Source organism: Aptenodytes patagonicus, chromosome 4, assembly GCF_965638725.1.
Source record: "Aptenodytes patagonicus chromosome 4, bAptPat1.pri.cur, whole genome shotgun sequence".
NCBI lineage: Eukaryota > Metazoa > Chordata > Aves > Sphenisciformes > Spheniscidae > Aptenodytes > Aptenodytes patagonicus.
The window spans coordinates 31,447,538-31,591,716 of NC_134952.1; the positions used below are offsets into that span (position 1 = coordinate 31,447,538).

The window sequence follows — 144,179 nt, forward strand, 5'->3', positions numbered from 1 at the left end:
AAAGGACAGTACGTGGACAGATTTGGCCCCTGAAATACATCTGTCACTTTTTGCTGGTTCTCTTCTGAAGGCTCAGAAGAGAGGTCACTTACTGTTAACAGGGCTGTATTTTGCTATGTGGTCAGGCATGTCCTGGAGGCTACAGGTTTCAAGATTTTCTTAAGAAAACATAGCTGTGATCTTTAAAATTTGGGACTTGAAAGAAAGGAGATATAGGTGCAATAAGAAAACATGCGGTAAAATATTGTAAATATTGAGGTTAGGACACATAAGGTTCATGATCACACCAAGAGAAAGATGGCTCCGCTCGAACCAGGCGCAATGGTTTCTGCCCTGTTTACAGGGAGTCACCAAATCTGGGCTCTTATCTTGGAACAAAAAAGTCACCGAGCCTATAGTTATTTTAAGACCTGTGTCATGAAAGCAGTAAGGATATTAAAACAAACAGATTTTAAGCCTGTTGGCTTCTCACCTCCTTTTGAAGCCCTCTGTTAAATTATGAGGCTCTATATTTTCCTTTCTTTAAAGTCTTTTTTCAGGTGCCTTTTTTGTGGTGTGAAAGACCCACACAGAACAACAGGGGAAAACACGCCAGATAACACATATACAAATAACACTATCTGATGCAGATATAAAAAATTATCTTTTTATATTTTTTCTCAGAATAACCTAAGTTGCATGCAGCAGAGTGAAATTTCTTAGAAGTCATAGGAGGTCCTGTGAGGGCGGCCAGAGGAGCAGAGCTGTTTCTCCTGCCGTCCTCTCGCCATCCAGAGTAGGAACGAGGCCAATGGGGGTCCCAAGTCCTTCCCCTAATTTCTGAGCTCCAGCAGCAACCCTACAATGACAGGCAAAGGAAAGAGAGCTAACAGGGTTTGATATTCTTAATGGAGAGCTTATAAAGCTAGCATAAAAACATATCACAGAACAAAGGAATAAAAAGGAATTAAATCTTTGCACCTATGTCTTTGGGCACCATATTCTGTGACTTTGAGATGCTGCCTTTTTCATCCGCAGCACAACTTTCCAGACTGTAACTTACCTTGTTAAGTGTATAATTACCATGCAAACACAAATAAAACATTTTAACTGAACTAGTTTGGAACTGAGCATTTTTTTCTTTTTCAGCTTTGGTGCCTACATGTGCTGGGCTGTGCGCTGTGCTTTTGAGACAGGGAAGGGGAGATCACAGTTCCTACACAGAAGGATTGTCTGTCATGTTTACTCTAATATTCTTGTCTGCAGTTTGGTTTATGTTGGGGTGTAATCGCAACAGCTAAACTTAAAGGTCACTCTGCACAAAAAACAACAACACAAGATTGACCCTACTTGGAGGATCCCATGGTCTAAATGCACAAGGCAACCAGGACGTGGGAGGAAGAAACATCGTTACTCACAGCATGTAAGCGTATTTATAGACAACACATTTTTAAAATGGTGAACTTTCAGAACGTGGTATTTCTTGCTCTGAGATATATTGATATCCATATAGTATTACATGGATATATTATAATATATATCAATAATATTGACCCATATTTCACAAAGTGGTTGGAAATGTGAGGTGTCTCTCCATTGGAGTATTCACACAGAGAGACCTTAAGTAAAACTGATTTTCACAAGGTAGTGATGGTCAGAGTAGCTTGAATATATCTGCAGGTAAGCATCTGAAATAGCTCAGCCTGTCTCAACAGCTTTCTGATGTCTAGCAGTGGTGAATATATTTCTCTCAAGCCTGTTGCTACTGATGGTATTAACACTTTACTGAGCTGAACAAAGTTCACCTTGTTTGGTCTAAGCTGCACTTACAAGCTGTTGCCTGCATGTATGTCAGATAGGAATGTGAAAAAAAATCATATCCTAACTTAAGAATGGTGCTGAAAACTCTACTGTAGATATAAGCCCATATTAAAACAGTCCTTTTGCTAGTACAGTTTATTCTGACTGGCAAAATAATACGGCCTGGACTGACACAAAACCTCTTTTCTGAACATAAGCTGACCCACAGCAGAGAAGATGTACTGCTCTTATAAAACAATATTAAACATTTTCTAATATAAACAGGGTTTGGAGGCCAAATGCAGAAAAATGTCTAGGTACTTAACTCCATTGAAATTAGGTGGGAAAATTGTTTAGCATAGTTTCTATCTGCAAAGAAGCTAAAGAAGGCATGCCAAAGGTTATTTCTGCAACCAGAAAATACCATTAAAATAGACATTGCAGAACACATACAAGCTTAAGGAAATTTGTTAGGAGACCTTAAATCTTCTGACAGCATATATTTTTTGAGCTTGCAATGTTCTTGCAGTATCCACATAGGCTTCTTTGCACCCTGTTAAAGACAGCATCACAGACTGGATTTGCCTGATGGGAATAATATCACAGGTACCCGTGTAACCTTAGCATAGTCCTGTCATCTCTTCGGCCTGTTCCCATTCCTGCCCTAAGACTGCGGGAGCATTTTCCCTTCTCTGTCACTGCAAGTCATGCCTACTTCAGGGATGAATTTCTGGCAAAAACCCAATCTCCAAACCAGCATAAACCAGCAAACAGGGTGAGAAGAGGCAGCACTTGCACACTTACAACTTTAACCCCCTCTGCTACATGAGGATTAGTGGGCTGAGTGGAAACGCCACGTCTGCCGGTTTCTGAACGCGGATAAGTATTTCCTCAGACTACGCTCCTGCAGCTGCTTCTGATTTGTCAGCCATTTCGCCAAAATTGCCCAGAGGCCCTGGGAGGCAATAAACTCAAAACTAAGCAGGAATGACTGAAAGAGAGAAATGAGAGTAATCGTGCACTGTGGCTAGGAAATCCTGGCTGAAGTTATATCTGAGTTTATCTGATGACTCTGTTTTCAGTGTTCAAATATAATTTAAATGGGGAAATTCAGGTACCTAAACATAATGCCTTTGGAGATGACGGCAGTTGCTGGAGTCATCTAAATGTGTTGGCAGCTTTGACACAGGATTTATGGCAGGATTTGTGCCCTGCTGGAGCAGCAGCTGCAAGCCAGACGGGCTTCTTCAGAGCATCTAGAATGACATTAGACAGCTCTTCTTATATTTAGGCACCTGAATCTCTCTAAATGTTCCTTTCTTGGAAATAAGTGTTTTAGAATCCATTCAATGCTACTTGTAAGTTACAGGAATGGTACAGTTGTGTAATCAAATACAGAACAGAAAATGATTGAAAGAAGGCGCCTCAGGCACTCTTAACATGTCTTCTTGCAAGTATGCATCTTGACACAGTCAGGATATCAGATAATTTTTCCTACAAAACCCACGTCGCATTCAGTCTTCAAAAGGTAGATACTTGTGCAAACCTTTCCATCTTTTAATTACTGTGTACTTTTCAGACTCTGCAGTGAATATGAAATTATTAATTTCCTCATGGAAAATTATTAATAAATACTAATGAATACAAGTTTACAGTGCCTCTCCCTAAAAAAATTACCTCAATTCCCAGTTTACTATGGTAGCTGTGATGTCAAAATCTTTAAAGTGAAAACAGGGACAGGCAGTGTGGACAAAACACCTTGATGCTGCACCTGTGTTGTGTCCGTATGGGTCTCACTGAGAATACACTGGAGTTCATGGATTAACAAAAGGCTTGTCTGATGAATATGTTTCACAGTTATATGCCACATACTATCGCAACTTAATAAAGGTTTCAAAAGGTGTGTTATGTCACCTTATCCTGGAGAGGGGTACTAATAAAAGGGGATGATAAGGTTCAAGTCATTAAGTTTACATTTGCAGCGTAAGCAAATTAGGAGTGGGAAGACAAAATAGTGCAATATAAGAGCTAGGATGGAGATAAATGATTCAGGCGAGAGGAGGTAGGCAGGGAGGGGGGAGGACAGGAGACGGATGGCTGTGGGAATGCTCACTTCCCATCTCTGCAGCCTGGACACGTTGGAGGACTTCGTGGTGACACACTGAAGTGGCACACAGAGAGTGTTTTTAATTGCAGAACAGTACTATGTTTTACCCCTGATTTGATCCTGGAATCTCTGTTTCTAATATTAAAATGATTAGTCCTGAAAACTTAGCCTTAGGTCCAAAATGTGTGTTATACTTAAAAGGCAGGGTGAGCCTCAGGGAAACTAGAGATGGTGGGGTGCAGTGTCTCAGTGGCAGCATGAATCAGCAGAGAGGAGGAAGCCAAAGTGCCCACTCCTGGAGAAACAGGAGATCCTGCCTGGGATGGACGCCCCTGTGTTGTCCTCGCTGCTGCTGCCGGCACGGGGCACTGAGATGTTCTGCAAGGCTCTGGGTGAACCCCGAGATGCTGCAAACATCAGGTCGAGGGGGGATGGACGAGGTTGGTATGCACAAGGCTTAAACCCTTTGTAGGCTCAGTCCCCAGTCCTCTAGGGCAACATTCAGCTGCCTCAACTATAAGCCTGTCCTTTTTGCCTGTAAACCGCTGTCTCCTTCACGGTACGTCTTTCCAGTATCTTCAATGAATGAAATGGGCCCTGTGGCTTGAAAAGAAAGTGTCGTAGAGACCAAGCTATAACGTATGTGCATAAAGGGAGTCAAATGAAGGCTGTACAGGAACTCTTAATTTTCCCATTTCCTAATTTCTTCACTTATCTTTTTTGTAATGTGGTATTTCAAAGAAAAAAGCCATTTCCTATTTTCGCTCAAAAAAAATTCCAGACAAACCACAGAAAAAAATTAATTCCATGATGTGACTCAGTCTCGACTCTTACCAGTGGGGTTGGGACCCTTTTAGATCCATAGCAAATCCTCTATCCTCTTTCTGTTTTTACATTAAGGTGAAAGATTTTGTCTGCCATCTGCACACCTCTGAGGCAGAAAAAGATTCAATTCCATGTCCAGGAGGGCAATATGGTCTAACGGCCAGAGGATCCCTGCATCTCCCCTTCTTCCCCATCTCCCCTACCATTCCTGCACATGTCCTGCACTGTCCCTGACAGCGTCTGCCCCCTCCCTTGTTGTTCCTCATTAAATTGCTCTAATAATTTTTGTTGCATGTGTGAAGAAAGATTTTATGCCACGTGTTGAGAAAAGACTATTTTTAGATTTCTGTTTTCTTTACAATGTTACGCTGTTGGCTTGGCGAAAAGCACACTGTGTTTGCTCCAGAAGCACATTTCCTGTGGCAAATTTTATATTGAATTAACAGGGAGCTAAATCCATACAGAGACTGAAGCTTCCCAATGTTCAGTGTTGTAATGACTGACCAAATCCCAGGCTTTTCCCAAGACCCAGAACAAGGGTCCAAACTGTTTCCACAGCCCATCGTGTTCTTAGACTGTGATGGCAGCCCTGGTGTGGTCCTCCAGACCCTTGCAAGGAAGGGCCATCTCTTCTGCCTGACATTAGCACACTGGGACGTGGGAGGGCTGGAGACTTCGCAGGGCGTCAGGGCCATTTACATGACCTGTAAGTGTGCATTAGCGAGAGGCAAACAGACACACCACAGATTGATCCTGGGAAAGTTCATGCTGCTTCTTGCTTTTAAAAAATGAAAGTGCTGGAGATATATTACCTTGTGGCTTTTATCAGGCTCCCCTTTAGGAGCTTAAAGAAGAACCAAGCTTTTTAAAGCTACTGTACAAGGTGTTTGGTACCTTCCTTTTGCTGTCCTGCCTCAGCAATTTTTCACTTGGTCGTGTATTTCAGTGATTGCTGGGGCCCTCCAGGGCTACTGCCAAGAGGACTTAGGAGCTAAACCACCTCCCAGTGCTTGCCTCAGCGTCACAGTATATGTAAAACAATAGTTGCAGCTGCAAGGCTTGGCATGCACATCCCTGAGCAGTTGTGGGAACTGCACTTATTGCATCCTTGAGGTTAGGACCTGAGACAGCTTCCTCACCAGGGGTTGCACCCTCACCACAGGGCTGCACACCCCTCTGTGTCAAATTACAGTCCTTTCAATGGAAGAGGCTGAGCAAAGCCTGCTCCAGCCACCCTTTGCTTGTGGTTAGTGTGGGAGATGTGGACGCGTGTCTGTCATCCAAAACAGGGTGGGGATTTGAAGCTAGTGCCTCGCTGCCCCAGTGGTGCAGATAAAGTTACGTTCCTTGCTGTCATTTATGGGTCACTTAAACCTGCCAAGACAAGGTAGGAGATGCTTTACAGAAACTCTTGTTGGGACTTTGCTGTGAACTAGGGCTGGTTCTGGGCAACTTCTGGCAATTTGTACATGGCCACTGGGAAATGTGGCACTGGCAAAAGCTGAATGTGGCTTTTGACACTCATCAGCAGGCTTCAAACTAGTAGATAAATACGCAATAAGATCCAGTGGCAGGAAATTGATGGTCAACTTGGTAAGTCTTGAAATGTGCAAATTTTTAAAGGTGAAAGTGATTAACCACTAGAAAACCTTGTCAGTGAAACCAACCGTAAGATTTTTATTTTTATTTTTAATCAAGAGTACCTGTTTTCTGAAAGGGATGCTCTAGTTCAAACAAGAACTGACTTGAAAATGTCTGGTAGTTTGGTCTTGTAGGTTCCACAAGACACCAGGCCAGACGATCACAACTGATCCTTGTTACCCTATGATTATTTGAGAGAGAGGCACTGGATACTTCAGTATCTCTGATGGGTTAGACTAGTTCTTCTTTGCACCTTAAATGCTGTTGTGTGAACTCAGAGAGTGATTTGAATCTAAGTATGCAATGTTGTGCTTGTCTCTTCTTGGAAATTCTTCAGCACTTCTTTTTGAATGTCCTTCCCTTAAGGCAGATGGCTATCAGCTGCCACCAATTACAGGTAAATTTCATTCAGTTCTTGCTAGTTGAAGTCCATCTCAATTAATGACAATAGAGGAGAATTTCTCCTCTTGCCCCAACTCATCTGGCTTGTTTCCTCAAGCCCATTTCCAGTTTACTCAAACCCAGTTCCACAACATCCTTCTTCCTCCAAAAGGAAGTCACAAAAGTTAATATTGAAGAGCTCATGACTTTCTTTAGGCAAAAAAAGTGCAGACAGATTTCTAAATCTGATATGCTGCCTAGCTTTGTATTTTTTCCCTTAGATTGTAAAACTGAAATATCTCTGTGAGTAGAGGTGAATGTATTATAGCTAAATTTGCTACAGACTAACTGATCAGGCATCCATCATGCAAACCCATGAGGAATTTCCTCAGTGTGAAAGATACCATATCAACCCACATTTATTATTTTGGTGAAATAGAAGTGTGATATTTTTAGATGCCTTTTTTCAGTAATGCAGTCCTGAAGTTTATTATATGAAATGACATTTTTATTTGCAAGTGGATAGCTAAAATAAGTTTTCATTTCCTTTTCTCTTTCTCCTTCAGTTTAAGCAATTGTTTATTGCATAGGCACAATCTGTGTTACTTAGCAATATTGTACTGTATAATATTTGTAGTTTCATATATAGAGTTGAAGCAAAACCTGAGGTCTTTGTGAGTCCTTTTTAATGGCACTTGTGGATATTTGATAGCCGAACCATATTTGTTAATCTCCTGTTAAATTCCCCAAACAACACCTTCCCTCACATTAGAAACTGTCCTACCTATTTTCATATCAGTCAGCCAAGTTTTCTTGTCTATGTGCAGTACAGGTCCAGGCCATGCCATAATTGCCGTAGAGATCTATGCAACACCTTTTGTCCATGGGAAAGGTATTTACCTGAAACAAATGGTTAAAAACCAAATTGTAGCACATGTTAAAGCACAGTTTAGGAACCAGATCAAATCCACTGTGCATCTCATCCAAATCCCTGGCTTAATAAATGGTCATCATGGTTTTTTGAAAAACTGGGAAAATCTCCAGCAGGTGGTGATGGGGTTATCAGCAGATCTTAGCTGATCACTATTTGGTGTTGGCATACATTGCAATGCAGGACACAGAACAGGAAGGGATGCCTGAACCATTCAATTAGTTTTCTTGCAATCATGTGATCACATTCAGAAACGTACAAAGTTCCATCTTAAAACCAGTTTCCTCTTCCCCACCAACTCAGCTGCTGTCAGAGACTGTTGGAAAACTTCTCTCTGCCAAGGATCAGCTTTCCTCACCTCTTTTAGCATGTCCACTGGCCATGTCTGCCCTAGCAAGTTGGTCTGGAGTAATAGTGCAATTTGATATGAATCCTCTGTTTCCATTTACTTTATGTCACTTTGGTTCCTAAAGGTGTTTTGATGCATGAGAAGGATATTAAATGAGAAACTGTTACAAATATATTCTAACACTTGTGCATCATTGTCCCAGGTTCATGTGTGAACTACCGCATCATGAGATCCTCTAGGAGGCAAGTAAGTCCTTGAGAGTTCCTGTGACACCTGAGAGAATACCTAGTCTGCTGTATTGCTATCTGGGGTAAAATGGCACGTAAGCACATTTTAAATCAACAAATTCCTGTTGGTTGTCCAGTGATGGGGCAGGCTGGAGAGGCAGCCTGTTGTGTATGGTGCGATATTTGTGTGTTATGATTCTCAGCCCTCAGGCCAGATGACCAGCAATGCAGCATGGATGAGATGCACAGCAAACACTAGTGGGGTGCTCCTGCTGTGCTCAGAGGCTCCATCAACCACCTTGTAGCACTGGAAGCAACAGGAGATTCCTGACTCCAGAAAAAAGGGATCAATATTGCCATGGAGGCATCTCTCTGGCCCCCCTATGTAGCCCCAGATCTCCACTTCCCCTCCTTGCCCAGACAACCCTGAACAACCCTTCCCTCCACGTCCCACCCTGACTTCCCTGCCATGGCGAAGAAGAGGTTGCAGAAGACAGTTTTGTCACCTATGGCACAGAAGGAACATACCCATCCCTGGAGCATTGCCCTCTTCAGAGTTGGGCTTTCCCCCACTCCTCACAAGAAATGGGTTTATCCCAGTCATCCCACAGAAAACTCTGTCTTTTACCATCTGGGGCTGCAGGGTGGGTAGCCACTAGCAAGGACACCGTGCCATATATTGTTGCAGGACTGCTGGGTTTGTGTCTCTCTCTTCTACAGACCCCTACGGACAAGAGGAGGCTGCAAAACCCCTTCTCCTACCCCTCTGTGCCCTGTTCCCATACTGGAGTGGGTGCAAGGCAGGTACACCTGGGAGTCCCTCCTGGAGGGAGCACTGCTGGAGCAGGAGGTGTTTCAGAGGAGAAGACTGGGAGGAGAGAGGCCAGGGAGACCGAGGTAGGAAAGGCGGCTGTTCCTGCAGAGCTGGCAGCAGCTCCTGCCTGCTTGGTGCCAGACCAGCAAAAGCCTGGAGAGGAGGTGCGAGGGGCAGCTCTTCCCCTGTTTCTCAGTTTATAACCTACACTGCCCTTCCAAATCCCTTCCCCAACCTTAGGAGCTATGGACTACAGTGGTGCCCAGGAAATAGAGTTTTTCTGTTTGAGCATTTGTATTTGACTGTAGGAGTTCCCCCATTCAGTTTTCAGCCTTCGCTTAAAGCTATGTGCCCTCGTTGCTTGTGTGTCTGTGGTGGGGGGGACCGGCAGGAAGCCAGGGCAGACCGTGTGGCCCATGGGCTGGATCTGCCATGAGATGGGATGGCCACTCCCACTCCTCGAACATCTTTGGTCTTTGCATGTGGGTGTGCAGGGTGTGGTCCAGGCAATTTTGGGAAGCTAGTTCTTGATCTTTGCTTTACTGTTACAGTTTTCTTCCTTACCTGTTCCTCGTTCTTTCATGCAGCTGGAGAGCCTTTTGCTGTGTTTTTTAATATCCTTCACGGGTCTGACTCAGCTTGACTTTTGGCAGTGCTCCTTTTATTGAACACAGATTTCTTTGCTGATCAAATCCTTTTGCAATACTTCTGAGCTCTCTGCTACACTTAGTATGACTTCTGAGATGCTGACTCAGTTTGCTTAGTCTGGAGCCCTTCCTGAAAGATTTTCTTTTGCTTGGGATAAAAGTTGAAGATACTATGGCACCTTTGGCTTAAATGCATTTCTTTCCATTCATGTCTTCTATTTCTTCAGTTGTTAGAATTCATTTCATTACACAAAAGTACCCTTTAGAAATTGAAAACTTTTAAGTCTTCCACTGAATTTAAGCTGAATCAGGTTGTAACCACAAACCATTTTATAACCAGAGAATATAGAGGATAGTCTACATTTTCTGACATCTTCTCTACTATCTAAGTACTTTTCCTAAGCAAAACATGAGGATCTCCCTGTAGCCCCTTCCCTCCCTTCCCTGCCCCATTGTGAGTGGTCCAGGCTCCCCCCTGTTTCACTCCCCAAGGGCGTCCTGTGATTCCTCTTTGCTTTCTCCAGAAAATCCTGCCCATACACCTTACCATGAAACCTGCTGGAAAACCTGCTGTCCTTCCCTCTGGCTGTAAACCGGAGGCGTTTGATCTCTCATCTGTACGTAGGAAATCAGTCTCTCCATAACAGGTTTCCCAGTTGCATGGGCCAGCTGCGACCTATACTCACATGCTGACCTGAGCCCGCTGGTCTTGGAGCAATGAGCTACATGAACCATCTTTTTCCTCCCCACAGGTCTCCAACCTAACCATACCCTTATCCAGGCTTTTTCTGCTTATTTTCTGCAGTCCAGTACGGCAAGGCATGGCCCTTCCCACCTGTGGTAGGACTGGAGCCAGGGCTGGGGACATGCACTCCAGCTGTAAGACAATGCCGGGGCGGGGGGGGGCACGACATTTTTATCTTATTTCCTGATGCGTCTACTAAGTCCCAACGGAAGATTGGGATTCTGAGGATGATGTCTCATCATTAGCAAATTAGATGCTGTAATCTGCTTCTAAATGAATCTTCTTAGGGGGCATTACTCAGGGTCAGATTAAAATTAAGTGAGGGAAAGACTGATTAAAATGTAAGGTGAGCTTCCGTTCTCTGCTTCTGGCGGGTGCGACACAAAACCCTTGAAAGGGCAGAGGTATTTTTAAACCACTTTTTTGTGGCCTGCCCCGGAACCTTCTCTAAATTACGATGCCTCACAGATCCCGTGGTGATGTGCAACTCCTCCTCTTCTCTGGGTGCCAGTCCCCAGGTCTGTAGGAGACCAGATCTGCCCAAGACCATGCCTAGAGAGGAAAACATCTTCACCACTGAAGGGGGACTTTAATGGCTGCTGTAGACACTTGTCCTTCGGCTGCAACCAGCAGCAAGAGACCTTCCCATACTTTTCTAGCCACCCTAGCATTATCGTGCAGGGTCATGGGAACTAGGGATAGCCAAGGATTTCAGCTACACTAGTGGTGTTTCCTTTAAAATACAGGATCCCAAGTTAGATGATGCACTGCTGAGGGAGAAAAAAAACTAATTCAAGGTCTTCTTGGCTTAGTTGTTCATTTGTTCAGTCTTGCTCTGATTTCTGAGAGGGAAATAACCCAAATCAGCAAACAAGAGGCTGTGAGAGGCCAGTTGCACTTTGCCAGGGACCCAGCTTATCCGGGGGCGTCTCATGGCCGCTGTTATGCTCCCTGACCTAGATCAACCTTTATTTACCTTTTGTAATCTCAGATTAGTTCTGACTGGATTCAGATGACTGGGATGCCACACTGATGCCGTTAGGGTAATATGGAGCTCTGCAAATGGGCCAATAAAAAAATATTTGCTTTTAATTTTGACTGAAATAAATGACTTAGCGAGCCACTGTATTTCAAAGCTTTGCTACGGCAGATCAAAACTGTCCTGTTAATTAACTGCCATGTTAATTAATTAGACGTGTGTGAGCCGATGTTTAGCTGCAGTCGAATAGCAGCATATTTATTTTTCTCATGCTTTACAAATGGCATTAGCATTTCTAGCTTCTTGTCTCATATCTGCTGCCTCATTTCATGACCGAATGTGGAAGGTATTTATGACAAATAGTGCTTTAAACTATTCGGACGTGCTCTCCTTTCTGCTCCCTCCCTGTCCACTGGCACCAGGCTTGCAGGCTATTGCTCCATGCCCACCGTCCGTCCCACATGGCGCCAGTGCCACCAGGATGGCCTCACTGTGTGTGCCGAAAGAGAGCATCCCCAAATATCTGAGTACAGCCTTCTTTACCCAAGTTGATTACTCATAACGTGCTCTAATACCAGTCATTGAGCAATGACTGCTGCCACTCATCTCAGTGCAAGGTGGGCATAGGGACACAGTGCAGCACAACTGCACCACCCAACAGCTCATGCAAACCACTGCCAGCAGCGCCGGGCATCAGGTCCAGTGCCTCGAGGGCTTACATCTCATTGTCCCCTCGGTTTTTCACTCCTTTTTGCAAGAGGTGCTGGGATGCTCAAGGGAAAACACTTTGCCTTTCTTTTCCAAATCTTCTCCTTTGAAATGGCAGAAATTATTTCAGTGATGAGTGAGACCCAGGAGGGAAAATTAGCCATCGTAAAAAGCCATCATTTTTGCTCTCAATGCACAGTCCTCCAAGGCACCAATTCACACCTCAGTACTAAACTCTGCACTTTGGTTTTCACTTTTTCTGTTCCAGCTGCTAAAGTTCCTTGTAGTCTTGGTAACTGTAGGAGAAACTGCCTTTTCTCACCGCTGGCCAGTCTGCACAGGGCTCTCCCAGCCGATTACTACTGCCTTATTTAAAGCCCTCCTAATCTAATTAGGTGTCTCTTGTGAACATACTAACAACAAAGGCCACACATCCAGAACTGTTATTCAATGCACAGAACAAAGTCCGTCTGGTGATTTTTCTGTTCAGGGCTTCTAATAGCCGAGCTCCATGTTTGCCGGGTGATACATTAGGTTTTCATGCCAGGAAGGCATGATCCAATTCCTGCCAGAGTCCATCAAATGGCCCCTGCTGACATTTGGCTGGGGCTCAAGACCTAAATCTTTATCAGAAAGCTTTGTTGTCTGCCAATTTTTTTGAGCCTCATACACACATTCAGGCAACTTCAGAGACAATTTCAAGAAGCACACTGATGAAACCAGGCAGGTATATCAATAATCCACCTTCAGTCTTTTTACCTGAGTATTTGACACAACAGATTTTAGCCTTTTCTCTGAAATCTCTGAAAAACAGTTTTAAAATGTGGCTAATTTTCTAGACGTCACAACAGCATTACTGTTTATTTCCAGGCTAGAGGATAATGCTGTTGCATTTAAGAAAAGACAAAATACTTGAAAATTTTCTGTGTTGTCACTTGGTCTGGTAATGAAATGAGGTGTTAGAAAACAAAAGCAAGATCTTACCAAGAAACGGTGATAGTTATTCAAGATGCAGCATTTTCTTCTCAGAGTCTGCTGGAAGTATGTATCTCCATTGGGGAGTGCCCAATAGCTCCTGATATTTCTGTTGTCTTTTTTTTGAGTGAGGATTTGAATTATATTAAAAGTTTACTGTATCATAATCACGTACAAATGTACATAAAGTACATATCATAAGATGGGATCAAATAACTAATAGATATAGATGTGTGTGTACATCATAAGCTTCTCTATAAGTCAATCTGAAGTGCAAAAAAAAAAAAAAAAAAAGCAGGGATATCAACTATCAGGATAGGATGAGGACAGGTTCAGATGAGCCTGTGCTTATGAAAGTGGGGAATAAATGGAGAGGGACAAAACAGGCTGAACTCAAAGTACAGAAAAGTAGTTGTTCTCAATAATTTTAACAGCAAACCAAATGGGCTGCAAACCTACTCCAGGATGGACAGTTATGTCCTGCAGGCTATATGCAAAATGGCTATGGCTTTCAAAAAAGCCTATTTTGGATCCTTTTTTTGATTGTATGTTTTTGTGAATATATGGAGGAAGGCAACTGGAGAAAACATGCAGAAAGCTTTCATGATCAGGTAATAAATGGTCCAGGATGAATTAATTAACTCTGGTAAATGATTGGAAGAAGTTACGGGTTGGTTTGCCTCTGATTTCCACTGGTATGAAGTAAGAAAAACTCCACGAATGTCAGTGAGCTAAATTAGTGAGAATGGGAGAAGAATTAACGCCTCAGGAATGTTTCTCAAAGTCCTACTATTTCAGCAGTGCTTTGGGATCCAGTGAGATAAAATGTGCTGTACAAATGTAAATGTGTCTTATTATTAAGTGTCTGCTAATTTTATTCAGGGAAATAACCCTTGCTGCTCTGACTTCAGCAGAGATTTGCATAATCTCAGGTAAGTGAGTCAGAAACATCTTTTAAGAAGGAGGCTAAACCCTAAAGAATATAAAACTAGAAAGGACATTAAATTATTCAAACTCAGCTGAATTGCCAGGTGCTTTTCTTTATATTTCATCTTTCCAGGGGCACCTTACTCCAGCTGGGTGAAATGAATGGAGGAGAGGGGAAGATAGAAAACATAAACAAAAACCAAGCAGAACATTTGAAGGAGAAATGGCATAAACGAAGATTGAAGAACTATAAAATAAAAAAAGCCTCTGAGAACAAGCATTGCTCACTGACCGTTTTAGTATGTCACAGGGAAATTACATTTACAGTGTCATGGATAGATGGAGAATTTTTTTTAAGGCCAAAAAAAATCCTTTAGCTCCATTCTAATGCCATCATTTTTTGTTTTGGCATGTTTTCTGTCTTTTAGGGCATAAATACCCTTTGATCATCCTTCCAGGTTCTGCCTCTTTCTCTGAGACATGGTGACTAACAGCAAACATGAATGCGTGAGTGTCAGAACACTGAAAAAAAAAACCAACTTGAAATCAAGGACGGTACTCACCTTGGCTTCACTGAAGCCAGGATTTCATTCAGGGAGTAAGATTACTGAACACAGCACAACCCTCCAGGTACCCGGGGTGCTCCTGCCATCAACTAATTGCTTTAGATTGGTTCCTGCAAATTTTACAGATGGCAAAGAGTATCTATGAGAAGCCAGAAAGTAATTGTCTGGCTTCAAATTGTTCTTCAATGGTCTTTGGATCAAAAAAATGTGGGGTCCAGGTGAAGAAGGGTGTCCCTGCCTCAAGGCTCTAAATATGAATGACTGCTCTTTTAGGTTACTTTTTCCATCACTGACAAAGACCTTCTTGCAACAAAATGTTGAGCTTTCTCTTTTGCCTGTATTGTTTTAAAAGGCAAACGCAGGTTACACTAGGAAGCTGTCTAGTGTCACTTAGTCACAACAAGCCCAACTTAAAAACCTTAGACAACTTGCTTCCTTACTCCAACTAGAAATATGTACTAGGGCATTGGAGGATGAGAGCTTGCTTTATAATTCCTGCTCAAAATTATTCATCATCACTTTCCTCTCATTTGTCCTTGTGTCAGCATTGCCATTTTACTTAAATAATTCTTAATTCTTTACTGACTACCTGGTGATAAGCCATTTAACAGATATATACAGGGCAATCATAACTCCGTTTTCTAGTCTAAGCCACCCACGCTCTTTTATTCTGTTCTCGTGGGATGAGTGCTCCACTTCTCTCTTCTTTTTAACAACCCTTCTTTGCCCTTCTCCCACTTGAAATTTGCATTTTTGAGTATGGGCTTGTACAGAGTAGTGTAGATCAGATCCTGACAGTGACTTGTACAACAGCATAAGCACGTCTCCAACTACAAGAAATATTGAGCTGATGCGCCCCACAATTACATCTGTATTTTTCTGGCTGCATCAGACTGATTGATCGCATTCATCCTGTGATTGCCTAAATAGCCAGAACTTTATTTTCCTCAGTCTCTTCACCCTGACAGATTTGGTTTTGTGTGCCCAGACATTTCATCAGGGATGACATGAGGTGTAAGCATACAGTGTGCAATCATTGAGTTAGCTCCTTTCATACAAGTCACCTGCCAGTAATCCGGGTCTTGAAAGTTGAATCCAGCCTAAGGAGAAGCTGACTATGGAATATGGCATTTCCTTGTTGTGGCTGTATCTCTCATAAAGATCATACAGAGTTTCCATTTTCTGGAGCCGTACATGGAGGAATCACACACCAAAAGAAATTTTCTGTGCTGGCCACTCCAGTCCTCCTTCCAGCCAGTGCAGAGGTCTATCCTAGTGCTTTTCCTGGGGTTGCACAGCAAGTGCTATCTGTGGGGCTTCTTTGCAACTCTTCCTTGATTATCTTGGCCCCTCTGTGCTAGACAAGTAGCTCCACCAGAATAATATCCACCTCCTGCACTTGCATGCATCCTTCCCCAGTGAAAACCTGCTGTCCATCTAGCTCTGAGTAGTCTTGTCCCTGGCCTGTGTTTGTGGCTTTGGGTCTTAATGTAACTCAAAGAGGAGGTTTGTTATTCTGACTGAAAAAGGTCTTCATTTAACTTTCATAAGGGCAAAACTGCAAACCTGGGGGAAGAACCGCAATCCCTTTACTCAAAATGCTACTACCAAGCCACATGTGCCTAGACAGGAACCAACAAAACACCATGAAGAACTTAATAAGCTGTAGTATCAGGCTCTACTGGTCATTTTAGAAGTTGTGCTGCACTCAAGCTGCCAATGTGGATGGACAACTTTTGGGGATGAAAGTTGTCACTAGACTAAGAAATAGGAAGACTGTAAGACACTAGCAACAAGAAGGTTGCTTGTACAGCTATCTCTAAATCCTGCTGCCTGATGTAATGTTCACAAAGATTGGCAAGTGTCTCATTTACACTGCCAGTGTTCACAGTGTTTAAAAACCCTGCGCATGCAGAGGCTGCATGCTATCCCTGTTAAAATCCCAAGGCAGTGCCCGTGGAACTGCAAGTGATAAATACTTGGTAGTCAAATACGTTTGAGAAGATTTCCTGTTATCATCCTTCCTTGCTCCTGCTGTTCTGCTACCATGTTCTTACAACACAAGAGGTTTGGGTTCTTAAAAAATGAGACCATTATTACACTTTGGAAAATGTCCAGCATTGCTTCTAGGAATGTTATTTAGAGTGATCCTCAGGAGTCTAGTCCAGTCCTAGTGGAAATCAAGGGAAAGTCAGATCTAGCTGACGTACCGATGCAAAACCAAGATGGTAACTTGTAGTTAACAGCACACATGGTGAAGGTTGCAAAATGTCAATGAAGAAGATAAGCTTAAGTTTCTTCAGCATAAATCACAGTAAATGATAACCTAAGCAGGCCACAGCCACAGTCCAAAGCGCAAATCTCAAAGGAATAGCTGATATCTGTTTTATATAATGTCTTATTTACCCAGCCATTATAAAGACAGTAATGATAAAATGGAAATGATAATGCCTTCCATCTGAAGCAATGCCAAGCATGAGTTTTAGGGAAAATAATGAGCTTGATGGGAAGGCCATACTGAAAGAAGCTTATGGATGGAAAGGCCCATCTGTGGGGTCTAAAGTACCTTCCAGATCAGAAATGAGTCCACTAGTGTGGACTTTATCTGATCAGATGTAGATGGCTACAGTAAAAACTTCTGTATCTGAGCTGGTTGTTAAGCATATTCATTGGAAGAAAAGAAACACTTCGGGTGTATGATTCATTTAATCCTAAAGCAGATGTCTACAATGCTTTTGATGAATTACTCCCTAAAAATTCCTGGTTTTCCCTACCGACTCTTAGGGGTTCCTAAACTGGTAGCCAGGAGGAACATATCTGTATTGTAGATATAAAGTTACAGGAGATGAGCCTACCTTGGTGCCTGAAGCTCATTGACAGTTCGAGAAACCTGGAATAGTTATTGCTGTTCAACAGATAATCTCCTGCACTACCTTGTGAACAATAAGACCGTAGGACTTGTGCAGGATCTTGCCACTGTTTCTGCTTCTCCTGCAAAGGGTCTGATGTGCTGAAGTCATCAGGTACCATGACCTAATTTATTAGTGCATTGTACCCAAGACACTTTCCTATCCTTCATTCAGATAGTAGTGTAAATTTTACATTGGAGCAAAGAAACAGACAACATGGGAAAACCAAAGAGGAGTTTATGCTGCTTAAAATCAAAACAGATCATCAGTATTTCGCTTTTAAGACATCATGTGCATTCTTTCAAAGGATCTCATGCTTCTTTAAAACAGCAAATTAGGTGTAATTTCAGATAGGGAAACTGAAGTTATAGACGTGATTTCCATACTATGTCAGCTTAAGTACTACATGGAGAAGAAATACTGCACTGGAGTCACAGAAGCATATGCCTCAGTTGTGGTGTCAGTGCAAATCTACAGTAAAACTTGCAGGAAAAGATCAAATTATTTTCCCACAGCAGAAATCACAGAAATAGTTAAGCTCTTCAGCAAACCACAGTCAGCTGTAACACCGCAGTGCAAAAACACAGGTATCGCAGGTATTGCAACTGCTTGGGATTTGCAGTGCCCCTCTGTACAGGAAGTAGCAAAGGGGAAAGAATACACATCTCCTGCCAAAAACAACGTCATCGAGGCATAACAGGAAAGGTAACCCACCACAAGAGAAATCCATACTGAAAAATACTGGCTATAGCTGAACAAGAGTCCAAACGGTACATATACATACCTGCTTTTGTCACAGAGGAAAGGAAGCTACTACTGTGAATAAAGCAGAGCTTAAGGGAAAACAAAATGGTATTTTTTCCTCTTTTCATTTCTTACGGATGCGGCAGGTAATGAAAGGTATTTGTCTTTGAGCAAGAATGTTGTTTCCTTTCCTTCCTCCCTCGTTTTCCTTTCCCCCTGGATTTCGACCACATTTCAGGGTATTTTTCTTCAAAACACAGTGCTACTGGAGAAGTGCCTCTTGAATCTCTAAGTGTAGAAAGGGAAGTGGTTTTTTTCTACAGGTAGGATGGCACCACCTGAAAACAAGGCCACTGATTAGCAGGGTGTGCTGGTTTTGGCTGGGATAGAGCTAATTTTCTTCATAGTAGCTGGTATAGGGCTGTGTTTTGGATTTGTGCTGGAGACACTGTTGATAACACAGAGATGTTTTAGTTACTGCTGAGCAGTGCTGACACAGAGTCAAGGCCTTTTCTGCTTCTCACACCACCCCACCAGCGAGCAGGCTGGGGGGGCACAAGAAGCTGGGAGGGGACACAGCCGGGACAGCTGACCCCAACTGACCACAGGGATATTCCATACCATATGACGTCATGCTCAGCATATAAAGCTGGGGGAAGAAGAAGGAAGGGGGGGACGTTCGGAGTGATGGCGTTTGTCTTCCCAAGTAACCGTTACGTGTGGTGGAGCCCTGCTTTCCTGGGGATGGCTGAATACCTGCCTGCCCATGGGAAGGAGTGAATGAATTCCTTGCACAGCTTTTGCTTTACCTATTAAACTGTCTTTATCTCAACCCACGAGCTTTCTCACTTTTACCCTTTCGATTCTCTCCCTCATCCCGATGGGGGTGTGTGTGAGCGAGCGGCTGTGTGCTGCTTAGTTGCCGGCTGGCATTAAACCACGACACAGGGAGATGCTGCCCTTGCAAGAACAAAGTTGCAAGGGAGTCTTCACACAACAGCTTCACTTCAGAGGAGAAGTGGTGAGCAAACAGCTCTCCTATCAGCTGAACACCACTTAGTTGTCAGAGGTGGACCAGCAGCAGAAGTAGGTGCTTGCAGACAGTGTGTATGGTGCCAAATCTTACCACAAAAAAATAATCCACACCCAGAATTACTCTAAGAAGAGGTGTTGAGAGGATGCTAGTGCTGAGTCCCTTGTACCCACAAAGCAGTGGCATACACTCATTACTAACAGTGTGCTAGATTACACAGGAACAAAATTTGCCTTTCCCAAACACTGAGATGTGAGGAGCCAAACTGACTCCAGCAGCCTTAGCCTCAGGAGGAGGGGTCCATACTCGCATGTCCAAAGGCAGGACTGAAGTCCCACCATGGTGATTTCTCCCATTGCTCCAAGAGCCCAGAAGGTGAGGAGGGCCTTGTTTTTGTGCTGTACGTACCAAGGAAGCAACCCCAAAACTGAGGGTTCACGAATAATCAACTAAAAATGGACAAACACTGGTCTACCAGTAGCTATAAAAACATAAGGTTCCTGTTATTTGTTATCCCCTTTTTTTCTGCTCTTTGAGGCTTACAGTATATGCATGGCCCATATTTGAGCTTTTATCTGCATCCATTAGGACTGGAACTTTTCTTTTTTAAATGAATGCTGAGATTCTCACATAATGACAAGAGCTGGGGAAAACATCAAATATCATGAGAGATGTGAAAAACATCTTAAGTTGGCAGTACTGCACATAAAAAGAGATAGCTCTTGCCTTGAAGAGCTACAGTCCAAACATGAGACAAAGATTGGTAGAAAGTAGCATTACCACAATTTTACAGATACAGCAAGATTAAGGAAAAGCTTGTCAAAGGTGAAACTGAGCACAAATCTGCCACAGCTGTTTAGAGCCCTAGCTATAGGGATACATTTCTTCTTCATTATACAGCCTTAATTGTCATAGGGAAAATAAAATATTTTGCATGTTGCCAGAGGATTATGTTTTCCTTTCTAAACCAGGCAAATTAGGCTATTGTTGTGACAAATCATACTAACATATTGCTTCAGCGGGCCATAAGCTTCACAAATAGAATTTGTTGCGTTATGGGATATTAGTATTTTTCAGTGAAACCAATGAAAACAATGTTATAGCACCCAGCGAAAGTAATTTTGAAATAGATTCAGTGAGTATTTCTTGGATTATTTGTGTGAGTGTATGTACGTGTGCAAAACCAAACAAAATCCCATGTTCCCATGCCCCGCAATTCCTCAAAGCATCAGGAAAGTGACAGACTGTGACCCTTCTTGCATTGTTCTGCAGAGTATTATCTAAGCACCGACCAGAGCATTGCACATAATAAGCCACTTTTACCCATTGAAATGACTACATAATTTTCACTACGGGGTTAATTTGCTTCAGTTTGCCAGATTATTTTAATCAGAAACCTAGCCAGTTCTCAACTGTAGCTTATTTTGACAGTCAATGACAACAGAGTGTTCCTTCAAGTTGTGGGAACATTGATTATGGTGGTTATAGAGATGAGATAAAGCTATACGTACTTGTTCTCTATTATTTAATGAGTCATTGACATTAATAACTGTCATGTTCTTATCTTGCATTACAGTTGAGAAACACATTGGTTGTAGCCAACAGTAAGTTGAAAAGCTGGTTGTTTTGTTAATGGATCTGTTGCACTTGTGGGCTGTACAGTCATCACTCAGTCCCCAGAATTTTACTGTCTTTGTGTTTGTCATGGTTTAACCACGATGATTTTTTTAAAAGTCTCCCAATATCCAGAAGCTATTTTTTAATTACTTGATTATTCCCTGTTTCAAGTTAATGGAAGTGCATGCATCTGTGTTAGTATTAACATAATTCAATTAATCATATTTAAATTTATTTGCTGGTATTTGCATGGAATAATGAATTGATTAGCATGGCGGCATATGCCGTCTTCATCAATGACTGACATAAAAAATAAAACCAATACTGAAGTGAGACTTTGAAGCTTTAATTCATATAAAATCTCTGAACATTTTATTGATCAATGATCTTACAATAAAACTATTGAATCAAATACAACCTAACACTAATTATACTGTAGCCCTTCATGGCACTTATCACTGTGGCTTTTGTTGCAGTCTGACCTTCTTCCATTTAAGCTTTTATTTTAAGCATCATAAGATGAGCGTGTGAACCAAAACTACGTAATAATTACTTTGTGCTGCTTTTTCTTTGTTCATATTGAAAAGTTGCCGTTGAGAGTTTGGGGTGATTGTGCAAGAGCCTGTGCTGGTAGGACATGATGTGTGAAATGCAGAGGACCTCCACTCCATCAGAAGCTTGTCCCGGGTGATACTGAGTCTGCTTTGCTGGCTTCATTCAGGGGAATGTGATCTTTCAAAACATGCCATTGCCATATCTTTCCTTCACGCACTGTCCTGCATGGGCAGGACTCCTGACTCATAGAATCAGAGAATCATAGAATAATTTGGGTTGCAAGGGACCTCTAAAGGTCATCTAGTCCAACCCCCCTGCAATAAGCAGGGACATCTTCAACTACATCAGGTTGCTCAGAGCCCCGGCCAACCTGACCTTGAATGTTTCCAGGGATGGGGCATCCACCACCTCTCTGGGCAACCTGTGCCAGTGTTTCACCACCCTCAGCGTAAAACATTTCTTCCTTCTATCTAGTCTAAATCTACCCCCCTTTAGTTTAAAGCCATTCCCCCTTGTCCTGTCACAACAGGCCCTGCTCAAAAGTTTGCCCCCATCTTTTTTATAAGCCCCCTTGAAGTACTGATAGGCTGCAATAAGGTGTCCCCGCAGCCTTCCCTTCTCTAGGCTGAACAACTCCAACTCTCTCAGCCTTTCCTCATAAGAGAGGTGTTCCATCCCCCTGATAATTTTTGTGGCCCTCTTCTGGACCCACTCCAACAGGTCCGTGTCTTTCTTATGCTGAGGGCTCCAGAGCTGGACGCAGTACTCCAGGTGGGGTCTCAGCAGAGCAGAGTAGAGGGGCAGAATCACCTCCCTCGACCTGCTGGCCACGATGCTTTTGATGCAGCCCAGGATACGATTGGCCTTCTGGGCTGCGAGCGCACATTGCTGGCTCATGGCCAGCTTCTCATCCACCAGTACCCCCAAGTCCTTCTCGGCAGGGCTGCTCTCAATCCCTTCATCCCCCAGCCTGTATTGATACTGGGGGTTGCCCCGACCCGGGTGCAGGACCTTGCACTTGGCCTTGTTAAACCTCCTGAGGTTCACACAGGCCCACTTCTCGAGCTTGTCCAGGTCCCTCTGGATGGCATCCCGTCCCTCTGGCGTGTCAACCGCACCACGCAGCTTGGTGTCATCTGCAAACTTGCTGAGGGTGCACTCGATCCCACTGTCTATGTCACTGATGAAGATATTAAACAATACCGGTCCCAATACGGACCCCTGCGGGACGCCACTCGTCACCAACCTCCATCTGGACATTGAGCCGTTGACCACTACCCTCTGGATGCGACCATCTAACCAACTCCTCACCCAGCGGACAGTCCACCCATCAAATCCATACCTCTCCAGTTTAGAGAGAAGGATGTTGTGGGGGACCGTGTCAAAGGCCTTACAGAGGTCCAGATAGACGACATCTGTAGCCCTTCCCATGTCCACTGATGCAGTCACTCCATCATAGAAGGCCAGTAGGTTACTCAGGCAGGACTTGCCCTTGGTGAAGCCATGCTGGCTGTCTCGAATCACCTCCCTGTCCTCCCTGTGCCTTAGCATAGCTTCCAGGAGGATCTGTTCCATGATCTTCCCAGGCACAGAGGTGAGACTGACTGGCCTGTAGTTCCCCGGGTCCTCCTTTTTCCCCTTTTTAAAAATGGGGGTTATGTTTCCCCTTTTCCAGTCAGTGGGAACTTCACTGGACTGCCACGACTTCTCAGATATGATGGATAGTGGCTTAGCAACTTCATCGGCCAGTTCCTTCAGGACCCGTGGATGGATCTCCTCGGGTCCCATGGACTTGTGCACCTTCAGGTGCCTTAGATGGTCTCGAACCTGATGTTCTCCCACAGTGGGCGGCTCTTCATTCTCCCAGTCCCCTCCTTTGCCTTCTGCGGCTTGGGTGGTGAGGCTCAAGCACTTGCCAGTGAAGACGGCTAGACTCCACGCTAGAGTCCCTGATAACAGCATGAGGGGAAAGCATTTTGAAGGTGATGGAGCATTTTTAAGTCCTTTCTGAGGTTGGGTTTGTCTTTCTTCTTAAACTTAATAGCTAAGTACCTCTGAAAATTGTTTCTTCAGTTGCCACAGAAAAGAACCATAAAAAATCCCCCACAAGTAAATAGATATCAGAGAAATACTCTGGTCAGTCAAGAACTCTCATTGCTACAAAGTAGGCCAAAGAATTTGCTTCCCTCAAGAAGTCAATCTGATTGATTTTTCTTTCCGTGTCTATTGATTACAAACCTTAAAGAACATTGCTATTGTCATGGTTGCCTCAATGAGCGAAGATGGAAGGGAGACATAATAACAGTCTTCTGATGTGTAAGAAGTAGCTGGAAGGAGGACAGAGAAACTCTTCCTCTCATCCCTGGTGGACAGGGCAAGAGGTTTAGGGGCTTAAAGTGCAGCAAGAGAGATTTACATTAGGCAGTAGGAAAACTGTTCTCAGTGATGAAACATTAGAAGACATTGCTAAAGGAGGCAAGGGATCCCTAGCAATGTGCCTGGACAAAATTCTCTGATTAATTGTTCAGGGAAAGCTAAAAGTGTCTTAGGACAGTGGGGTGGTGTAAATGACCTCTCAGGTTTCTTTCCAAGCCCTGGTGTCCAATGGGAGACAGGCTCCATCCTTGGACTCTCCTGAGGTTCCACTACAAGTTAATGTCAAAATGGACGTGGCTTGCTTTCATCACCTGTGGCCAGATTTATTTTGCTGAGGTGTCACCACTGGTGGCTACAGCAAGCAGCAGTGCTGGTGGCAGTCAGGCAGCATGGCACGCAGTCAAGGAGGTGGCTGCAAGAATTTCTATCCCCTCTTTTCCCTTCCCAGGGACAGCCTGCTCCTTCCACAGCACCCGTCCTTTCACTGCATATTCTACTTCCCACAAACCCAAACCTAAGTTTGTGCCCCCTGCCACCCCTCTAGAGCTGCAATGCCCCTGCCCTGCTTCCATCACGGTGGGCATCCTGCCACACTCTCATACCCCTGCACATACACATCCTGCCACGTACCCTCACTGCTGGGGGCTGCTGACATTTTGAGGTACTAGAGCTATGCATGCTACAGTAGCAGGCAACTGTACTGCACCAGTCAATATTACAGGTTAAGAAAAAAATAACACCACTAGACAATTCAGTGTACTCCAAATAAATACAATGGGTTAAGCAATAAAAATTAATTAAGCACTACTAGTCAGCACAACTTTTTGTAAAGGAGACTTTTGCCCGCAATATAAAACTCTAAAGAGCATCCTACCATGTGGCATTTTGCCATCGACTTGCATGGACACAGGGCAAGGAATCTAGTGGAAGTCATTGCCTTTGTGGTCTGAAAGATAAGACAAAGCTTGCTTTCCACGCCAGAGTGTCCCAGCCCTCTGAGGCGGTACGTGTGGCACCAGAACCCTCTCTGAATTTTTAATTCTGCACTGCAGCTGGGAAGATCTTGGGACCTACATGCTTGGTGGCACCGGCGCAGATTCGTGGGCAATGTCAGCTGGCAGCCAGGCGCCTGCTCCTTTCCCATCTGAGTGTGGTGCTTTCCCACACCTGCAGCATCTGGACTAATATTTTTCTGCGTTAGACCATGGCTTGGATGTTTTCATATCCAAGGTGTCCCGGTTCTGGCAGTGAAAGTAGCTCAAACTGGGACGGTGTAGTGGCTGTTGTCAGACGTCTCAATGCTGTGTGTTGAAATGACATCTCGTCATCACATGCAGACAGGAAGCAGCAAGCAGGCAAGAGAGAAAATATAACAAAAAGGATTTCTCTGTCTGCCAAGGGAACAGTCCATGCGCAAAATCCTGGCTGCTAAAAAGGTAGACAGCAGTGTCAGAAACGACAGCTTTGGATTTTTAGTGCCGTCTTCTTATCTGAATTTTCATTACATATCTATTAACTAATAACATGTAGGTGAATGCAAACGTCACTTGAATATTTTCATAAGTTTCCACCAATTAGCTTTTTCTAAATAGTATAGTGTTTCTACATCTGCTTTTGCATTCATGCGTCTAGATTTTAGTTACCTCTATCACACTGGAAGCACATCATATTTTCTCTCTGTTTTTCAATGGATATGTTTTTAAAAACTAGGTATGTTAAAAATGTGAATTTAAAATCACTCCTTTTTTACTTTACAAGTGGAATAAAAATTGCCAACATCCTCCTCCATTTCTGTTTCACCTCTGGATCTAAATTCACACATTCCTCTTTTGCTCTTAAAAAATTTCCATAAATTTACTTTGTGGCAGTTGTAGTAAACTGTAGCACTTTAGAGAAGACCTTCTGTGTTTTCTTTTAACGTGGATCCTGTTCCCAGTAAGATTTATGCATAAGCAAAACCGAAAATCATACTAGGTTTTTTTGGTTAAAATTTTCCCCAGATTTTAAGCACTAAAGTGATTATAGCCTGAAGACTTCTGAAAAATGAAAATCTCGTGAGTTTTATCCAACTTACAGCCTTCCAAAAAACGCTGGCATTTTTTGAAGCAGCCACTTTTGCAAAAAAAATCCTATGTAAAACTCCATTTTCCTGATGAAAAACATTTGGATGTAATGCTTGTCACCTGCTTACCCAGTTCTTCAGGCGCATTAGAAAATTATTGCCTTTAGTCAGCGATACCGATGGTTTTGGAGAGGAATAAGCAAGCCCATTGCAGAAAACGCTCCATGGGCTGGGACTCGAGACTTCTCTCTGAGAAATGCTCTGTGGTGTTCTGTTGCTCTCTTCTTTATCTCTACTCTGTATCTCCTTCATTTTATGTCGATTTATTTGAAGAGGGGTTTTTTTGTCCCAAATAGAAGTTGTTGGGTTTTTTTTTTTTTGTACAGAATAGTTTGTGTGGGTATGCAGCTCTTTCAGTTACAGCTGGAAGACAGAAAATGCCATTTTGTTTTACACAGGGACATTTAGACACAATGAACACACCAAGCTGGTGTGGGGCCATGGACAACATCTGCAGCAGCAGCAGTGCAGCACACTAAGGGTGAACTGCAAAGCAAATCAGTTCTGTTGCAGAGGACCTGATGTTCCTGATATAAAAGTTTATGGAGGTTTTACCTCAGCCTAGCTCTAGTCTGGTCCATTCCCCCTTTTGTGGGTGGAACCCCATGGGCGTGCTTCTGATCTGCACCATCTGGTTTAGGTTGATCCCAGAAGAACCCAGCTTGTGCTTTCCAACACTGCTTCACAAAGCATGCTAAACTGGGGCTGCAGTTCAAAAGCGCCCTCCTGATCCGAATGGAAACACTAGCGCAGCTGCACCCCAAGCTGCCTTGGGGTACACCTCAACGCAGGAGTAATGGGGCCACCAGAAGAATCTGGTGGCAAGTATAGCCCATTTTATTCATTTAAGCTATCCTGGCAGAAGTTCTCTTTCTTCCAAAATAAGCTGTGACTCTCTTACTAGTGTTAGCTAATGCATGTGTCCTGGCTGTACAGCTAGGTTAGTGACCCCTTTCTTACACAGGTGAGGAGTGATCCTCAGTGAACAGCGATTTGGCTCCATCTCCAATCTCCAGCGACACCCATGGGTAGCTGATATGAGGTAGGTGCCCAAGTTTTTAGATCTCAGACATGCACCTTTTGGCTGGCATTAGGTGGTGGCAGGCAGTAGTTAGGGAATTGGAGATGTGACCACCGTAAGCCTGGGCTTTCCAGACCAGTGAAAAGTGAAATAAACTCCACATCTCCCACCTTCATGGTGGCAACTCTCAGCCAAGGAGCAGCAACTTTTTACATTGTGATTACTTGATCCTTTTTGTTCATTGGACTGTGGCTGCATTTCATGGGGTCATCCACAACGGGAAACACTGGTATCAGCTAGTGAAAACTCTCAGCTGAGACTGAGAGGCGATTGCTGCACCCACCAGTGAATTAAATAAAAATGCAATAAGACCAATTTCATTCCACATGGGAAAGTCTACACAGGATTTTAACAAGGATTCGCTTACCTTTTCTCAATTTACAGGTCTGGTGAATTCAGACCAGCGTAAACCCAACACCTCTATGAATGTAGAGGCTTGTTCCCATCCTCTTCAGTAAGAGTGTGACCATGCTAATTTCCTCCACTTTCTCTGGCAGTGGGGAAATGCAGCCATTTTGCCATAAATTAAATTAATCCTTCGTAGACAAGACAGTCATTGCAGCTTCCTGCATGTATCCCCAAATTTTCATCCTATTTAATAATCAGACAGTGTAAAATGGCATTTTAAATGTATTCACAGCTTTCCAACATCTGATGCATACTGCTGATGTGCAGCAGATGACTAAGTTGTATTTGTTTTGGAGCATAATGCCACAGTCTGACTATTTAAGAGAGAATATATGAGAAAGAACATCCCAAAGAAAGGCTTATTGGTGAACTTACCTGCTACTGCCCTTTACTCATTTGTTGAAACAGTATGTGTCTATTTGCATAACTTGAGCTGCTCAGCAGCAATCAAAGCCATCACTATCCTGCTATCATTAGTTTTTGCCTCATCTATGCAAAAATCCATTTACATGCGTGAGCAATATGGATCTTACCTTTTCCTATGTTTCAAAATGTTAGTAAAGGAGAGAAGGTTTTGTCAGAACTGTTCAGTCATTTTGGAACCCAAGAGGTATTTCTTTAAGTTTTGGCTATGCCATTTAAATATTTCTTTATCTTTTTCAGTCTCAGTCTAAGCATGAAATTTCTGATGCTTTAGAGTTTCTGCAAAAAAAAAAGTAGTACTATGTCTTCTTCCTTTATTTTAATAACTTTTGTAATTGATAGTTTGAATGTGTGTGTATTTTAAAGACGTATTTTAATCTGTAAAGGAATCTCAGGGAGCAGGTACCAGGTTTGTAGAAGTTTGCATTTGGGGGTTAATATTAAATGGTTTGCTCATATCAGTCAATGCAATCCTGGCATTCATGCCATACAGAATGGTGAACACATATAGTCTCCATAACAGTAAGAAACCCAAAACTTATCATTCACACCTTCACTGTTAATGACAAGCTCAAAAAACCCCCCCCAAACACCCAAAAAGTGTTTGTGTAGTAACCGAGATCATAAGAACAGTCATACAGTTTGAGACCAAAAAATCTTGTCTCAAACAATGGTCAGTCTCATTACAAAAAGATATTATAGTTGACAAGATTTGTTTTCCAGAAACCAATTTTGATTTGAAACAGTTTTATTTCTACCCTTAAAATCAAGTCCTGTACTCACAATTCAACATTTTGTTTTGCTTCCAAATAGTTCTGATACGCTTGTAATATCCAAGCTTCCTGCTACAGGTTTTTAAAATATTGACATGCCATTAACTTTCTTCCAGTCTTCTGGAAACTGCTGGAAGTTTTCCAGTATGCTGAAAATCACCATTTCTGCTCCTCGGTTCTCTTCAGTTAATTGTCTTAAAAATCACAGGTGCAGGTTATCCAGACCTGCTGATTTTAAATGTTTAATCTTTGTAGCTGCTGTTCAACATCTAGCTCCATGCTTGGAATGACAGTCTGCAGAAAGAGCTGTGATATCACCAGATTTAAAGTAGCACAAATTTGCACACACACTGGACCAAAATGCTTTACCGGATATAGCCCAGTTTGGAGATAAAAGGCTTAGTACTATTTCTGAGAGCTCAGACTGGGCTGATACACTGATCTACAGCCTATACACACATCTCAAAATCTAGCTTGTCTTTCATTTTTGTAAATAAATAAGACTTTTGCTGTGAGAGCTGAAAGAAAATCCTGTGAACGTGAAATGGATGTGTGCCTGAAGCTGAAGGGAGCCTTGGACAACTGCTTGGAGAAGCCAGAGGTATTTTGGTCTGTTGCAGTAAGATGTGAACTGTGATGGTGAGGGACACTAATCCTTATCTCAGCACGGATAATGAACTTGCTCTGGAAGAGGAAAGCCCACTTTTGTCAGAGTGTTAATATAACTATCCTGGTAGTACTTTCCATGAAGATAAGCCATATAAGAGTTATGTCCTCAGGGTACCTGACATAAAGGTCTGTGACCCAAAGGCTGTCTCCTCTGGCACAGTGTCCAGCCACCAACCAGCAAAATTTTGACTTTGAGCAGACATAGCTGAACAATTTCAAATGTCTTGATCTGGAGAGGGTACCTCACTGTCATATACCCTTTTTGCTGGTGGTGTGCTTCCACCTTCTCTTTCCACTTGCCTTGGCAGGTATATTTTCCTCCAAGACACGGTGAGGACATGGGTAACCTTGCACATGGCTGTCTTTGCCTCTCCAGTCAGAGTGGCCAGGTCCCTGCTTGCAACATGACATGGGAGTCAGCATGTGTCCAGAACAAGAACCATATCCAGGTTTCTAGACAGAGCCAAACATCTTCTGTACTGCCCCTACTCAGACAAACACACTAACAATCCAGCATGTCGACAGCTAACACCCCCCCTCCCCAAGACACACACTTTTATTTGCAAGCAAATAAGGGGAGTTTAGTAAGTATATGGGTTTAAGCACTATTCTAGACAGTCAACACTTTGGTGACACCACAGTTTATGATGAGAAAAAAAATGATGGCTCTGAGTCATAGTTCAGGCAGCACTAAATGTTGCATATTGTTGATGCTATTCTAGTTTAATGTGGTTTACCTCAAATACTTAACGCTGGGCATTGTGTGTTGTGTACAAAAACCAAAACATGGCTCCTTTTAACATTCAAGACAAGACATCTGACTTAAAAATTTCCCAGCATGCAGGTCTTGCCATAGTGTTTGTCTTTGAAGTGAAACAAAACTGCAGCTGATAGGGAATGTTTTGATGAAGCAGTTTCTCATGAGAAAATGCGGATTCATAAACATGGAAAATTTTCATGGAAACACATGGGGCAAGAAGATAGTTTAGGGCCAGGATAGAAATTCTGGGTCAGAGGGAGACGCCACAGTGGTTGAAGTATTGGCTGGTATGGGAGGGATGAGTGTCTTTCAGGTAGTATCCTCAAGTGTATCTTGGGTAATGAAATACACTCAGACAGAGCCAGCGCAGTCAAGTGCTCATTCAGTGTTTGAAAATGTCAGTTAAAGTATCAGATGCAAAGTTTTTCAGCACAGAACTGACTTCAGGTGTTGCTGATCAGCAGCAGGTTAATTTTTGGGTCTGACAACTGAATTCTGGTGAGAGTGAGTATTCTTGAGCATTCCCCATGAATAAGTTGTTGGCCCTATCCTGGCTAGGGAAAGTTACCATGTCAAGTAATGTTTGCCATCTGCAGCAAAGCAGTAACACATTCCTTGTCCACATTTGCAAATCATTCAACCACACAACATATCAAAGAGGCTGTATATTATGGAGCTGAAGACCATCAACTGGAATCAGTGGGGTGTGACTGCACTGGGTTTGTGTGGCAAGGTTTTGGTAGTGGGGGGGCTACAGCGGTGGCTTCTGTGAGAACCTGTTAGAAGCTCCCCCGATGTCCGATAGAGCCAATGCCAGCTGGCTCCAAGATGGACCCGCTGGCCAAGGCCAAACCACTCAGTGATAGTGGTAGCGCCTCTGGGATAACATATTTAAGAAGGGGAAAAAAACCCTGCGCAACTGCAGCCAAAGAGAGGAGTGAGAATATGTGAGAGAAACAACTCTGCAGACACCACGGTCAGTGAAGAAGGAGGGGGAGGAGATGCTCCAGGCACCAGAGCAGAGATTCCCCTGCAGCCTGTAGTGAAGACCATGGTGAGACAGGCTGTCCTTCCCCTACAGCCCATGGAGGTTAACGGTGGAGCAGATATCCACCTGCAGCCTGTGGAGGACCCCACCCCAGAGCAGGTGGATGCATACAAAGGAGGCTGTGACCCTGTGGGAAGCCCCTGCTGGAGCAGATTTGCTGGCAGGACTTGTGACCCTGCCAGGGACCCACACTGGAGCAGTCTGTTCCTGAAGGACTGCACCCCGTGGAAGGGACCCACGCTGGAGCAGTTTGTGAAGAACTGCAGCCCATGGGAAGAACTCAGGTTGGAGAAGTTTGTGGAGGACTGTCTCCCATGGGATAGACCCCATGCCAGAGCAGGGGAAGAATGTGAGGAGTCCTCCCCCTGAGGAGGAAGGAGCGGCAGAGACAATGTGTGATGAACTGACCGCAACCCCCATCTCCCTGTGCCGCTGGGAGGAGGAGGTAGAGAATTCGGGAGTAAAGTTAAGCCCAGGAAGAAGGGAGAGGTGGGGGGAACATGTTTTTAAGATTTGGTTTTATTTCTCATTTATTTTCTCATTACCCTACTCTGATTTGATTGGTAATATATTAAACTAATTTCCCCAAGTCGAGTCTGTTTTGCCCGCGACGGTATTTGGTGAATGATCTCTCCCTGTCCTTATCTCGATCCATGAGCCTTTTGTTATATTTTCTCTCCCCTGTCCAGCTGAGGAAGGGAGTGATAGAGCGGCTTTGGTGGGCACTGGCATCCAACCAGGGTTAACCCACTACAGTGACTGAAGGTGTTCGCAGAGAGACTAAAAATTAACATCACCAAAGATGCTGTGGGAAGGAAGGTGGGAAGAAGTGTCTTATGATTTTGCCTTGCCGTGTCTCATCAAAGCAAGCTTCTCCTCCAGTCATGAATGCTGGTTCAGCCCATGAGCCACTCGCTTGTAGTCACAGAGGTAGCTGAGCCCCAGAGGCATAGCCAGGACTGCACCAGAGCAAATTAGTCCATGTGAGAATCTAGCAGATGGCTGAATGACCTCTGTAGCTGAGCTTGGTTCTGTCCTGCCACCTCTGGGTACAGACACAGCTAATGTGTGACTGTGCCCTCACCAAGCTGGCAAGCCCATAGATTTTCATCAGAGGGCATCTGTGTAATAAGTCCCTTCTCATAAATGCTAGAGCCATGGAAAAATCCATCTTCAAAGCTTCCCTCCAAGCCTTATATCAAAGATAGTTGGAAAAGGAAGCACCCAAGGCTGCACATTTGTGGGATCTTGATTCGAACAAGTCTCAGACTCCATAAAAACAGGGATAAGGCACACTGGTAACTTTTCTCACAGTTGGTTCTTACCCACGTGGGATCTCATTGCTGAACAAACTTCAAACAGGGGTACTAATAAATATCCGTCCACATTCAAAAATCCCTCAGTCACAGCAAACTCCCGTTTCCTGAGACATCTCTAATCCCTCAGATGTTCCTGAACATCATCCCTAATCTGAGCAGCATGAGTCAGCTCACAGTGAGGTCTCCAGGTGGGCAGAGGGGCGGATGCAGCTCCATGTCCAGCCCCACTGAACTTGTCCTGTATCTAGGCCCTCGGATGAGCTTAAAACACTGAACTGCTTCTGGAGGTGAAAAAGTCAGTCCCCAGGTTCAGAAAGAATTGATCCCTTTGGTCTCTGGGCCTTACAATGCAAGGGCAAAAGTATTGTCCTCTTGAAAGCTTCCCTTCCTCTCTTTTTTCTGGGAGGATACTTGTTTAGGAACACAATGTTTGTTTTCTCACCTCTCCAGACAAAGCAGTCAGCCTTTTCCTCTAGGTAAAGTCTCTTTAATTGCAAGCAGTTGACATCAATCACTGCAACTTTGTTAGAAGTAACCTGCCCTGTACCTGGCATTGGGAAGATCTGTCCCATTGTGCCCTGTACCAGGTTGGAGTGTTGACTATCTATATAACCTCTTGCCTTGTTTATTTACTTTACAGAAGGGACTGAGTAATTCTGTAAACATTTCAAAGGTGAGGAATATATCTTTTCTTTGCTTAAGTCATGATTATTGCACTGCAATGTATCACCGTCCAAAACAACAACACCTGAAAATATATATCTAATTTGATATATGTTCATAATAAAGTGTATTTAACTACAAAGATATATATGTCTGAAGGTATAATTGCTACTGGAAGAACATCTGAGCCTTATTGCCACAGGCTCTGGACATGCAGAAAATGCTCAGCAGTCCAGTGACACAATAGTGATTAATAATACCTGCATTTCTAAAGTATCTTTAACACACTTCAAATGGGGTTGCTGAGAAGGCTCTTCCTCTGAAAATTAGGGCTCCTCTTCAGGCATGCAGACAGGAACAGAGAAGAACATGTCTAAAAACTTGGCACCCTGTGCATAAAATATATTTATTTATTTATACTAATCATAAATGGTATCAACAATAATTCAATTCACACAGGATCAGGTAGAGGAATCTGATGTTGAGGATTTTGAAACAGCAAGAAAAATGAGTAAGAATGAGCTGTGTGTCTGTCAGAGACCTGAAGGTGTTCCAAATAACAGAATCCTGGCAAATCTAGAACTCCCAAGGGGTCAGGCAATATTGATTTGATTGAATTCATCAGCATAGGAAATCATACTGTGATTGCATGTCTAGAACAGTTACAGTCTAAAAACTTTTCTAAAAAGTCTTGAGTTCTCGTGTCAGGACCACAGCTCTCCAAACAAAGAATTACTGTGTTTTGGAAAGTTTTTCCCATGCAGGAGGAAAGGCTTTTTGGTTGTGAAAACATTATAGATGTCCAGTTTGGTTATGCTTAAGGCTTGCAGTTTTCAATTTGCATAGCAATTTTTATGCCCAAGCTATTCTGAATTAATTTTGAGGGTAAGACTTTGTAAGGCACTGTATCAAATGTTGTTGCTGTTTTTAATTCAAATTACCACTACCGTGTTTTCTTCAGTTGCTAATTTACCAAAAGAATTAAGAGCCACTGAAGAAAAGCTATCAAGTTTCCCAAGCGAGATTTGATCTTTATGAGAAAATGCATGCATAAGTTTCATTCTTATTAAACACTGCTGAGCATCCAAAGATAATGAAAATTAGGCTATGTCTTTCTGATTTCAAATGTGTAACTGAGAGACGAAGGGCATTTTGAGGACGCATCATGCAGACACTGGATCTGTGAGCTTGACATTAATCGTATTTTTTATGTCATGCTTCACGCTTGCTGTATTGCTACATTATTTGCGTTATGCAGTAAGCCCGTCACAAACAAATATATCTGCAAATCTGTATTGTGAAGGCTCAAGAACTGCTTGAAGACCTAATTCATACTGCAACACTTAGATGCATTGGTAAACTGCTAGTAATTTTTGGAAACATTTTAAACTTTACAGCAATTTCACTTTTCTCCCACCTTTTCCTTCGTAATCACTTCCCTTTGATTGAAACTCTTATTATTTTAGAGATGCCTGCAAAAAGCTTTCTGCAGAACCATATTATAAAGTTTTCCTCCAAAACTAGGTTTGCTGGAGACACACAACATATGCAGAGGGAAAGTTAATAAATTACAGCATGTCTGAATCTAAATACGACAGACAGCGCCTGAAGAAGCTGCGAATGCCCGGAGGATCTTTCCCAGCACATTATGATACTGGACGTGTTTGAATCAGAAGTTCAGTGCCTTTTCCAGACAAGTGGAGCAGAAAGGTAACTTCATGTTCAAGTTTCTTTATAAAATTCTCCGCAGGAAATACACGCTGCAGAATCAAGCCGCCCCAGATGTATGACAGCTTAATAGGCAGGAAAATGTAGGAATCTGGAAGCTAACCAAGCTTTTCTCAGGTCCTGTGTTGGAACAAATGTGGGACTCGGGGCTTGCTGCCTTACTGTCAAGACTCAGAGGGCCAGGGCCCAGCTTTGTGTAGCATTACACGGATCTACCTGTGCTGAAGCTCAGAGAAGGGCTTTTGGAAAGAGCGTCTCCTTGCTAGTTTCTATCTAGGAATCATGGAAAGTCTTTCAAAACGTGACCTTTCTGGTGCAGGAGTTAAAAAAAAAGTGAGGAAAGACCCTGCATGGTTCACACACACGATTACTGCCACCTTTCCATGTAGGCATCTATGTTCCTGGCAGCAGCCAACAGTCCTACTCATTAAAAAGACCCCATAAAATTTAAATCAATTTGAGTAAATGAGATTCAAGCAACTCGCCTGCCTACAGGCTCCACCATCACATCTGGAGGAATAGATGTAATTATCAGCTTCCTTTATTCCAACCTTGCACCAGGGGTATGAAAGGCCAGGACAAACGATCAGCAAGTCATTTACAGGACAGCGCTGCTTTCCAAGCTCGAGTGAGCTTGCAGCAGCTCTTTGCAGGGTCACCAAACCTGGCAGAAACTCAGCTGTTTATGCTAATATTTGAGGTTGCAGCGGGATTCCCATGGGGAAGCTCCCGCAACTCTGTCCTATGACACTAACAATGAAACAACGCTGCCAAAGTACATCAGCGAGAAGAGTAGCTGCTAGAATCATTATTTCTATAATCTGACATCAGTTTTAGTAAACTTTGTCTGTCTAATGTGCCCAGGGGGATTTTGCAGAGGTTAAATCCTTCTCACACACAACTGTGGCCTTGGGTTTTGCTTGCAATTTAGAAAAATGGGACTAATGTCATAGTTTCTTAATTAACAGCCTCCTAAAATGAAAGTAGGAATTGCACCAGATACAGATCTATATTAATATGAGCATAATTTATATTATGTTACTAAATTGTTTTTTGTTCTTTTAATCCAATTTGTGTGTTACCACTTTAAAATGTGTGCTGTGTGTTATTAGTATGCAACTTAATCTTTAGCACATTATCCGTAAGATTTAAACACAATGCATGCTCTCTTAATTTTGGTTATAGCTTCTGTGACATTTATACTTACTTTCCCTTTTTCCTATACTGATAAGTTAAAAATGCCCCCAAGCATTTTGCAGTTTATGTCTGTGTGTTTGTTTCCATGGAATTACACATCTCATGTTGCAAGGAAATATATTTATCTGGAAACTTAATAGCTGTTTTTTTTTAATCTTGCAGATATCAATAAAACCAAATCTCTCTGTTTCCTTTTTACGTTAAAAAAAAAAAAAGTAATTCTCTTGCTGTTAATGAACATTATTAGTGGTGGTTTCAGTCTCTCAATTTAATAGTCACCTCCTGTGTTTATAACTCTTTCTTCACAGAACAAGGGCACAAAGCATCTCATATAGGGAGAGCTTATGACAGATTGCCCCTTCACTAATGGGGGCTCCAGATATACGACTGAAACATTTACATCAGAAATGGATTGCCTAGACCTAAATTTTTCCCACTTCAAAGCCTGAGGGTGACCAGATCAATTCATAAATATATCTTCCTTCTTTCATTTCCTTACTGTGTCATCATCACATGAAACTTTTAAACGGTTAGATCAGAAATAATTAGGAAATTCTTACTTATAATGGAGTATAGAAGCAAAAAAAAAAAAAAAAAAGAAAAAAGAAAAGATGAAAGAGACCAGAAAGAAACTGGGGGAAGTCCCTTCTGCTTAATAGATAGGAAACAGGTCAAACAAAGAAGGCAATTCATGTGTGTCTGGGAGAGATTTCTTAGGGTTAGCAGAGATGCAGATTTGCTAGGCATACTGGGAATAGAAGGATTTACTTTCTCCTACTTGGATGTTGTCGTGGTTTAACCCCAGCCAGCAACTAAGCACGACACAGCCACTTGCTCACTCCCCCCCAGTGGAATGGAAGAGAGAATCGGAAGGGTAAAAGTGAGAAAACTCATGGGTTGAGATAAGAACAGTTTAATAATTAAAATAAAATTATTATTATTAATAATAATAATAACAAGTTGTAATGAAAAGAAAAACAACAAGAGAGGGAAAGAGAGGAACAAAACCCAGAAAAACAAGTGATGCAACTGCTCACCACCCGCTGACCGACGCCCAGCCAGTCCCTGAGCAGCGATCACTGCCCCCCTGGCCAAGTTCCCCCAGTTTATATACTGAGCATGACGTCATGTGGTATGGAATATCCCTTTGGCCAGTTTGGGTCAGCTGTCCTGGCTGTGCCCCCTCCCAGCTTCTTGTGCACCTGGCAGAGCATGGGAAGCTGAAAAGTCTTTGACTTAGTGTAAGCACTGCTTATCAACAACTAAAACATCGGTGTGTTATCAACATTATTCTCATCCTAAATCCAAAACACAGCACTGTACCGGCTACTAGGAAGAAAATGAACTCTATCCCAGCTGAAACCAGGGCAGTATCCACCCCTTATTCTATACCATCTATGTCATGCCCAGGTCCTACACTTTCCAATACATTCCAATTAGTCACCACCCCTTTTCCTGTCTTTTGATACATACACACACAGATACCATTCCCTTAGTCTATGGGCCATCCTATAAAATGTCCGTTGAGTTCATTTAGTCCATGACTTTGGTGTCCATCTGTCATAACAGTCGTTCAGGGTAGGAGAGATGGTGTGTGGTGTTGGATTGTTGCACGCTGAAGCCAGTTCTGGTTCCATCACTGCTGCACTTTGCTCGGTTTCATCAAAGTTCATTCCTCATTAATCTGGGTGATTCTTACTGTAATACCATTGATATGGCATATAGCAACCACAGAAGTGATGACATACAGTATTATACAGCAATTAACATCATACAATTTAATTTATTGGCTATTCTCACCCAAAATCAAATCCCCCTGAGGTACACAATGTATTTCCTCATCTTTTCGCATTACCCACCAAGTGCACCCAGGTCCTTGAGCAAAAGCAATCCCACGGATGGGTTTGCCTTTGCCCGAGGCAGAAATAACCCAGACTGTCTTCCCCAGCATATTTTTTATGTGCACTACAGGGACTTTATCCCTTTCTACAGTACATAAAAGCTTTGACTGGGCAGGGCCAGCCCGATTGGCAGATCCCTGAGTGTTGACTAACCAGGTGGCCTTTGCTAAATGCATATCCCAATGTTTGAACGTCCCGCCACCCATTGCTCTCAGTGTAGTCTTTAACAGTCCATTGTATCGTTCAATTTTCCCAGAGGCTGGTGCATGATAGGGGATGTGATACACCCACTCAATGCCGTGCTCTTTGGCCCAGGTGTCTATGAGGTTGTTTCAGAAATGAGTCCCGTTGTCTGACTCAATTCTTTCTGGGGTGCCATGTCGCCATAGGACTTGCTTTTCAAGGCCCAGGATAGTGTTCCGGGCGGTGGCATGGGGCACGGGATAGGTTTCCAGCCATCCGGTGGTTGCTTCCACCATCGTAAGCACATGGTGCTTGCCTTGGCGGGTTTGTGGAAGTGTGATATAATCAATCTGCCAGGCCTCCCCATATTTATATTTCAGCCATCATCCTCCATACCAGAGGGGCTTTAACCGCTTGGCTTGCTTGATTGCAGAGCATGTTTCGCATTCATGGATAACCTGTGCAATAGTGTCCATGGTCAAGTCCACCCCTCGATCACGAGCCCATCTGTATGTTGCATCTCTTCCTTGATGGCCTGAGGTGTCATGGGCCCACCGAGCTAGAAATAATTCACCCTTATGTTGCCAGTCCAGATCCACCTGAGCCACTTCAATCTGAGCGGCCTGATCCACCTGCTGGTTGTTTTGATGTTCTTCAGTGGCCCGACTCTTGGGTACATGAGCATCTACGTGACGGACTTTTACAACCAGGTTCTCCACCCGGGCAGCAATATCTTGCCACAATGCGGCAGCCCAGATGGGTTTGCCTCTGCGCTGCCAGTTGCTCTGCTTCCATTGCTGCAACCACCCCCACAGGGCATTTGCCACCATCCATGAGTCAGTATAGAGACAGAGCACTGGCCACTTTTCTCAGTCAGCAATGTCTAAAGCCAGCTGGATGGCCTTTACTTCTGCAAATTGGCTCGATTCACCTTCTCCTTCAGCAGTTTCTACAACTTGTTGTATAGGACTCCACACAGCAGCCTTCCATCTCTGATGATTTCCTACAATACAACAGGACCCATCAGTGAATAGAGCATATCGTTTGTCATTTTCTGGTAGTTTATTATACAGCGGGGCCTCTTCACCGCCTGTCACCTCCTCCTCTGGCAATATTCTGAAATCTTTGCCTTCTGGCCAGTCTGTGATCACTTCCAAGATTCCTGGGCGACTGGGGTTTCCTATTCGAGCCCATTGTGTGATTAGTGCGACCCACTTACTCCATGTAGCATCAGTTGCATGATGTGTACAGGGGACCCTCCCTCTGAACATCCAGCCCAGCACCAGCAGTCGGGGTGCCAGGAGGAGCTGTGCTTCAGTGCCGATCACTTCCGAAGCAGCTCGAACCCCTTCATATGCTGCCAATATCTCTTTTTCAGTTGGAGTATAGCGGGCCTTGGATCCTCTGTATCCCCGACTCCAAAACCCTAGGGGTCGACCTCGAGTCTCCCCTGGTGCTTTCTGCCAGAGGCTCCAGGTAGGGCCATTCTCCCCAGCTGCGGTGCAGAGCACATTTTTTACATCTTGTCCTGCCCAGACTGGCCCAAGGGCTACTGCATGAACTGTCATCTACTCTTTAATTTGTTCAAAAGCTTGTTGTTGCTCAGGGCCCCATTTGAAATGGTTCTTCTTCCAGGTCACTTGATAGAGAGGGTTTACAATCAGACTGTAATTTGGAATGTGCATTCTCCAAAAACCCACGATGCCTAAGAAAGCTTGTGTTTCCTTTTTGCTAGTTGGTGGAGACATGGCTGTTATTTTGTTGATCACATCCATTGGGATCTGACGATGTTCATCTTGCCATTTTATTCCTAAAAACTGGATCTCCTGTGCAGGTCCCTTGACTTTGCTTTGTTTTATGGCAAAACCAGCTTTCAGAAGGATTTGGACTATTTTCTTCCCTTTCTCAAAAACTTCTTCTCCTGTGTTGCCCCGTATGACGATGTCATCAATGTACTGCAGGTGTTCCGGAGCCTCACGCTGTTCCAGCGCAGTCTGGATCAGCCCATGGCAAATGGTGGGGCTGTGTTTCCACCCCTGGGGCAGTTGGTTCTGGGTGTACTGGACGCCCCTCCAAGTGAAAGCAAACTGTGGCCTGCACTCTGCTGCCAAAGGGATTGAGAAGAATGCATTAGCAATATCAATTGTAGCATACAATTGCAAGCAGCGATCACTGCTCCCCAGATAAGTCCCCCCAGTGTATATACTGAGCATGACGTCATGTGGTATGGAATATCCCTTTGGCCAGTTTGGGTCAGCTGTCCTGGCTGTGCCCCCTCCCAGCTTCTTGTGCACCTGGCAGAGCATGGGAAGCTGAAAAGTCCTTGACTAGTGTAAGCACTACCTCACAACAACTAAAACATCGGTGCGTTATCAACATTATTCTCATCCTAAATCCAAAACACAGCACTGTACCAGCTACTAGGAAGGAAATTAACTCTATCCCAGCTGAAACCAGGACAGATGTACACTCCAAGTCAGGATGGGGAGCAGTCTCTCACATTCAGCTCACAGCAGCATCCTGCCCTGAATGCCCGCAGAGATGTTCATATTTATCAGGAGTTGAAATAACATGGGAAAAGTTCTCAACACTTTTAGCTTTTGAAGGTTATTATTGTCAGTGAGGCAGTGTGACAGGAGAAGGGGCTGGAGAGGCAGATGGGAGGCTGGGAGTGAGAAAGGAGAGGCTGGAAACAAGAAAAATCAGAATAAAGTGAGGCAGCAGGTAGAGGAGAGGAATGGGTAGGTCCTAGCCATCAGTAACATGAAAGACTGAGCTCAGGTCTCGCCCCACCACAGAGCACGGATCTCCGAGCCAGAGCCAGGAAGAGACATTTTCCCGCAGCAGGAGCTGCAGAGACCCAGAGTAATGCAAGAGAGAGCTGAATGACCCTGTGAGCCTCCCTGTGAGTCATGGATAGTATTAAAGGTAGAGATCTAAGACTATAATTTTAGGCTCTGAATATTTGACTATTTCTACAGCTAACCAAGCACAGTCATGTGCCTCTCATTTAGCTCATATTCAGTCTTTAATCAACACTGACTAGCGCCAGAGACATCAAAGTCCCAGATACTACAGCCTTCCCCTGGTTCATAGGTAATGCTCCATTTGTTTAATACCATCTGGGGGAGGAATTCAACACTTCACTTTTTTTTGGGCCCTGAGGTCCAAGCATCATGCTGAAGTCAATACTTCCACAGGGGCTGAATTTTTGATCTGGGTCATCAATGGCTGGGAAATCCACACAAACAATTTTTGGAGGATTTTAGCTAAATGCAGTTTAACCTTTCTGTGCTAGCTGAGCACGAAAACTGCAGCACTGGTTACTGCAAGAGACACTGGTCATACGCTGTTTCTTTGTCTAACAAACCCAAAAAACAAGTTGCTTTTCAAAACTTCAATTTTGCCACGGGCTGTATTCTCCAAGAACAATGATAAGTTTGAAGAAATAGCAAAGATATACATGACATATATATGCAACGTGTGGCCCTTTAAAGGCATACTGTAAAGGAATTTAGGCCCATCATATAGTTTTGTAAAAATAACTGGAACATTGGTTTATTTACAAACTTAATATTCGACAGAAAAAAATACTTGTTGCACATTTTCTGCATAGTGTTTCCATGTGTAAAAATGAATGTCATTTCTGTGCAAATTCTGTTGGTTTAAGGTCATAATCACAGCATTAGCTGGGTCCAAAATTTTTGCTGGAATAATTATGTCAAGGAGGAGTCAATAATACACAGCTCTCGGCAACACAGTTGTGCTCGCAAATGCTGCTGGGCTGGCAAAATTGTTCTTTATTTTGGTGCAAGCAGTGGTTCTTCATGAGGGTTTGCCAGCATTTCTCTACCAAAAAACCTCCACTTCTAGTGTAGACAAAGACTTTGCAGTCAATTCTTTTTTTTTGCAGAGATGTCTTACAATTCCACATTGTACTTGTGTGTCTTGACTCTAATGACATTCTAGTTAAAAGTAAAAACATTCCCTGCTGCCTGGTTTGATTTAGCACAGAAATTAGATACAGTTTGTTTAAAAAAGAACTTTTAATTGTAGCTCAAAATAGAGTGAAATGGCATAAAAACTGATGTTACGGTCCAAAAATACGATTCTATTTTGAACATCTAAATGATATCTTGTCTTATAAATGTTCAGATTATCATAAAAGTAAAAGAGAATCAGAAGAACAGTGAAACTGCTCTTTTATAGATTGGGCAAACTCTATAATAATTTGCTTAACAAAAAGATGCTCTCTAAAGATATGCTTGCTGTTAAAATTGAGATACCGTTGCATACTTGGCTAAAAAAAGTTAGCAAACATTTTCCTTTTTATCCAGCCGCAGTCAATCAAACAGTGCAAGAAGGCTATGAATGAATATGAATTAGTCGTCTGCAGAAAACATAACATATAGGTTGAGTCTTTTCAGAAACATCATACCTGAGAATGTACTAATGTCTACCGGCAATCTGTGCACAAATGGTTCATTTCCATGGTCCTTCCAAGACAGGTTTACTTCTGATGATGCTATTTAATGTAGTGACATCAGCATAAATAGGTCATACAACCCAGAGTAACAGCATTCTGGTAATACCCCGTGCAAAGGGGATCATGCGGACAAGGCACAAGTAGCATTAAGTCTCTGCTCCCAGCCCGCCAGTGAGCTGATACAGATGGGAGAGCTTTGGGCGTATGTTGGAGCGCACTCAAGAGCTAGTGCCAGGAGGAAATCCCTTTTTGAAACATGTAATGCTGCCTGTCTGTTGTGCAGAGCTTCCTGAGGCCAGGCCCTTGCTACAGCTGTAGGAAAGGTAATCCCATAGTATTTTTGACTGCTTGGGGAGCCATCTCCACCCTCTCCCCTTCTCCTGCCCCAAAGTGCATCCTGCTTGGGGATGCTCTGCACCTGCTGGTGGTAGATTCAGTGCAGCTGAGCTGAGAAGAGCATTCCCTGTGTCTCCTTCAGTATGTCTGTGGAAAAGGAGCTGCAATTTATCTCAAACATCTTTGGAAGAAGGAAATTAAAAAATCTATGTGGAACCACAGTCCAGCTGAAGGAACTGAAAACTTTATCAGAGGCAGCGGCCAGAAGTTGTCAGCTCTAGGAGACAACGAAGACCTAGAAAACAACTGCATGGGCTGCAGTCCACGATGCACCTCGTTGACAGTGGTGTTAATTTAAGCAACCCTGTTCTCCAGCTCCCTTTTTTGTATTATAGCAATACTTCAGCTAGGCTAGTTCCCTGCCTGGATCCACAATGTGGCCACACACACCTTTGCCTAGCACAACGGAGGGGAGCGAGCCAAGCACAAGTCACAGCAGCACAGCCAGTTTGATAATACATGGTATTGGGGCATCATGGTAATGCAGGCATGCAGAAGGCTCTGGTACCTTCTACTGCTGCTAGTCCAGCTTACAAACACCCAGCTACACCTTGTCTCACTGGGTTACAAGTACTCCTAGAGGATTAAGCATGGCAGTGTGCACCAGTAGAGGAATTCACCTACAAATACAGTTGCTGGGCTTGCTGACTTCATCAGGAAATACTCTTCGCTCCACATCACCGTTAATGGAAGGATGATCATTCAGGCAAGGTATTGGTAGGAAACTGAGTGAGAGGGCGTCTGCAACACACAGCCTTTGTGCTATGTTGATTTTGATGCAGAGAAAGGAGAGGAGCTTCAGGGAGGAATACGTACCAGTCAGCTAACGAGGCCCAGAGGCATACTGGAAATGGATGCTGCACGCACTGGAGATGCTCAGTAACTGCTCTGGGAGGCTAATACCTAGCTCTTACGGTGCCCTTATTAGCCACAGAGCACAAAGCATTTTGCAAAGGAGGTCAGTGCACTTTATAGCTGGAGGCACTGTGGCACAGAGAAACTTCACTGAAGTTCTCCAGTGGGGCAGTGCAAGGGGGCTCCCAAATCCCAGTGCCATATGGCAGCTGCAGGGTCCTTTTTTTCCCACTGAGCAAGGAGACCTGCAGACCTGTTTAAGGCTGTGCCATTCACAGCTGAAAACGGCGAAGTGATATGAAACGTAGCTGGTAGTGATGCAAGATCTAGACAGATCTGTGCTTGTGACTGAGTCTCCACGTCTAAATATTTTGTTAGTTCTGCTTTGGATTTATTTACAGAGGAAACTCATTGATGGTATTCGTCCACCTTACTGTTTTTTAGGCATCTAAAGGAAATGCCTGTTATCCTTTGAGACTAAACATCATATGCAACTTTCACATAATTTCAGCCACCTAAAAGTGACATATCTGTCTAAACCAGTTGTCTAGATTCCTTCTGAGGAGGAGAAAGACATCTCCAGAGGATGATTCATCCCACCCGCATCAGGTTGGGTGACTATCACTCCAGAGGTGCCTGCATTTCTGCACGGGATATAGGCAGCACCTAGTCATCTAGTTTAGACCCAGGTGAATCTTAGCCTCAGCTAGCTCATTTCAATAGGGATCCTGTCTTCATTAAAGAACTAAGAGAAGCAAAACTCAATGAGCTGCCAATCAATGACATTTTATCCAATGTAGCTGACCACATGGCAATATCACATGAATACAAAATGAATGGACATTTGACGTGCTGATCCAGGACCCTGTTAACACTTTGAACATAGGCTGCAGTTTTCTATTTTATTGGTGGCTGATAGTATCATCCAAACATTAACCCAAGGGCTGTGATGTGTTGCTAGTTCTGGATATCTCCAGTGTTTGTTTGCAGAAGGATTTCTGAAGTGTTTGGAAGGGAACTTGAGATGCTAATGTTCTTCCAGGCTTTCAAGGGTCAGAATGACACATGCTTCATCATATGATCGTGTTAGAGAAACTGAGAAATCATCTGTGAAAGAAGATGAAAGAAGATCTCTAAATATTATTTCCAACATTTTCTGCATATTTCTGCTTATCAGTGGTTGTGCAGAATTATTAACATGGCATTGAGGTTCTACAGATAATAAAGCCCCAAGATTTAACCCCAGATTGAGACTCTGACTCAGATTCAGCAAACAGCACCTGTTAAATTTGCCTTTGAAAGGAGCTACCCTACCGTGTTATTTTGACTTCTTGTCACTGTCATAAATCCAGTGCACGTTGCCATAGACTAATGAGTGGACGTTTGCCACAGCCACACCCTAACTGCTATACTAATTTCATCCCCAAAGCCCCAAACAAACGATCCGCTTCTGACACATGAAGTCGAGCAAAAGCTGGGAGGGAAGAGCTGCCCACTCTCTGAGGTGTAGCGAGATAAGCAAGCTGTTCCTGGGCTGACATCTGTGTTAACAATGGGCCATGTGTGGGCTGTACAGAGAGGGCTGGTAACACATCAGAGATCATGCATTTAACAGATTGTACCTATAACCGACATCTTGTGTAACATTTAATATAAGGATAAATAAAGGCGGCGGCAGCAGCAGCCCAGACTGGGCACAGAACAATCAGCCAGCTGACGTGAGGCAGGGGAAATAGCTCTGAGATAACCAAGATACCCACTCCTAGGAGGAGCCGGCTGCTGCCTTGCATTGTTTAAACTGCCCTGGCTATTTAAGTGTCCATCTACAATGGGGAAATCACCTGTAAGTACCTTCACACCTGGCTTCAGATAAGAGGTATCGTGGCATTTGCTTTGGTATTTAAAGGCTGGCTCCCGTAGTAGAATAAAAGGGTTTGCTTTTGCGAGGTGCTGGCTTTGGCAGCAAGCCAGCGTAAGTTCCTTCTCACTGCTCATTCTCATCGCTTTTCCTCCCTCCGTTTGGCAGTAGACCTGTTTGCAAAGCCACACAGTAAACCAGATCACGGACTAGATTAGGGGTGAAAAATAACCTTTTCTGCAGTTCCTCAAAATAGCTGTGGCAGCAAAACAAAGAGCTAGAAAGTTAAAGTGCCACAGCAGGAGACAGAATTAGGGAGAGAAGGGTCAGGACCTTCCTAAGCCTATTTCACAGCCAGTGTCTTGCAAACCAACGTGACAAACACAGGCCCGAATGACACAGGAGTAGTTCAGGATGGAGGCAGACATAGAAACCACGCTATCAGCTGTGAAAGCCAAGTCCTAGTGGATGCACATCCCCTCAGCGAGAAAGGCCGTATGCCTAGAGTGGTAATGGGCTCCTAAACTGCAAAACTGACATTACACATGGGTCGGGGCAATCCTATGCACAAATACAGGCTGGGTGGAGAATGGATTGAGAGCAGCCCTGAGGAGAAGGACTTGGGGGTGTTGGCTGATGAGAAGTTCAACATGACCCGGCAATATGCGCTTGCAGCCCAGAAAGCCAACTGCATCCTGGGCTGCATCAAAAGGAGCGTGACCAGCAGGTCGAGGTGGTTCTCCCCCTCTACTCCACTCTCATGAGACCCCACCTGGAGTACTGCATCCAGCTCTGGGGCCCCCAACATAAGAAGGACACGGACCTGTTGGAGCGAGTCCAGAGGAGGGCCACGAAGTTGATCAGAGGACTGGAGCACCTCTCCTATGAAGACAGGCTGAGAGAGTTGGGGTTGTTCAGCCTGGAGAAGAGAAGGCTCTGGGGAGACCTTATAGCAGCCTTTCAGTACCTGAAAGAGGCCTACAAGAAAGCTGGAGAAGGACTTTTTACAAGAGCATGTAGTGATAGGACAAGGGGTAATGGCTTTAAACTGAAAGAGGGTAGGTTTAGATTATATAAGGAAGAAATTCTTCACTATGAGGGTGGTGAGGCACTGGAACAGGTTGCCCAGAGAAGTTTTGGATGCCCCATCCCTGGAAGTGTTCAAGGCCAGGTTGGACGTGGCTCTGAGCAACCTGGTCTAGTGGCAGGTGTCCCTGCCCATGGCAGCGGGGTTGGACTAGATGATCTTTAAAATCCCTTCCAACCCAAACCATTCTATGATTCTATGATTCTTTAAATTTGCATTATTTCCAGCAAGGAGCAGATGGCAAAGGGACGCTCTGTAATTTCTTATGTGAACCCCAAAGAATCCCAGATCTCAGTTTTAGTTGGATAATTTCCTGTCTCAAACTGGTTCTGTGTGCTGCCAGGTGACAACAGCTCCCTCCCCAAAGGCAGGGGCCCATCAGTGGGGGACAGCTCTATAGGCAGTTAATTAAGGAACCTGGGGCAGGGAAGAGAGGCTTTCAGATATAAATATCTGTAACATTTAAAACAGGCAGAAGTGAAGGCAGGGCTTTTCTACTGCAGGCACAAAGAGCTGGTGAGCTCTGAGAACGCACCTTGGTGCAGCTGCTGGAGGTCACCTCCTAATAGCAGTCCTCTGAGTGTGGGAACCTGTACACAAGCTGGAGCCTGGCTTTATGCAGGGTCGGCAACTGGGATTAGGGGTTTGCCAGCAGTGCTCTTGAATTCAGAAGCAGAAACAACACACAAGAGGGAACCAGCTGAACATACCAGGGCAAAACCAGATATGGTCTTTAGAATATATTTTTTTACACTAATGCAGTTGTTTATATTGCATATCAGACAGATATGTACAGAAAAACGTGCAGAAACACCTAGAGAAACATTGCACACCTGGGTAATGCATCATGTCAATATCAACTTCCTAGAAGAACTGAGATAAAATAGAAAAAGGGTCCCAGAAAACATATCCTGAAACTCATTTGACTGAATTTGAGCAGACTGAACTGATATGGCCCTACTAAATCTGCTTAAACTCAGAACAAGAGGAGAAAAAAGGAGAAGTAGCCATCCTATTTAATAGAATATTGCCTCTTAAGATCCAAATTCACAAGCCTTCTAAAGCTAGATGATTTCATTAGTATCAAAAGGCTTTACAACACCTGTCTCACAGGGACAATTACCATTTTTATTCCTGGGCATCTTCACGAACTGATTTTTTCTTTCTGGTTACCCAGCCTGGACAAACTAAGTCATCAAAATGCAAATTTATCAAGGTGCAATTCCAGGCCTTCCCAGGATGCTGGAACAGGTGGTTGAAAGTGTCTGCAAAAGCTCGCTTACGCTACATAACAGGCTACATACAGAAATTTCCAAAGGTAGGTGCACCATCTCAGTTTGAAAACTCTTATCAAAAAGACTGAAAAAAACTTCTACAGGTGAAAAAAATAGAGGATTGGATGATAAATGTGATGGGCATGACCTTCTTAATGGGGAGGCAACTTTGACTGCCCTTTACTCTGCCAGTGGTGTATATGTTTTTCCTGCCATCTATCAGCACGAAGCGGGGCTTGGGGATTATAATGTACACTGCATTCGCAAATACACATAGCTGAAAAAAAAAAAGCCCCAAAGACCTCTGGCAGTCCAAGATAGCTGTATGAAAATGGAATAAGACTGATAGGAAAATAATCTCTTAGTAGACTTTTGGTTACCAAGAACTGTGAAGATAGATTGTAATGAAAACATAAATACGTACATACCTGCTGTGCGGTCCCCTAAGACACTGCAGCATTGCCTTGGTAAGCGTTACCTACCCCATACAGAAGGGCAACAATGTCTACAGCATTTTAATTTAGTAGGGGTTACTCAAAAAGTTGCAGGGGCAGAAGTGAGAGGCGATGGAGAAGCTGTTAGCTCGGGAAATACTTCATCCATCTGCAGCAAACGGCAAGCCTTGCTTTACCGAAGTTGGGAGTCACCTGCTCAAAGACGGAGATGCTAACCAAAAAATGCCTTGTCTCTAAGAAGTTCAGTTGCCCTTCGTCATCCTGGGCATTGAACAAAACCAAGCAGAAACTGAGACAAGCTTTGCGGAGAAGCAGATAGGGAGACCAGACTTCTTGGTCTTTCTATGAAAAATAGTAAATGGGTCACATGTGCAGCCTGTTTACTATTTTGAGAACCATCTGCTCTGAAATGCTTTGACTTTAATAAATAATGGTCGGTTTTAAGGCCGGACACTGACATCCTTGTTCCAGATGAGGTGGCAGGGTTGTGACAAATCTGCCTTGCTCTGTACAAGGAGATGGGCAGAGCAGGCACTGAGGATGGGACCGGGAGAGAGCGGGAGGCTCATATGATGCTGCCCCGACAAAGGCTGAGTGCTCCAGGCCAGACATGTGAGAGAAGCACTGGCAGGAGGAGTCAAGAGAAGCCACTCGCCCATAAAGTACAACCCAGGTTAGTAACATGTTTTAAAGCTGAATAAAGGGGAACCAACACATTTCTGCAAACTACACAAAGATGTAAACAAAATGAGACCTAAGGAACTTTGAAGATGCCTTGCAAGGCTAAAAAGGATCCAAGCAATTTTTGACACACCTAAATAATGATAAATTAAAATAGGTTAAAGAAAGATACTTTGAGAGGCGATGCGACAAATAAGATGTGATAAAACAAACAAGCTTTTCAGTTTATCTACTCAGGGAACACAGGCAAGACAAGCACTCTGTTCTCCACATCACACTTTTGACATGTACCATCTCAATCAAGGGGGTTCTTTTGCTTTTGTTTTAAGTTTTCTTCTTATTTGATCCCCAAATTCATATGCAAAATAGTGCAGTTTAACAAAAATGCCAAAGGAGTCAACTGGATCTCATGTGGCTTTAATCACCTCAGAAGAAAAACGCCTGACAAAACCCCTCTCTAGCTATTTATTTAGATTTCAGATATGGCAAAGCACTGTGAGAAAACACAGAAGGACTCTTCATGAACGGCGAAGCAAAGTTAGTTCTTGTCACGAGATGCAAAGCCTGGATATGTTTTCAGCAACCGAGGCATTAACATCCTGTTGGGAGCAGGCAGAGAGGGCAAGGACGAGGCTCTCCAGGTTTGTAGCCCAAAGCTGCCGTGCATGGAAGGCCAGGGAAGGATGGGAAGAGCAGCAACCTGGGAAAGGAGAACGCTTTTGAGGAAGCCAGATCAGCTGTTTCTCCACAATTATTTTGATATGTTAAACTCGTTTGAAAAAAACCCCTAGTAACAAAATGAAGTAAGACAAAAAAACACTTGAAAAGACCTAAGTTGCTGCATGGAGTCAGCTCTCAACAGTGGCCTGTGCAAATAAAGCAGCAAGCGATAAAGGCAAGAACCGTCCTTGGCAGTTCGTAAAGACAAATCTCCTTTCTTAGTGAGATTGCAGGCTATAAACTAACAAAAAATGTTATCAAGAAGATTAGAGTCTTTATTTTCCACTTAAGCTTATACTGATAAGAGAGTTTTTACAATAGTGTGCTATGCATGTGATAATACGAGATGTCTTTAAAAACAGCATATATTTCAAGCTTCAATGACGATTATATCTTGGCTCTTGACATTCGATGCTGGAAAACTCTTTAATTAAGTAGGATAGCCATGCTGATTTAAGATCATGGGCACAATGGGATTTAGTGAGTATCTCACAAAATTGGATTAAAAGGGAATAAGAGATACCTCCCACTTTAGTAAGACTGAATGGATTCAATTCGAAGGCTCATATTCCAGGGGGGAATGAGATAAAGGTGTCCACTTGATCTGCATTAATTTTAGTGTCATCCCTGCTAAAAATAGCAGACGTTTCTTCAGTTAAACTGCATGGAAGACATTAAAATCCTACCATCGACAGAGGAAGTCTTAAGGCATATGCCTATCAGATACTACCAGTTTTCTCCACTCACCCACCCTTACATGTCAGTGTGAGGATGTAGAAGACTGGAAATTAATAAAACTAAAGGTAATGTGACGTCCTGAAATCTCAAGGCTTTTAGAAAACGGGTCCAGCTGAATTATACCTTGCCATAACAACAGTTTAGACCAGCAGATTTCACACTTTTTTTTAGTAATAAACAAGAGGCTTGGAAAATTCACAGCTACGGTTTTGTCGATTAAAATTAAGATACAGCAGAGTGCTGAGTATATATTTTTTGCATGGTGGTCATATGACATTCCTGACAGCCACGCTTCAGAAATGCTGTTTTAGATGAATGCACAAGGCAGAAATTTAACCGCTTTTCACTTTTAAAAAGCTTAACAAACTTTTATGCCAATGATTAGATAGCTTTTACAACCACACTGGTAAATCGATACACGTTTCAAACTCTCATAATTTCTCAAAGCCTTCAGGAATCACAGGGGAGTTAATTCTGGAGCTGTCTGGCTTGCTGGGGCTGCCAGTTTATAAGCAAAGGCGATGCCCCAGACTAAGATCTATCAATCTGCAATTTAGAAAAAGGAAACCCTAACCTTATAGAAGAAGTTGTTATCACAGGGTTTATCAGGAGGGATTCTAGCTGGCATTGATTGGCTGTATCAGAAGGGTATTTGCCTCTCTTCTCATTAGATATGTCATGCCATAGATAAAATAGGTCCCATGGATTATTTATGCTGCAAAGATTTAGAATAAAAAGGTTTTCATAGCCCTGACAAATAAACTGTTTGAAGCCATCAAACTAGCTAGTTTCCAAATGCATTTTCATTCAGATACAGAAATAACGTAAGTTGTTCATTAGGGCACCAGTTGTTCAATGACATTAGCTTAATCTTACCAATATTATTGATCTATTCAATGTTTACTCCAGTAAGCAGTCCCGTGGATGTGTAAAAGTGATCTTTTGAATTGACTATTCAAAGGAGCTGGTGCATAAATGCTAAATCACTTCAAGGATTTCAAACTGAAGTGAGCTTTCCAAATACAGAGTTTTATATATTTCTCCAAGCTTACCATTCTTATCTCCAAATCTGTATCCATTGTCTCCAAAGTCTGTAGATCTCTCTCTTTTTGTGTGTCGTCCCCCCCCCCCAAATGTCCACCTACTGCAAGTTGGTTCCAGCAGATGATGAGGAAAGACGGCATTACCTGTCCTAACATACTGCCACAGTACCATAGTGACAACTGACGAGAGAAACATGTGAGGCTGGCTGCAAACGCAGAGAAGACCCTTTTCGGCTTAAGCTCACATATTTTGGACAAAGGTAGTAAAAAGACCTAAGAGAATCCTCCACTGCTTAAGAAACTTTCTTTTTCTTCCATAATGCAAATAGAATATGAATGAGAGAACTTACAGCATTCAGTGCAATACATTGGACAGAGGTGGCAAGGGCAACTGCATTTATCATTATGATTATTAAAAATAAATGAAGTGGTAAGGTTAAAACCAATTCACCTTTGTTTCCCACTTACTGTAGCTATTTATAGCCAGGCAAAGTACATGGAGAATATTATTGCCACTCTGATTTTGAGATGTCTAACATCCAGCTAATGCTCATGAAAATGAAGCACATGATGCAGGGCCATGCGGAGTTTGGCTTCATGTGATCAGGGATGTGCAGGACATAAAGGCAGGCCACTAACTGAAAGAGCACTAATCAAGAAGAACAGGGAGAACCTGTCACAATAACAATATCACATGTTCCTTGATAATGTTTCAGTGGAAACCTCTCGTAGCATATTGTGCGCTGCCTTTGCATCTTTAAGAGATTAAACTTTAAATGCTCCAACTATTTATATAAAAAATTTCCAACTCCCTTTTTTTCTCCTACAAAAACAAAACCCAAAGACACCTGGAAAATCTGGAGTGCACTAAAAATTTAAGTATTTCAGCTATTTTTTTGCTCTACCTAGAATTAATTTGATGAGGCTAGCACCTAGTGAGAAATATGATTTTAAAATGATGTTTGATTTTGAATTTGTTGGTGTGCTAACAAAAACGTATTCCATTTTGCAGCAGAGGAAGGATTCACCCATCAAAAGAGGCTGTCTGTCAGAGATGAAAGAGAGTAAAGAAATGGAGAGAGCCATTTTAAACACATAAGACAAGACTTTCATCTCATGCTGGACCATATGGGACAGCGCTATTAACCTTGGAAAAAATCTGACAGGAGTGAAAAAGAAAAGAAGATGAAGAAAAAAAAGGAATAATTTACCTTCAATAACTTTTCTGATCTGTACTGACACGTTTCAAGAAGTCTACATTTATGCTTTTCCACGGGTGAAGGTTTTGCCATGTGTCCCCTACATCTTTCTGTACATCCAGAAGTGTTGGTATGGGTTTTCCGACAGCCTGTGTGTCCTTCCCCCACCTGCCTGCTAGGGTGCTGCCTGTGGATACCTGGGCAGAGCGCAGCTGGTGAATGCATGGATGACTCCTTTGCCTGGGTCACCTATATACCTTTCTTTCACCTCAACAGCGTGTGACACTGACTGACAAAGCAGTGTTAAAGACAGACATTTCTGTAGTTTGTATTATTCCTGCCTGAAGAGCAGCTCCACTCCAGCTCTGCAGCTACAGAAGCAAGTGCTCCCAGATCCTCCTTGTCAATCGTCTCATCGCTGCTTAAAAAACTCCCTCTGTGGGATTCCACAACCTCTTCTCCGCAATGCATTTGTAGACTAAATTCTCCTTACTCTTTGCAAGTGCTTTCCTAACATTTAAGCTATTTCTTTTTTTGCTGAGAACTAAACGGATTACTTTTTATCTTGCCCTTGAGGGACATGAAAAACAATTGCTCACAATCCTCTTTGTAAGAACCTTTTCCATGTTTAAGCTCCCTGTCAGCTTTCTCTTTTCCATACCAAAACAGCCAGTTCTTTCAACCCTTCCTTTTGTGTCACAGCATATACTTTTAAGTCTCACTTCTGGTGCTCTGACTGACCCTTAATAGGTGACAGCCCAGAGCGGGCACAGTTTGAGATCTCAGCGGTGCGAGCCAGGGCAGAAGCGTTACCTTTGTGCACATAGAATCTGCTGTGACACCTCCAGGAGCTATCAGTGAGGATTTTAGAGCTAGACGAATAGCTTTGTACGGGCCCTTTGAGGGATGCTGCCTCTGTTTCCAGGCCCCGTGCCCAGCCTGGCCGCCTCCCCCCCGACCCCGGACCACGCTGCCCCCCGGGCTTACCCAGCCCCACAGGCCCGACCCCTCCTCGCAGCACTTGCCGGTGCCCAGCACGGCAGAAGCGCTACCCCGTGAGGAGGGCGATCTCTCTCCCCCATGACAGCACTGTGCGCATATTCGGCCACCGCGGTTTTTCTTTTTTAAACCATTTTATTTTGGGGGGTATTTGGGGCCTTTATAATAAGCCTCACCGAGACAAACTAGGACGCTCCGCTTCCCCAGGGGGGCGGGGGGAAGCTTGTCACCTGCGCCCATCCCCGTGGCGGCGAGGGGGGGGGCGCGGAGGGCGCCGCGGGGGGCCGCGCAGCGCGGCGCGGGGCGGGCGGCGGAGGCGGAGCCGGCGGCGGCGCGGCGGGGCCGGCTGTACTCCGCAGCCCTCCCGCGGGGGCTCGGGCATCTCTGCGCGCCGGGCGGTGCGAGCGGCAGCCTTGCCGCGCCGGGCTCGGGGGGTGGCGGCGGCATGGAGGGCGCGTACCTCGCCTGGGAGCTGGCGCACGCCGTGCTGCTGCTGAGCTTCTTCCCCGCAGGTGGGAGCCGCGGGCGCGGGCGGGCGCGGAGCCCCGCGGGGCGGCGGGGCCGGGGCAGGCGCGGGCGGCTGCGGGGAAAACTTCGGTGTCCGCGGCCCCTTCCGCGGGGGCAGCGCCGTGCCGGGGGTCGCGGCGGCAGCCCGCGGTTTGCCCTGGCATCGCCCCGCGCCGCCTTTGCGGGACGCCCCGCCGGGGAAAAAAAAAGTCCTTTGTTTGCGGTGCGCGGTTATCCGGGGCTGGGAGAGGGGCCGGCAGGGAGCCCCCCCCCCATCTCCCCGGGCCGGGCTGTTTTGACAATAAACTATCTGGTAATCAGTACAAAATGTCCCCGCGGTTAAGTGTTCGTTGAACAATGGGCAGGGAACGAGCCGCCGCCGCCGTCAGGTGTCCAGCGCTCCCCAGCAGAGGTGAAGCCTCCCGGGGGGAGGGCTGATCGGCTCGGCGCCCCGCCGGTGGGTCGGTGCCCCGGTGTCGGTGCCCCGCGGTCCGGAGGGGCCGGGCGGGCGGCTCACCGCGGGACAAGGCATCGGAGCCGGTCTGCTCTGGCACTGCCGGTCCTCCGCCGTGCCGCTCAGGCCTTCGGGAGGTCTGTCAGTGCTAAAACTTTGGTGTGTCGGGTGTAAATGCAAAGGTTCCCTTCCACTTCCTTGATAAAGGGGGTTTCCTTGCCTAGCCTCACAGCCCTTGCGCGCGGGGCTAGTGGTTTTAAATACAGCATTTGGCTGCAGTGCTGGGCAACTTTGCACATGGCTTTCGGAGTTGCCGTGCAGCTCGTTGCACGGTTAGTAGGCTTAAGAGGCATTTGGAGGTCTACAGAGGAAGGTGCTGTAAGAAGGTCGCTGCTAGTGTTTGAGGAATTGCACCCAGGGAGGAATTTGGCCATATGCGCCGAAGTCTGAAAGCGGTTAACGTGAAAGGTTATTTTGCTACTTATCTAAGAGCAAGCAGAGGATCCAGGGAAGCGGTGCACAGTGCTATAGGTGTTTAACGTCTGCTGCCACCAACAGAGAGGAGCCTTGCAGAGCACCCTGCGTGAGAGCAGCCGGGGAGGGTTCCGCAAGTCTCTGCCCGTGCTGCTGGCAGCAAATAAAACTAAAATAGCGGGAGCTAACAGTAGTGACAATTTACACTTCTTCCTTGTAAGCACTTCACTTCGGGATGTGAGAGGGAGCAGTAGTTGATTTATGAACATTTTAGTTAATAGTTTTCTTTGGGTAACTTTTTGGGGTTTCTCCCTTTTTTTTATTGATAATCTGAACTAGAGTGCGATATCTGACAATTTGGGCTTTCCTGTTTAGAAATACCGACATACGTCTGCAAAATGCTAGTGCTGTGGCCACAGAGGTGGGAAGGTCTTCTACCAATGAGTTATTCCTTGAAATAAATAAAAAAAAAAGTTGAAATTATTAATACCAACCAACTTTCTTTACTTCATGTATTCTTGCCTGCACTTGAAGGTTATTCTTCATCATATGGTTAGACTGTCCTTAAGGAAAGCTTGAGAAACAGGTCAGACTGGTAGCATCTCCTGGAAGTCATGAGATGCAGGCTCCAGAATACTGGAGAGGCAAGGAGGCAACCTTTCTCGTGATCCTTCCTCTGGTTCATTTCACCTCAGGGGTACATCAGACAAACTTGTGTAGACAAAAATACACTGTGTAGTAGGCATAAATGACTCACTGTTGCAAAAGACAACTGTCTTTGGGTACGCATGCGCATCATCTGTGTAGCACACAGATGTAGGAATGTTCAGGACCAGTTTTGTGCTGGAGGAGGTATCAGAGTGATGGCTCGTGTCCTGGCAGGGGCGAAGGGGACATCAGAAGTGACAGGCAGCTGATCTGCTGTGCTGGATTGCTCTGGAGCTAGCGTGACCTTGGGTTACTTTTGGGTTTGCCTCAGTGCAGACGCTTGGACTGGATGATCTCCCACAGTCCCTGTTGAGAACTATCCTATTGTTTATCAGTATACAAATTTATATTAAGTATCTTTCTTTGGCCTTTAGTCAAGAGCTTCTTCCTTTGGTTGCAAATAGGGAAGGAGGATGTAGAAAACAGAGCTTAATGTAGCTTCTGGGAGGGTAAACCATTCATCTCCTCTGTCCACAGCTCCTTCTTTCGTTTTGTTTTTCTTGCATCCTAACATATGCTTCCACTTTTCCCTCCATTTGGGGATTGCCTAGTCCTCCTTCTACACAATGTTCTGGAACAATCTTTTCTCTGTGCCTCTCCTGTCCTCCCCCAAGGCTCACCCTGTCCCCCACCCCCCAGTACTCTGCCAGAGCCTCTGTGGCATTTCCATCCTGCGGTCATGGAAGACTGGACATGGTTCCTTTCAGCATCCATCAATATAGCCTTTTTTTTCAGTCGGCTGTGGAGTAATAGGAGGCTCTCCCTGTGCCCGGAGGGAAGAATGTCTGTTTTCATAACGCTTTCTGCTACCTGTCAGCCGGGAGGGAGGGGGCTTGAAGGAGGAAGATTGAACTTGATGAGGATTCTAATTGCTGTCACTCAGTCGCTGCCTTGACCTCCGCAAACTGTCTGAGTACCCTGCCGTCCCTACTCCCCCATTTCCATCTCTGCTGTCTCCTTCTCCTTTTCCTCCCTCCCCTGTGGCAGTGCAGATTCTCCTGCGCAGAAACATGGCCCAAGGCCACTGCCAGGAGCAGAATGGAAATGTCAAAGATTGCTCAATATTCGACTCTTTTTCCTTCCGTTACAACTGAGAACTCTCTCCCAGCAAGTGCGTAAGTGATTTTTCTTCAGGCTTTATAATAAAGAACGTGATAAATTTGGCAAGAAGTGAGACTCCCATTTGCATCCCATTTAAGTGCCATTCATAGAGAGTGGAGGCATTTCCATGTGCTCATTTTGCAAGAGAGAGCCTCTCATTGACAGATGACTGCAGCTGTAGTAGCGTTGGGTTATACTGGCTCTCCATAGGCTTTCCACCTCGCTTCAGCCCTCCCAGAAACCTGTCGTTGATTGTCCAAATAGTAACGCTGCTTTGAGGTGCCTGGATTGATCAAAGGATCCTGAGTCACCTCCAGAAGGGACATACTGCATCAGGACACAGGTGGAATCGGAAAGGATATGTCTTTAGCACATGTAAACACGAGCTAGGACGGGTCTTAGGAGGAACATCCGAGTCATGTTCCAGTCGGTAGGAGTTTCTCGTAGTGAAACTTGTCCTTTTCTCTCTCTGATCTGTTGTGAGAGACTAATGATACCTCTGTATGCTTTGGATTTCTGTCTGAACTATAATTCTTTGTTAGTGCAAGCTATTCGAAAGATTTTTAAGGCATATCTGGAGCTGTCAAACTAAATACCAAATATTACGCATTTGTAGTTTGAAGGAAAGCTGCTTTCTAGCCTGAACTTTCAGTGAACGCTCCGGTGTAATCTGAAGGTAAGGAATAACAAATTCTGGATGAAACAAGAACTGCACAGCATCAAGGAGTTTCAACAACATATATGTTTATCTACAATACACGACAACCGATCTAATCTCATATCAATCTTGTAGAAGAGAGGCAGTAATTGCTCAAGGTTAAGCCACTTTTCAGCTTTTTCTGTCTGTCCATGAAGATGAATGCCATTGCAGAGATACAGCATTGCACATTGTCTTGCTCTGTGTGTGTGACACATGATTTTACAGATGTTGTTTTCTTTTTCATCTAGTACAAACATCTTCCAGGATTTTGACTCATTTCCTTAAGTCTCTTTCAGCTGTTCAGAGAATGGCTAGAGGAAATGAGGTCTAACATCCTAATGCATTGCATTTACTTAAGTACCCTCTCACTTTAAGTATAAAACTTTGCCTTTTTGTAATTTCTGAATGTCCTTCTGAATATTCCTCTGCACAGGAACAACTGTACTTGCAGTTGTTTCTGTCCTTCAGAAACTCAGCTCCCCCGATGACTCTCTTCAGTCTTAATAGAGCTTAAGGTGTTCATTGTAACCTTAAGGCGAAAGGAGAGAGATGATGCTAAAGGTATGTAATGAAAATGGTGATCCAGATTTCAGCGTGTTACATCTTTTGGACATTTATTTAAGAAAATCCAAAGAGAATGCACGTGCAGATTACTAGGACTTGACATGAAAGAGATTTTAAAATTATTGTTACTCTTCTGTATTATTTTACTGCAGAAGTATTGTGCTTGGCTTTTTCAATGACTTTTAGGAAACTAGAAGGGCTTTTTCCGAAAGGACCCTCTTTGACAATGAATCCTGCAAATAGTCATAAATGAAGGTAATTTTACGCGTGTGAGTAGTCTCCTTGGCCGGTTGCCAAACCTAATGGCAACCAAAGTGTATTGTTTGTCCACCAGCCAAGATTGCTGCCATTAGTGATAAAAGCGTAAGGGGAGTGTAAACATCTGTGTTTGAAGGAAGACTGTGACTCCTGTTTTCTAGGGTATACCAATTAGAAAGCACAGTAAATGTTAATCTCTCAGCGGGCTTACTCGTGGGGATTATGTTGATTTATTCTGAAAACCTATGTTTTCAGATATACCTTTAAATGGATTTTTAATGATCTTTTTTGTGTCGCAACAGAATTTTTTGTGCACCACATAAGGCTCTTGGCTATATTATCTTTATATTATCTCTTACAGGCATGTAAATAACAGAAAAGTTCCTAATGTTTCTGCCATGCTATGCAACTCCTGGGCTGTTCCATACAGATAATTCCTTGAAATTGTAACTAAAAAGAGGCATCATTTAGTAAAATTATCAGCTACAGGGGGTTTTGCCGTTGGCGGGGCTGACAGCATTAAATGTCTATGATTCTAAATGTCATCTGACAGCTGAGTCCGTAATCATGTAACATAATCATTAAATATCTGATACGGAGAAGAATTTGCTGGTCAACTAGGCACTGACGGTTGTAAATCTAAGTGATAAAGAGGATGCATGGGCTGATTTAAGTTAAGAAGAGATGAAAACCATGGTAGGGAAGTTTGAAAGTCAGAGAGATGGCATCTCTTACAGGTTCTTTAGAAGCCTGGCAAATGCCAGGTTAGTCCTACATCTCATTTCTTTTCCCATCAGTAATTGTCTTAAGCTAAGAGTGCTCCTCCGCTCATGCTGGGTAAACATGCTCCTCGTGACATGGAGTGGACTTCTTTTAAAGAAAAGTTTTGTGCAAAAGCCACACTGGAAAAAGAAATCAAACTTGTTGGTTATAACCTGTCATTCAGAGCCTGCATGTTTCAGAGGAGGAAAAAGGTCCAAATGAACTGTGTAATAGAAGTGTTTTGGGTATTCACATACCTGGGCCATGCAGAACTAACTAGGTTCCTGCTGAAGGGTATCATGAGATTAAAAACTTGCACTTGGCTCTCTTAATCTGTTTTTTGTTCGGTAGTTAATGGCTGCACTGATGTCATGTGTTGAAGTTTTTGTCCGCAGCCCTCAGGACTGGAAACTTCATTCTGTGCTGAATGAAATCTGACTTTCTCACGCATTCACCTGCCTCCCACAGCTGGGTTTCTAAGAGACACAGCAAGTCTTAGGAAGCTCCTACAGAACTGTAGGAGTAAGGCTGGAGGAGACCTGCAGAGGTCATCTGGTCTGTTCCCTGCTCTCCCCCGGGTCAGATGGAGCAGATCTTCCCAGGTGGACTTTTGTCTAACCTGCTCTAAGGCAGACTTGTGGTGCAGAGTCTACCACCCATTTTTTCTAGTGCATAGGTAGTTGTTAAAGTTCAAAAGCTTCTCCTGACACCTAACCGAATCTCCCTTGCTGGTCGCTTAGTTCCATCCTTTTTTTTTCCCTGCTGTGGTGGATATAGTGAACTGCTGATCACCATCCTCTTTGTAATAGCATTTTACACGTTGACAATTAATATCACATCTTTGACTTCTCTTTTCTATGATGAACAGATAAAACTTCTTCAGCCTTTTCTTTTGGTGCATCTTTTGTAGCTCCTCCTCCTCTTTTTCTTCTCAGCCCTCTCCAACTTGTTTGCGTTTCCTCAAGATATGATATGGAAAATTGATGCCTGACTCCAGATAAGAAATGTAGGTCTTCCAGGTTTAACAAAATATTTACCTCCCCCTGTACTGTGTGCCTCAACTTGATTCAAAGCATTTTAAATCTGATTTTAATCATGATTTAAATCAGCCAACAGTAAGCCTCACTTTAACTGTTTTGCATTTGTACTTAATTATTTTGTAAAGAAAGGTTTAACCTCCTTTATTACCATTGAGATGGAGTTTTAATTAAATATAGCCTTTGCACTTAATGTTACACTTACTTTGATTAATCACTGTGCCTGTATTTAAGCAATTACGTAGCTTGTTATATATACACTTACTCTGATTCTTCATGTGTATGTTTTAGTATGAAAATAGAAAGTGTTGACATTTCTTGTATTAGATAATTGATTTTTTACTGATGATTTGCATCGATTACAATGAAGGAAACGAGAATTCTGAAATGTTCTTCCGTTAGATAAATAGCACCACATAGAAGCCAGCCAATTCAGAAGAAAAAACTCATTGAGAAATGTTTTGAAATAAAGAATTAATGTCTGAAAGGCCTATCTGTAGTCAAAACTGGTGGTTTCTAATCTCTGTGCTGTAAAAATTTTAGAACTAGTCCATCTCATCCTGTTTTTATTCTTAGAATGGCAATGGAAAGAAACATTCATGGTTTTTTTTTTCAACGCCTGATCAGTAGCTCCTCTTTCAATGGACTAGTTGCTTAATTGAGTTGTACTGAATGAACTGAAATAAAATATTTTCTCTGCACCTGCGAGGAAACTCCAGATGCCAAAGGCTGGTTTATTGCTGCGGCACAACCTGCCTAGAGGTGCTCAGCTACCAACTTCCATGAATTCAGTAGTGTGATTATCTTTAAAATATTGGCAGCAAATGTATGGCTTGAATAGGTTTTTTGCCTTTAATTTTTTTGTCTTTAATTTTTTTTAATGATTAGAGGAGGAGTAAATTTTAAATTATGTTGTTGTATTTTCAAAATCAGTGTTGAATATTTTTACATATAAGAGGAAAACAGGCATTATAAAAATGCTGCATTTTTCCTGTAATATTAAATTAAATATGCAGTTTAATATGGTATTTTTACCTGGAGTGGTTCTGTTCGTATGCCTTAGATGCTCTTCTGCACTAGGATCTGGTACTGAGGCATTCAGTTTCTGCTGCTCAGTGACCGCCCCATTCTTTTCTTTACTTTTGCTGCCTAACTCTTTGTTTGCTATTTTATACGGCATGGAAGTGCTTTCTATGCCTGGATGAGCATAACTTTTTAACTTTGAAAAGAAATTATGTTATCTTCAACAAAATAAAAGCTTCCTCCCAGTAGTGTTCATTGTAACGCAAGCTGTTGACGTTTCCTATTCCATAGCACATCTGACTTCCAGGTATTATACATAACATTGCTGACTTTGCAGTAATGCTAATATCATCATACCTAGGATTTGAAGTATGCAGCATAATAAAAGAGGTCAAATGGAAGGAGCAGAAGTAAACCCTGTATTTCTGGTCTCCTCCCATAAACTAGATACCATCAGAAGCGATGCTGAAATGGGATTCCTTGCTTAGGCAGGTACTCAGACTGTGCCCACAGTGCGATGCCCTCTTGTGTATCTCTCCTGGGGTAGTAAGGAGGACCACTTTTTCAATAAGCAGTTACCTATATATATGCCATGTATATGCAATTTATGATAGGGCTTGTTAGTAAACTAGGAAATACAGTACAATTGGTAGGCAAAACATATAAGTGGGACTTCTGCTGACATTGGAGATTAAGTTCAATGGCCGAGTTATGTATCCGCTTGCCATAAGAAGACTGGGGAAATGAAACTGGATTGTCAGAAAAATATCTGAGTCTCTGTATTCAAGGTACTTCCAAGACAACATCAGTGACAGATCTTGCTGGGTGTTAGCGAGATTTGTTCACCCTAGGAGGTTCTGTAGAACCTGCCGATGAATCCTCCAGAAGTTGTCCTAGTGACAGTTTCAGAAGGCATGTGCAAAGATACTTCTCCAATACTAACACATTAAAAATGCATTTATTAGATTTGGTATTGTCTGTAAGACAATGCTTTTACAATAATTTTTTAACAACGTCCTAATTAGCAGCAAAGTTTATGCACTAGTAAGACAAAGGAAATCTAACTTATTACAGGCTTATTAAAAATCACTCAATAGGTAAAGTTAATTTATATGGAGAAATATGAAAATACTCCAAAACCTGCTTCTTAAATGGATCTGTGTGCCATGTGGATGCATGACATGATGCAATGACTTGTATTTCAGTAATAGAGCTATATAAATACTTTAGCTATGTTATTACTAAACCCAGCATTTTTCTCATGAATCTGTCAGTTCTTTCACTGAAGGAAAAGAGAATACAGAGTAATATGGACATAAAAGATAGCTGTGTCTTTTCTGCAAAATTTGGCGAACATGTTTATTAATCTGAAAGTCTTGTTTATTGCTGCAATCTTCTAGGAGAAAGTACTGAACTAAAAATCTAGAGAAAGTAAAAAGCAGTGCTCCTCTTTGTGGTATTTAATGTGGTCCATCATAAGAGCAATGATAACATAATTATGCAATTATTGGTGTATTTTCCCCTCTGGAGGCCTTACGTAGATGATTACCAGTGCACCTTTTAATGAAATTGCTACTATTTGATAAAATTACTGCCAAGACTTGAAATAATTAGAATTCGCATTGCCAAAAGTCTTACATCTCCTTCCTCAGTTGAGCCTTTTCCAAATAGGCATTAATTCAGATTGCAAAACGATTCACTGTTCTCCAGTTTTCTCATTTCTCTTTATTAAAACTACCTTTTCACTGCATTTCAGAAAACACACTTTCAAGCCCATGTTGCTCATTACAAGGAACATTTGTTCAAAATGGAAGTTGAAAGATACTGCACCTTTTAATGTAAATGTCAGCAAAGAGAAGTGAGAAGAAAAAGCCATTAAAGGAATAGACTGGATGAATGACAGCTGAATTTGAATACACTATGCATTAGTGCGCTTTTTCATTCCTTCTAATCGTTCTCCATACTTACTTTATAATTTGTTTATTTATGCGTCTAACAGCTGATAAAACTAACTGTGGGAACAGCTGGTTAATAAGTAATTTTGGAAATTAGAGGGAAGACGGCAATAATTCAGTAGGAGTAAGGATCAGTCTAAATGTATAAATCTCAACGCTGACAAGTGTTGTGGCAAACAGTTGCTCTTTTTTTGCAAATCCTACTTGTGTGTGTGTACACACATGCATATTTATCTGTCCTCTGTATTTTTCTTTGAATAAAAATTAGTAGGTGGTTGTTTTAAGCTTAGATCATTCTAGTTTAAAAAAACCTGATAGGTCAGTCATGCTTTGGGTTTGGTTTTGTTCATTAGCACATTGCCTGTAGATGCCTTCTGTGGTGGGAAGTTTAGATATAAGAGACCATAGTGCGTCAATGCGCTGTAATAAAATGAATTAATCACCTAGAACAGGCTGTTGCTCACAGTGCTTCAAGATGAGTGACTGGACTGCTACAGTGCATATGGTGCTCCTTCAAAAAACAAACCCCAAAACCCCAAAACAACAGAAAAAGCCCCAAAGCCATGGCTTCCCAGAAAAAGAGGATTCAGAAAGGTATCATACCCAGCCATGGAAAGAAGCATGGCGTTTGATCCTGCTGTGACCATTCAGTATGTGTGCTAAACTAGAATTATATTCAGCTACATGTCTGCTTTTGACAAATGCCTCTATTAGCTGTATTAGCAGAGTGAGGCATGCCAATCAGAAAGGGCAAGCTGCTTGGGTAGGCAGGAAAAGTGGCCTGTTTGCAGGGCTGGAGTTTCCTCACCCCAGCAAGGGAAAACAAAGCGGCTGGGGGAAGAGGAAGGTGTGTCTCTGTCTCTGGAAGGTGCAGTTACTTCCCCCAGCCCCCTGCCTTGAGGGAGTGTTGCACTTGCAGCTCTCACATGTTTGTTTTGGAGGTCGTGTGCAGAATCTGGTCTGCTAAGCCTGCTTCCAAAATAAGGAAGCAAAGTACGATGAGCTACATTGCTAATTGCTGCGACAAGACCCTCTGCAGGAGGATCTGCTGGCATCTACCCACAAGCAGGGGATCAGCCCAGGTGCTCACGCTTGTCCTGCCTGAAGATCCTGTGAATGTCTCTCTTGGAGAGTGAGATGTGCGGGGGCTAGAGAGCTGGCTGGATTTGTCTTCTTGCCACCTGCCTCTAATGCTGGCTGTTTCTGATTAACCACATCTTGTTCGGAGGGGTGCATAACCTCTCTTCAGGTGTAGCTGGGTGTCTCCTCAGTTGCCTGAGCTGTTTTCTCTGCAAGGGGTAAACACCAAGTGCCTTTTACTTGTCCTGTGGAGTGCCCTCCCAGGGCGTGCGGTGTTTAGTGAGGCAGGTCCATGCAGGAGCAATCCCAAAGGTTCCCATGGGGTGTCACTGCAAAGGGGCATGTCTCACAGCCACAGCCAGGGTCCAGCTGCCTCTGTGGTTCCCCATGCTCATGCCTCCACAGATGATAAAGACAGCCTTTGTTCCAGCCTCCTTCCAGTTCCTCTCTTGGGTTTGCCATGGGTGGGAATTGGCTGGCTGGCTCCACGCTTGCTCTTTGTGTTGGGGGACACCTCTTTCTCCTTTATGCTGCCTGCAGATGGAGTCGGTTTGGCCACGCCTTTGAGTGCTCGGCTGGCTAGCTCCTGCCTTCTGCCCTCCACAGTGCCTTTCCTCTGCCCCCTTCCCGTTCAGGGTGAAGGGTCTATGGGGAGAGAAGGCTGGATGAGAAGGCAGTGGTTGCCGTCATGCAGCTGGGCAGATGTCAAAGCCCCCACTAATCCTCTCCCCTGGTTTTCTGCTTAGTAATGTACAGCCTCTGAGGATCCAAAACTTCAGAGCAAGCGCAAGCACAGGAGCTCTGCATTTCTGCTTGGGGAACACGTGGCATCGAAGAGTCTGTTGGTCAGCAGATGGCACTGACTCTGTTAGATGGATTAGAAACAAACCACTTAGTTCTGCAGGGAAGCCTAATCAGTCTAGACCCTGTAATACATGCCCGGTGACAGTTAAGTTATTTTTCAGTCTCCAAGATGAAATTGGGGCAAAGAAGCCGGTCAGTGTTTCTATCAGCAAGGATTTGTGGCATTCATATATGCCAAGAGTCTGTGACGCTTGCAGGGAACAATCGCGTCTTTGGTCTTTTTTGGTCTATGTCTTTGAGGAAGACACTAGCATGGGTGTTGGCGTGGATGGTTTCTTTTGCGAAGTAAGAGGCTATACTGCTAGCCTTCTTCTCCCCCGCAGCATAGCTGAAATGGGATCTGATGTAGCTTTCAGATCAAATCATTTAAAATTGACATTTGCCATTGCTAAACTTTTCATCTAGCATAAGGGAGAGTGTCTGTTTAGTGAAGTGGAACAAAACAAGTAAGCATATGATAGCATCTCTCCTTCAAAAAATCTGGGAGATTTTATACATCAGAGTAAATTAAAGTTGTTTCAGTGTGATTAACATGTGAGTTTGACGCTTTATTTGTTTCCTTGGGGCATGAAATGTCAGGACAAAGAAAATATAATTGAAAAGGTCTTAAATTTATCTCCATCATAGCGTATGTCATGTGTCATAGTGGCTTTAACAAATGAGAGACAGAGTTGGAAAGGCGATACTCTTCAATTAGACCAACTAATACTGTAAAGAAGACCGGGCAGGCTTCTGGCTAGGAATTCTGCACTTGTGTAGAAGAGATGTTTTTGCTTCTGCTTCTCTTTCAGACCTGCAGGAGACCTGTGTATCTGAAAACATGTTCATTTTTCCAGCGGTGCTGGGTATGCCCAAAAAGGATATTACCTCCCTGCAAGCCATGTCTTGCTGATATCCCCAGACCATTGCATCTACAACAGTGCCACTACTTTAACTGATAAAGCATATCTCTTGTTTCTGCTCTCTTATGTTGTTGTAGATGAGAAACTGAAAAATGCGGTGAGTAAGGTCTGTGTGATAGCCCTTGAAATGAACCCAGTGCCCAGAATGAATAGGCACTGAAAAGAAAGTAGTCTCTCTAATTGTATCCAATCACCACAATCTTACATGAAAGTCGTGGACATTTTGTCCCCTGAAGTTTAGCTCCTCGGTGCATTTGTCATGGAAAAACGTTAACTGGTTTAGAAGTCATGGTCAGAATCACGTCATGGTCAGGTCATTGTTTTCATTGTGCAGTGTTTGTACAGCTTACATGGGGACTGCTGATGACTATGAAGGTTATGGACAACCACAAGGGGAAGAGGCAGAAGCTCAGAAGAGCCTGCCGTGCCCTTACAGTGTGTCCCAGCCCTGGGAGAGGCAGGGAGAGGGATTTGCTCTTGCTGGTTGGCAATGAACCCACTGGCAGGTCACTGCCAGTCCCTTGGGCTTGACAGAAAGGCTGGTACTGGATGTGAGCAGGTTGTGGCTGTATTGTGAAGCTGCATTGCACCCCTGTCTTGAGAGATATTTGAGATAAGTTTAATGTTGAAGGAGGTGGGATAAGGCAAAGAGTTTTTTTGTTTTGTTTTGTCTTTTTTCTCTGAAAGCAATATGTTGTGCTATAGAGCTGCCACAAACTTCTTGTTCCTTTTAATGTTTAGATAAGAGTTGAAAGAGGAAATGGCCACAGAGGGACTAACCTGTTGGCCTAATGTTGTGCAGGAAATCTGTGGCAGATCTGGGAATAAAATCCACTCTGCTTGACTCTTCATCTTATTCCATGGCAGTCCCACGTCCTTTGTTTGTTTGACAGCTGGAGATAGTCTCCGTTACTTGTGAGCATGATGTGGACTTGCACCTGACATGCTTTTCCGCAGCATCGTTGTGGCTGAGGCTGAAAAGCTCTGGCATAAACCATTTTTTTTTTCCAGAATGGTGCACTCCTTAGCCAAAGCTTTTTTTGTTTGCACATCCCTTAATTGTTACAGGAACATTCTGCTGTCCTTAATCATATCCCTGCAATTTGACCTGCATTTCCTATCGGTATTATCTAGAGCTGTTTCGTTTTCTAATTCCTCCAGCCCAGTTTCCCAGATGTTCCTTCTGCATGCAGAAGTCACAACTGCTGTACTTCCCCTCTTTTCTCCCTCTCCCTTCATTTTTAGGGCTTAGGAATCTGCTTGTAATATATTCATATAGTCATCTTTTTTCAGTTACACAGCCTTGTTCACAGGTGATCCCAGCATTGTAGTTTTTAACTTAGATTTGTTATATTACAAGGAGAAGCTAGGATAGTGGAAGTGACTCTTTTCAGCTGTGGGACACAAATTTAGAACATCCAAAACGGGTCTTGGGCTGTCCAACTATGAGCTTTGCAATTTATTTTGTATACTTTTTTTAAAAATTTTTTAAAATTTATTGTTAATTATTACATATTTGCCATTATCAATATATTTTGTTAGCATAAATAATTACCTGCTAGTTGCCCTTGATAACAACTCTAGAGGGTCATCCAGAACCCCAGTGTGGTACTCTGGCTATGCAGTGTATGGAGAGTGTTGGATGTTTCACAGTGGGATCCGCAGCCCTTGACCAACAGTGGGATCATCTGCCCCCATTAGCCTGCAGGAGCCATGGGGGCAGAGGATGGGTTTCCCCTCTTCCCCTTGTCCTGTGCGGTCCCTGTGGTCAGGTGGCCTTCACGGGGGTGGTGACACTCAGCAGAATAATGAGGTAGTGGTCCACCTCCTTTTCCAAGGTGTAAGGAGGTACAGAGAGGGTGGAGGCATGCCCAGGTGTGGGTCAGGTAACAAAGTAAGGATGCACACCTACACCTGGAAATCTTCAGCGGAGACATAGCCATGGGTTCCTCCATCCTGTTGCTCAGAGAGTTTACAATCCCACTGATGACTGGTAAAGTCATGGTCCTGTCTGAGGTGGACATGGAGCCCTGGGAGGACACAGCAGACTCCATATCCCTTGGGGTTCGGCACTTGGAGATCTTTTACCATCCTTGCCGTATATCCTGCCAACACACCTGATTCCCAAATTATTAGTGTTACTGTCACAGTTATGCTCATGATTTGTGTTACTGAAGTGCGCAAGAGCAACAACAGTGGGCCGGGAGGAGCCCTGTCCTGCCTCAGGTGTGGTACAAATTGGAGCAGTCTCAGACGTGAGGCGTTAGCAGTCTGAGAAAAGATCAAGAGATAGCAGATGGACACATGCTGTGGGGATTAGTACACTGGATTACAAGTTGTTGGTTAAACTCTCAGATTTCTGTTACTTAATTATTCCTCCAAAAAGGAGATACTAAGTCATTCCCATCTTTCTAAGCACCATTTTAATTCTTATCTTTTAAAGACAGGCGATATTTAGGTGCTTAATACTAAGCACATCTGATAGTTCTTGCATTTACAACATGTTCTTACACTGCCATACTTTCCTTGAAGACACGTTGTTTTCAGAAGGCAATAGAGAAAAAATTTAGATTGTGGGAATCCTTTGCACAAGGCATTGTTACAAAACAGTGTAAACTGTCTTGCTGAAAATTTGTAGGCTGCGTAAAGGAACTATGGCAAGATTGTCTCAAAATATGAGTGATGTTTTCAACTGGAATATCGTGGCTTTTGTTGTGGAGTGCCACAGTGTGCTAGTTCCCTCTACGCCTTTCTTTCCCCAGCTCTGGTATGTAACATATTTCTTGTGCCTCTGGATGGAGTCACGCTCTGCTGTGTTGTTTACCACCTTTAAAAACTTTCCACCAACTTGCTAGATAGTCCTGATAATAAGTGTTAACAAAATTTTGAACTCCTAATCTGAATGGGTATGATGAGTGCTAAGGGAAAGAGTAGGCAAAAGTCACAAACGTAGCATAAAAATATGTAATTATGTTTTTCTTAATCTTTCTGGCAATTATTATTTCTATTTCTGCTTGTTTATATGTTCAGTCATGTGAGTTTGTGTAGAGGATTAGTGGACCTCATGTGGAAAATTTCTGGTGGTGCTGGAAAAACAGGTGCTGGTGGACAGCCTGTAGGGTGTAGCACTGATAAATAAATCTTCATCTGAGGGAGATGAGGGGAGAATGAGGGCTCCCTCCAAAACCCAGGCCACAAACCAAGAAATTAGACTCTGCAGGTGGTCTGACCGTCCTTTGCTTCCTACTCTGTGCTGGATTTGTCGGGAGGAGGAGCAGTTACCTGACCTGGTCTTAATCCAGTATATACCTTAAGAACAGCTAAAGCTGTGAGATGAGTGAATTAAGTCTGGAGTATATAACCTCATCCCAACTAATTATCCGATTGTTTTGCTTGAACGTCTGTTGTTATCTGTGTGGGTAGGGAAATTCAGCTTCTGAAAGGAGCCACAGAGTGTGTCTTTGCATGCAAGTGGTTTTGGTTTTTGAGATATGTTCCCCCCAGCTCAGGCATGGCTATTACACATCCAGTCCAACTGTGCAATACTGTGCTATGCATTAGAGGGCCATGGGGCGATGGTTGTTGGTAGGACTAAAGAGCCAGTCTTCAGAAGAGGAAGGGTTTGTTGCTGCAGCACCTGTCAGCATTTGCACACATCACAGTGATGTGTATGGTTTGGCAGATCTGCACTCATTTAGTACGTCAGTTATGACATGAATCTATGCACTGCTACCTCCGATCTGTTCCTTTCCTCTTCAGACCTGTTGATGATGCCCTACTTTTGGCCTTCATGTGCTCTTGTGCCCTAGGGTTGGGTGGTTAAGTGGGTTTGGGAAGGAGGAGAAGCCTGATGCCTGGCTGTGCAGTACATTACAGGCTGGTTTTGTCTGGGCAGTCTGGAGCCTACGGTTACCCCGTGTGTCATTAATCTGCTGTATAAATACCGAGGAGAGAAGTGGAGGGAGCGGTTCAGCAAGCCAAGCTGGCTCGGCGTTTCCTCAGGGGCAAGTAAATGCGTTTATTCTCTGTGTAGCTCTGGGGCTCTTTGAATGAAGTAGCCCCTCGCTGCAGCTGAGAGTGTGTCTGTGCTAAGGCGTGTGTGCAAGGCAGAGGGTGCAGTAAGGTCTGGGGAGGGAGCATCCTCTGTCCGTGCACACGCATAGGTTGTGCACCGGGAGTTTCTGTTGGCTGCAAGCGCATTTCTGTTCACGCAGCTGAGGTGTCCCATTGGGTTTTTTTGTTGTTGAAAGGAGAGCGGCAGGTAGGGGCTGCGTTGGTTGGCTTTGTGCTTTCAGAGGCATCCAGCTGTCAGCGATGCTGTGCCGGCGGTGCTGCTGAGGCTGCTGCCGGAGCAGGGGGTGCACAGCTCAGGGCAGCGGGCTGGTGTGCTTCCCGCCGCTGCCTGTTTCGTGCCAGGCCTTAGGAGCTGAGGCCAGGCCACCACCAGCATCGCCCGTTGTGCTGGTGAAGGAGGGCTGTCCTGTGGTGTGATGAGGGGACACGTTGGTGTTTGCTCCGCAGCTGGGGCTGTGTGACCTGCCCGGGGCTATGTGACCTGCCCAGTGCTGTGCTCCTCAGTGGTGGGGCAGGGGGTGGGCAGCGGGGGCCATCCCAGCCCAGCCACACACGCAACTCCCCTGGCAGGGCCCAGGCTGAGACCTTGCTGGCTGCAGGTAGGGAGTGATGCCAGTAAGGGAGGTCCCGATCTTCTTTCCCAGCCTTCCCTGATTCGTCTGAGGACCTAGCGCCATAGTGGGTATATAGCATTGCATGTTTGTTGTTCTGTGTAGCTTGAAGCACCCCGTGGTCTGTGGGAAGCAGCAGAGAAGTCTTCCAAAAACATCCCCATGAAGGACCTGCATGGTCTTTCATGAGACCTTCTTAGAGGTCTTTGCCCTCTGTCTTCTCAGGCGCTGAAAGTTGCTTTCTCTGATCTGAGGGGTTTGCAAATCAGAGGTCTCCTTGCCTTTCCTTACCCTGCTGTCAGGCCCCCCGCTGTCCTGGGCAAAGGGTTTTTCCAGCTCCTGTCTGCAGAGCCACTGCTGGCCAGGACCTGTGCTCCTGAGACCTTGGACTTTTGCTCTCCTCGGTCGAGCTGCTGTGTCACAGCTCAGGCTCACACCTGCATTTTGAGGTAGCAGATTTGAAATTAAAAGTGTATTTTTTCTGCCTTTTTATGGCAATTATTACTTCTAGGATGGTTGTTTATGCATTCAGTCATGGAAGTGTATATGCAGGATTAGTGGACCTCATGGAAAATTTCTGGTGGTGCTGGAAAAATGACTGCCTGTTGGGTGTAGCACTGATAAATAAATTTTAATCTGAGGGAGATGCGGAGAGAACAAGGACTCCTTCCAAAACCCAGGCCACAAACCAAGTAATTAGACTCTGCAGGTGGTCTGACCGTCCTTTGCTTCCTACTCTGTGCTGGATTTGTCGGGAGGAGGAGCAGTTACCTGACCTGGTCTTAATCCAGTATATACCTTAAGAACAACTAAAACTGTGAGATGAGTGAATTAAGTCTGGAGTATATAATCTCATCCCAACTGATTATCCAATTGTTTTGCTTGAACGTCTGTTGTTATCTGTGTGGGTAGGGAAATTCAGCTTCTGAAAGGAGCCACAGAGTGTGTTTTTGAATGCAAGTAGTATTTTCAGCGACAAGACTCTGCTACTACATATAGATGTTGTACAATCTTGTACAACTGTGCTTCACATGAGAGGGACATTAGCTAACAGCACAGTTATTGTAAACTAAGGATTACTTGTAGGACTAAAGAGCTGCTCTGAAAGGGGAAGGATTTGTTCCTGCAAGACCACCTCAATATTTGCATATGTTCTTCTGATGTTCAAGTAGGTCCATAGTCGTGAGAATTTATATGCATTTTCATTTATGAACTCCATTTTGTAGGTTCACTAAGACTTTCACATCAGGGGTGTGCTAACTCAGCAGCCCCCTGCTTGACTTATCTAACAGTGGAGCCAGAGAAGCCTGAATGTGCTGCTTTCTCCAAGTACGCATGTGAGGTGGGAAGTAGTTGGGAATTGTGAATTGAGGCTGCTGATTTTACACAGCTTTATTTTCTGAGAACTGTTTAAAAGTTGTGTTATGGCATGTTCAGTGAAAGAGAAGCTAAGAGGTCATTTAGAGCAGCTTTAGTGACTAGGAGATTGGTACCTCAGTACCTCAGTAAAAATAATTTGGTAGTGTTGGGATGGAAGCTTGAAGAATATTTTGTATAAAATTTTTTTGGTGGTAAGGGATGACAGATTAGCACTTCAACTAAAGAAATAGGTATGGAAAACATGTACTGATGCCTTCATTAAACTGGACACTTCTAATCTAAGAGTGTGAGTGGAGCTTCTGAATACGTGAGAGAGCAGTTAAAATAAGATAACTGTTGAGCAAGGAGACTTTAGTTCTTGGCAACATACTGGGTAAATGACAAAGAATGATTAAAAGTGCTGCCATGTAGAATCAGGCTCATATGTTCTTGAATTTAATTTTTAAATAGCTTGGGTCTGTTCCCATTCAAAAGCCAAACCATTGCAGAAACTGGTGCATCTGAAACTAGTTTCAAATGTTTTTTTAAAGGCCAGTTTCCATCTGCAGTGGTTATTTGCAGTTGTGTGCAAAGGTCTTACAAGCCAAAAGTTGTCTGTAGAATTGCACAGTGCCATTGCAGCTTAGTATTTTTAAGAAATAACTCCCAAAATATTAACTGCACATATACAACTATAAATAACAATTTTGCTGCAGAAAAAAAGAGAGTGTTGTATTGACAGGCATTGTATTTTGTGCTTTTTTTTTTCCCAGGTGGTTCACTGCCCCATGAAGAATCTTCACTGGTTGTGAATAAAGGGGAGGAATTAAGGCTGAAGTGCAACGAGGATGGACCCGTGACTTGGAATTTCCAGAACTCGGACCCATTGGCAAAAGCAAGAAGTTCCAATGAGAAAGAGTGGTACACCAAAAATGCAACAGTCAGAGACATAGGCAGATACATATGCAAAAGCAAAGGGAGTATTGTCACCTCTTTTTATGTTTTTGTTAAAGGTAAATATGAATGAAGGCATTATTTTTGCTCCCCCCCCCCCCCTCTTCCCACTCCCAAAATAATAGGACAGTAAATGCTGGAGGAGGGAATGAATTTGAGGTACAGAGGGAGAACACAGTCTGATAGAAGAAATCTTCTTCCCTGTCCAGTAGAAAGAAAACTCACTCCCAGCTTTGCTTGCAATGGCCTTTGTCACCAGAGCAAAGTTCTGGATGAGTTTCTCTTTACATCCCTGTTGTTTTGTGGTGAAATATACCTGAGCTCTCTTTCTAGAAGCTAGTCAAGTGACCTGAATCAGTTGTATGAGTCAGTTGTACTGTGAGGAAGCAAGCAGTATGTAGAAATGTCTTTTTAATTCCATGCCATCCATCAGTATGGAGTCATGTAAGGTTTGGCCCCAAGCTCTTGATTTATTGAGGCAGTTAGTTAAAGGATTTGGCTTTTCAAGGCTGCACTCTCAGGCTTAAGTCAGCAGGCAGCAATGATTCCTCTGCCTCCAGCTCCTGATCTACCTTGTGACTGATCAGAAATGTCTTAGATGGGAAAAAGGTGCCTCTGCTCTGACACATTTTCCCCATCCTTTATTACCCTTCTTCTTTGTTCAGCATTTTCTTCAGATTTCTTTCCTTCTTTTGTTGGCTCCTGATCTGTGGCTTCATCAGCTGCCCTCAGGCTGACAGTTTACCATGCCTGGCATTCACTTTTCCTTTCCAAGGAAGACAGTTATTTTGCTTCTCCTTCACATAGCTCTGGTGGTCTTTCTTCCCTGTTGATGGAAAAAAGTCCCACAGCATCCACTTCCTTGGAGACAGCATTCCTTGTTCAACAGGCGTTGCCTCAAAGAGCCTCCTCTGAACCCTGCCAGTCCTTTGAGGATTACTGCAAGGTTGTTCTCCAAGACAGGGAGATACCAGCACAGCACAGCAAAGAGTATTTTCCCAAGGGAAGATATCTGACATAGTGGCCACACAATTTAAAAAGTGCTCCTTTAACTCCTCCTGAGTTGTCCAAATAGTCATGCAGCTACCATGGATGAGTTTTTTTGACCCTCTGTGTTTCTCTGAGACTATGACTAAAGGAAATCTGGCATGTATTTTACCTATATGTGACAAACAGTGTTGACTTTATCTACCATGACTGTTTTCCTGAAGGTCATGGTAATTATCCCAGACAGCTGTGATCATAGAGATGTTTGTGCCTTCCATTACGTGAGTGACTCCTTCACCTTAGGATAGCAGGCAGCCCTCCCACTGGGCATGATTACCAAAGCATCAGAGAAGTTGCATGGCCCTCATGCAACATGTTGTTAATTTCTTTGTCTTAATTGTGTGAAAAATGTGCAAGCTTCACTTTGACAAGTTCCTGGCAGTAAAATAAGTATGTTTGTGAGGTTGGTCATCATTTTGCAATAGGCTGTGGCGTAATGACATCTTACATCACCTTGAAGATGCTACCGTGAACTCAGATGCTTGTGGGGTTGCCACAAGCACCCCATACACTTTCTGCTTGTAAAGCTGGGAATGAAGAGAGAACAGGACCAAGAACCTCTATCCTGCGCAGTCCCAAGTGGCACATAAAACGGTGGTGGCTGTTTATCTCTTACGTCCATCTGGATCTACTAATAACAAATTTTCTATGCTTTTGTGACTGAGGATGACACAGTGTTGACAGACTGTAGGCGCTTACCTCTTTCACCTTTCTGCTTTGGCAGAAAGTGCCTGTGTTGTGTCTATAGAAGCGGTTTGTGTCCCTATCCAAGCAAGTTTAGTGAAGGTCAAGCTAGTTCAGACACCTACAGAAGAGAGAAAAATCTCTTAATTTTGATCTCGTCTTTTCAGACGCAAGCAATGATAAGCACCACCACATCTTGTGTTGGAAACCTGAGGTATGCCCAGAAAGCAAGTGCTACCCAAGATGTACCTGGGGTGGAAAGCTGTGAAGGGAAGAACATGACCATAAGCAGCTTTTTTTGTGCCTGGATTCCCTACAGCAAATCCTTTCATATCTTCTCACCATGATGTCTCCCTTCCAGAGGGGGATGGAAGATGGGAGGGGAGCACCTCAGCAATTCTTCTTACCCCAGCCAAGGCCTTACTTGCAATTTCAGCTGTTAATGAAACAGGTCTTGTTCCTTTCTTCTATTTTCAAAAATGTCTTATTTTTTCCTGGGGAGCCATACTTTCTGTATAGTGAAGATACTTGGCTCCATCCATATTGGAGAAAAAGTGGACTGAGAGGAAACCAATCAGTTAAGTCTCTGTCAGCAGGGACGTTTAGATGAGCTCTTCTAGTCCATGCTCTTCCAGCTCAGGAGTGACAGCTATTCATAGCATTCCTCTAAGTATCTCCACGTGCAAAACGTCACACTTTGGTTCTGTTCAGACATACTTTACTTTTTCATTTGTTAGTAGTCTCCATACCCTAGTTCTAGACTGATGCTTCAAAGCTTTTATTTTGTGGGGGCTTCTTGGGCGGCAGTATCAAATGAGGTTAAAACTACACCCTCACTCTAAGCTAGAAACCAGCCAGTAACTTGTCTGTTCAGTGATGAGCAACCTTCAACTTAGCATTTCCTAATTGCTTATGTGAATGTCCCATGCTTCATTTTCAGCCTGGTACTTCTTGTCTTAAACCAAATGCACATTGTCCATCGTCTTAACCAAATTCTCTCAGTCTTCCTTGTTAAGTCAGGGTTTGTTGATTTCTAATCATTCAAGTTGTACGAAGCCAGTTTGCAAAAAAGAAAGAAAACTTTTCCCTCTGTTGCTACATTTCTAATTCATGCTACTCTGTAGGGAGGGCAGATGGAAGCTGAAATAAGCTTTTACAGAGTGTTTGTCACCACACCATCCTTCATTTTTGTGTTCGCTATTAATGGTGAGGTTCTTAGCGTTTCAAGGTCATCAGCTATCATGGGCTTCAACTTTCATTGCAAAAGTGTCTAAAGTACTGTATGTTTGTATGCTGTGGTTGGCCAAGATGGAATGCTTTAGAAAAGTTACCTTTGTAAAAGATTACATGATGATTTTTCAATCAGATACGCTGTTTGTATGCCCGTTTTTTTCTAAGGAGGCTAAAAATAACCCCTGCTTTCAGGGAGGGGAGAGAGAGAGAGAAGTTGTTTGGTGCTTCCTCTGGTAGCAATGTGTGTTCATTTAGATTATGTATTTTACAGAAGTGAAAACCATAATTTAGGTGCTTTTCAACTTCCATTTGCTCATAAATTTCTTCAAAATCCTCCTGTGGGCATGAAACCTTACAGCCCTGCCACTAGCTAAAAGCAAATTACTTTTAATGGTCTGTGAAAATCTGTTTACTGTTGTCGGGGGTGGAAGGTGGAGGTTTTGGAGCTAAACAAGGCAAAAAAAAAAAAATCCATCTCCAAATAAAAAAGCAGTAAGATTATTTTTATTGCACATGATTCTTTAGTGTGTCTGGTATTGAATGCTACTGCACATCTCCTGTTCTGCAGCTCTTTTAAGAAAAAGTTTAATGTCTCTTGGTAAACATGAATTGGGTAATACTCAGTTTTACTGGCTGAATGTAAAACTTTCTTTGATATAAGTGCCCAGTTGCAGAGTTAGGGTCATCAGAAGTTTCCTGTGCAATGTCAGCTTCTCTGACGGGTCTTTGCATTTCTTCACAGATCCAAACGTACTCTTCCTTGTTGATTCTCTGATCTATGGAAAAGAAGACAGTGACATCCTGCTAGTGTGCCCGCTAACAGATCCAGATGTTTCAAACTTCACGCTGAGAAAATGCGATGGCAAGCCTCTCCCCAAAAATATGATGTTCACTCCCAATCCCCAGAAAGGCATCGTTATAAAGAATGTACAGAGGTCATTTAAGGGCTGCTACCAGTGCTTGGCCAAGCACAATGGAGTTGAGAAAATATCGGAGCACATTTTCCTGAATGTGAGGCCAGGTAACACAGGCTTTTCACCTTCTTGTAGAGCACCTGATTTTCCCCTTTATGTCCCAGGAGCTGATGGGAAGTGCTGTGAAGCCTCATCTTGTGTCCTGACCTTGTCATGGGGGGGCTGGAAGTGGTGGTCTCCTCTGGAGGCTTTTGGAGTCTTCTACTCAAAGACAGATGTGCTTGCGCACCAGGGGATTGCTCTGTGGCTCCTGTGACTGCTGCAGGCAGTCCAGAAGAACATGGTGGGCTTAGAAAGCTTGTTCTGGGCAAGTTGTGTGGGGGCACAAGTTGATCTTGTGACATTTGGCTTATTGCTGTGCTCAGCAGGTTTTGCCATGATCACTTCTATTTTCTGTTCCTGGTGATTTCCAGGTGTTTTTTTCACCATTCTAAGAAACGTGGGTTGTGTTGTTAAACTTCAAGGACAAAACAGGGCCCTGAGGTTTGGACAAGTTTGTGCAGGCAAGGTGGAGATTTGAGTGCCTGACTCACAAGTCTGATACCCACAAGTGACAGCAGGAGGAACTGATTGATGGCATTGAAGAAGAGGGATTCAGTGGAGAGGCAGAGCTTGGGGGAGCAGAGGGCCCTTGTTTGTCTTCATCTTCATGAGTGAGGATGGTCACAACAGCAACCATGTGCGCAGATCATGATGAGGAGTGCGTTGTGGCTGAGCTGCCAGAGGCACCACTTAGCTCTGCAAACCTGTTGATGATGCCCTACCTTTGACCTTCATGCGCTCTTGTGCCCTAGGGTTGGGTGGTTAAGTGGGTTTGGGAAGGAGGAGAAGCCTGATGCCTGGCTGTGCAGTACATTACAGGCTGGTTTTGTCTGGGCAGTCTGGAGCCTACGGTTACCCCGTGTGTCATTAATCTGCTGTATAAATACCGAGGAGAGAAGTGGAGGGAGCGGTTCAGCAAGCCAAGCTGGCTCGGCTTTTCCTCAGGGGCAAGTAAATGCGTTTATTCTCTGTGTAGCTCTGGGGCTCTTTGAATGAAGTAGCCCCTCGCTGCAGCTGAGAGTGTGTCTGTGCTAAGGCGTGTGTGCAAGGCAGAGGGTGCAGTAAGGTCTGGGGAGGGAGCATCCTCTGTCCGTGCACATGCATAGGTTGTGCACCGGGAGTTTCTGTTGGCTGCAAGCGCATTTCTGTTCACGCAGCTGAGGTGTCCCATTGGGTTTTTTTGTTGTTGAAAGGAGAGCGGCAGGTAGGGGCTGCGTTGGTTGGCTTTGTGCTTTCAGAGGCATCCAGCTGTCAGCGATGCTGTGCCGGCGGTGCTGCTGAGGCTGCTGCCGGAGCAGGGGGTGCACAGCTCAGGGCAGCGGGCTGGTGTGCTTCCCGCCGCTGCCTGTTTCGTGCCAGGCCTTAGGAGCTGAGGCCAGGCCACCACCAGCATCGCCTGTTGTGCTGGTGAAGGAGGGCTGTCCTGTGGTGTGATGAGGGGACACGTTGGTGTTTGCTCCGCAGCTGGGGCTGTGTGACCTGCCCGGGGCTATGTGACCTGCCCAGTGCTGTGCTCCTCAGTGGTGGGGCAGGGGGTGGGCAGCGGGGGCCATCTTAAGTGTGCAGTTTGCTGTGGCAAATTGAAGAAGTCTTTCTCCTGGTGATTTGGAAACTCTGATATAGTGAATTTTAATGAATACTAAATTTCAATTAATGAGAAGAGAACAAAAGTTTAATCAGTGGAGGCATCTCTGGCATTCTCCTTTGACGGCAAAAATCAAGTCCGTTCTTGCTGTCTCTGTTGTTTGTTCTGTAACAAGGGGTTTTTTTCAACTGTTTTTTCAGTGATGGCCAAAGAAAGCAGTTGATTGACATAACTGACATTTCTCTGGCATAGGAGAGTGCAAGTTGTGGTATTGGATTATTTCATTTTTTTACGGGATAAAAGTCTGTATTTGCTTGATACAGTGGTGACTTCAGATGGGAGGGTGCTGACCTGGCATCCATTGCCAGCGGCCCACTGATGGTGGGCAGCTGTAGGTGGCCCGTGGGACCTGAGCCCTCTGCCCGCATTCTCTGTCTGGGGGAAAGCGTGCAGTAAGTGGAAGCATCTGCTGAAGGCCATCAGCAGTAAAGCAGCATTCTCATCCTCAGTGTTGTAATTACTGTGCTGTAGTGTTCAATCCTTGTCGAGTTCACCAGTTCACTCCTACCTTCTCCTTGGCTGAAGACTTAAGTGTGTTGGAGACCCTTTGGTGGGCATTGTTTTTGTAATCATAACCGTGGCGCTCAGACCCCCAGGCTTGAGCTTCTGGTGCAGAAAGACAGAAGAGGCTTCCATGGCACAGGGAGCTGTGCAGGCGTACTCAGATACACACCAGCCCTGCTATGATAGCACGGGGAGTGTTTATGTCCAGCCCTTCTCAAAACAATGAGGGGCTTTATGGCCTTACAGCTTTTTTTTGGTTGTTCGTAGATGTTGCTGGCAGGTGAGAACACAGCATGCCTTCTGCACCGGCTTCCTCCTGTCTCTTGGGTACTGCTGAACGCCAGAGGGGGATTTTTATGGGAGCCTTTATATCTGAAGAGAGAAAACATGTTTCTTTGTTCTCTTCTGTAGAACATGAGGAAAACATTAAGTATGAATGGCTGAAAAGCATGGCGTTGTCCTAAGTTTCGTATAATTTACCTAAGATAACTGCAAAGCCTGTGTCAGAGGCAGGAAGAGAGTCTGGAAGGCCTTATCTGATATATGTCGCATTCACGGTTTGAAAGTGAGTCTTCCTGCGTAAAAGCCCGATTGGGAAGTTCACTGGAGTCTCATAAATGAGGAAAATTTGAAGAAAGGATGAAGAAAACAGAAAAATAAACTGTGGAGGGAACTGAGGAAGTGCTGAAGAGCTTTGCGGAGATAAGAAGCACATAGTCTTCAAATATACTTGACTGTTGACAAAAGACACCCCGAAGCAGAACAGGGGTACAGCTAGCCCATGGCTGCTTGTAACCGCCTACCTCTTGGGTGACAAACTTATCCACGGTTTTGGCTGCAGCCACCTCTGTGAATCCTCACCCTGAGCAGAGGTTGTGGTGCTTTCAGAGACATGTGTGCTGAAGTCCTTGAGCTGTACCTGTCCTTCCTAGGCTGTCCATCAGGGGCTTTTCAGGGAACTGTTGGACAGTACTTCGCGTCAGCTGTAGTAATTTGTAATTAAAATTTGCAGTTAATGCTAGGCTGCGATTCTTCAGTGGCTGATCCTCACCATGTTTTCAGTTACAGAGTGGAACTTTTTGATTGCTGTCATAGAATGAATTGTCTCATTGACAGTTCAACATTGTTCAAGTTTCTTCATGCAAGTTGCTAAGCTCTAACAAGTGTTATCTAACTTTAGGTGTAATTTGAAGGGAGATTGAAGCAGAAATGTACCTGTTGTAAAGGAACAACTGTGTAATACATTAAAGAAATTCTAATACCTCTCAGAGGCCTGAAATCTTATTGGAAAGTTAATGACTGTTGATTTTTATGCCCCCTTGGAAGCTCTGAAGCTAATGAAAAGTAACGCACTTCTAAATTGTTTTCCAGTTCACAAAACTCTTCCCATCATCACCTTATCCAAAAGCTATGAGCTTCTCAAAGAAGGGGAAGAATTTGAAGTGATATGTGTGATCACGGATGTGGATAGCAGCGTACAAGCTAGTTGGATTTCTCACAAAAAGGGGGTGAGTTCCTTTAATTGTATCATGTATGCCTCAGCACAGTACACAAATTCTCTGTAGACATTCACGTGCTTGTCTTGGATACCTGATGCTATATCGGTTTGGATTTGTTGCGTTTCCAAAGGTCCCGCATCCTGCACACTGGTGAGGGGCCAGCAACAGCTCTCCCGTGCCCAGGCAGACAGCTGGGAGGAAAAGCATCCGCACAGGCTTCTCTTCCCAAACAGAAATTAAAGTTTGGCTCTTCAATGTGAAGTTTAGGTGACCTCTGTTGGGCTGCCTAAATACGGAAGCACGGAGTGCCTACACATCACATTGCAATCAATGGGAGCTGCAAATATCAACACATGGACTGCAAATTACATATTCTAGTCATTATCATTAACAGTAAAATACCTGCTAATTAGCATGGGATTGTATGTGACAGGAATAGTAGTAAGCATTCACAGGAATGATTAATTCATTTAAATTACACGGTGCGCCTCACTAACTGGGAAACTTCTGAAAAATGAACCAGTGAACTGGCTTCTGTCTGTAGTGATAGATGAAGTTACTGCCTGGCATCACCAAATTAAATTATTGGCAGGCTAAGTGCTCCAGGAGAGTTCGTTACCGGCAGCGCAACTATTCTGCAGATGAGGGGCAGAGAGATCCCCTCCCCTGGTCAGCCAGCGTGCGGCCAGCTCTGCCTTTGAAACGAGCAGCAGGAACTGGGTTGTTTTTAAAGACGCTTCTTGGTCTTCTGGGTATACCCTGAAATTTAAATGAATTAAAAGCCCTTGTGAAGACCTGTTAGTAGCTCCTGCTGTATACATTCCCATGCTAATTGGCTGGTCGTTTACTGCTAATGGTAGTGACCAGAATACATAATTCGCAGTCCACGTGTGTATGGAAAAAAAGGCTTCTGTGATGCTGTGATGTTTGGATAAATCACATCTCCTCGGGCAGGTAGCGAATGGGAGGCCCGTTCCCTGGGGCTGGGTATGCCATGCTTAGCTAATCCGCCGGCTCTGGCAGAGATGCTCCCACTAAGTGCTCGCTGCTCCGGAAATCCCACCTCGCAGCTCCAAGGGTTGAGGAGGTATAAATGACATGAAGGTGGCATGGGACATGCAGATGGGGCTTTTTGGTCCTGTGCCAAGGTCAACTACAAGTCCTTCATCTGAGAACTTCATTTCTTCTATTGTTCCCCCCCTTTTCTTTGTTACAGTGTGATGAAATCAGGGTCTTCCCTTAAGTTTTTGTGCTTTATCACTTTTCATTTTATGAGTAAAAGCCACGAGGAAAATATTTTTGACCAAATAAGTTTGACCTTTCTGTCCTTTCTGGTAAATAGCATGGGATGCTGTCTTTTAAATATTGACTATCAAATTAAATTTTGTACTGAAACAGAATACATAAAATTCATGTTTATATAGATGCAGAATTACATTTTGTCCTGAACAGGTTGAAGGAAAAAAGAAACAAAACATTTCCCTTGTATGACTGAAGTTATCACCACTTTTGAAAATTAGGAGACTTCTTATAAGCAAGCACATCCATACAAACCAAACTGCTGTTGGTGGTTATTACAGTTCAGGAGGAACCAAAAATGCGTTGAAAAGATTAAATTTATCTAGAACCTCTTGGCACCTCCAAGAATTGAAATCATTCTACTAGAAAATCACAAGTCCAGGTCTGCATTTGGATTAATCAATGTAAATTTATCAGTCTTTCCAACCACAACAAGCATTCTCACAGAAACTAAAGTGAACACCTCAAAGCATTTATTTTTTCTTTAGTTCCAGCACACATGCATAGGCATAAAGTCATGATATACTCAATGCTTTGGAAAGAAAAGGAAGTTTCCAGTTGCCTGTAAGATTAATAAATCTGGATTGCTATGGACCGAGAAGCAGAGTGGGTTCCAGAGCAAGGATGCCATGCAAAGCGTGCCGTGAGCAGATCTCTCTGCAGTATGTCTGCAATGAGGAGATGCCATGGACTTGACGCGTAGAGCGACCCAGTTTAAAATGAAGCTCCAGCACCTTATATTCTCTCTTGTCATTCACTGAGAGACATTGCAACCATTAGAGAGTTCAGTGATTTTTAGACACCACTTGAGTGGAACCACACTTCAGAGTTGCAGTGACTTTTTACAATAGCAGCAGCTTCTGAGCATTAGACCCAGTGTTCATTTTGCATCAAGCCCTACAGCTAGAAGCATTGTTAGTGCAAATAAAACCTTCTGTCGGTTCCTCACCTTCATCAGCGTTAGAAATTTAGCCAGAGTGAGCTGGGTCTGACCTTGGGCACAACACCCTTTTCTCCATATGATTTAAGTATTTGAAGAAATGAGAGTTTCAGCTTTGTGGCTAGGGCTGATCTCTCCTATTTGGCTCTCTTGGAGCAGGTGAACACACAGACACACACACAGACACACACACGTGCACGTGCGTGCGCACGCATTCTTGCCTTACAGTGGAGCTTGAGGAGGAAACAAATAAAAAATAAGGGGAGGGGATAGGACTTAGTAGAGGACATTATCTCCCAAAGACAGCTGATCACACACTTGTTTTGCATGGAGAGATTCTAGTGACAAGTTTGTCGTGGTGGCTTATTATTCCGGTTTAAAGTTATGAATATTAATATAGCAAAGTTATAATTACTTCTATTTTTAATTTATCTAGGAAAGATGCTGCATACACAGTGTTTTAGATGTTAATTGTTTTTTACCGACAGATTGTTACAAGCAGAAGCAGAAATTTGGGTGATTATGGATACGAAAGGAAATTAACATTGAACATCCGTTCAGTGGGAGTTAATGATTCTGGAGAATTCACATGCCAAGCAGAAAACCCTTTCGGAAAAACCAATGCCACAGTAACTTTGAAAGCACTAGGTAAATAGTTCTTGTAGAAATCTTAACATTTCTAAGAGCGGGAGGTGGAAAATGAGAACACTGGGGCGCCTTCCCTTCCATCTCTCTCCTTTCCCCCAAACCTCAGTGAGTAAAGTTGCTTTATTAAAAGGTTATTGCTGACTGGTACTATATGGAATGGCTGAGGAAGTGTTTTGGTGTGTATGAGTACTTTAATTTCTATAACCCTTTGCATGTTATTGGAATGTGATGTTAGAACAACCATCCAACAGTGTTTCCATCTCTCTGGTTTGTCTCATCCTTCCTGGTTTAATTTTGAATTTAATCCAGTCTTAAGCAAGTAATTTACCTTTGCCTGGTACTATCCCTATGCTTAAGTAATTTGGCAGCACAAGCACAAAGCATATCTTTAATACCTGCCTTCCAAGCTGAAGGGAATTTCGCTGACATCAGCGTGTCAGTTGTTTTTTACGTAGAAGCTATATATGTACCTCTATTTAAAATAATGCCGTGAGGACCATTGCAGTGTGCATAGACAGCATGAAGTTGTTCCAGAGTTCACTCCCGTGGCAAACCCACTATCCATCACTTCCACAGGTTTTGGATCGTGTCCCTTAACAGTGAGTGAACTCCCTCTCTCCTCTTGTTTAATAACAGACTCGTTTAGAGTCTGCTATATATTAACTTGGGTGACACGCAGTGCCTTTTGAATTTTAAAGCTGCCAAAACCTGCTAATTTGATAAACCAATTGAAGACATGTTGGTACACTTAATAAGATCATTCTGAAGAAGTCTGCGTAGTTGGCTAAAATCGTTTCAGTTCCTCACCATTCAAGGGAGTAGTAAGGGAGGGAAGCGTAGCCTTGGATCCTTTTTCCTTTTCAGATCTTTTTCTGTTGCACAGATATTCCTGCAACATTGCTTTTTTTGCTTTCCCCAGTAACTTAAAGAAAACAGAAGTATTTGACCTATGTGGGTCAGATCTTCAGCAGAGCAGCAGAAGTTTGAGTGCCCGTAACCTTGCTCTGCCATTCGAGGGAGTAGGGCTCATAACGATGGTGATGTTTTCCTCATTTTTTTTCAGGAGAGACTAAATTCATATGTAAAAGAGTGAAACAGTGTGAAGTATGAAAGAAAATCTTTTACCCAAGGGGAACAATATGAAAGCTTTTATTATAAGAGGAGGGAAGTTCTTAACTACAGAAAAAGTAGAAAATAAAGTAACAAGTTTGTATTTAGTAAAATGCAAAGTTTGTATTTAATAAAAAAAACAGAGAAAAGCTGGAATCTTTCCTTTTCGAGATACTTTTCTCTCCCTATCCTCTCCAATTTTACTTAAAATAAAATAAACTCTGTCTCCTCGATGCCTTTCACCATTCATTGTCAAACTGACTATATTTATCTGAACTGTGCCAGCTCCCAGGGTCTTGGGAAGTGGTGTATGGCATGTACTGGAAAGATCCTGGGATTGTATCGGTTTCTAAATCGCTGTGGCTTTAACATTAGCCAAAAGGTTTACAAGAAATAAAAAACCAGGTTTTTTAACCGTTGATTTATCTAATCATAAACAGTTTCTAGAACTGTTTCGGGGACTGATAGCACAGTCATAAAATCTTATTTGCAGGCTCTTGTGTCTGATTCTGAATCTAGGTTGCATAGGGGATCCTGTGGTTATACAGAAAATAGAAAAAAGCTCTAAAAAGGAACTAAAAATCTTCGGTTTCCAGATTTAAAACCTTTTTCTCTTTTCTAATGATGGAGAGCATTTTAGAGCATACCTGCCTGCTGTGAGTTTACTTCATCCTTTCTTCTCCGAAGCATCTGTCAAGTGCTCTGGCAGCTCCATATGCTTTCACCAAGCCCCGCTGGCTCTGTTTTTTCCGAGCTCAGGTGCCCAGCTGGCCACAGAAGTTTGATTACTAGAAAGTGGGAAGAAGCAGGGATCCGAGATTGACTTTCGGTCTAAATTCAAGCTCTCTCAGTAAATGTATTTCCTTGTAATTGCAATCTGCCTGTCAAACTGATCATTCCCGTATGAATTTGTGTAGTAGGACTGAAAAATTTGTCTTTTCGAAGTGAGTAAACCTGAAGCTGATGAGTTTATTAATGAAATTAAAACCACTGCAGTAAGGATGCTGCTCCACATGATATTTTGGAACAGAACTGCACAGTGATAAATGGTATCTGCCAAATAAAAGATTAAGATCCAGCAGTAGATGAACAGAAATGCCTTAGTTTAAGACAATTGGTATCCAGGTCTGTGGACTTAGCACATTTTTCTCTAATTACAGGTTTTAATACCTTTATTTGTAATGTCGTTCTTAATTACACTTGACAAAGAAACCTTAAATACTCTAGTATATTGTCATAAATGATTAATTTATCTTGCTTTTTTCTTAGTGTTTCTTTTGTACCATACATTTAGTGACTCTGATTTTTGGAAAAATGTAAATACTTGAGTAGAAGCAAGCACATGCTTGCATTTTTCCAAAAGCAAATAGAGGCTATTTATCACCAGAAGATGGAATTATTTCTGTTAAGGCACTCAAGGCTGCTTTAAGTCCTGTGCCCCATTGCTATATATAGCTAGTGGCCTTGGTTTTGGCAGGTGAGGGTTCAAGTTCTGCTTTGTAGATAAGGTTTCCTGTTTCACAGTTGGATGTTTGATCACTAGATCTTGAAGTAGTCTAAGTGTGGTTAGAATACCGACAATCTTCTAAATGGCCCTGAAATTGTTTTTCTTCCCCTCTTATGGCCATCAGCTAAAGGATTTGTCCGTTTGTTTGCAACAATGAATACCACAATAGATATAAATGCAGGACAAAATGGAAATTTAACAGTGGAATATGAGGCATATCCAAAACCGAAGGAAGAAGTCTGGATGTACATGAACGAAACATTACAGAATTCATCAGACCATTATGTCAAGTTCAAGACTGTGGGCAATAACAGGTAATATGAATGATTGTAAGTGCAATCGATTCCACTTTGGAACAGCAAACTAGAGTCTGCTCTGGAAAGACGAAAGTAGAGATGGTGAGAAAATTGTGATTATAAAAGGTCTCGTAGTCCGTGTGGCTTACCACAGTAACTGGTGCAAAGTCTGCTAACCTAGATTTGGAATAGCGTTGAGCTGACCACACCATTTGAGGACCAGCGGGCCACAAACTCACAACTCACCTACAAGATGTCATTCCTGCCCAATAAGCAAAAATAAGAATGTAAAGCTGTTTGTGTGCAGAGACCCCCTCCACCACCACAGGAGAGCCCCGTGCTCTGGACAAAAGCTTATGCTTTTATTTCTGCTGTGCACTGTTCTCTGCTGAGCCCTGGTCCTCCAAAAATCCAGTATAGCACCTAGCACATGTGGCCTGGGATGTGTATCTGGGTTCCCTCCTCAGTGAGAAAAGGAGCGGGCAGTGATGCGTGCACGGGGTCCGAGCCTGGTGCTGCGCTGGGTGTTAGAAGTGGCAGAGCTTTTGGATGCTATAGTGCAAAGGCAGTTGTAATGCCAGATAAGAGTGTCAGTATGGACAGTGTCTGCAGAAGAAGATGGCGTGCTAATAATTCACTTCTTAGCTTCTGTGCAGCAATTGCCTGTTCACCGCAAGTTGTGAGCGTCAGTAATGCTTAATTTTTTTTTTTACAGTTATACAAGTGAACTTCACCTTACCCGATTAAAAGGAACAGAAGGAGGCATTTACACATTTTTTGTGTCCAATTCTGATGCCAGCTCCTCTGTAACATTTAATGTCTATGTGAAAAGTAAGTAAAGTGAACAGTCTGAAATATTTCATTATCGCAGTCATTGTATTTTATACAACATAATGTATGCACAAGATGTCACAGTGTGGTTCAGCATATGAGAAGCTTTCTGAAGTGAAGCACATGCTGGAAAACTATTTAAATGTCAAGATATAAAAGTGCAGAGTACTTAACACAAATCCACCTACTATCCAGCATGACCTTCCATTCTAGCGAACGTATTCCAGAGGTTACTGGAGAGCAGATAGATAGTTTATATGAGACAAAAACTGTAGCACCTGGAAAGATGATCTCAAGAATAAGCATGTGCTATAAACACTTGATAATTTAAGGTGGAGCAGGATACACAGGGATTATAATTTGCATTTTTGGCAGCCAAGTTAAGCTATTAATTGTCTTTAATTTCTTTGAGTTGGATGCAGAGTTTGAAAGCTTGTCAGGAGAATTATTCACTTGTGCCTTTTGGCATCTAAATACTTCTGTATAATAATATAGATCACCATTGTTTTAGAGAAATCTGCATAGCTTTACAAACACGTGTGCTGTCATCTTTGGGACATGCTTGTAAAAAAAGAGCATCGGTCTGAGTTCTAAACAGCGTTCTTCAAGACAAAAGCTAAATTTCAAAATTAATTCAATGAAACCTTCAGGAAACCCTGTCCTTCTCAGCAGAGCCATCCTGTTAGAGCATTTCATGCTCTCAGCAAACAAATATTGGCAGATGCTAAAGGCCAAGCTTAAGGAAAATTAAACCAGGAGGGGACTGCAGGCAAACTGGAGAAACTAAGGCAAGGTAGAGAATAATGCCTTCAAGCCCAGCAGGAGGAACTGTATAGAAAGTGAGTGAATGTGCTGCAAATACAGCAGTGTTGCTGCTATGCTTCAGCAGCAATGTGTCCTTCTCTGGGTATAGGCTTATGCAGAGGACTGCTGAGACCTGCACAAATGCACAAAATCCCAGATATTAATTTCTGAATTCTTCTCATTTATCATGGAAGGTCAACATTTGTAGTGTCGCTATTAGCAATGCCATAGTTTGAGTCTAGAAGTGTCACTTGGGCTCCTTTCAGAACATGGCATTTCTTCCTTTATCTGTGAATATTGTTGTTTGTATTCTTGTGCCTTTTCCGTTTCCCAGCTATGATTTCTGAGACGAGGGCAGTGGCGACCTCCGATGTCCTTTGCCACCATGGATGAGTGTGGGTTACAGTCACAAGGGATAGTTCTACTATTTTACAGATTAGCAGAGCAAATTGTTGAGCCAGAAGTTTAATTTCTGGGAAGGAATGGGAGAAATTGCAGGGTGCCTGTGGAACTGTCAGTTCATATGAGACTGGACGGTGTTTTCCGACTTGCAGCATCATATGTGTGCTTGGAGCAAGGGGCTGTTCATGGGCCTCCCAGCTCTCCCAGGCTCTGCAGGCTGCTTGGGAGCAGTCTGAGCACAAGAACCAAAAAAAAAAACAGCCCACAAGTCTTATCATCATCAGGTGTCAGTTCTCAGTGCAGAGCTTCGTGTTGACGCTTTTGAGGAATCTGCTACTTGATAAAAGCTGAGAACCCCTGTGGGTCATGGTTAGGAAACCAGACTAAGAACAGCATGGTGAAGCAGTATGGCCAAGGCAAGAGGGAGCATGGACGGCTTGTCTGTGCAACCAGCAGCATTCAGTCTTCTCCCCTCTTGCTTCAGTTACTGGTCTTGTAAGTAGTAAGATCAGCCTTGGGATGCAATGAAGACATTTAAGCCATCTCAGTAGAGCCCAAGTTACCGTGCACAGCAGCTCTGGGTGGACTGCAGATGTTGCTGAAGCAGATGGATTTGAACACTTGACTCAAAAAGTGTTTCTTTTGGCACTTTTGACTAAGCTCCTGCAAATATTTTTTCATTTTGAAAAGAGGAGATGAATCAGATTGATCCTTCTAGGGGGTTTGTTTTTAAGAAAAATAACCTGTTTTCAGTGGCTTGTAAAATGCTCATCACTTAGGTATGAAACACAAACTGCATGACAACATACCATATTATTTGACATAGCAGCATAACTGTCAAAGTGGAGTCATGTGTGGGTGGGTCAGATCCTGATCTAATGGTGTGTCCTGACCTGGCATTGTTGTCAGCAGGGATTTCGCATAAATTGCTGGGATGTAGCTCGTGATGTTTACACGTCTGGCTTGGGCAAGTAATCAGCAGAAAGTAATCAAACAGGTACAACAGGATTCATAATCAGGAGAATGTCTTCACATAAACAAAAATCGATGCTAAGCATTTGCTGAAGGACGTGAAAAACCCTGTGCAGAAATACTTTGCCTTGGATTTAACCACATTTAGTAATTGCATATGCTAATCTGAAACAATACTAAATTGCTTAAAAAAAATAAATGTAGTCAGTCATAGTAAATGTGACATAAAGTAAGTAAGTAAGGAGCTCTGAAATTAGGAGCCAAAAAGAAAATTACAACTTGACAAGCAGCTTACTCAACTGAGTTACAATTAAGAAATTGTAGAAATCTCCAGAGTGGCAAGGTACAGTATATTTAGCAATTAGTGGAGGAATCTTCCAACTAGTATGTGAGTTTAATGCAAAATAATATCTGGGCTTAATTATAGTCAACAAAACATTACCTATGCAGGCGGGGCTCATGCTGCAAAGAGAAAACTGGTCACAGTATTATAGATCAAGCTCAGCGGGTTTCCTGTCGTTGGAATATGCAGTGAACAAACAAGGACTCACCGTGATATTATAAAAAGATTCATTCTGATCCAGAAAATGTGGCTCCAGGAGGAAAGCCCTCTCTCTTTGACTGCAATGACAGACAATACCTATTAAGTGTTACTTTTTAGACATTTACTTTGTTAACAATGAAGAAAAGGAACTCAGTAGTAGAAAGCAATTAAATGCACGTTATTATACAGAGCATTGAGATAAAATAGGAGTGGCCTTCTATTAAATAGGATAAGTCGTCTTTGCTACATTCAGAATCAACATTAATAAAAGCTGAAAAGCAGTTAATAAACTTAGTGAAATTAGAAGTTTAAGACATCTAATGACTGATTATGGAAGGCAATATGCATATATGCCAAGCAATGTAATGAAACGTTAAATATTTAAAGGGTTAAAGGCAAAACAGTAAGCAAAGTCTAGTGATTAAGAGCGTGTCTGATACCAGGGGTAATTAGGCAGTGAAAGTCATAAAATCTAACACAGTAAAATGTCTTTTAAAGAAGATGCTCGGTGGCAGCTTGGCATCTGTTTGCCAAAGCCAGTCCATCTTTGCTCCAGCATCCCCTGGAGCACCTATGCTGGTGGATGAAGGAGCACCTCTGGCTGCCAGAAAGGGGTGCAGGTGCTGAGACACACAGCCCGGGGTGACCGTGATAGCAGCCCCCTCCAGCCCCTTGGGTACGGAGCTGTGGGGGGGCTCTTCGCTGCCGCAAGTGAAACGCATCTCTTAATTTCTCTGAGCCAGGGAGGCTTGGGAACGCTCTGTGCTGGTGGAGAGATGCTGATCATGCTAATCGCCACATCAAAGCGCTTCACCAGGGACGGGTAGAGTTGCTCTCAGGTCAGCTGTTCTCACGAGGCTGCTGCAGCTCAGCTTCCCATGGCACCAGGGCTGGACCCTTCACCACTGGGCTGCTGGAGGCGTTAACCCTGTGCAGCCTCTCGTCTCCCTCCGCTGCTGCAGGATGAGTCCACGTGGACTTATGGCCATGTAGGCAGGCTTTTACTGCACTAGTTTTTTACAGCAGAAAAAGCCCGACTAACGTGGGCATTTTCATTTCCCTCCCTCCAAGTGTTAGATGCAGCCCAAATCTGGCACAGTATTTTTTCCGGGGCTTAATGTTCATTTTCCTCTTATACTTGACTTCTCATTTCTCTCATTTCTTGAGTAACATTGAGTTGTAACGTTGCCTAAAACATAGCATATACCTAAGCAAATTGCTTGCACATGGGTAGTAATTAGCTAATTACAACTTCCCAATCCAACCATTTTGATAGAAGTGTCAAATGTGTATTATGTGTATTCCATGAGCACTGAGGCTGGGTGAGATGCTGTGCGCTATCAAGAAGTTCCTCACCAAATGAGTAATGCTGAAAATCCGTCTCAACATTTTGCAACAATGTTTGGTTCTTTGCGTTTGCATAAAACACAACATGCGGATTTAGAAATGAAAGAACATTCAGTTCCTGTAACATGAGTCATGAGGAGATGCTATGTGATTGAGAATATACGTGTGCTTTATTGCCTCTAATTTAATCAGCAAGCAGAATATTCATTAAAAACTAACACCGTGCAGTCTTTGTACGTGGATTTTATCTGAAATAAATACGCATTTTCCCACTGAAGTCTATACAGCTTCACAACTTTCTAGGATATTAGAAGTTCATTTTACATTTCTGTAAAGTCATATTAACTGATAATGGACTCTTGTACCTGTCAGGTGAGCAGCATCATTGGAATATAGTCTGGTTTTTTTCCCATTAACTTTTTTTTGGGTGATTTTGCAAGGAAGCTAAGGTAGTTGGGGGAAATAAGGCCTCTAATGCAAGTTTCTCCAAGAAAAACATCTTGCTGTGTTGGCGGTGCCCTTGGCTGAAGCCTATGACATTGGACTAATGACTGTGAAGTCCATCTGATTGCTGTGGTTTCCTGCCATGTTTGAAACAGCAGCTTCTGAACGAGTGCAGGACCAGGTCTGGTGCAGGACATGGTGGGAGGCATCAGCTAGCCGTATCGCTTTCTAAACTATCAAAGCGATCATGAATTATCGTTTGGAAAGCTAATACATTCAGCCAAATATTAGCTTCCTCTATGTGCAATGTTTCGGAGAGTCAGGCAGTCGGGCATTTCGGTAGTGGTATCTTAGAGGGACGTATGTCCTCTGTGGGGACTACTCTGTCTGCACTGGTTGCCTTGCACTGTAGTTCCTCTTCTGGCTGCGGTGGTAATATTTAATACAAAGGCCAGATGTAAGAGAGATGTGGTTTGACAGATTTAGTACGCTTGTAACTGTGAAGAAACTGTCCTTTTTACAGGCGGGTAAAGTCATGCTGTGCAGGAACGGGAACTGCACTGTTGTTCCAAGCACACAATTCTTTGGGTTGTTTAAGCTCTGGGCTTTGCTAGTTTAGGATCTTTCATCAAACCAAATACTCAGTGCAGGTAAGGTATTCTTCTGAAATCCAGCTCAAGCATTCAGTGTGAGAACTGGTATTTTCACAGGTGGTCAGTGCTTGCAGGACACCAATTTGGACCCGGACACCCTTGAACATGCGAAGCTCTGTTCACCTGAGTAATTCCACGGATGGTGATGCACACAAGTTGCTGGGGTGAAGAGGAAGTGGCAATGTAAATTCTGTGTTCTCCTAATGTGTGACTCTCGTTTTTGTTTATTGCAGCAAAACCGGAGATTCTCACTCTGGATATACTTAGCAATGGTATTCTCCAGTGCGTAGCAGCTGGATTTCCAGCCCCTACCATATACTGGTATTTTTGCCCAGGAACTGAGCAGAGGTGAGTTAAGTAAACCAGAGTCTCCAAAGGTTATTCTAGATGCAACACACCCAATTTATAATTAAAAATTAAGAACATAAAATGACTCGGTAACAGTTATGTTCAGACATTGCATCACCGTTTTCATCATTTTCGGCATTGCATTATTTGCAGTGGTTTGAGGGGAAGGCAGGGGTACGTTTCATTATTCCCCTTTGCATTCCGTCCTTAAAAGGGGAATAACCAACATTTTCTGCTGCAGAAAAGTAAAAGCCAAACTTTCTCTCTGCTGCAAGCTATCTAAGGTTTGTATCAGTTTGGCCCCAAATGACACACGTTCTGTATGCAATTTCACAGAATGACAATCACAGAATCACTTCTGAATATGGCTGTTATCTTTTGTTTTATTGTGTAATGATATAATTTTTCAAGACATAAAGTAATTAGATTTCTATTCACGTGAAGCGTATGACAAGTAAACAAGACCGGAGTTGTTATGAATAAAACCTGATGTCTAGTTACCACTTTCCTAAAAAGATTGTAGAGTTTCACTGTGAAGTGAGCATTTGTGAAGCACGTTTTGAGGTTTTGGTTGACTTCCACCATGGTTGTAGGTCTCGTACTAGCAAGTCATGGGTCTCCCACCTGCGTAATTTGTTTTATGCCTAAAATAATTGTTATTTCCCTAATTTTTTTAAATAGTACTTTTTTTTTTTCTTAACTGTGTGCTCATGTAGTAAATATGTGACGTATGAAGGAGAGGCAGCATCCTGAGAGAACAGAACTGGCTATTTTCTGGCTGCGTATAAGCTTGATGATGTTGTATATACATCATGGATTTTTTTTGTGCTGTAATAAAATGATGCTTGGGAAAAGTTTTCAAGAGTAGGTAATAGACCACAACTGAAGTTGGAGATGCAGGTTGAACAGTACAAAACCCTTAGTGGACTTACAGACCTGTAGGTGTCTCTAGCCAAAAGCAAACACAAAGATCTCATGGTGTCCAGTTGGGTCAGGCTTGGTGTATGTATCCATTTCACCCACTACATAGAAGACAATGAGACATCGTGAGTAGGCTAAATTTTGAGGATAAGATCTTCAGCTGAACCCCTTTGTAGAGCAGTGTTGTTTAGTTATCTGATGGTCTGGCAGTGACTATCTGCCTCAACAGCAGGACCTGTCTTCCATTCCAGGTAGCAATCCATGGCAGATAACTGTCAGTATTGTTTCTCCCAGGTGTTTTGATTCACCGACAATATCCCCCATGGATGTCAAAATCAGTTACACAAATTCATCAGTGCCGTCATTTGAACGAATCCTGGTTGAAAGCACCATTAACGCCAGCATGTTCAGGAGCACTGGTACTGTGTGCTGCGAGGCCTCCAGCAATGGGGACAGGAGCTCTGCTTTCTTCAACTTTGCTATTAAAGGTAACGGCTGGAGTGGATGAGACCATAAAATGTGGGTGCCATTCAGCTCTTTCCCTAGGAGGATTTTAAGTGGGTTACCTTTGCCGTAGTAAAGTTTATGGTACTGTGGCTGAGCATATGATAAGGCATTATGCTTCATGTTCTGCCTGTCAAAGCATTGCTTTAATTTTTCAATGAATATTGTGGTAACATCTTTTTATGGCTCCAGATCTGCAGCGCAGCAGTTAGCTGCTTTTCTTCTGTCTGTGTAGCACAGGAGCAAACCACCTCCAGCATTACACTGGCTTTCCTTCTCTCTCCCTTTTTCTTTTCCTGTCTTTGTCTGTTTTGACTATTTAGGCCATCATTTGTTTTCAAGGAAAAACTGCATTTTTTTAATGTTTTTACAATGTCTCAGGAAAATGCGGTCCCGAACTTGACTGGAGCCTAAGGGCCCTGCTATTGTAAAAGAAGTAACAGCAACATACTGCAAAAGGGCTTATGAGTTTTGTAGCAGTATTTGTGCGTTTGTGGGGAAAAAAAAGGCACTAGAACATAGATGACTCAAAATGTGTTTGTAAATCTGTGCTCTTCTTTGCAAAATCAAATGTTCTGCTGCTTCTTTTTTCTCTGTTACACCCAGATATAACATATAAACAAATAAGCCAGATTTGGGGCAGATGGGTTTTACTGGAATGGTATTCCTTCGCTACTCAGCAAAACCTCTACTTGTAAAGACTGTGCTGTAGAGATCACACTTGGGGGGAGAAAAAGAGAAGAAATTAGGACTTCAGAAAAAAGCTTCTTTCTTTAACCTAACTTGACTGAGATCATGCAAACCCCTTGATTAATTGATCTTGGTGTCACACATCCTGAATTGATGAAGCTGAGACTCCCGAGGCAACAAACTGGATGGTTTCTGTGCTAGCTCTGTCCCCCACAGGTCATTCAGGAAAGCCATTCTGATGTACCTGGAGCACAACTGGGAAAGTCAAAACCCCAAACCGTGTTTCACAAGGAAGAACCAAGGAAAGGTTTCCACCTGCATCTTTTTAACATAGTTTTTCTTGTTCAGTATTTAAGCAGAATTTTCTCTGTTTCTTTCCAGAACAAATCCGTACCCATACCCTTTTCACCCCTTTACTAATTGCGTTTGGAGTTGCTGCAGGACTGATGTGCATCATAGTCATGATCCTGGTGTACATATATTTGCAGGTAAAATCAGAAGCCGCTCTGCCTGAGTTAGGAAAGTGTGTGAGCTGCCTGTGGAGGCTTTGGTAGTGACAGCCATTCTCTTTCCTTTCCAGAAACCCAAATACGAAGTTCAGTGGAAAGTTGTTGAAGAAATAAATGGAAATAACTATGTTTACATAGACCCAACGCAACTTCCTTATGATCACAAATGGGAATTTCCTAGAAACCGGTTGAGTTTTGGTTAGTTTAGATTTATTTAGCTTCATCTGCAAGGTGAAACCTTCAGGTCTCATATGAGACTTTGATCAAACACAGCAGGGTTTTGTCAAAAAGACATTGTGCAATAATGCAAATAGTGGGAATTGCTCATGCTTACCTTGGGACAAAAAGCAAGCAGGCGTATCTACAATAGCTTCCTTGATATCATAAAATAAAATGTTGAACCCTTTAGGAAGAAGTGCTCCAAGTCATTACAGAGTATTTTGTTTTGCTTTATTAGGCAAAACCCTTGGTGCTGGAGCTTTCGGAAAAGTTGTTGAAGCCACTGCTTATGGTCTATTTAAATCTGATGCTGCCATGACAGTAGCAGTAAAGATGTTGAAACGTAAGTTGCTGTAATATACTGTACAATTTTTTCGCACTTCTTTCTGGTCGGTGTGTTGCGTACTGAACATTGTGCTTTGCCTTGCAGCAAGTGCCCATTTAACAGAAAGAGAAGCCTTGATGTCGGAGCTTAAAGTGCTGAGTTACCTTGGAAACCACATTAATATCGTGAATCTGCTTGGAGCTTGCACTATTGGAGGTGGGGTTATCAACAGATTATTGATTATTTCTGTTCCTTTTTTATTGCCAGAAGGAGGAACCTTGTGAAGAAGAATCTAGTGCTGCTAAGTGTAGAAATCTTAAATACATTTCTTGCTTAGGCAGGTTGCAGATCATCATGACTATCACCTGCGAATTCCTGAATCTAGATTTTTAGGCTCATCCTAAAAGCAGTGATGAGACCATTGTAGCTGCAGCTAAAAAGGAAGGTTGCTGTTATTCTCTTTCATGTGAGCCATTGTGCGCTTTCTTCTTGAGAGATGACAAAATGTAGAGCGTAAGTTTTTTCCTCAACCACACTGTTTCTCGCGAATGAGAAAAGGTACGTGAAGTGGTTCCTTGTTGGTGTCCAAGGTGAAGTCAACAGGCCTGTCTTGTGTAGTCTTCCAGCCTTCTGTTTAAACTGTAAATGTATCTATTAGGGCACCGCTGAAGTTACAAATTCTAAGCAGCAGAAAGTTGAGAAAAAGGATTTTCCAAATAAACTATTGCACAACCCAAATGTTTCACATTTAATATTAACTTAATAAGTTTGTTTTCATACATAGTAAAAGCTACAAAACAGCTGAAGTGTCAATACAGAGTGATACAGTCCTGTATTTTTAATTTATGTGCATTTTAATATGAAAGATGGTGTTGCTTCTTACACAAATATTTGCTCTTCAAGTTTTTGCTTACTTTTTCAAAGAAAAGGAGCTTGTACAAATTCATAGTTTTAGACAGAGGCAAAACATTTCTCATTCACATTTAATGATTTAAAAATAGGATGAAACAATTTTGTTTAAGCAGTCGACAAAGTAGGCTCACTGGCCTGAGTGCAGGTCTGTCTGAGCTGAAAAAATGTGGCGTCTGTAAGAAAATCCCGCCACAAACACTGCTTTTGCTATTACGAAAGCTATAATTTTTAACTGCAGAAAAATGGAAATAAACTAGTGAGGTTAGGAAACGGTGGTACAGAATAACCTTACAGATGAAATAACACGCAGTGCAATTACATATTCAAGGGCCATAGCTGGAGTCATTCACTCAGAAAACATATATTTGATCTATAAACATCCGTGCTTGAGATGACTTGATTCTCCTTTCCGATTTCATTTTAATATTCTAAGACCTTGTGCAATGTAGTTTTCTGTCGCAGCAGGCTGTTCTGTTTGAATGATTTTTCCTATTATACTGCAGAATATAACACTCTACATCATTTCCAAAACATTACTGAAGAGTGTGAAGCTCTACTGTAAACAGAAGTGAATCAAAAGGATTAATGTTTGAAGCTTGAATTACTCTAACGTTTGGAACAAATAACTTCCTTCAGGAAGTGAGCAAAATCAAACAGATGTGTCTGGCCAGGAGCATTATCGCATGAAGAAAGAGAAGAAGACTTACTTGTTTAATTTTTGTACAATGCAATGCTATTGAGGTAGGGGGGGAAATTAATTGGGAGTGACACAGCTTTAGCTGGACAATAGTTGCTGATCTGTGAAAGGGAAGATGCTGGGTTACTTTTCTATAACTTTTCAAGTCTAGACAGTGCTAGGCAGTGTGATTTTTAATAGCCCAGCCTGTGTGCTTGGCTGAATGCTATCTTTGTGTAAGGTTTTCTGCTATGAAAACAATACTCACCTGCTTTCTAAACCTCACGTATATCTACAGGTCCCACTCTGGTCATTACAGAATATTGCTGCTATGGTGATCTTTTAAATTTTCTGAGACGGAAACGAGATTCATTTATTTGTCCAAAACATGAAGAACATGCAGAAACAGCAGTTTATGAGAACCTTTTGCATCAGGCAGAGCCTGTGGCGTAAGTATGACCTGCTGAAATGTACTTGTATTTTTAGAAGATTGGGAAGGAGGAGATATCAAAGTTTATTAGGGATAAGAAATGTGGAGAAACCTTTCATGCAGCAGGCTTTGAAGATTCTTTGCTGTGCAAGGAAACAATTTAATTACAGAGACGATTTGTACAGTGGGTAGTTTATTCTAACAGAGCGCGATTGATTGTATACGCTCTCTGTTTTATTTCTTTATCAAATTTCCTGTAGTTATTTCATGCAACTCCTTGGCTCCAATCTTCGTACGTATTTGTGTTTATCGTTCCTGTTAAACATTGGCAGTGCTCATTTAGCAGCTTGAATGACAATTCCCCCAGTGTTGGGGTGTTAATACTCTGAGCTCTCCTAAGTTCCAGCCTTCAGAAATGACTTCTTACAAAATCAAACCAGTGCCTTACCGTATCAGAGGCAAGCTGCCACCAGTAGCTCGCTAGATTTTGTGATGGCACGACCTGTGTCACGATTCTGAGATTGCTCTTGTACTTTGGCTTTTTTCAGTTACTTCATCTGTGTATTTTTAACCACCCTGTTTTAGATACCAGCCCAGAGCTCTTTCCAAGTACGTTTCCAAGCAGATTTCCTGCTCGCTCCTTCCCTTTGCGAAGTGAGGGAGACATAACTTACCAAAACCTAGGGGCTGTTACAATACCTGCCCATTTTTATTTTTAGTCTGTTTATTGCCCCAGTGGGCCCATTACTTTGTGTTGGCAGACACAAAAGAACCAGGCAGACCCTTAGGAGGTGGTAAAGTCCTTTGTCCCAGCAAGACGTAGTACTGGTGAAGCTGGTGGCAATATATGGATAGCTGGTGATGCCCCAGAGAGGTTGGGACCACTGAGGTGATGAACACAAATCTGTGATTTGCCATGGGAAGTGTGCCCTCTTTTCAGTGCAGGAATCTCACTGCATGAGCACATTTTGTAAATAGAGGTATTAACAGTGGAGTATTTACCAAGTGCTCGTATTAGTATTTACTGTAAAGTTGCAGCTGCTAAATGCGTCAGATGTGTTTGTGGTGGTGACTAAACCTATTGGTGATCTCAGTACTCCTTTCCATGTTAGCTCTGTGGCTGCATTTATTGTTCATAAACTAAACAGATATTTCAGGCTAGGGAAGGGCTATGTATATGAGTTCTAATGGCAATGAAGTGAAAAATGCCAAAATACATCCATCATTTCTAACGGTGCCTAACTGTGTATTTATAAACCATATAGTATGAAAATCTGTACATTTGAATTAAATATAGCAATAAGAAAACTTAAACTTAAAAAATGTAGCAGATGGCTGTCCCAAGCCTCGGCTGATTCTTCAAAAAACATACGAATCCATTTTGGAACTTGGGAATCTCTGAATTTAACATTTTTTACCATTTGTTTTCTGCATTTCAATTGCCACTTGAGTTGCTGAAATATTCTGGTAGAAGTTGGTCTAAACAGAAGAAGGAAGCACTAGCAGATCCTGTGAAACATCTGGATGTTCATTTGTAGAGAGTGAAGTCTGTATAAACAGAATACATATGAAAGGTTTTGTTTGCTCACCTGAGCCAAACTCCAAACTTTGAGATTTATCATTAGCTGTACTGACGAACCTTTCTTTCTGTACAGGCCTTTCCTCATCTTTTTTACACACCCGTGAGTTTCCAATCTGCTGATCATTTGTAATGCATTATATTCAGAAGGTTGGCATAACCTTGGCTTTTTGTTTGGATGGCTTTTGAGGCATTTTTCACTAAACTATGTTTCATTTCATCTGCTGCCTCAACAGTGATGTTGCCAGTGAGTACATGGACATGAAACCAGGAGTGTCATATGCAGTCCCACCAAAAGCTGATAAAAAACGACCAGTCAAGTCTGGTGAGTACAGTGACAAGGAATTCTGTTTGCTGGTGGGAGTGCAGAGAGAGGGGCTTCATGGATTTTTTCAGTTTTATCATACTTTTCTTTCATGGATGGGGGCAATTAAAACTCATTAATTGATATGAGAAGGCTTGAGAAAGAACAATGTGCTAAATTACAGTGTCTTGTATTTCTCCACACTTACACGGAATATCAGGATTATTTTTTGCTTTTTGGTGATGGGCTATTTATGTGACTCTAGTCTGGTACTTATTCAGATCACTGTTTTGTTTAACGTTAAGACAACTCTGTTTCTAAATGATTACACTTGCTCCACAATAAAGCTGCTGTTGTTTATATTGCGTAGGATCCTATACTGATCAGGATGTTACCCTTTCTATGTTGGAAGATGATGAACTTGCTCTAGATGTCGAAGATCTACTAAGCTTTTCTTACCAGGTGGCAAAGGGCATGAGCTTCCTTGCCTCCAAAAACGTAAGTTAAGAATTTGTCAGAGCTGGACAGAATCAGTACATTTCTGATTTCCTTTAGCATCACTTTCAGTGTTTTAATGCGATCCACATGTTTAAATGCTGAATAGTTCTGTGTTCTTTCCAACAAGCATTGCAAACTGATATGCTCCTTCTTGTACCTGAAGCTTTGGCTAATGTTGGAGTTCTGTACTGTGCTCATTGGCCAAAAGTGGTGTTTTATATCCCATAAAACAGAATATAGGGTGCACAGTAGTCAACGTGAAGCTGTGCTATTGCATATCTACAGTTCAGGCTAGTAGAATCAGTGGGCTTGCTCATGAACAGAAACTAGTCATAGAAATGTCAAGAGAAGAGACAGAGGAGAGGAATTGCAGCGAAGTATGTTTGCTGCACCCCGAGGCTCCACTGTTTAATAATGTCATGTGTTGGGAGACAGCCGGCACAGCTGAACCCTGCCTGGCTTGGGTGGTGCCTCTTACAGGTTTGTTCTTCAGCCCTTCCTTTGTTACCTGGAGCACACAGGTAGTTTCATGAGAACTCCTGATGGCTTTGGAGGCACCGAAACCCATAGGAACCGGGAGGAGTTATTTCTTCAGTCTTCTCTGGTGTATGGGAATTAAATGGAATTCAGGAAAGAACCGGAAACCCAACATGTGGACACCTTCAAAAACAATTAAATCTCAAGAGTTTAAGATTTATTCTCTGTGGCACTGCTGGAGAGTTTACAAACTAAAGAACAGTATGAAGACAGCTGCAAAGCTATCTATTTGCATGAGTTTTAAACAACGCTGCACTTGCTACTTCTCTCATGCAGAATACTGCCTTAAAACAGGGGAGCTATCACATTGGGTGCTTTTTTTTTAGCAGTATGGCTTAATGCACAGCATATGTCTTGGTTTTAATCTTCTGGAAAGATAAAATCAGAGACCCACAGAGAACCTTCGTTGGCTACCCTGAGCATAATAGACATTTCGCTGCATTTCACAGGAAAGGTATTGCATAACAGAAAGGGATTTATAAAGAATAGAAGTCTTAAGCACAGCATAATTATGATCTTCCTATGGTTGTTCTTACATTTTATTGGAAAAATGCCATTTAACATGTAAACATTGTAACTAATATAGACACAGGATGGTACAGGTGCACCTTGGATAAAGCGCAAAACCAAACTTAGAATCATAGAATCATAGAATCATAGAATCATTGAGGTTGGAAAAGACCTCTAAGATCATCGAGTCCAACCGTCAACCCAACACCACCATGCCCACTAAACCATGTCCCTAAGCGCCTCATCTACACGTCTTTTAAATACCTCCAGGGATGGGGACTCCACCACTTCCCTGGGCAGCCTGTTCCAATGTTTCACCACTAACTTATGCAATTTAAGGAAAATAAGGTAATCCTGGGATCCTGTGTTAGTAGTGGGAAATGTGACTCTAATTCTGCTCCAAAGGAAGTCCACATTAAAACTTGCTCTTGCACTTGTTTTTTTCCCCCACTCTTCCTCCTTCCAAACCATTTATTTTATTTTTCATCTATCGACAGCTTCAAAACAGGCCTGACAGGCAAACACATTATATTACAGATTTTAATGGTGTTCACCAGGCTCCTGCATCCTTCGCTATTCAGGACATCCAGTGCTTAGCACACATATTCTTTATTTCTTCTCATTTTCCTATAGAATAGCCCCAGCATTCACTATGCATCGTTCCTGGTGACTGTTTTCTTTATAGTCTTTCCATTGATACAAACAGACGCCATGGCATTGAGTAGCAAAGGCAATAGTGAATGTAACACCACCTCACTGTGAGATTGGGGAGTAAGGCGCAGTATCACTTTGGCAGTGCAGAATTAACAGCTTTATCACAGAATTAAGTTGCGCTGCACTAACACATTACTGTGCTTGGTCCTCTTTGGTCGCTGTGTACATACACGTTCTTAGCTCCAGCTAGTAAATGCAGAGTAGTGTGGGCTGATGGATAAGACGCTTCAGATTGCCTCACGCCCTCGGGGAAGGCGGGTCCACGCAGACCAGCAGTACAGAGTACCCAGCTGCTCTTCTGCAGCTTGTTTGTGTATCAAGGCTCAGAGGCATAAAAGTGCCTCTGTGCAGGAGTCGGGATAGGAACCTGTCCTGGGGGGATAATTCCCTTATTAAGCACATGGTGCCTTAATCACAAGACAGGGCTTCCTCCAATGGACAAAGTCTTTATTCAGTGCAAACTGCGCTGATTGTGGAGGAGCAAGGCAGAGACGTGCTGGATGCTTGGCCGTTCCTTCACTTTACTACTTCAGTGCAGTTACGCTCTGAGCTTTACATATGCAAAGTGAAGAATATGTTGGATTGGGAGGTGAAGGAGAGTCCCCTGAGACAGTAATTGTCATTAAAAATAGTTCCTCATGTAAGCATGCAAAAGCGACAGAGATTAAGTTGCTTATGCAACCTGCAGTTATCATTTTTGGAGTTTGATTTGCGTAATACTTGATATTTTAAGTCATTTTTTGTAGGGTTTTCCTAAAGTTTTGTATTTCAAGGAAAAAAATTAAGAGGAAAAATTGAATATTCAGCTATTTTTTAGACAGCTGTGGCCTGCGTACAATTTACCATCAGTAAAGTGGGAGCCTAATGCTTTCCAGATGGAAAAAGAGATTGTTTTGTTAGAGGACTACCTCCATTCTCTAACAAATGCACATAGGCTCCACAGTTGCATACAAAGAAAACACGACTGCTGCGAAACTCAGGGACCCTTCTGGAGCTGCAGTTACAAACACATGCACACTTCTCAAGTGATAACTGGAGTATAAGCTAGCTAGGTCACTGAACGCATCACTGTTCATCAAAAGATACTGGCATGTGAAAATTTCCAGTATTTTCAAATACTTAGGTCTGCTTATAAAACTCTCCTAGGTCCTTAATAATTCAGGTCTTCCAGAGGAGTATTTCTGAAATGGGATCCAGTTTCCTGACTTGTGTGCTTTGAAGTTGTTACCATAATTCTCCCTGTTTTCAGCTTTTCAGCATTTTTCCCTCAACCACAATAGTTACTTAATACAAGATTGGAATTATTTTAGAAGCAAATCACATTTTCCCCTTATTTGTCCTGCATTAGGAAACAGGCCGTGATTTTTTGATAAAAAGTCAGAGAAAAAGTACACTAAACTTTAGCTGTGAACCCGAAACACTAGAAAATTCAAGGTGACTGCAAGTGGACTTTTCTAAAATAAACGCATAGACGACCTTAACTATGTGGATCAATGTCATGATAGTAAAGATAATACACCAGAATGTTTAATCATCTGAGTAAGCTTATTAACATGTGGCTTCATTATGACTTTCAGCTTGCCATAAAACACATAATGCAGTAAGTTATATGGCTAAGTAAACATGTAACCAAGCAACAGCCTGTTAAGGATATTATAAAATAGCTTTGTTTGTTTGTCTGTTTGTTGTTTAGTGCATTCATAGGGACCTGGCTGCCAGAAATATTCTTCTAACTCATGGTCGGATAACAAAAATCTGTGACTTTGGCCTGGCAAGAGATATAAGGAATGACTCAAATTATGTGGTCAAAGGAAACGTAAGTATATATGATATTTTATCCACCTGTTTTAAGTTAGGGGGGTTCCTGTTGTCTTGACTTGCAAGGAAAATTCTTTCTTAGGCAGAAATCTAGATTTCCCAGTTCTGGTATATATCCGTGCTGGTCAGGAATGTTAGGAGGGACAATTCCTGACACAGATGTGTGTGCTGACAAAACCCTTGGTACATACATGTTGTTTTATTGGAAAAAACGTGCTAGTATCTGAATGTATGTTGTAGTGGAGGAGATGTTTTTGCTGCACCAACATAACGCCCAGTCTTTCTGTTATATCTGAATATACTAAAAGTTACAGCTCTGTGAGTAATTGCAAGTTTTGCCATTGGAATATTCTGGTTGCCCAATCATAATATAATTATTTTCAACCTTTTTCTCTGGGCATTGCTATATTTGTCCATTACTGAAATAGTTTATTTTAAAAATACCTAAATAATCAGGGGTTTGCATCCTGTTCTTTGCTATAAAGCATCACTCAGACAACAGAAACTGGATTCTGAAGTGTGAATTTATTGATTAGGGCATAGTGGGAGGCAAAAAAGCCTTGGTTTTATCTGATTCCATATACAGATTTTAACCTTGTATGTGTAACATACAGCTTTAACTTGTAGCTGTAATTCAAACCCTGTAACAGGGTTGGAACAAGGCGCTATATTTTGATGAGAAGAGTTTAAAACCTCCTATGTAGAAGAATACTGATTACACTGGTACGTACTAGAGCTCTGCAGGTTTGCAAGGACACTTTGAAGTGGTGCAGATTACCTTGGCAGTACTCGGAAGTCCCCTTTAAAGTGCTAGTGCAGTAAAAGGAGCCCTACTACAAAAGAAAATCGAGTCTGTCTGTGGTTAAGCTGGAGAAGTGTGCTACAGAGTATAGGTATTTTGCATCTCAAACTGATTTGTGCTGCCTGGATTAATGTTGCAAGTGCATCAGATACATGCAGCCATCCACAGCCTTCAAAGAACATGTTTTCACTTGCACCATTTTTCAAAGGAGAGAAGATGCACGTTCAACGAGGCAGCCCTCCTCCCCAGCCCTGCTGATTGCTCCATGATCAGAGGCTGGTCGTTAGTTAGGGACTTGACAACACACAAACGAAAGGTTGCCCATCCAGGCTTTGGGCAAGCTGACAAGGAGGGAAAATCCCACACCTGAGCATCTCTCACCGAAGTGGTTTGCCATGCTTGGTTAACCTCAGTCAGTCCATGGCACCTCAGGTATCTGAGATATCTCTGCTGCTCTGCTGTCGCCCAGCAGTCCCTGATGTCCCAGGTACCTACAGCATCCCTATTTTAGGCTGTGGGAGAGAAGGGTTTATTGGTTGTCTTGAAAAACAAAGTTGGTACCAGCCACTGGGTGCCTAGAAGTTGAGGTTAGGGAACAACAGGAGCAGAAATAATTCAGAAATGGCTGTCCTGGCAAAATACTGAGTGGCGTTTAGTGTAAGAAAGCTGCTTTCAGGCTCAGGGTCAGGTCAGGAGCTGCTTGATCAGTCAAGGCTTCTGGGAGTGGGAAGTACAGACCAGCAGCTTAGGAGAGAAGTGGGCAGTAAGTAATGAAGTTCTACATGTCTAGGCTACCCTTTAAGTTTCCTGAGTTCCCTGACAATAGGATTTTATGTAGTCTGAAAGAGTCAGAGGAGGATAGGCTGCAGCTGCCTGGGGAGAGAGGAAGCAGTGGCTGCAGGAGGCGTCCAGTTGCATCTGGCCTGATCTTAAAGCAGATCTGGAGCGCTGGGGCATCGCTAGCCGTGGACACTGCTGGGAGGCAGTGCTGCTGAGAGCAGCTGGGGGCTTGGCCAGGAAGAGTATTTGCTGTCTGTGTTGTTCAGGAAATAAACAACTCTGGTTGCCTCTCTGGTGAGCCAGCCCATGGCAAATGCTGCCTTTCCTCCACCTTGTTTCTTTTCCTTTCCATTTACCTCCTTTTCTGTTGGGTGTCCTTTCCCTACAAGACATCAAGGCTCTTCTCTATAGCATGGTTGAAGTAGATCTTTGGACACGTTGTTGCAAGACCACTTAAAAGGAAGAGGTCTGGTTTCTCCCACAGCGGGACAAGTGCTTAGGACAGAAGCCTGACTGGCTCCTACAGTCAGACGAGGAAAGGGCAAAGCAGGGAGAGGAAGGTAGAAGCAAATCCAAAGGCTTTCTGTGCCCTTTCATCTGCTCCAGTTAGCATTCCCGAGGGATGTCTGTCCCCACACAAACTTATGAAAAATGTCAATATATATTTCTTTCATGTGAATTTTCATTTTTTTTCTGATACACTGAAGAGCTAAAGCAGATGTCTTAACTGTTGATTAAAGCCTTGAAGCATCTTGACTATGTGAATCTCATCTGTGTGCCTGTGGTAGCCAGTCCACGGAAGTAGACTTGCATGTTTGCATAAGGAACCATGCCATGGTCATATATATTATTTTGCTCTGACTTCCTGCCATCCCTTATAAACAAGATGGAAGTAATCGCACAGTAATCAGAAAATCAGAGTGCAAGGAACTGCACAAGTTTGGCAGACCCACAGAAAGATGGATCAATAACCATGCAGCACTTGGAGAATCTAAAATGCTGAGATTTCCATTTTTGGTTGGATACTTCCATTTCTTGATTTAACGAGTATTTAAAGCACATAAGAAGTAGAAAAGGTTGATTTTGTCTTGTAAATTTTGTATGCCTTATGTCCATTGTCTTAATTTATTCCCTTTTCCCTGGAAAGGCTCGTCTTCCTGTGAAGTGGATGGCACCTGAAAGTATTTTCAATTGCGTCTACACCTTTGAGAGTGATGTCTGGTCTTATGGGATACTGCTTTGGGAGCTCTTTTCTTTAGGTAAGCTCCTTCAAGATCTGTACTTCAGGGGATTTCTGTTTCATCTTGGTTTTACTGCAGATGCAGAAATCATGTTGCTCACGTGCTCTCTCAACAGGAAGCAGCCCATATCCAGGGATGCCGGTGGACTCCAAGTTCTATAAAATGATCAAGGAGGGATACAGGATGTTCAGCCCTGAGTGTGCACCACCTGAAATGTAAGCGAGCAACCAGCACCTCTAATCACCAAACATCAGCAATGATGCAAAGGAAGGCAAGCTTCCATTCTTGCTTTAAGGCTCATTGCACTGCCCCATTGTCTTTTTTTTAAGTTCTTTTCATGTTTTAAATAATTCATGTACTCTAACTAGCAGAATACATGCCTGTGTTGTTACAAGCAATGAAATACACTGATGCCTTGTACCATCTGATCACTTTGCCATGGCATCTGCTCCGTGTCAAAAAATTATTGACAGAACATAATTAAACATTTTTAATTCAGATAAAGCAGTCAGTGACACATATCACCAGACTGTACAGCATCTGCATTTGTGCTGTACTTCCTGACAGCAAGAGGACTGGCTACTGATCTTCTTTATGAGCCATCCCTAATTCACTGTTTTGTAAATGGATTGGCACTTAGCAAGCTGTCAAAGAAAACTGTGTCCAGAGACTCCCATTAGTAGAGTCCTTTATTGTCACAAGCACAGGTGTTAGCAGCACTGTTTATATCTTAAAAGTCATTTAAAGAAGGTAAACTGTGGGACTGGGTCACACTTTTCTTTCAAATAATAATGGAGGCGAGATAAGAGCTCTAAGGATTTCGTCATGAGCAGTGCTTAATTTCAGTATCTTTGCAGGTATGACATAATGAAGAGTTGCTGGGATGCTGATCCTTTACAGAGACCCACATTTAAACAAATCGTACAGCTGATAGAGCAGCAGCTTTCAGATAATGTCCCTCGGGTAAGTTATGGATCATCAGTTTTTTGGAGTCAAAGCAGTTTCAGGCAAGATGTTAGACTAGAGCTGTGAGGAGCAAAGAGCCTGGGCGCTTCATTAATTTTCCAGCATTGTTTATGTAGCTTTGCACTGTCAGTTTGGGTGGTAGGAATGATGTCTGGGTTACTCACTTCTGCTTAGTTGTGCCATTAGACAGTAGCTGTCTAAGCCCATACCCAAAACGTATCAGCTAGAGAAGACTCTTTGCATGGTTGATGTTTCTCACTCAAAATAGACCTGGCACCACAATTTTGATGTTACAAAATGCAATGGTACTGCATAAATTCATCTTATCTTAAACTATGAAAAATTTTATCAATCTGGGAAACATCTCAGCACTGAAGTATATTTAGCTTTTATTAGAAAAGCTTTCTGGACGAAGGAGTTGAGCTTTCGGTGCTCTTCTGCCTCTTCCCACTTGCTTCCCCTGGCTCTATTTATATAACCTTGAAGTATGTCGTGACAAACTGTATTCACTGCTCTTTTGACCATTCCCTAGTAAAAGCTTTTTCTGAGAGGGTAACTGGACAAAACAGTCCAAAGAAAAACTGGAGGCGCATCAGAAACTTGGATTTTCTCTCCCAGTAACATTGTGTGTTACTGGGGTTTAAAAATAAGTTTAAAACCTGGTTTAAAAATAAAGCTTCCTTTTACCTTCTGGATGCCTTGTTTGGGCACAGAGTACATGGCTTCCTGATAATTTGAGAAAAGAGGAAACTGAAAGCTGCTGGTGTTCAATTGCATCCTGTAGCGTATTTTTGGCAGGTGCAGGCATTACTAAAACAAAAGCAAGAATGCAAAGGAAATATTAGTGAGGTTTCTGGGGGAGTTTAGTAATAACCTGAGCTGCGTTTTTTCAAGCTCAGTTGAAATTTGGCATGCAGTTGGAAGCTGGGGTGTTGTTAATAACTGAGACTGAGGCACTCGACTCTTTAAAAGAGCAGTTAAGCCCAAGGCCTTTTGAAACTCTCTTTAGATTTGCAAAGAAACACCTGAGCTGGAACGCCTCCATGGCAGTATGTAGTACACAGTGGGAAAAGGCTAGGAAAGGAGAGCTCTCCAAGTACGTGTGAAGGGAGCGGCCTGCAGAGTATTGACACCAGTCTTTGGCTTCTGCAGGTTTATGCGAACTTCTCAACTCCACCTTCCAGTCAAGGAAACGCTCCAGATCACTCGGTGAGGATTAACTCGGTGGGTAGCAGTGCTTCATCTACTCAGCCTCTCCTGGTACGCGAAGATGTTTGAGTGGCATCTGGAAGAAGAGGAGCCCAGATGTATTAGCTGTTTGTATTGTGCAGGGGGTGAGAGAGGGACGACTTCAATAATTTCTCTTACTTTTACTCACTACTACCACTGTGTAGCTGAAACGTTGTAATACTGTCCTTTACCACACACTGTTACACAAAAACTTAATCTGCTGAGCACGGTTACAGGCATCATTGCAATGTTAACTGAAGCTGTATATATTTTGCTATGTTGTGTGTATTTGCAGTAGAGAGCCAGATCTGAAGAAAAAAAACAACCAACAAAAGAAATCCTGAGCCAGGGTGTGGAACGAGATGACTGCAGATCAAACCAAATCTGCAGTGATCCTTTTCTGGATCCATGCCTGGAAGGCGTACAGTCATTTTCTAGATAATCTTGTTTTGCTGAATTTAAGAAATAAATGAATATGAAGCTAATGGCTTTGCAAACCCCTTTCCACATCCAGCTAAGCCTGAGAAGCTTTCCCAGGCAGGTATCGTAGGTTGGAGGCCAGCGAGGGTGCTGTATGTACCTGGGCAAGAGAGGTGAAGGGAGCGAGACCCTTCCAAAGTTGGTCTGCACAGCAGCAAACCCTCCCGGGAGCTCTGGGGTTTGAACCAGAGGAGGGGAGAAAAGTGTGGATCTTCATCTTTATTTCCCACCCGTGCTGTCAGCCTTGCAGACCGGTTGCGAGGTTTCCATGGGTATATACACTACTTCCTACTGGCCCGTTCCCTGCTAGGGACGGAGCTACCCATCGCTGGGTCTTACCCCACCACGGAGCCTGAAATGCCTCTGCGCCCCCCTGCCTTGGGAGCCCGAGGGCTTCGATGCTTGTTTTGCTAATAGTTATGTCCAAAAGTGTTCAACAAAGATAGGTGGGCCCTGCCAAGTTGGTCAAAATAGAGGAGGAGGGCTGCTTCCAGTAAACTGTGTGTCTGGAGGAGAGGCCGTTTAACGAGTCATCTTATCTAAGCAAGAGCAGAGGCAAAAAATCCTCTCCTGGGGGCCCTTTCTTTATCTTGTCCTACCCAGGTGAATCTTTCCCACAGGCAGGCTTGGATAGTGCTAACTGGAAAGGGCTATTTTCCCCCTCCCCAAGTTGTTTCATCTTTCTAAAGTAGTCCAGAGATCATAATGAAGAAGAGCCTAACTGGGAAGCGCTGAATTTATAAATGGGACAAAAGAAAGAATCCCTTCAGTCTTGTTTGACAGGCATGAGGCTTTGGGGTCAGTATCTGTTGAGCCCAGGGTTGTGCTCAAGTATCTTCTAACCCCTTTTCTTCCCATTGGAAACACTGTTAGTTCTTTTCTTCCTTTGTTTCTGTCCCCTAGAAATTAGTAAAGGCATTGAGAGAAGCATTTGTCAGAGGCAGAGTACTAGTTAAGTACCTATTTATTTACAATGCACTTAAGCACTCTGTAACTTATACTTTACCAGGATTTTGGTTGCGTTTACATGCAATTTAAATATGTAACTAACTGCCCAAATGCAAGGTAATTGTAAATACACACACTGGTAGTATATTTTGGGTTATGTTGAATACCACGCTCCTTCTATGACTGTGCATTTGGTTTATTGTTACAGGAATCTGTCTTTCAGAGTTAAGTCAAAAATTAGCCATTTGCACTGAACTTATTTAGGCTGTTGCACCTTTCCAAAGTTAGCCAGTTGTTTGGAGGCACTCTTACGCATACTTCTTGTTGAGCATTTTCAGTTTAATGCTATAAAAGCTCTTTTGTAACGTGTTGGCTTTCAGAGCAACTGTAGACAAACTAGTTGTTATAATTATAGATGTCTTGGTACTTTACGGACACTTAGCTGAAAGAGGTTTGGGTTTTTTTGTTCTTGAAATTTATATTTTTATAATTTGGGGATTTTTGAAACTTATTTTGCAATGGCTTGGTGTTTTGAATGGGTTTATGCATTGTTTTTGTAAATATGGAAATGTAGCAATAATGTCCTTTTGACTATCCTCAGTCCTTGAGTCTCAAAAATATTTTTTTATATATATATATATGCAAAAACTATATGTATAAATATGTAAGTGTTTGAAAGTTTATGAAACACTTATGGATATGTTGCTCGGTTGTAGAATTGCAGTTCAGTAAAGTTCAAATAAATCTGTAAATATGTATTCAAATGCTACTGATGTGAACTGTGTTAAGACAGAATATTTTCATGTAAGTCTTAATAAATTCTTGGGTTGAAGCAAAATCTCAGTGTCTGGCCACACAGAGGTCAAGTTTGGCATTCTGAAACATTTTTGCAAATGTGTGCCAGAAAACCTTAATGTTTATTTGTTATGAAAGTTCTTTACCTGTCAATATATATGGGACAAATACTTGGAAACTTGGATGCAGCTTTGTTCTGGAAAAAATCACAACTAGAAGATTGATCCTGTAGACTGTTGATGCAGTCTATATGTCATGAATAGTATTTAAAACTGAACAAAAATACCTCAGTGGTATTAAGGGTATGGTTGCAGAGGCAGTTGGAGCCGCTCAAAGGCTGCAATGATGCTGAACATTCCCCCTTTGCCCAAACACATGTACACGCGCACGCTCTCGTCCCCTCCTGCACACTGGCACTAGAGCGCATGCTGGGCTGGCCGAATGCAACGCCACAGGGGAGGCAGCATGAGATACCTAGCACTGCTTGGGTTGGGGGGGTCATAAAGAGAAAATGTAATGCTTCCCTTGCTGAGCAGGTACCCTGCACCGTAGTAGGAGACCCTCTGCTTTAATTACTCCAGGTTTAAAATCCGTGACTCACCTGCTCACACTTGTTCCTCTGCTGCATAAGTGTTTGCATCAGCACGGTTGCTGCGTGGTTTAATAGTAGGTACAGAGCATATAAGCAAACGTTTCTAGAACTGTCCTACCAAAAACCCCTGCTAACTCATGTGACAGACCTTGTCACATGTTCTCGTCCTTAAACATTTCTGTTCTGTCGACAGACCTCCTTGAAGAGCTCCCCTCCTTCAGAGTTTCCTTTTTAAAACAGCTTCCTTTTTTTTTTTCTTTTCGTGCTTCCACCCAGGTCTTGGCTCTGTTTGTTAAAACTAATTAAGGAAATTAAAAACTAATTTTGTCAGGAGCCAGGAGGTGCAAGCTTTGCCACAACTAGCATTGTCATCGTTTTCTAATAATGCTTCAGAAGATACCAAGATTGTGGCTGATTTTGAACCATTTTTTCTCCTGTCTTGTCCACCCCCCTGTTCAAGCAAAGTAGACTTCATACTGAGGCACCCCAGTAGCTGAATTGGTACAAATAATTTGTGAATTCTCATTTAGCATAGCCAAAGGAGCTATTTTATATATTTATTTGGTTAGCATGTTATTAATTGTATTTTCCTGAAATGTTTCCCCTTCTGAAGCAACCTAGAATACAGCATCTCTGCATTCTGAAAAAATCTTTCTCCTGTTTTCTTATTACAAGGCTTGCAATGATTACCGCTTCCCTTCCTGTTTATGGTCACACGGACCATTTCCCCCTGAATTATTTTCTTGTGCCAGTTCTAAGCAATAGCTTACATGGAAAAGCACATCAGGAAGGCATTTAATATGTATTATATCTGTCCTTCAAAGCATTGTTGTATCCAGACATAAAGAGAAACCGGCATCATGTTACCAGCATGGACCATCAGGATGATGGACCATCATGGACCAAATATCTGAAGGGAGGGTGCGAAGAGGACAGAGCCAGGCTCTTTTCAGTGGTGCCCAGTGACAGGACCAGAGGCAGTGGGCACAAACTGAAACACAGGAGGTTCCCCCTGAACATCAGGAAACACTTTTTTACTGTGAGGGTGGCTGAGCACTGGCACAGGTTGTCCAGAGAGGTTGTGGAGTCTCCATCCTTGAAGATACTCAAAAACCAACTGGACATGGTCCTGGGCAACTGGCTCTAGGTGGCCCTGCTTGAGCAGGGGGGTTGGACCAGATGACCTCCAGAGGTGCCTTCTGTCCTCAACCCTTCTGTGATTCTGCAATCAGCAAAGGCACTTTGGAGAATTTCAGCTGTAACATTCACTTGGCCAGAAGTAGAAAAGAAAATCACACTCTTGTACTGAACACTATAGAATGATTCTTCCTCTGTTCTTTCTACTAGTTAGAGAAGAAAATTCTTGGAGGCTCTGTGGGAGAGAAGAAGAAAGTTTCTGGACACACTACAGTATACATGGAGTTAGTGACCAGTATCGCATGCATCACCACCACCAGATTTTTTTGTTTCTGATTCTCCTTCACATCCATATGCCATATAGATCTTTGGGGAGGTTGTCTGTAAATGGAGACACGATGCGCCTGGCCAAGTCACCAGGGAGTGACCAGTCACACCCTGGACTGAAATGTTCACAGCAATCACTGGAGAGGTTGGACAATAGCATCCTTAATTCTACAGCATTGTAGGCTGAAACCGAGAGTGAAACGTTTCCCTCCTCCTCTACATGGATTAGGAAACTTCCTACTTGTCCTGTGGGGAGGTCTGAGTCTCAACAGAGGACAAGGAGCAGTTGCATAGACTTTTTAGCCCCTGGTTTAGAACTGAAGCTGTAACAAAAATATGAAAACCTCCTCTGCAGTTCTGTTGTGGTTTCCAGAAACTTCTGTAACGATGAATAATGGTTACAGACAACCTTCAATTGCCATGTTTCCTGAGCACTAATTTCTTAAAAGATTACGCCGTAACTAGTAAGTTTATGTCCAAAAACTGCTCTGAGGCTGTTTTCTGAAAGATTGTCCATATTTCATAAATTGATTATCGGTCACTCTTTTTGGTGAGAACTATTATCTGTCAGCTGTCAACCGGGCAGCAGAGATTATTTACTAGCAGCAATAGCTGCAGTGACTTGATTTTTCTGTCTGTGCCCTGGAAATCATTTTAGCTACGTTGTGACAGGCAGTAGAAACCAGCTGACCCCAAAGAGCCCACTGGGCTTTGAGCCTGCGCTCCTTGCTAAGCAATGTCAGCAGCATCAGATAAGAGGTTTAATGCTATCCAACCATCAGGTCACCACGTGGGAAGGCACAGCGTGTAGCTTCCCCTATAGATCAGTACACATCAGCGTGTGGTGAAAGTTACCCTCGTACTTTCTCTAGCTGCAGAAAGTGCAAAATAATCTTTGGCTTCCCCCAAATATGTATATTTTGAGAAGTACCAGCACCAGTGGCCGGTTGCGCTTCTGTGAATTATACTGCACGTGCTTTTGGCTGGTCTAAGTATCGTTACCGCGCATGGGGCCTTGCTCTTAATATGTGCTTGAGGAGGGGTTTGGTGTGGTCATCAAAAAAAAAGTTGGCTTAGTGGCACATCTGAGCACTCACTTCTGGTGACTGAAATAATATGTGACATTTGACTTGCCTGCTCAGGGCAAGGAGGGCTGCTGAGCAGGGCAGCCGACCCAGGTCTAGCTGCCTGGTGGGCTGGAGATGAAAGGAGTGAAAGACATTCCTCATGCCTCCAGCCCATTTGGTGCATTAAAAGAAAATTTGAAAAGGGCAATAGCAACCTCCCTAATGCTGTTTTTGGCATTTCCTCTTTTGAGTTAAAATAGCAAAACAATTCAAACTCATTTATGAGATGAAAACATTTTTGTATTTTCCCTTTCAGTCATTTTTCATTCAAAAGCTGTTTGCATTTTTCTTCTTTTGCTGGGAACAAACATTAGCTAGTCATGTTGTTCCAGAAATTAGTGTTATTTGGAAATTTCCAGAGTTCTTGTGCAACATGCTTTGGGTTTCAGCTCTGGTAGACAGGATGCCTCTGAACCAAAGCACCAAAAGAAAGACTTCTCCTTGGACTAGAAACAACAGATCAAAAATGGCAATTGCTCCACCAAACCCAGTAAGCAGTTGCACAGCCCCCTGCCTGCCTGAGGATAGCCTTGAGTTGCTGCATTGCTAAGAGCAGCAGAAGCACGATGAGCCTCTCGTGCTGGGTACCAGCACGTGGCCAAGCCCCGGCAGCAGTGGAGGAAGAAACATTGGCTTTATCCCTTCATAACTCAGGCCTGCAAAGGTGTCCTCACTCATCCTGGTGTTTGCAAGTGGCTTCGTTTTGAGGGAAGGGAGGGAAATTACTGGTGTAATACATTTTAGCTATTCAATCTGAGAGAACAAAGACACTAAAAGGGGGGGGGAATTAAGTATGTTTTGGAATACCTTCTCTTTTAATAATAGAAATAAATGTTTGCAGAGCATGTTTGTCAGCATCCTTTGAACTACCTTGATGAAACTAATTAGGAAAAAAATCAAATCGCTTCATTACAATTAGTTAGTTATATAACTCATTTTGGAAGTTTTATTCTTTTCTTTTAGAGCTTCTGGCATTTTGAGGCATGGAGAAAGTATACAAATACGATCAGTACTGGTAAAACCCCCCCAAGGAAATTAATAGAATCCCAGGATTATAATTACTTTTCAGAAGCTCATGGTTAAGCCACTGGAGATTTCAGAGGCCTGGGGCATTACCGGGGAGTGCCTGAGCCTGGCGATGGGGAACCACCATGCAGAAGCAGAGCCCTGGGTTACAGGGAGGTAGCTCCAGCAGCAGCCCAAAGGACACGGCTGACCAGCGCTTTTCTGCATCCCCTCCGGCCATTGACTGTCAGCTCGTTAGAGACTTCCTAGGATTTCTCAGGCTTCTTTGAATGGCAGCAGCTGTTTGGGTTTCACTTGTAAAGTTGCAGCAAAAAGAGCCAAGCTGATTTCGGCCACTTAAGTGGAAAAACAAACCAAAACAATATTCTTTATCATGAAAATATTATTGCAAGATCCCTCCAGCGACTGCATGTCACGCTGCACTGCCTGCACTCTGCTGCACGGCCCCTGCAGGAATGCATCGGCAGGACCCAGGGCAGCAGGAGCGCTGGGACACTGGCACGGGGACAAGCATCCCCAGCAGTGCTGGCCCTGGACTCACCAGCCAGCTTTTCTTTGGGGCCACATACGGCACTTCAAGGGTCAAGGAGGACATCTGCACTATGTCTCACCAGCTCCTTGCAGAGAAGCCACCAGCACTTGACAGGGGACAGGAATTTCTCTAGGAGTGTAGGAGTTAACCCAGAGCATTTGCCTCCCATGTGGCCTCTGTTACTCTGCCAGTTAATCCCAGCAGGAAGCATGTTACCTGCTTCCTTACAGCCTCTGTCCTAAACAGCTGGGAAGCAAAAAAAAATATTTTATGATCTTTAATACTTCTTTGCTTTTTTAATTTTTTTTTTTTATTGTTGCTTAATAAAGTTGCCTCACCAGCCTCGGATCTTGCTGTTTAATATTTGTGATTTTTCTATGAAGGCCTAGCAGTACAACATTGGGGAAGATCCTGGTTTTAGGCAAAGTGCTCAAGGCCTCTCTCTAGCGGCGGGGAGGCTCCGGCTCCCTCCTTGGGTTGTGTGTGTATGTGTGTTTGTTAAGGCAGGGCAGCTGCAGAAAGCACCGTCCCGCAGGCAAACACGCTGCAGAGGCAGGCGGCAGGGTTTGACACAAGCTCCTCTGGCCTCGTCTTAAATGGCTTTAGGAACAAATATCCCTTTAACCGTCTTTGTAAGCTATTGTTGAAATTACGTAGGCTCCCCAGGCCATGTGATAGTCATGTGTGCCGATCACCACCCTGGCACTTTTCTGATCACAAGTAATAGATGGATCTACCTCCTCGGGATCAGACCGGCGCTGTCGGCTCTGCCCCGAGCAACGCCGGTGCGAATGACCATGTGACGGTGGTTTGGACCTGCTCTTGTCATCTATTCAAAGCAAAGAGCGTTTAAAACATCAGTTCCTGAAGGCAAGGAGGGGAGGGAGGGAGGGAGGGGGTAGGCTGAAGGAGAACCATGTTTTGTCATGTTTTTCATGGCAGAAAATTACTTAGGACTAAATACATCTGCTTTCTCACACTTTACCCTTAGTTCAGAGTTGGGGAGAGAAAAATGAGGGTCCTGATAGAAGGTCAAAGTATTTTGCATTGTACAGTGCCGGTCTGTTAGTAATGTAATTACAAATAATGAAGAAAATATCTGTTAACCAGTTGGAAAGTAAGAATTTCAACCCCTTCATTTACCATCTAGTGTCTGGACAGTCCAAGGAGTCACTTATATTACATAAGAAATATCTTAAGCCACTTATATTACAAGAGAAATATCTTCAGAAATAACATCACAGTATCAACAAGGATATTTTCTGGCCTGACGCCTACAGGTCTTGTAGAGCAACACGCAGCCAATGTCACCAGCCCAGAGAGTGCGTGCAGATTCGTCATCTTTTCAAGATTTCTTCTTCTGATACCGAAAGCCTCTCTGGAGCAGAGCCTGATTTTCACCCGAGCCCATGGATATGCACAAATTAGGACTGTGGACGAGTATCAGCACACCTTGCTTGCCTGTCCAAACCTTCTTCCAATGGAAGATATGAAGAAGTTGCAGTTTTATACTTGCATGCGGCCAGTGCGAAAACAAAGAAGCTGGCACAGAAAACCGTGGACCCCACTTGCGCTGCGCCATGAGATCGTTACAGTCACATGATGAGCTATCTAGGTTGTTTGGCACCCGAATTGTAATCTGTGGTTACGTACAAGCCTAACCACAGCGATACCTGCAAATATGGTTAAAGCTGATCTACAACATATCAGCTGGAGAAGGAAACGTCTCTGCTCCTTTGCACAAGGAACTTGAACAAAAACTGTTTTGTTTCTTCTCCGTGACAAAAAAAACAGCCTCTGGGGCTCAGTGGAAGTTTTAGAAAACAGGCTAAAACCAGCTTTCCCACACTGAAGCGTTATTATTCTCTGGGATGGCTCTCTCTCCAGTTATAACTACTAAAGAGCTCGACCATCAGATAGATGGTTATTTTAAATTAAAAAGAGTATTTTTTCTGGTGGCAGATTAAACTTAAACTGGCCCACATTTGTCTAGGCTCAAATGCATATCAAAATATGAAATCACACAACGCGTCAAGAAGTGGGAAGGAGAGGAGGGAGGAAAGCCAAACTTTGTGACATTGGAGCTGACTCGCTGGGCTGGGCTGGGCTGAGCCTCCCCGGGAGGGCAGTGGGGTTCCTCTGCAAGGGGTGGACAGCTGGCCAGCCAGACAAGCAGCCAATACTGGGGCAACCGGTTGTGCCTCCCATAAAATCCAGCTGAAGGTCATTCCCACCCCGTGGGGAAGTGGGGACGGACGTTTCCCCATTCCCCCATGTGGAATAGGAAGCCACCACAGCAGCAGTTTGCAGGAGTGACGGAGCCCTGCAATAAGGCTGAGTTGTAAGAGCCGTACTGAGAACGGGGTCTATGGTGTCACAACACCCGACAAAGACCCAAAACATGGGGAGATCTAGTCCCAAAGCTTATCATCTATATAGACAGGTTACAGCTATAACAGGAGGGGCAGCCAACTCAGAGGGAAGGGAAAAGGCTGTCCCAGTGTCTGGGAGAAAGTCAGGGCTTCCGCGCCCTGGGCGCTGCTGGCTCAGCCCCTGCTGACAGCAGCCACCGTCCTTCAGGGTGGACATGGTGAAGGGTCAACCAGCATAAGTAAATGAAGCAAAAACCAGGCAAGACTGCGTTCAACATTTATACGGCCAAACACAGCTGCAGATAGTCAGTAGGAGCTTCAGATTCAAGATCTTAGGCAAGGGCTTAGGATATTTCCCTGGCTGCATCCTACTGCTCTTAGCACTGAGCTTGGCACCGCATCTGCCCCGTGCTTTGTGCTTCGTGTTCATCCTTGTCCCCAGTAACTCATGACAGTGGCAGAAACTAATGGAAACAGGAGATTGCGCATTTGGCTGATAACTCCAGCAATCTATGGTGCACGATGCCAAAAACAGGGAAGTGTTAGAGATGGGCACCCTCTTGAGTGTTGGATCTTTGGATAATTACCCTTATCTGCATCCCTCGTGGCTGGGAAGGCGGGATGGTCGCATCGTATGACACCAGGACGCTTATCCAGCGACATCTGAGACTCCAGCTGTTTCCCTGGAAAATGAATGCTGGCATTTAGCATTGCAGTCTTGGGCAACGGCCCCATTAGCTGCTTCAGGGGAGGTTGGAAACAAGTCGCCCATCACACGCACCTCAGGAATAGCTGCCTCATGGCAGGGATGTGTCTTCTTAACCTAAGGCAGTGACTGACAGTTGGTACCCTGCAGCATGAGGCTGGGTATTTCTTCTAACTTTCCATCCTGCCCAGTGTCACAGTGGTATTTGTGATTAACATCTTCCACAAACTTTCTTTTCTAAGAGACTGAAAGTAGGCAAAGCCTTCTTCAAAAGAAAACGAGTCAAATATTTTCCTACTTTCCTGAGCAGTTTTGTGCAGACTTGATGCAGTTGGTAATGAGGTTCCAGGTCATTTCTTATTTTGGGTACCATCTGCTGCAGTGGGAAATAACAACCAAATGTATTTTATAAACACCATATGAATACGGTTCATTTTGTCTAATAATGTCCAAATCCTCTCTCCCGGCTAAGTAGATGCTGAACTTGAAAAGACCATTCCTGAACTTCAGTACAGCTTCAGAAAGTCTATCACTTCCAAGCAGACACACTCAATATAATCCTTTTGCAATAGATTTTAGCATTTTAACCCAAGTGTAGAAAGTGGGCTGTACAGGGCTGCTATGACAGCCTGCTACAAGTCTGTGCATTATGACTTATGCATATTATGCATATTATGACATGACTATGCATGATAGACTTACCGTGGAGACTCTACAAGAAGAAGAAATACTCCAGAATTCACATTATTCTTCCACCTAGCCTTTGCGCAACGTTTTTCATCCTGGTGTCCAGAGGCCTTTTGTCATGAAAAAAGATGTGATTATTTTTGAGAAGTCCCTCAAGAGAACTCTTTTACTAACTGCCCACAGATGCGACTTGCTAAACTAACCACTCACCTCTGAGGATGCTCGCTGTTACTAGGATGGCTGCTGCCAAAGCATCTTCTTCATTACGTCCCCACCAGTGCTTTCCAGCACCCACCTGTAGCCCTTGTGCATCTGTTCCCCTTCTCCTCTGTGCCTGCCCTAGAAGTATGTGGGAAGAAGTATATAGAAAGGATAAAAGTAGATCAGCTAGATGTGCTGAGGGCTCGAAAGGCATGTATTCTGTACTATTTTGTCTGCACAGCCTGAAAAAGCAAGCTCAAAGCAGTGTCACACAGCTCCTGAGATAGCCTGGCACAGGCATCGCCATCAGACATACGACCACCTTGGGAGGCACCCTGTGGGGTTGATGGCACCCAGCTCCACCACCTGAAGGAGTTGCTCCAGGGACAAGGAGACAGAGCAATTTGGGGTAATTGCACTGCTAATTTTGGCTGGAAGGAAAAAAATCTTCCTGGCAAAGAAATAGTTGACTTTAACTGCTGGCAGCAGCATAGTAATGTACCTTCCAGTTTTGTTTTTTCTGCAACTGTAATTAATTGACTCCTTTGTAAAATTCTAGATCATGAATAATGAAATATATTAAATAAAAACAGGCCTAATACTGATGCCTGCGCCGTTCCATTAAGGGCCTTATTGAAACAGAGCTAGCTCCCATTACATTTTGTTTAAAGAAGGTTTCAGTTCATGCTTAGACACAACACAAACTAGCATCTGGTCCTTTAGCAGGTAAGATTTTGTGCTGCATAGTATGAAGAACCACCTGAAATCAAGAAGTATCATAGCTCTTGCCTCCCACTTTGTTTCCTAACCTACATTTGCCTGTTGTTCAGGGAACAGCAACCTGTGGCTGTGACTGGAGGCAGATCATGTAAGTAAATTTTTTAACCATATTTCATTATATTCTAAGATTTGAAATCTGGTAGATAATGACTGCAAAAATCACCTCTTAAATCAGGTGGTTAATAACTGCATAGATTGCCTCTTTTCTTAATTTTTTTTAAGCTTGTCTCCCAGGATTTAGCATTCTTATTGAAATCTTTCCCATGGTCTCAGGGGACTGGGCAGAGGCAGCACAAGGAGGAGGCACCGCGGTGCAGCCAGGCTGGGAGAGATGCCTGCAGGAGCAGGGGTGAGAGCGGCTCCTCCTCGCCTCCCACCCGAAATGTAAGGGGTCATTTCTGAGCACCGACCTCTTCCACCTGCTGCGCACAGATTCTCTTTTTGATGCTCTTATCTTTAGTTTGCATGCCATGACCGACCATACCTTTTGGGGTCTTTCCTTCTCCTTTTCCACCCCAAGTTCCTGTTTAGAAACAGATTTTAAGTAGCCTCCCACTAACGAGATTTGCCACTTCTTTCTTGCGTTTTCCTCTCCAGTGCAACATTGCCTTGTTTTCATTGCAATATCTTATTTACAAAAAAAAAAAAAATCCCAGAACAAGGTCATTCTCCCTCTTTTAGTCTCAGACATTACTTCACCTAATTGAAACACCCCGAACGAGGATCTAATAAGTGGGTTTGAGTAGAAAGGAGCCCATTTACACTGCTGGCTACATCTGGTCACAACTCTCCAAGCCCTAAATTGCCTCCTACCTGAGGCCTGGCCACGGTGAAAATAATAAGGGAATAAGGGAGAAAACTAGAAAATAATGTACCCATATCTATGCAAAAAATAAAGCACTTTGCCCGTTGTTTAAAAAAACAGTAGCTGGCAAAACCAAGCAGGAGTTGTCAGAATTCAATAAAAAAAATCAACAGTCGGTGGTGCAATCTGATTTCCAAACAGACTCCTCCTTGGGGCAGCAATGCCTGTAGCGGGGAGGCTGAGCTTCACCAGGTGACGTATCGGCCGTGCTAGCCCTCGGTGCGAGGGTGGATGTCCTCTCAGGGTGGGCTTTGCCCACCCGCAGCGTGCTCTCCTTGATGCTCTTGCTGCACGGCATCAGACCAGGGGTGGGAAAGCCGCTTCTGCAGAGAGCTTCGCCCTTGAATTCGAGCAGTGAAAACACACCTACGTGATTAAAAAGAAAGCTGGTCTGGACAAGGTTGTAAACTGGGGCCTTCACCAGCCTTGGTCATGTTGGTACTGAAGTAGGTGGAAAGAGTCAGTTCAAGGGTGATGACTTTGGAAAACCTTAGACAGAGTATCTTTATAACAACCCAAAAAGTGAAGCAGATAAGCTAACCAGCTGCAACTTTGTCCTGCTTTCTTCTGTTGGATTTTTCCCTTTTCTTTAGGGGAAAACAATATTTTTTTCTCTTTTTCTTTTTTTTTTAGTACTTTTTTATCCCTAGATGTATGTTTGGATTGGTCCAATTTTGGAGGTCATGTTTTGCATAGTCCATTACTTTCCAAATAATTACCCAAACAATTTTTCAAATATATTTCAGCCTAGCCAAGATCACAACTTATATTGATTAACTTTTATTTAGTTATTTATTTACTTATATTTATAACTTATATTTATTTACTTATATTTATTTATTTACTTTTATTTATTTATTCACTTTTATTTATGTATATACTTACTTTTATTTATTTAGTGAAATAGGCACATACCTAAAAAACTTACATAAAATACTGTCATGCTGGGGCAAAGAAGCAGAATCAACATTTAAAAACCAGATTTGAAAGACAGCACATGTTTTTGCGTGTGTGTGTGTGTGTGTGCGCGAATACGTATTCTCTGGGTGCATAATTTGTCCATTTTGGCAGGGTGTGATGCTAATTGCAGTGTGCTGAGTTCTCTGAACATGGACTTTGTGTGTGGATTTTCCCCTCCTGAGTATACGACCATTTAGGCTGCATGTATTTTTAAAGTAAAATTAGATGCCTGTGGAAGGTTTACAGTAATTCACTTTCAATTTAGAGCTGTTTTTTGAACCAGAACAAATAGATGAGCATCTGTTGCCCTGAAAATGATACAAAATGTAGTCACCAGGCAAAAATCAAACATCTCTGAAAATGATTATTTTGGCTACATAATCAAGCAAGCAATTATTGCATTATCTACAAAGTATGATCATACATTATTAATACATTTTCAGAGAAAAAGGTTTTAGTAAATGCAGTTTTTTCTGGCTTTTATGATACTCGAGACCCAAATGTAATTCTAACTGATCGAAAATACTTCATGGCTTGCCATTTCCAGTTTAAGATGCAGTTTAGTTGGGCATGAGAGACAGTAAGGAGGGAGCAGGAAGAACAGAAGGATATGGACATTTGTGTAAGTGATTACAGACATCCTTCCTATGTGTCATGCATATCCCAAGCCAGAGAGCCAATTTTCCAGTGGAAAAGGATTTAATGAATGCAAACAGTATAGTGTGCTGTGCTATATACAGGACATCATATTCACAAGTTCAGATATACAACCGGGCAGGCATTTTTCATCGAGCACCAGAGTTTCATGTGATGCAGAGAGAACATTTTCAGAACTGGGAAAACAGCCCAAGTGAGGTGTTCACTGACCTTTGATGTTCTGGGCTGCAGTGACTTTACAAACTAATTCCCATCTTCAAAAGCATCTTACAGTGGGATTAATTTCAGTTAATTTTGGCTGCCTGAAAGTTAGGCATCCTGGCCGAGCTTCCCCCCCAGTTTATTTCTGCAGCCGACAGCGAGACTGTTTCACCTGTCTTGGATGCTTACCCTGTGACGGGATGAATCACTCAAGCCTACAAAGCCGGCATTTATACTGCTGAAGCTATGGGAGGTGAATCCTTTGATCATTAACAGTTTCAGTCAGTTTGTAAATGACTTCTGGAAATGGAAGTTAGGTTTCAAATTAATTTTGGGAAGTGAGTGTTACCTCAGCCCTGACGTAACCGAGCTGTACAGTCTTCTTGCTGAGCTGCAGGCCATAATCCAATGCCACCAGCTGGAAGAGAGACTCGCAGCCTGGTTTTGGGACAGGATCTCTCTGGGTCGTACTCTACTTCCTTTTCTAAAAGGTGCTTGAAAGCATATCCTAAAATGTCAGCAGGAAATACTTGCGCCTTATGGACAAATAGCCCAGACTGCTTGGGGACTCATCAGTCAAGATTGCTTTAAAGATAAAGAAACATGAGCAAGATCTAGCTGGGAAAGATCTGCTCAAAACTTCTGCTACAGCCAGAAAGTCTACTAGAAAGAAGTTAATGGAGAGAGAGAGAGAGACTGTGTGTGTGTGTGTCTGTGTGTGTCTCTGTGTGTCTGTGTGAAAAAATTGACAAGCAGGCCTCACAATAATTAGTTATACAAATTACCACTAATGGGTGGCAGTACCAAATGCCATGGGATAAATTCATCCTTGGCATGAGGAGGGGTAATTAATCCTAAATGCACCCCTGTGGTATAGGTAAGTATTATTATTACCCCAGTTTGACAGACACAGAGAGGTGGTGTTCTGCCCTTGGCAATCCAGCTTTCCAGAAGACTGATTAACATCATTTATGGTGGAGGATTACGCTATGCTTTTTAGATGACATTTCTTGTAACATCGCAACGCTATCCCATAAAGAGATGCACGGGGTAGTTAGAGATTTTGGAAAGCTGATCCCTAGCTAGAAAATTCAGCAAGCAGGTTTACACTGGGGTGATCTGGAAAACTTCTAAATACACAACATGGCAGTGTATGTGCTGGCACAAATGCCTTGGTACAGAAAACTTTCTCTTCAGCAACGGAAACTTTCTGAGTGTCTTTTTTCCTTTGAAAAGTCACACTTGTGGTACATAAACACCAGCTCTACTAGCTTTTGAGTTTTTCTATAAAGCAGTCCCTGCTGGGGCTATAGGGCTTTCCCTGCAGCATGTAAACCATGCTAACGCAGGACTTGAGCCTGTCCCCCTCCCCAATTCATTTGCTGGTAAAGGCTCAGTGACCGTCGGCTCAATGCGCCCAATGACAGAGTGCTGCTGTGCATTGGTAGGTCTCCCAAGCAAAGGAACATTTTAAAGTCATGCCTTCAAAGATGTGCTATCCACAGCATGAGGAGACTTAAACCATGTTTAGCATATAAAGGTTTCAACACATAGAAAGTTACAGCTGGACAGACAGATTGTATGTTGAAGGAATTTCCTCTGCAGTGATCTGTAAAGCCCACAAGTTATCTGCATTTCCTATGTGTTTTCATTCAGTGCAAAAAATTTTAGATTATAATAATCTGCTAGAACACAGAAATCTAACTTTCTTGACTGAGAATGAAGCTTGGGAACAAACAAGATCAAACAATCTAAATTGGCTGGAATTTAAGCACTGCTTGTGGTATATGTTTCTAATCCTAGGATATGTTGTGGAAAAAATAACATCTTGTTACAAAGGAAAAACACAAACAGCCTGAACTACGGCTGCAAGATCTTTACTTGATTACACAGAAAAAAATTTAAAATATATATATTTTCTACTCATGGTTCAGCTTTTAACGATCTGAGTCAAATAGTTTATAACTAAACTTAAAATTCCTTAAATTTTAAAATTACTTAAAATGTAAGAAATACAAACTGCTGGTTTCTTTTCTCTGAAAACTGTTGCTGGAACCATTTTGAAGATCTCAGAGGCAAATAGTCTTTGAATGCTTTCTTAATTTTGAAGTCCTAGGTACAGGATACTAGTTCTTTGAGCTAACGTGTAGAAAAGGGCTTACCAAAAAATTAATAAGGAGGCACACCAAGAGACAGCTTATCATAATGTCCTCATGAGTATGTTCCCTTCTGTGGAACAGTATGATGGTCTTCATGTACAATGCAGAAAAAGTTTTAAATTAGTCTTCAGAGAAATCTTTGGAGCTGGAAGCATTTAGGTATGTATTAAAATAAAATGCAATAAAATGCATTTTTATACATGTAGGTAACATAGTAAACTAAACCCTGGCATTATACAATTGGACAAATGCCCATGCCTAAAAACAACCCCCTTGCCCGCTGGGCTCTCGTCTCTCCCCAGACGGGCAGGGGCTGAGAGCCACAAACTCAGGCTGGGGTGAATTAGTGTGACGGGCAAGTGCCAGGGACTATTGGAGATGCCACCTGCTGGCACCTCCCTGTGAAACATGTGGCTCCCAGCTGGAGTGCCTGGGCTGGCCGCGGTGTCCTACAAGGAGCGAGGCAGGCACTGGTGCCCAGGGACCACATCACTTAAGGTTTCACAGACAAAATCTGTCCCTCAAATTTCTCCTTAAATAAGCTGCAAACCAGGCTTTACGTGCCAGGAGAGAGCACCTGAAGGAAAGCAGTGAGGCTTTCCCCATCTCCAGCCAGGGTACCACTGCCAGCTGCTGCCCGGGGCAAGGTGAAAGACCCCTGTGTTGAGAGCCTGAGCAGCAAAAGGCGGCCCAGCTCTGTGATCCCCTCTCTGAGCTCGCTCAAATCACGGGGAATGGAGCCACTCGGGTGCCATTTCTGTCCCTTTCTGAGCTCCTGTGGTCATGCAGGGGACACTTTGCAGTCTGCAATATCAAAAGCTTGGAAAGCGTTGGCTTTTCATCCACACTCGGAAAAAGCTGGGATGCAAACTACTCAAATGTCTTCAGAAACCATTGGGAGCAAAATAATTTAGAGTCATTGCTTCTCTCATGGAGGCAGCGGTTGCCTCTCTGATTAAAGCTTGAGCTGCATTGTGCACTGAAGAAAGAATAAATGTCTAAAAGGTCTGGTAAAGAGAATTACAAAAGATTTCAAACCAAGAATCCCATGAAAAGTAACGTAGGAACTGGATTGTCTCTCTCAAATGTATATACTGCTGCTGAGACTACACTCTTTAGAGTGTATTTGTATGCATACATGCGTGTGTACACAAGGAGAGAGGGAGAAGAGAAACCCCCTGACCCAGGCGGTTTCAGTTTAGCCCTGTTGCAAAATGTAGGAGGTTTATTATATTTTTGTCTCAGCAGAAAGGAAGCAAAAGGCCTTTACTGGGAAAGCTGCAAAGCCTGCCCGTCCCGTGAGCCGCAGATGCTCAGGAAGCCGGGGCGCTGGTGCGGCTTGTGCATAGGAAGCACTGCCCCCCCTACAGCCCCCCTTGCCCCGACCCACAGCCCCCGGCCCCTGGCCCCCGGCCCCTGCCGCCGCGCCAACCCCTGCCGCTTATCTAAGGTACGGCCAGCTTCCTCGCACCCTGCCTGGCGTGTGGCAACCTGCCGCTGTTTAATTGCATAACGAAGTAGTTGCATAAGAGGATCTTAAGAAAGGATCAAATAATTAACAGCGAATAACCGCCACTGCGTGTTTTGACAATCTGAATGCGGACAATAGTTACGGGGGGAAAAAAGTCCAGCATGAATGTTTCCTGAAACAGTGCAGGGCTGACTTAAATCCCATGTCACTTTTCCCAGCCAAAGACTCTGCCTTAATTAGTCCAGACCAAACCAGCTGGGGCTTAATCATTTGCCTATTTTAGTAGTCATTCTCTAGTCTTCAGGAATGGGCTTTTATCTAGTGATGGGTTAGCCCAGGGAAAAACAGAGCTCCTTGCTTTTGCAACCTCTTGCACATCTTCTGGGTCCTGGCCCAGTGCAGCCTGACACGGCCCCGTGCCTTCCCTCGCCACAGGACCAAAGTGATGCTCGGCTGGGTCACTGTGAATAGATTGCACTAAGGGAAGAGATACAGAAACTTGCCCAGAGATGGGGTAAATGGCAGAAGGCGTCAGGAGGGTCTTCTGCCTCTGAAGTAGCTGTAGATGTGAGCTGCCCCTGCACCTGCCGAGAGAGTGTATGAGCACAGGGGACATTCTGCAGGAAAGCTGGCTTTGCAGTTAAAGCACCATGGTGGGGTCAGCAAGCGAAGGTTCCCTTTGGTGTCCTCGCCCAGGTGACAGAACTGAGGACAATTAGTCATAGGGCGGTTAGAAACCCTGGGACAGAATGTATGTTGGAAATAAGAAGATACCTCATACATTGGCATTCATAAAGACTTGTCCACTACCATGTTATACCAAATTCCATTTGCAAAGCAAAAAAATATTTCTCCTTACAAAAAGCAGTCTAGCTCCCTGAACAAGGAGCTTTAGCTCACACAGGTATTGATAATCACTGCCAACTTGCAGCAGAAAGGAGAAATGCTCTTTTCAACTGATGAAGTCCAAGTCTTTGGATGGGATGGTCAATGGGGTCCATCGGTAGCAACCCAAAAAGGCTCTACCTGGGAACCCAAAAGCACCTATCAGTCAAGAGCCTTCTGACATCGCAGTTGCATCTCCCATAACATTTGTCACCTGAGGCTCTGGCAGAGAACCAGCGTATGTTTGGGAGCTTTCTTCAGTCTTTTGGGAAAGGTAGGGAGAACTCCATAGAAACTAATGCAGGATACTGCCCTTGCCTCAGTGTGAGGGGGGAGCTGTGTGCCGAGGTCTGGCCAGTGGCGCTGGGCAGGATGAGTACTCCTTCCTGGGTATCCTAAGGTAGCGCTCAGGCATAAAAAGAAAATGTTCTGTTATTATTCATCATCCATAATAAAATGGCATTAAGTCAGAACCTGCTATTAACTCTTTAGTGGCTGTACTCAGATTCTTCCAGCATGAGTTACACGCTAATGCAAAATACATTATGCTTTTATGGTAAAATCCCAACGCCTGCACCAAGATGTTAATTAAACTGGAGAGAAGAAAATAAAGAGGCTTTTAGAATGAATTATTCAGGAGATCATTAAAAATCAGGGACACATAAGAAGCATGATACTTAGAAATCCTAAATGTAAACACACATTCCTGGCTTAATGTAAGAATAAGAAAATAAATAGAAGTTATCTATGCATTGCTACTATCTATTGTTAAACAGCAGAGTTAGCCTGCATGCCTTTAAGAACTGCTTTTAATTGTGAACATTATTTTTGGTGCAGAGGACTAGGGAGGGTGAGATGTATGTTCTAAGGGGAGCAGTATCAAATCCCAGAAAGCTCCCTCACTCCACACTGACTGCTTGGGTCTCCATTCCTCGCAGACCTCCTCCCCTCACTTCAGGTAACGCAGGCTGGGGTACAGCGAATGCAATCTGGATCCTAGCTCTAACGACACCAAGTCACCAAGTGCCACGATTCTTGGGGTGCTCCCTGGCAGAGCAGTCATGGGGTGTAAGCAGTCACTGCCAGCCTTTGCCCACCACTGATGCCTTGGTTGTGTGGACTCAGATGTTCATGCAGCCTGATGCCACTGGCTGCTCCGCAATCAAGAAAAAAAAAAAAGACCTGGAAGCCCAGATTGTCTAGGGGAGGTAAAGAAATCAGTGGCAGCCTCCCCACTGCCTTAGCCCCAGCCTGGGCTCGGGGTCATGCGGTGTGGTTGCAACAATGGAGCCATTTCTCTTTCTTCCCGCTCGTCTCTCTGCTCTCAGAGCTGGTTTTGACTGAAGTTGGCCAGCTTGACTTTACACCAGCCCCCCCAGTGTGTGAGTCACCTCCTGAGCTGTCGGATGTATGAGAAGTCTCAAACATAGATGCTTTTTCTCTGAGAAGACTTTGCTTGATGGGTGCTGGGGAGATCAGCAGATTCACAGAGACTGGCCTTTGTGGTATTTTCTGAACACTGAAAGCTTTATTTGTCTCCTCTTGTGAAGCTACGGTGCTGCCACTGGGATTTTCAGCTGTACAACTGCCATTTTACACATCAAAGAAAAAACAAATTCCTGAATTAATGTGAACTTTCTGGGCCTGAGCCTCATAGTTAGCAAGTCTCCACTGGGGCAATGAAAAGTAAGGTTATAGTATGTATAAATTATACTTATGCCCCATTTGGGGTCCCTTTACACAGCCAGAAAGATATCAAAAAGGTGCATGAACATTAGGCCTCCAGTCTAGATTACATCTGTTTGAGTCGGGCAGGAGATGGAAAGAATTTGTAGTGATAAAACATGGTGCTTATCTCTGGCTCCGTGAGACCCTTCGTCTTGAGCTGTCTTGAGGTGCAGCCTGCAGATCATTTTTAAAGCTGTAATAGAGGGGGAACATGGATAATGCTATATCACTGTCCCAGCCTGGAGCCATGCTCTGCAACCCTTCTCTTTCTACATTTAACAGGAGGATTTGACAATACAAACTCTCGCATGCAATTTCTTTTCATTATTAACCAGCTGAAAACAATTATTTTGTTATAATTATTTTGTTATTTACCTTAAAAGCAATTCCCTTCTATTTCCATTGAGAAATGGCTATTGTGGAGATGAAAAGATCCTGCTTTCTCCAAGTTAGCTCAGATATTTGAAGATAAATACTGCAAAACATTTACTTGAATTATTCTGAACAGACTGGATTTCAGGTTGAAGAGCAATTAGAGAACAAGGCTGGGGGATCCCAAGGATGTTATGAACTCTTGTCCCAACGTGGCGGTTCAAAATGACAAATGCTTTGCAAATTCAGGCATCTATGTCAAGTCTCTGCCATCATGAGAGAGGCATTCTTGTAAGGTCATGAGATGTTTGCTGTGATCCTCCCTTTTAAATGGATTAACGTGGGCATTTCATCAGCCTGGATTTGGCCTGGATAAAGAGCCAGAGGGATAAGTTTCTAGGGGAAGCCTGAACCCAGTGTCTCTGATGTGAGGTTTTAGAGTTTAGCCTTCTCTGATTTATGGTAGTGTTTCATGATGTTTCACAAAATCTGTACTCCACAGAAGAATAATTACCTACTACTAGAGAAAAACCTGCTTCTCCGTCAAGCCAGAGACATGGCGTTTGAGTTTTGAAGAGTCTTTCTTTCTGACCACCTTTTCTGGTTTCATCTGTAATTTGCAAGACAAACTTTGTGCTTGAAGCCAGCTAACGCATAGTCCCTGCTACAATGACCAGCACTGTCATCTGGGAGGGAAACCACTGAGTGCCAAATAACCTCCTTGGAAAACACCCTTTTTGCTCCTGAGTTCAGACTTCTTCGCTATCGGCGGCCACACTGGCTCGGCAGCCGCTGCTGCAGAGCTGGCAGGCTCCAGTCGCTGCTTCGTGACTGACTGTCCCGCACAGGGTCCAGCCACCACACAAAAGCCACCCAGGCAGCCTGAGCAGTGCCGAGAGGCATGCACGGGCATGGACGGTGTTAGGGAGGATTTATGGGAGGTGTTTTGGTGGCCACTGCCTGGGCTCTTCCCAGGTGAGCTGGGCGAGGGGGAACACAGCACTGCCAAGCACTTTCCAGGTCTGCAAGTGGAAGTAGTGGACAGGGGGGAAAGGGGACTCAGCTCTGGACTTTAGGGGACTCCCCTAAAGCTGCCACCCTCCCTGCAGCCCTCGCTTTGCACTAACAAAGCGGTTGTTTTGCCCCACCAAGACCTGCACCTCAGAGTTATTTCCAAAAAGGAGCCTGGCTCCTCTGCCAGCCTCCCTGTGTCCTGCCCAGCCTGGCACAGCCCACTCCTGCGTCTGCTCTTGCTGCCCTTACCCTGCCTGCCACTTCACCCCAAATGTGTCCCACTTTTACACAGCTCCCCGCACAAATTCAGCGGCACGTGTGAACTGCTGATTCACATGTACCGCCCTGGTCCTAGAAAGCATTTCCTCCAGGCCATGAACAGCCAGGAAACTCATATAGGCAATTTTAGGAGCATTATTAAATCTCTGCCATCTCAGTTACCGCTAGCTTTTACAAATCTTAATCCAGAAATCTTTGCCTAGTGTGGCAGATAACTTCAGTCTATGCAATGCTTCTGCCTTAATCCACGTGACTGTGGTCTTAAGACTCCCTGGTCTAGCAAGGGCAGGGCACAAAGCACTCTGTGAAAATATGCTCTGGGATTTATTTTTTGAAGGGCACAGTCATCTACATTCTCTGCTATTGTGGCTTTAAATGCAGATGTCTCACAAATGTGCAGAGTTTTTTCACTCTTCCTCCAAAAGAAAAAGGCAAGTTACATGACATGTGCTGTGTGCCAGGGTTTGTTTTACAGGAGATGATAGGGATATGTGCCAGGACAAGGTGTCACCGTTTAACTAACTTTCCTGAATATTCAGATGAAGCTGGTGGCACATCAGGTCCCTGCTCACTCTTGGCATCAAGCTGTCCTGCTCGGTAGCTCCCTGTCTTCTGCTCGTTGGCTGTCGAGTTGTCTAAGCTCATTTGTCCCCTCAAGATGGTGTGAGCCACACTCGTGCTGTTTTTTCTGTTGGGACTTAAAATGAGATCTTAAAAGAGTTAAAAAACCTTTTAGCTATTCTTTTTCACTAGTGTCTACTGTTAGCATGGTGCAGTAGTTAAGCTAAAGCTTTTACACCTCCTTACACCACCAACTATCGCAATGACCATGGGGATGATGAGGTGTGATGGAGGAAGGGTTGAAATTCAGTCCCTGAAAGAGAGTTTTGTTTGTTCTCCTTGTGGGAAGACAATCAGTCTACTTCGCACACAAAGTGAGATGGACTTCTCTCACTCTTCCAAAGTGTGGGTTTCTAACAGTGGTGACTCAGTCAAGTCAGTGCAGAGCAGTGGGTGCTGGATGCACTTGGACACATTAGCGTGCAGCGTAGCTGGTTTTAAGTTGTTTCAGTGTGCCATGTGGCAGCCACTGTTGCACAAGTGATGAAGCAGAAAGCTAGCGTGGTTCCACCAGGGAGAGGTGCCTGCAGCCACTGAGGGGCTGAGGATGTACCTCCCCCTGAAACAGCTCTGCTGGAGTGACTGCCTGTGGCACTGCAGCCAAAGGCTTTGCTGGAGCTGGGCTGCCATGCCACCACAGCCGCTCTCCCCAGTGGTGATGGCTAGGCTCTTCTCTCTGACGGCTCGGTGATGGTGTGAAACAGCAGCAAGTGCTGGGGACCACACAAGGCAGGCTGCTCGACGTGGAATTTGGAAGACCCATCACAGCACCAATGAACAATATGGGTTTCTCTGGGAATCCCTTTAAACTGGGATAGCAGCCCCATTTCTGGTGTGCGATGGGTTATAGCAATGAATGCTAGGAAAAAAAAAATGCTGAGAGCTCATCCAGTCTGTTCTTCTACCCCCATGCAGGATCTGCAGTTCCTAATCCATTTCTGGGAGACATTTGCTAACCTGTCCTTGAAACCCTCCAGGATGGTGTTTCCAGAGCCTCCCACATTAGTACTGCAGTACTTCACTGGATGGGTAGAAAGTAAGGAATAAAGTTTAACCTCAGTTTCCTTTGCTAATATTTCTTGTCCTAATCACAAGGCATTTTTTATTATGGTACCTTTTGCAATGATCTTTTATTTGGCATTTGTTTGCCATTTAACTAAGCTAAGCAAAAAGTCCTCTGTGAAGAAATACAGTTAAGAACCAGTGTGCATAGGCAGTAGTACAGTCCGCACAGTCTGGAGGTGGTGGGCTCGCTGCATTTCAAACTGGCTCTGAATGAGGTTCCTGCCATTCCTGCATTAACTTGTCTGCTTTGGGTTTGCTATTCAGACTGGTGATCAGTCTGAGGCTGCTTTTGGGAAAAAAAAGGTGTGTGACCACTGAATCCCTTCTGTGCAGCAGCAGTCCTTGCTCAGCTGCTGGGTTGGTGATGTGTGGGGAGCACAGGGGAAGGGGGAGAAGCTCTTGCCACTGGCTATGGTGCCTGCTCCTTGCTTAAGGGAGACAGTTGTGGGGAGCACATGAGTCCAAGATGCCTTGAGGATGCAGAAATGCCTCAAAGAAACCTGTAACTGAGGCTCTCCTCTCCCCAAACTATGACCGATGTGAATCTAGAATAGCTTTGAAAGAAGTTTCACTTACCTTGGTATAATCCAGCTCTTAGAATACCAAATATCCTTCTTGGTGTTAAATAGATAGTTCTAATTTCCAAGTAAATGGTTCCTCCACAGCACTGTGTGGGCTTGTAGGAGAGACATGAAGGTCTAATACCATTGGATATTTGTAACAATAACGAAAGGGACATCCAGTGTACTGTAGAACAGAAGAGACAAGCTTCTTCTCCTCTGTTCCAGTATTCATAACTAAATCAGAAATGTTTGAGTCATGTGAAAGCTACTCGCTAGGCAAGTTGTAGCATCTACAGAGAAATAGTACACAATCCTATTCATAGGGTCAACACCACAATGCACAAAGAACACACACACACACCCCCCGCAAAAAAAAAAAAAAAAAATTGTTGTAATTCTGGCATTTCTGGCTTTTTCCATGCATAAGTTTGCCATCATAATAATGCCATTTAAACATGGGGGGGGGGGGGGTGTGTGCGTGAAAGTAAGCCATCGTTTCAAAGCATGAAGGTAATAAGTTTTCTTGAGGGTTATCATCTCTTTTTGGCAAGAAGGGCAAACATTCCTCACTTCCTCCAGCCTCTCCAAATTCGTTTGGAGAAGGTGGACTCCCACACTGGAAAATAACATCCCCAAACTGACTGAAATTCAACAGTCTCTTAAGCTACTGAAAACAGATATTAAAAATACAATTCTTGAACGGCCCCAGTAAAAGCTCATGCTATGGGCTATAACTGTAATTTAGAGAATAAAATCAAGTCTTTGAACTTAGGAAGAGTGGAAAAAATCACCTTAAAACATAAGTATAATGTGCATTGCTAATTATGGCATGTAGTCAATGCTGGCGGGACTGGGAAACCCAAAAATTCCCTAATGAGAGAATTCACTAATAAAAGCTGTGAAATCATAGGAATGGTTTCGAAGCAGGAAATTAAGAAGACAACATCTGTGTCCTTTTTATCAGTCCAGAAATGTTTTAATGCTCCCACAACACCTTTCCAAGTCTTCTTTTTTCCAGGAACTGCAGCTCCAAGGAAAAAAGTTAGAAAATTTAATCCATGTATTAGGAGATTCAGAATAAAATTATTTTTTTTTACACTACTTATGATGGTGGATGTCTGCACTGTAGAACACTGGAGTAAATTGATTTTTAATAACCAGCTACTGATTACCTCCCATGTCTTACATACCCATGTGATAGGAACATTAAAACAGCAATATCCTGCTACATTTCAACCTTACACTCTGCCAAAGCACAGTTTGCAGTCGTAGCTTTTTGAGAAGTGCTGCACAAAATTAAGCCTCTGGGCTGTTTGTTGTACACAAACCCCCAAAGTAGCTGATATAATAGCTCTTAGTCAGCTTGAGAGAGGGAGCTGAGAGAGATGCGGTACGGTATCTTAATAAATATTTCAGTGCATGTTTTAATTAGTATATAACTTTGCAAATAACACATGAAATATTTTTGAAAATCTTTGAAATATAAACCTTTGGGTAGTAAGCATTGCTGTTTTCTTCATAACAACCTCCTCCTTCTCCTCCCTTTTGCTGACATCACAGATGTCAAATACAAGATCTTAATACAATATTTACATTCCTGTTCTTTAGCACAGAAATACAGACTTTTCCAGGCACTGAGCTTCTCGGCTTCCTGAGTCTCAGACAATACCGCCATCCAAGGATCCTGCTCATGTACCTCACTTGAGGACATCTTTCTTACAGGAGCTGCACGGCAGGATCCTCCAGTGGAGGTATTGTGGGAGACTCAGTAGTGCTGAATGAGCTGTAAGGCACAGGTGCTTGCGCTGGGATTTTGCTAGGGCAATTTAAGTCATTTGGGACTTTCTGAATTCTTGAAAAGAGGAAAGGAAGCGCAGAGATGCTGTCTTGGCCCAACCTGTGAATGACTACGCTCAGGTTCACATGTGCCACAAGAGAGAGTGAGCGTCTGTGCCTGAAAGCGTGAGGCAGACACACAGAAAACCCTACTCTCAACCCCTCTGCTGCTCGTGAGTCAGAAATCTGCAACAGAGCCCAGCAGCAGTGGTAAGCCCTGTCCTGCATATTTCTACAGACTTTTTTTGATGCGCTGATGCTATTAGCTAAAAGAGCAGAAGACACTCACATTAACAGGATGTTAGAAAGGCTCTGCTCTATTTGGGTCTGGGCCAGTAATAGGGATGGTGAATAAGCTCTGTGCTCCAGGAAAGCTACTGAGCATCTTTGAGTCCTGCTTGTCCTCTGTAGAACATGCCTTACATTTGGCTATATTTATAAATCCCTGTTTTAAAAATAGCTGGTTTCCTTCCTGACCAGGATACATTAACAACATTTATTGGCTGTCCTGCATGTTTTACATTTGGTTTCTCTAGTCACGTTCTCATCAAGTAAATGTGTACATATAGGGTGGCAGGGTGATCACTTCCAGAGAGAGCGTGCTTGTGTTTCTGGGAACCCATTTGTTCATAGGTCAATACATTCACTTGTGTGTGAATAATAATTATTCATATAAATAAAAGACTCTTCACAAATATCTATACAAACAAACAATTGTATGAAGGCAGGTGAAAAGGATGCAAGCATGGCTGATCGAATCATGAATCCTTAGGAAAACAATTTTCCATCAATCACTCAACTCCATCCACTCAATACTTTGAGAAGCGTGTATCAATGGACATGGTAGCGCTACGTGACTTATCCTCCTGTCACATGCACTAACATCAGCACCCTCTGATCACCGTTCTTCAGCCCTGATTTAGCAGTATCCCTGCAGCACGTGATGAGCAACCACCAGGTCCTACACCAGGAGTCAGCACCAGCTGACTTCTGCCCAGAACCGTTCAGTCTCAGTTGTTTCCTGGTCACAGGAGGATGCAGCCACTGTGCCACTTACAGTGTGGTCCTCAGCTTTACAGGGCTGCCTTGAAATAGGGGCTGCTCTCTGGTGTGCCAGGCACCATGTGGTACAACTCCATTAAACAGCTTGGGATCACCAAAATGTTCAAGCTTTGATGCCTCTCTGCAGAGCTGGGGCCATCCAGCATGGTACCACCATCACCGGCCATGGGCCCAATGGGAACTCCTACAGCGAGCTCCTGACTGTCCCGTTAGGAAGCTCTGTGGTGTCTTTTGACTGGAAGGCTTGTTCAGCCCAAGCGTGAGCAAAAGCGTTATTTTAATTTCCCATATGCTGCTCTCAGTCAGAAGTGATTATTAAAATCACCCATCTTGATTCTTTGGCGCTGTGGCTACTCTGCACTCTTTTACCCCCAAATAAAGTGTGCACAGTATGCTCCTGTTCTTACCCAGCTGTTAATTGTTGTATTACTTCTGGGAGGGGAAGATAGTTGAGAAGGAGGATGAGCAGAACGATAGCATCGAGATCTGTAGTGAGATGTCACTTCAATTCTGATTAACTTGCAGAGTGACACAAGCTTGGTGCCCCAACCCAGCAAGCTTGCAGCCAATTCAAGTTCAGCCCAGGCACAAACTGTGCCTAAAATTTGAAGGGAGGGGAAACAGGCTTAGCTGTTCCTTAAGCTTGTGTATGTACATTTGACATTTTTTAAAGCAAAATTATCATTGTAGAATAAAGATTCCCGCTAACTTAAGATCTGGGAATAGGCAGGCTCTACCCTTAGTAGAGCAGTGCGGATTTGCATGATTCCAACCTCAGTTTTCTCATTAAAAATCTGACACGTGCCAAGAAATATAAGGATCCACAATGGATATTGTTTACTTGTTTGTAACATTTTAGGAGCAAAAGGGAATTGCGATGGATTCAGTACAATTTGAATTAAAAAGCCAGATGAAGCCCCACAGGCCTTTCAGACTGATCGCTAATCCCTGTGAAAAGGGCTATGAAATGAAATGATAGTTTCAGGGCTAGTTCCATTTGCTTACTTAACCCAAAAGCCTTGTTAATGCCTATTAAAATGAAATCCAGTGAACAACAGGCTCTCATGTTTATGGGCTGTCAAGTTAATTTCCATATAGCTGCGCTGTCTTCCTTGTCATTGTTGGCCAAGGGCTAATTCACCACAGGAAAAAGTGCGACAAAATACATCACTTTAATCCCTTTCTTCTGTAAAGATGAAGCAGTAGAAAAGGAAAAGTAACAACTGGGAAAATGTTAAGATCCGGAATTTTTTATGTAAACTTGTCAGCCGTTCGTGACGTCCGCAGTAATAAACACTCGACAATAAACAGTGAGGACTTTTCTTAAACCTCTATAATGTAACAACATTGAGAAGAAAAAAAAAAATTGTTGAAAGGCTTTTTCTGAACGCATTTGCATTTCCAGGCTTTGTTGTGTTACCTACGTAAAATGAAGCAGTTGCTCTTTTGCCACTTAACCCTTCACAGGACACTCCTCAGCACAGAAATAGAGTCCCATGGCTGAGCTTGGCAGAAGTTGTCAGAAACCTGATACCCTGACTAGTAAAATCCTGGCTTTTTGGCAGCTTTCTGCCAAAATCATCCCGGACTTTTTGAGTCTGCAGTTCATCCTCCATTTATTTCTTTCACCCCTGTGGTCTTTTTCTGCAACACTCCTGCACTTCTGCTGAACTGAGGCTCTCAGTAAACCAGTATTTCCAAAACTGCTGGCATTCCTTATCCACTCCATAATCCCAGCATTGCACGTCCCAGCTGTCCTCCTCCATACTGAATCTCGTCATACTTCGTATAGCCTCAGCCCCTGAGCAGTTCCTGTTTTCCAAGTCCATGTCCTACCAAATAAAAGGCAAAGGACCTCCACATCAATATTTGCTTTTTCTATTATTAACCGAGACAGGCTGTTAATGCTTGGGCACCAAAAAAACCAAATGAATGAATGAAATGTTCAGAGGCCCAGATGTTTTCAGAATAAGACGGGGCGTTCAGTTCACACAATTGTTCTGCCTTTTTTTTTGTTTTCCTGCATGGTTCTTTCCTGTGGAGTGTAGGATATATTAACTTGCAGCCGCAGAGTACTTGAAACGCATCTACTGGATCAGCCTAATACATCAGTGAAAGATGGCTAACAGTCTTCCTTTTCCTGTGCAGCTGTTGTTTGCAGAAAGGGATAATTTTTAAGTTGATTTATTTACCTTAGACAGTTTTTTTTTCCTTCTCTTAATCAGTGAACATCAGCATGCTAATTGTTACTAGTAGCTTTGAAACAATGAATAAACCTCATTGATACAATTAGGATTTTAATAGAAAAACATCCTTGACTTGCAGGTGGAAAGCTAAGGACTTTTGTCTTCAGGAATGTTGATATCACAGGGTTCCCAGTTAAAAAATAAAAGGAACAAAGGTCCATATATTCAGTTAGAAAAAAAAAAACAGCAAGTCCTCAACTTGGTCTTTTAATGTAAGGGGCGAAATTTGTATATGGTTTTCATGGTTTTAGTAAATCCCTACCTGCTGTAAATTATTGCTCATGCTCTCTTTAGGCTGCCCACAGTGCTAAAACAGAGTGATCTCCACTGGCAAGGTCCCTTGGTTGCAGAAAGTGGACTTGGGAATCCCTTAAGCTGTTCAGCGAGGGCACAGAAACCATCAGGATAGGTACCAGTGCTGCCCTGGTCCTGAGAACCAGCTGCTGTGAAGACACCACTGTCATTTCACACCAGATAAAACTTCTTTTTGCCTTCACCGGTCAGGAAAACTTAACCTTGTTACTGCATGTAAAACACCTTGCTGAAGCGCTGCCTCCATCTACAGTGCAAAGTGCAGGGGCACTTCGGGAGGGGGACAGGCACAGCCTCACATCCCGACTATACTGTCCCTATTTTTCCATTTACTGATGCTTCCTACAAAGCTCCTCTTTCCCATTCACTGGTTTTTTTTTCTCTTTCCGTCTTACTGGCGGAGGGTGCCTCTCTGTGGCCAGAGCTTGTATGCAAGGAGGTTCTGCAAAACCCCCTCTGCCTGCAGCCTCTGAAACGTGCAAGGGCATTGGTACGCTCCTGGGACACTTTTCATGAACTTGCAACAAAACATTGGAAAGCACCTAAGAAACTCCTCATTGTGCTTTGAGGAGCTGAGGGCTTGTGCATCGCCTGGTTATTAACCAAGGAGAACCGCCCCGCATTGTGTTTGCCACAAAGACACAGTATGCACGGGCTTCACAAGTATGAAGAGGGATTGAGACACACGTGGCATTGAAAGCAAACAGAAGAGAGTGAGCTGGGAGTCAGAGTTCAGGCTCTGCGGTGACTTTGGGCGAGAGCAGAGGAATGGCTACGGTCTATCTGCAGGGTGGAGAGGGAGGCAGGAGCACTGCACGGCCACCAGCCAAGCCGCCTCCAGAAATGAAGCAGCAGAGAATCCCTGGCAGGGCAAACATTACTCTGTGCCTGCTCCAAGATCTGAAGTATATGATCTAGTGTAAAGACTGCTGGTCTGTAGAGTGGAAATGCAAAGCCTAGTCCTAGGCACCTACCCTCCCTTTTTGCATAGGGGAAAGTGAGGTGCCTAAGAAGTGCGACCTAAACCCAACCGTACACAGATTGGGGAGCAAAGTTTGGGAAATTAACTTTCTTTCTGGCAATTAAAGTCCCACCAAGCTTTGCTTCGAGCACTTCAGTCTTTCTTTGGCTGTAGCCCTGAACCTCTCTGGGGCTATAAAACTGATAAAAAATTTTTTGGCAGCCTGAGATCACAAAAAACATTGATGCTCTGGGGAGGGATGAGGCCTCCTTTCTCCACCCACTGGAGTGGAGAAAGTGACTAGACTAGCGAAAGGTCAACATTTTGCTATTGCAATAGAAACCCTCCCCACCAAAACTTTTTTGGCTTTTAACGTACATCTGCCTTACAGGGATGAGTTTGGCTGTAAACAGATATGAATCAAATTTTCACTGAAGTGTCTTGCGTGGGAAAGTGCCCAGACATCAAGATGGAAGAGCTTCTCAGGAAACGCATCCGTTTTGACGTCTCACTTTGTCAGTGCCACACCACTTCTTGCCCGCTGGCCTCAGGGGCTTCTGGGGAGATCAGGCTGCCATGACCCACGGCTCCCGGGCAGATGATGCTCAATGTCTCTAGCACGCTAACTTCAATTATCAAACTACAGAGACTGATAATTATCAGGGGGGTGGGAAAGAAGGCTCAGTCAAACAAAATGTATCACAACTCTGCTTTTTAGTGTTCTTGGTTGATCATTATTGGCACGATACAGCAAACCGAAGTGTTAGCTTCTCCCACAAGTCAGCTTTCAAAAGGAAAAAAAAATGGGAAAAGCAGTAAATCCTCTGCTAGTAATGAACGGCCGCTGCTCCATGGCCTATCAAAGGCAGGACTGTCTGTGGCACAGCAGGCGCGAGGACTTGGCAGGAGCCACCAGGACCCTTTATCTGTTTTCCCCTCTCGGAAGAAGGAAAGCTGCTGGTTTTCCCTTTCCTGTTTCTTTGCTTGGAGAAATCTGTTACTTCCCCCGAGATTTACATCCTGACCTATGTAAATCTTTGAACTGTTCTCTTTAGCATTTCACTCAGGGAGGCTTCTTGCTGAGAAACGAAGCTTCAGGAGCACAGGAAAGCGTTATTTATTCGTCTGACATTAGTAACCTGTGAGGCAGTGTTCATCAAAGAATTGCTTAGGTTTGTCTGTGCTACAGTCACGCAGTGCTACTCACAATATGGGGTGATTTTCCTTAATTAAATCTCTTGATATTGTTTAACACAATGGCCTAAATACGCTAATGCTGTCTGTCTGATTCCACTTGTTTCTTAAAACAAAATTTGTCCAGAACTGAACATTGCTTTAGGTATACTTCTTAATGTATGTCCTATACAAACAGAAGTGATGTATGTAAATATCTGCATTCTGTGCAGGCCAGTAGTGATTATACTGTAATGCCATGGTCATGGACAGTCTTCTTTAATGTTTAAATTATTCACTGCTAACATGTAAGAAATTCAGGAGAGGAAATGGAGGAAGAATATTTCCAAATTCAGAACATGCACATACACGCACATACACATACATGCACACATATATATGTAACTTGTAGTCCTTGGTTAATTTAGTTTACCTATAAATATGATATTTTATTTTTCTTTAAAGCAAGGCACAAGTGACAAATATCTAAGAAAAGAATGTAGTTCTTTTACGAAGAAGCAGCTTTGTCCTCAGCCTGTGACCATGGAGCTTCTCTACTTCAGGTCTCATGCAGATCCCATCATCAATAGAGACAGAAAGCAAAAGAAGGGGATTCTTGAGAAAGGGCAGCAAGGATTCCTGCTTACACCTGAAAGCCCTGTGAAAGGGAGGTGCAAGCAAAGGAAGGGAGCCCGTCAATTAGTAAGCAACTAAGAAGAGTACAGGCCTGCAAAGAGAAAAGCCTAATTGCTCTTTTCTGTTAACAAGCATTCTGCACATCAGTGCAGCTGCTCCTGGGATTTGCTCAGAGCAGCCACTGAGGTGTTTTGGGAAGCACCTAACACTGGGCGACTTCCCCAGGCTTGGGGGTAGTTAGTGGGCAGCGTCTTCTTCATCCCACTCCCAGACCCATGTTCCTGCGCCAAGGCTGCAGGTGCTGCCACCCAAGTGCCGGCTGCCTTCCCCTTCCTTCCCCTGCTCCTGCTCACCTCCTCCCACAGAGGCAGACCGGCGGAAGCCCAGGGAGCTGGGGAATACAGCCCTAGCCCAAAATGGGCCTCACCAGGGTGGCACTATAATTCAGGGTGGGCTTTGCTTTGGGGAGATGCTGATAACTTTTCAATCACTGGGCTCTATCTCTGATGTGAAGGCATGCCAATGAGTGCTGCCAGAGAGACAGGTTTTCTCAGTGGCTTATAAATAATTGAATTCTGATATTCAGGCAAGTCCTTTAGTTTCCTCTGTTTAAGCCCTCTGGAAGTTTTGTTGTTCTCAGGCTCTCTGATGCCTATTCCTGTCAGTAAGTGAATAAATCGTCTCTTTCTGAAAAGCTTTTGCTTTGGCACTATATTGGTTGTTGCTGATAGCATCTTTATTATTGTTGTAACAGCTGCACCTGATAACCTTGAGGAGGGACCAGATATCTGGAACATGTTCATCTTGCCTAACATTAGACATCGATCGCAGTGGTAGGTGCCTGCATCTGAACTTGGTGCCTGGGTGCCCATCCTGCCTGAGGAGATCTCGTCAGCTGAGATCTCATAATCTATCTTGCCAAATCTAGCCAACTACTTTAGGCAAGAGTAATTGCTCTCTGTATTTTATTGACTCTGCTGACTCTGAAGGGTGCTTAGTCACCAAGCTGGAATGTAGATGTGCCTCAGAGGCACCTAAAGTCAGGTAAGAGTCATCTCTCCCTTGTTAATCTGCTGTATATAACAATCACCTGATTGCTGACCCAAACTTTTCAAAATCAGAGCTTCTGGTCTGCTATATTTAGTGAAGTTTGCTTAAATGCTTGAAAATTGTTTGTTTGCTTATAAATGATGAAGTGCAGTGCAAAACTCGCCAAGCCTTTAAGCTCGCAATGTAGGAGAAGCAGTGGCAGTCCCTCACACCAGTTCCCCAGTTTTGGCAATTCTGCGAGGCTGCTCGGTTCCACTGGACTCTATTGTGTTACCTTAAATCTCCAAAATATGTTACAGTATGTGGGAAAGTTGTGAGAGACTCCTAGGGCTTGTGTTTATCTTCTTGCTGCAGAATGGCAGCTGAAAAGCTCCAGAAGAATGGCAGTGAAACTTGCTGCCAATAATTCTCTATTAATTCAGAGAGACTCAGGGCTCTGGTTACATGTGCTTATTCAGAAACAATCATTTCACTCCAGTGTACTGGGAGAAGTGAGCACTCACTGCATGGGGCTGCAGTACTGTAATAATTCTCCTGTATTAGCTATTGACATTGTTTGAAAGACAAAAGACATCGTTTCCAATGTGCTGGACTTTTTACTAAAAATGAGCAGCGATCTGCTACCATATCCTCTCTCCCCGTACCCTGTGGAGAACAAGGGCACAAGGCTATAGCCTGCATAGTCCAGTTATTGTTTCCTTTTCATGGGAAACAAGGCTTATCCATCAGCCAAACATAATTTGAACATCTCATATGACCTAACCAGACTTCCTTGTGTCACGTGGCTGTGACCCCACCTTCAGGTGCAGAGAAAAGAGAACAATCCCCTACCTCGGGGACACATCCAGAGGAGCAAATTGCCATCCTGGCTACACCAGCTCACGTCTCTGTGCAGAGGTGTGTGATGCTGGGAATGAAAACTGTGCCTCGGTGAGAAAAGGGGAAGAGCTGACTCACTGCAGCTGGTGGGTCTGTAAGGATCTCAAATGGACCGAACAGATTTTGCTTGCAAACCGAATGTGATTCACGGGAAACTCTGACACCCACCGTGGTAGTGCCTGGTAGTAACAGCAGACAGGTCAAACACAGCCCCACCACTTTGCAGACGTAGGAATTTGGTACCTGAT

General features: G+C 43.4%; 1 protein-coding gene across 2 annotated transcripts; it reads left to right on the forward strand.

The window, feature by feature from the left end:
* The first annotated feature begins 54,328 nt into the window (after positions 1-54,328).
* On the forward strand, positions 54,329-111,418 carry KIT (KIT proto-oncogene, receptor tyrosine kinase). 2 transcript variants are annotated; one of them, XM_076336265.1, is made up of 22 exons: positions 54,329-54,413; positions 73,108-73,347; positions 76,995-77,273; positions 80,789-80,925; positions 83,644-83,803; positions 86,545-86,734; positions 87,432-87,547; positions 92,947-93,061; positions 94,277-94,470; positions 95,558-95,664; positions 95,757-95,883; positions 96,143-96,247; positions 96,335-96,445; positions 98,116-98,266; positions 99,903-99,929; positions 100,063-100,151; positions 100,501-100,628; positions 104,083-104,205; positions 106,937-107,048; positions 107,146-107,245; positions 107,888-107,993; positions 109,149-111,418. In XM_076336265.1, exons 1-22 carry the CDS (start codon positions 54,347-54,349, stop codon positions 109,272-109,274), a joined length of 2,910 nt encoding a protein of 969 aa, XP_076192380.1. In that variant the 5' UTR covers positions 54,329-54,346; the 3' UTR covers positions 109,275-111,418. The 2 variants fall into 2 exon arrangements, with proteins under 2 accessions (XP_076192380.1, XP_076192381.1); XM_076336266.1 differs by lacking the exon at positions 99,903-99,929.
* Positions 111,419-144,179: the final 32,761 nt, after the last annotated feature.

What these genes read in the sequence shown, in the direction of transcription:
- KIT (XM_076336265.1), top strand. Translation starts at nt 54,347, where the DNA reads ATGGAGGGCGCGTACCTCGCCTGGGAGCTGGCGCACGCCGTGCTGCTG. An exon ending in CTTCAACTTTGCTATTAAAG is followed by an intron (nt 94,471 to 95,557) that starts GTAACGGCTGGA and finishes GTTTCTTTCCAG; the next exon opens with AACAAATCCGTACCCATACC. An exon ending in TTTCAGATAATGTCCCTCGG is followed by an intron (nt 107,994 to 109,148) that starts GTAAGTTATGGA and finishes TGGCTTCTGCAG; the next exon opens with GTTTATGCGAACTTCTCAAC.